General features: G+C 41.3%; 1 protein-coding gene across 5 annotated transcripts; it reads left to right on the top strand.

Annotated features, from left to right (window-relative positions):
• The first annotated feature begins 10664 nt into the window (after positions 1-10664).
• flrt2 (fibronectin leucine rich transmembrane protein 2) lies at positions 10665-109853 on the top strand. 5 transcript variants are annotated; one of them, XM_054762801.1, is made up of 4 exons: positions 10708-10943; positions 11072-11119; positions 25848-25924; positions 102592-109853. In XM_054762801.1, the coding sequence occupies exon 4, from the start codon at positions 103011-103013 to the stop codon at positions 104991-104993; it is 1983 nt and encodes a 660-aa protein (XP_054618776.1). In that variant the 5' UTR covers positions 10708-10943; positions 11072-11119; positions 25848-25924; positions 102592-103010; the 3' UTR covers positions 104994-109853. The 5 variants fall into 5 exon arrangements, 3 of the variants coding, with proteins under 3 accessions (XP_054618776.1, XP_054618777.1, XP_054618775.1); XR_008567072.1 differs by lacking the exons at positions 25848-25924; positions 102592-109853 and adding an exon at positions 19180-25817 and having other exon boundaries at positions 10665-10943; XR_008567071.1 differs by lacking the exons at positions 25848-25924; positions 102592-109853 and adding an exon at positions 11170-19168 and having other exon boundaries at positions 10665-10943; positions 11072-11091.
• Positions 109854-113353: the final 3500 nt, after the last annotated feature.

The raw sequence follows: 113353 nt of genomic DNA, 5'->3' as shown, positions 1-113353 counted from the left end.
TCATTCATAAACTGAAACATGTATAAAATTCAATGAGACCCACAGACACAATGTTTCTATGAGGATACTGAAATAAGTTTATTTTGAACAGTCTTGGCCATTCTAACCTAGAACTCTGCTTCAATATGTTATGTGTTGTTTGTAATTATGCTCTACATTGTTGGATTTGCACAAATTACAAGCTACCTCTCGCAGTTCAGCCTCATTTCCGGATGTGACAACATTGGGGTACGAGCACTCGGGCAAACAAACGTAGCTTTGTAAGAGACAGAGGATGTTTACAGTGATTATAGCGAAGATTTGAGCGACGTGTCAATAGTTTTTGAGGAGGAAGAAACATTCGGAGATAAAATAGAGAGCTTGCAGAACATCGACTTAAGCCTTAAGACATGGAGAGGAAGATTGTCATCTTCAAAATACAGAAATATCAGTGTAAATTACTCTGGAGCTGCTTATCCTTCAATTATTGTTTTGAATCAGCTTCTTAATGAGCGTAAAGGGGTTTTTATAGCCTCTTTATTTGTATATGTGGATAAATGTTCGCTTTGCATCATGCTTTGCAGCCTTGTCGCTATGGTGGAATAGCGTTTAAAAGACATTATGTAAACAAGACATGACTTACTCTATCCTGTGGCAACTTTGACACAGTGGTCATTCTTCTTTGTTTTGATGTTTTTTCCTGTGTACCGGCGGAATTTTTCAAAATGCGTGTGTACCATACTTTCAAGCCAAATGCTTCTGGTAAAGGTGTTTCTTCAAAGCAGTCATCAGTGAAATGACCACTGCAAAGAATTAAATCTCATTCTCATTGCACTTGCTTCGTCCGTTGTCTGAAACCTCTCTCTTTTGGAAAAGAAAAACTGACAGTATCACTCGGATACTGTAAACGTCGAACAGTAGTTTTGGCATGACTTACTATTTTGATGAAACCAAGTCGACAGTCTACCTCGAGAAGTGTTTGTTTACTCTGCTTTAGCTGAGAGGCGTCACCCCGATGACGTCACATCCGGCTGAGTTGCGAGCTACTGTGTAATGGGTGGGCGCCATTGAACTATAAATTCAATTTTTGCAAATTTACCGTTTGCTTTCAAAAATCAAAGATAGATAGATAGATACTTTATTAATCTTCAAAATACAAGATAAATCTCCAACATAATTACAAACAATATATAACACATTTAAGCAAAGTTGATGAATCATGTCAGGGACCCTTTAAGCCCCTTGCAGTCTAGAAATGTGTGCTGTAGTGCATGTTTTCAGCATCAACACCATTTTGACAGCCACAGAAAGTGGGCAGATGGACAGCCCCACTGGACAGCCCTCCCATTAAACCCATCCTTGTACCATTGACCCCGCAGGGCCAAGAGGACTCCATAATGGCTCCGCTAGTTTATGCGGCACGCCTCATTGCCATTTATCAGCCATGGCAGTTTATATCATGTGCACAATCTGTTTATATCCATAATTATTAGGCATCTTCTGGAGCATGGTCTGTAAGGCTTTACAACATCTGTTTGGGGCAGAGAGTTGTTGCTGGAGAGGTTAGGATGTTATAAATCAGAGACATATCTATCGGTAAAGACAGGAAAACCTTTAACCTACAGACATATATCAAACATTTGTACATCACATTGACTTTTTGGTATTCTTATTGTGAAAGAAAGATCAGTCTCGACAAAGGGTTAATAATACAAATGAACATAATATTATAATATTACTTGACGATTAACACTACTGTAAGCAGAAAATGCGCTGTCAATTCTTCTCAAGAAGATAACATGACTGCAGCTATACTAAGTTGCAAAATACCATTCTAATGTTGGATATTGTTTACATATTAAAATGTCTACTTTTGAAATAGTGCCCAAACCAATACTTAAAAAAATAAAACATAAAAATGTTGTCCAAAAACAATGCTTTTTTTATTTTTACGGAATTTACACTTGAAGTTGGATAAAATAAAGCAGACTTACTTTGCTGTTTTGTTGTTTTTACGTTGGGTTGATGATAGGAACAAGTTATTTCCAATTCCATTAGTTCGTATGGGAAGATTGGTTCCAATGTGAACAACCAGTCTCTCGAAATGGATTGTGTTCAACCTGTCTCCGGAAACAACAAGCAAAACAACACCACAAACCATCCATTACTAATTTAAAAAAACAAACGGCGGAATACATTAACCAATCTGCAATATTAAATAGCCGAAAAACGAGATTCGACTAAAACTAGACAGTGTGCATACATATTCTTGATAGAGCGGCGTGAGCAAGATGCAACGTAATAGCATAATGATATTAATGAGGCACCATTCATCATGCAGACTCATCACTTAAGTTGATGAATACCAGCAATTTAAAGAAGAGACTCAAGTGGAACATGCTTCTCGCTGTGCGGAAAGCTAACCTTTTAGTCTATTAATACGAAATGTAGCCATAATCTGGAAATCACATGAACTAACATGACAATGCGGACTGTTTACTACAGCAAGCAAGCAACAAAATAAACCCATTAAAGAAATTGTTTTGGCATATGTTCATAAGCCCGCCTTCAATCATTTACAATATTTATTGTAAGTGCAGTATAAATAATTGGCTTAAAGGACTCCAATCCATAAAGTTCTTTCTATAATTGCTAAACATTGATGTTTGTTATGATGGAGAAATGGTTATATGGTTGAAATTTGCTCAGAAAAAAACAGTATAGATGTTGATAATTTACAGCACGGAATGCGAGTCACATTCTCTGATTCATCAGATAAGACGATCTTTTTCATTTCAACAAGAGTGGAAGCGGAATATTTTTCATCAGCAGAGACAAAACTGTCATTTAAATTTGTCCTCGGGCGACTTCGGCGAACATAAATATCTACTCCCGCCGAATGCCAGGTTTTTGAAAAATGAGACCAAAGGAAAAAAAAAAAACAATTATAAAGAATGAACACTTTCAGAGTAGAAACTGCTTGAAAAACACATTTGAATCTTTTCATGGTGAAACAAAAATGGGGAAAACCGAAATATTTAAATAAATAAGTTCATTGAGGATCAATAAAGCGCCTACTTAATCTAAGTGTATTTCCTAAGTGTTCACACCCCTGATGTATTTGGCCATATGGCTGTTTTCATATTTAATCAAACACATTTAAACATGGTAAATGGTACTCATTACACACCTGCCAACATTTAAAGTGACCGTCATTAACAATCCCCTCCACACACACACACACACACACACACACACACACACACACGGCACCCGCAACCAACAACCGCTTCCACCCTTTCAACGTTCAACTGATTGAGTATGATAATATTGACATTTGCTGCAATGCAAAAGCCAATCAAAGCAAAGCACGAAATGCATCCAAATGATGTAACAATTGAGAGGTATCAATCAGGAGAAGATTGTAAACTATTTACTCGTTATTGGTATTCATTTATTATGATAAAAAAGTAAAAACCATCATCGAGTACGATGAAAAGAACCGCATATTACCAAATGTACACCATATCCCATCATACTAGGGGTTGGTCAGTATGGATTACAGGTTCAAAAGCTCCAAATACCAGCCGATTTTAGAACAAAACCTCAACGTTTATGCTAGAAGACAAAAGATCTGAAGATGGAGCAGTGTTGTAGTCAAGACGACATAAACTGACACCAAGCCAAGACCAAGGCTGTAGCGTTGTGAGACCAATTCAACAATAAGACAGGACCCAGGTTAGATTTGCATGGCAACTTTTGTAGACATCTACACGATTGGTGGAACGCGGCATGGGAAAAGGTTCGAAGTGTGAGACATGGAATGTATTTGAGGACATATCTGCTGAAACAAACTTTGCCTTTAGTCTAATCTTACCACAAAGGGCAAACGGGTAACAACGTGGGAAACAACAAAACATGGTGAACACCTCAGGATGGACACTTAGTGGTGTTTGTTTGCATTTCAGAACTATAATACAATAACTATGCACACCGGGATTGTATTAAAATTGGCCGTCTGCTAAAAATCCTCCAGGGACTGACAACACTTTCAGTGTCACATTGTGGAGATGTGGATAATCTGGTTGGGCGATATTGACCGTAGCATGTATCACAACATTTTTGGGATGCATTGGTAACAAACTGTGCCGTACAGCAAGTGCATTTAGTGTCTGCCAAATGCAAATTGCAAAACAGTAATGAAGCTGAATATTGTCCAAAACAGTAATACAGCTAAGCATTGTCCTTTTCGACTGAGTATGAAGGCATCATGTCTTTGGCAAAATAATATGACACTGTATCAGTCAGTTCATGCCATGTTTGCTTTTCTTGTCGTAAGGAAGGCCACGAGCAAAAGCGCTTTGTATTGATGAAAGACGAGAATCTAATCTTTCTTTTAGTAGGCTCCATGTTTATATAACCACGGAACATAATATTCTGTGTGCTTTGAAATATCACTCAAAATCAGGGGTTGTCTACAGAGAAAGCACACTTTAAATATATTGAAATTATATGGCATATTTAAGTACATTTTTAATATCATTTGATTAGCTCATTGCCGGACCGAGTGTCCTGGTTTTCGGTCATCAAAATATGGTCACCCGTGTATACAAATGATTATTCAATGGGATGTGTTATTACAGAGTGTAATTAAGGTACATCAAGACTAATTTAGACAAAGGCAATATGTAGATCCTGTAATCAGTACATATGTGGAAGTCATTTTGCAATAGCCTTCCATGAGCACATAAGCTCAACTGAATGACCTCAGTCAGGTGGAGACCCATTCCCATTCCAAAAGCGATGTTTTTAGTGTCTGATCTGTAAAATTCATCATATGGAAAGAATGTACATAAATCACTCAAGCTCTCAGGATGCGCGTTTTCGCACATTTTGACTGCAACTGGCTAGACTTTTTTTTCTTTTTTTCTTTTCCCCAGCTTCCCTCAGGTGCTTTTATTTCATCCAACACCACTTACACAAGCAAAAGCCATGAAAAGAGGGTGGGACAAAAAAAAAAAAGGTCCAAAATCAAAGGGTGCTGATGTTTTGATTGTACATCAGGGGTGCTGACATCTAACCGGCGCTGTGTGACAACTGTGACTCCACTTTTACATCCCCACCTTTCTGCACGGCGCTTCCTGTCAGTCTGCCGCCGTCTTCCAGCCTTTCTCGTGACGCTCTCAGCATGTCAGTTTCATCAGTTGCTCTTCTTTTCTTTCTCCCAGCTTCCCTGCTCGCACACACATCATCCTTTATTCCGCTACGCCCGCCGATTCCTGCAAAAGCAGTGGGCGTGCTACGAGACCCATTAGTCCAATATTCCGGCGTTGAGTGGGGACGGAGACAAATGGATTGGTGGCGATGCGGGTTGTGAGTTTGTGTGTGTGTGTCTGTGATTTAATGGATGGTTGTTAAGTACGTGTGTGGTATCGAGGTGCATAGAACAAAGCAGGAATTGATAAAGCAGAGAAGCTGATGGGTGTGTCGTATAAAGTGGCAAATTAGCATGCAAGTGTCAAGTGTCTGTTGCATATGAGTTGGTGGGCTGAAATGTGTAGGAGGTCAGTTAAAAAGTAAGGTTACCGGCATGTTTCACTCGACTGCAGTAAATTGGGCTCGGTGGCTGCTACCCTATGGGAACATCCTGTATGGCGCCTCGCTTTGTCGCGGTAACCTATACTGAGGTTGACACATGTGTGGTGCGGTAAAGAGGACCGGTATAGAGCCGGTTTTAATAGAACTATCAGATGTGTTGATACCCTTGTGGGTTTTGCTGTCCGGCTCCTGGTTGGGTGCAGTTGGTTGTGCAAGGGGTGCTGAGGCAATGGGTGTACATTTGGGTGTAGGGGTGGGTCGGGTTGGTTTCGCCTGTGGAGGTGGTGGTGTGCTTTTGCTTCAACCTATGGTTTTGCTCGGGGGCCCGATGTCGCTACCTTTGTGTAAATAGTGTATCATGAACACAGGAGAAAAAGAAACAGAAGAAAATATAGTGATTGCAGCGTTATGAAGGAGGGGGAGACTTAACTAAGCTCTGCTTCTTCCTACTCCTTTTCGGACATGCTGAATTGTGGAACTGTTGTATACCTACAGTATGTAACTTATGTTCGAAATAAACAGAAACTGAACTGAAGCGGTCAGGCTCTTTCGTGGTTGAATGCGGTGTATGGTTCGTCACAAAATATTCATATTGAAGAAAATTTTATGTATTTTTTTGCATAAATGAAGTATTGTCCAGCATAAAAATTGCAAAAATGAACTAAAATACAAATATAAGACATTCAGAAGACGCACTCAAGGACGCTGTGAATTCTACACTGGTCACTGTCAGTCATCTTACTGTAATGTCCAGTGAGACACACAAGCACCAGACTTGATCGCCGGAACAACAGGCATTTATTGCCAAGTATATATATGGTAAAAACACAGCCTGCTGTTGCGGCCAAGTTAAAATGCAATTCTGAGCCCCTGACGCCACTTCCTGTCTGCCCGCCACTCAGCTCCCCAAGGGAACACATTTATAGCAACACACACAAGCAGTCTTAGTTGTCGTAAATTCGTTATTTTCCATTATTGTATCTAATATATTAGGTAATACAAGTGTAAAGGCTAGAAGGCTTTAATAATGTTAAAAAAACATATTTAGAAGGTCCTAAAACAGGTTTTCTATGCTCTAACTACAAAAATATTCTATTTATAAATAAGGAATCCCATTTCACTTACCACGATAGATTCTGGAACTAATTGATCGCAATTAACGAGGGATTACGGTACTTAAATTCACAATTAAATTATTACTCTGTATGCCATTTACAATATAGAAAGGCGAAACATAATGCAATCAGGCAACCAGGTAGGAAGTCTCAACGTAGAGCTGTAATGTGGTTGTGATTTGAACAGTACAATCCATGTAAGCACGGCAGTGTGTACTATACATTCAATAATTTGGTAATTGCTGTCCGTGTAAACACAGCCAGTGATGAAAGACACTGCTACAGGGTAAATTAACTGTGTTGGATTTGGCCTTGAAAAACAGGATGTGTGTCAAGTCTGCGCTTGTTTATGATTCCCTCAGGCTGCAGACCAGACCAAAAACATAGCCCGATTCATAATTTACAGAAGAAAGGTGCCAGATGAAAAGTTAAGATGACATGAGTGTAGAGTCCGTAACAAATGTTATATTATTCCCTTAAACTGACGAATGGGTCGGTAAGCTTGAATAAGCTGCATGGCAGCGCTTCTTGATGAACATTTCCGGACCTTTCCAGACAGTATTTGGATGATAATCCGAGATAAGGATTTATTATTTGGAGTTTATGGCCAACCGTACCACTTTTCCCACTCAAATAAAAAAGCATGGAAAAGTTGGGACAAAGTAAATACACTATTAATGTGGAAAGTGGAAAAAGAATTGAAAAGCCACCCTTTTCTGCTTGTAATCAGCATTTTTTTTTCACTTCTCATAAAGACCTGAGGTTGATATGTCTAGTTTTGTGTGCAAATACCATCCCAGCAACTCCCTTTTTATATGTACACAGTGGTATCTCGTTCAGGCGAAACGCAAACCAATTTACAGCTGACAGTGATGTTTTGTGATAAAAATGCTTTAACAACACAGTTGGACTCACACAGTTTATTAATAATGTGACAAGACATGTGCCATATTGTATGCTAACCGGAAAATGCGAACCAAGGCAAATTTTTGCTGTAATTTTTTTACTTAACCCGAAAAAATGGGGGCTTCCGTTAACCAAGGTTCCGCTGTTAAGTCTAGAGATTTAGAGTCCAGTCCTAAATATGTTACTTTGTGGGGTTGTTTCCATCCTGGCTGGGGCAAAATAGACAAAATAATAAAATGTGCAGCCTCGGTAGGCGCAAACAAAAGCAGAGAGCGCGAGCCACCAATACGGACGACGTCAAAATACCAGGAGAATAAAGTTAGAATGTTTTTAAAAAAAAATAAAGTAATTTTTCAAGAAAAAAAGTAATAACTTTACAACAATAAAGTCGGAGTATTTTGAGGAAAAACTCTATTTTAGAAGCATTCATTTGAGATTAAGAAAAAAAGGACTCTATACCGCTTGTCCTCCTAGCGTCATGGGTATGCTACAGGTGTATTTGGACGAGAGGCGGGCTCCACACCGAATTGGCTTTTGGAATATTTGCCTGGTAAAAAGTTATACTTAAAATCAATGAAATCAAAATATTTGGGGACAAAGTCATAATATTACAAGAAAACCGATGAACAAAAATAAAGAAAGAAACAAATAAATGCACAAAGTGTAATGTAAGGAGGATTAATACATTTTTTGTCGCCTATAACACAATGAGACAGCATGCGGCCCTTAGTGGAAAAAGTTTGGACACCTGCACACATAATACGGGATATAAATATTATAAATAAAAAACAAATCCCAATGCTTTCTGAGAAGAAACATGAACTTTAAATATTTCTGCAACACACATACAGTAAATACATTGTCACTGGATGATTAGACAAGTTTGTTAGTGAGATAAATTGCTTTTGGGGACACGACTGTCTGAAGTTTCAAGCAGGAGAGCATGGCACTGAGGTGACGGCACATATATGGTGTCTCCACTGGTACAGTGTTGAGTCTGAAGTCTGAAGAGCTTCTCCTGCTCATTTGTCGCTCATTTATCACTCCTTACAGCAATGGAATGTTCCCGTCTGCATTCAGACATATCCACCAGCTCCACAATTCACCACACTGATGGATTGAGAGCTCGGCGAGTGTGCATTACTGCATGAATCTGTGTGGGCCAATGCCATCCCTCACTCTGTGCACGGTGGGCTTTTTTTTTTTTTTCAAACATTTGTGTCAATGTCTGTGCATTAATCCCCCCCACCCCACCCCCACCCCTCACTTATACACATACAAAGGACTCTCTGTTGTATTTGGAAAATGTATCACAGTTCCAAGCCGAGGACGTGACAGGGCAGGTGTGAAAGGCTGGTGGCACCGTCTGACATGGGGGGGATAATGTAAACAGCCGAGAATGTGATTCATATCACAGCAACTGATTTAAGAGAGGACTTTAGATGGGTGAGAGGTCACACACTGTACTGAAACAAAAGTGATGAAACTTGATCTCCGTGACAATCGAGCCGCACTGAAGTTGCCTTTTCAAACCAATTGTTATTGTCTGTCAGCTTCCTCTGAGAGTAATGGACTCTTTTAACCTTGCTTTGGATGAATGAAAACCCACAATAAACAGGAGTTTTGTTCATAAAACTTAAAGTAATGTGAGAAATTATTTAAGGAAATGACCACATTTTAACTATGAGCTCTTTTTTTTTGCAGCCTAGCACAATAAATTGGTGTCATAACCTAGTAAAGCATAGACCTCCACCAGATTTATTTGACCTGACCTTATTATTGGAGCCAGATTGTCTTGTTAAACAATTTTGTGGGACATATTTATATACAGTGAAATCATGGATTTCGTAGTTTTTGTTTTTTGTGTAATTTTTTCTGCAAATATTTTGCCCAGCTTTTGTACAATATTGCACTGATAGAGATTATTAATACAACATTAGATTCAGTCTATTAGCTCAGTGCATTTTCAGTCTAATAGCTTCATCGAAGGCCTTCTTGACACACACACACTCACATAGCACAATCAGAGTTGTACAAAAGTCACATATGAGTGATGGAAAAATACTGGCAGGTAGACATGTACATTGTTGTCAGTCACACAAGCTTAACTTTCACTTTCTAGAGGGGAGCAACGACTGGTAACGACTACTATATTATACTGGATTATACAAGTGTAAAGGTGACTATAGGGGTGATATTTCATGTCTAGAGGGTTCTAAAATGTTAAAAAAAAAACGTGTTTAGAAAGTCGTAAACAGGTTTCCTATGCTCCAACTATGAAAATATTCCATTTCTAAATAAGGAATCCTACTTTTCGGAAATTCACGTATCAGGGTCGAGTCTGGAACCAGTTAACAGCGATAAACAAGGGATTACTGTATTGCTCGTATTTTTTTAAAACATTTTGAAAACCTATTAAATTGTGTGAGCAGCAATGTTCTTGGAAACCGAGAAGAGAAGAGCTCGCCTTTACAGCACCTAAAAAACCCGTCTGTTTGTCCTGCACTAAATAGTTCTGCGAATTTGAGTGCCCAAAGCACTCGTTGCGTGACTCATTGTGACTCATTGTCTGTGCATTTTTTAATTAAATATCATATATATATATATATATATATATGCCAGGTCAGAAGCTGTAATGTTCTGATCTTGATTGCAATTCAGCATATTCTGACGTGTTTTATTTGTAATATCTGTTGAATATTCTCATTCGTCCATGTCACTGTGGTCTCGGGGCATGCTCAAAGACCAGGTAGGACAGCTCTTGTCCCGTCTGAGGGGATGGTGCAGGACCCAAAGCATGTATCCTCTAAAGGCAAGAACGGTTTCACTCATTTTGTGGTGCAAAACGGCAGTTGTTAAGATATAGTGGGGTGAGGCCTGTGCCAGCCACCGACAGTCGTTTAGGTGGGATCACCCCCCGATCAGTTCTAACAATTCTTAGATGCTAAATTATTGACTCAGCCCAACAGCTGTAATGACTCAGGTAATGCCATTGTAATAACACATGAAAATGCATGCTTTTAATTGGACAGCAGCATAATGTATTTAAATTGATAGATGTCTGTGATTTCCCCATATATCTTCAGTATGAAACATACAAGGTGATTCTGGAGGACGTCTTGTTGAACCAAGGAGAAAAAGCAAAGCAATCGCACCTTGATGAATCTCCCGGGCCAACTGGGTCATCTGTTTGGACTGACAGAGCAAAAGGGCAGGGGGATTAGTCACTTATTAAGCAGGAGAGCTTGCTCTTTAATCACTTGCTATTGGGGAGGAGTTGGAGGATGTTGCCTTGCACTGTTTCTCACCATGTCCTGAATATGGGAGCCCTGCGAAAACACACTGGTATGTACATTAGAATTTAAAATTAACTTTTTAAAAAGTATTCATTAAGTTGGTTTTTGTTTATTTTGCTAGAATATACCTACCTTAGATGGTCTAATGTATTATACGCAGCTCATTATCTTTCACAGGGTCACATCTTGGAACTGGGGTGAGAACGTGACCTAGAAAAGGCAGAAGTAAGATGACACAAAACAACATGAAAAGAGCTTGTTATTTTTCCATGCAGTACCTCCATCTTGGCCTCTCAGCATATAACATCAAGTGTGCTTCTGATTGGTCCTTCTGCAAGTCCATTTCTCCCACATATACCCCTGGTTGCATCTGGAGAAGGTTTCAAGTGCTCAAAAGCAGCTCATTACCAAGAAGAACAAAATAATAGTTGTGGTACTTCAGGGAATTAAGAAACCCCACCATTCAAGTAAACGCAATGGCAGGCCTGATATTGTCGTAATTGGGTGCAATGAGGATAGTTTTGTTGCCAATTAGTGTTATAACACACAGTGACTATATATGTTATACAGTATATAGTTTCTCCACAAGCAAACACCAAGGAGGCCTTATTTCTGGCACAAACAGTGCAGGCCACCACCAACTTTTTGGTGTCTATTCACGCCGAGGGCCACCAGAACTGCTGAAAGAGGAGGAACCAGGTGCGTTTGAAATCAGGATGACAGGCGATCTTGGCATAGTGAGCCCATTCCAAAACTTCAGGGCGAGGACACAAACACACACAAACCCCTCAAGGCACCTGTCTGAAATGGGAAGCATCTTACGAGCATCAGCCATGTGTCCAATTCCCACTGAAGACCTCCCATGATACAAGACCCCGGTAGGATGAGAACCACAGGAGCATCAGGACAGGGCATCAGGTTTCTTACTACGGGACCCCGGCCGGAAGGTGAGTGTGAAGTTGAACCGGGTGAGGAACAGTGCCCAGCGTGCTTGGCAAGAACTGAGTCGGTGTGCAGAGCGGATGTAGGCCAAGTTCGACAAAACGACAAACAGAGGCGTCAAGCCCTCCCGCCAGCGCCTCCACTCCTGCACAGCTAGAACCACAGCCAGAAGTTCCCGATTGCCAATGTCGTATCGGGTTTCTAGTCAAGCGACAGGAGAAGGGTTGAGCCAAAACAGGTGAAGAAGTAAACAACTCTTTGACCGTAACATATTCCTTGCAGCATCCTTAGAACACAAAAAGGGCATTTCAACAATAACCCTGAAATTGCACACGAAACAACGATAAATGCTGGCGAAACCCCAAAAAAACTTTAAGGCCTTGCGGGAAGTGGGCATAGGGTACTTAACTGCCTGAACCTTTTTTGGATCCGGAAACAACTGACCCTTCTTGACAATATACATGTTTCTGGTGAGCGTCCAAAGAAGGAGAAAAAAATCTAAAGATATACGAATCTAAACATAAAAGAAAACAAAATGATTGAGCATCCATTTTCTATGCCGCTTCTTCTCATTAGGGTCGCGTGGGTATGCTGGAGCCTATCCCAGCTGACTTTGGGCGACAGGCGGGGTACACCCCGGACTGGTCGCCAGCCAATCGCAGAAAATGACTGAGCATATCTTGCAAAATGTCATTGATAAGGCCCTGAAATATGGCCAGGGTGTTGTTGAGACACATTTGCGTATATAAACCAGATGGTAGGCATTGTGGACATCTAAGATAGAAAAAACAGCTTTGTCATTGAGCAGGGTAAACGCCGTGTCAAGAAATGGTAAGGGATACTTGCTCTTAGCCGTGATCTTATAGAACTCCCGGTAGTCAATACACAGACTTAAAGACTTGCCTTTCTTTTCAACAAAAAATACAAAACTCTCACCAAGTATGGACGACAAGGGACGAATAAGGCCTGAGGCTAGCGACGTGGAAATATATTCCTCTCGAGACTTTTGTTCCGGCAAAGAGATGTTATACAGCCGCGAGCTGGGGAGTGGCGCACCCGGGAGTAGCTCGAATGCACTATCATAAGGTCGGTGCGGGGGAAGGGAAAGCACAAGATCTTTACGGAACACTTATTTAAGATGATGATACAAGCACGACACAGACGACAAATCAATATCCTCATCCGTCTGCAACAAGGATACCCGAAAAGACGTGGGGGCGGAAAGTAAACAAAGAGCATTGAAAGCAGTGATCCAATTCTTGATCTTAAAGTTAGCCCAGTCAAATCATCGGGTCATGGCGGCGAAGGCAGGTACGACTGAACACAATGTCTGTGGCGCAAGGAGGCAAAACCATGGACTCGATATGGTTACCAGACAGTGAAAGTCGAAGCAAATCAGTTTGATGCGAGACAGTCGCCAGACGACGCCCGTCGAGGGAGTGGACAACCACAGACTTGATAAGTGGCAGGATGGGGCTCTTATTTTCTTTAGCAAAGTTCTCAATAACTTTTAAGAGAGTAGTAACATGCCAAAGAGGATACCTTGAATTTGTAGTCTCTCAGGTTTGGAGTTCGAAAAGACGCTTCCCACCAGGTGAAGTCCCACAGCTGCAGACCACTGGAAACAAGGACAAACCAGACACCCCAACAGGCAACTGCCACCGAGCTGCATGGGCTTCTTTTCCTCCAAGGTGAATCCGCTTGACCCCCACGGCGAGTGGAGGATGGGACGCTGCAGTCGATTGGACGCAGGGGCTTGAGTCGGAGAGCGGCAGCAGGCTCCCCACGCTCTCGGAGGCAGGAATCAATCCGAATAGCCAGCTTGATCAGTAAAATCCTCACCAGATGAGGACCCTAGGGTCCAAGCTGGAGCAGAAACAGCACAACGCCTCCTGGTCCAATCTACTCTCAGCGGACAGAGTGTGGAAATTGGCTGAGTAGTCAGCAACAGAAAACCTTCTTTAGGTTTAAACGGTCTACACCAAGCAGCTCTCCCCTTAAGTGGGTGGTCAAAAACCTGACGTAATTAAGCCCAAAAAAGTCTGAGGAAACTAATATGTTCAGGTCGTCTTTCAGAGATAGCAATAACCCAGCTGGTGGCGCCACAAGATAATATGCTCATCATATTGGCTACTTAAGCACTATCAGAGTTATACTAATTATACAGAATAATACTGATTAAACGCATGACGACAAAAATGTATGAATTGGCCACAAGAGCCAGGCTCACCCCCATGCCTGGTAGAGTGTGGTAGATTGGGTTCTTTGTGTGGTGATGGCGGGGATGTCGATTCTGCCGGAACAAAGATGGTGGAGTTGGAGGTGGTTACTCCGGCGGATGATGTCAGCTGTGCTTGGAGGGACCTCACGAAGTTGCCAATAGACTCCATGTTGGACGAGAGTGATTGAAACACCTCTGGAAAGTTATTCAGTGTTTGATCATGATTGTTCAAGCGTGTTCCATGCGGAACCAACGCTTTTTTAAATCTTCCAGCTCGGCGAGATTTGTATTTTTGGTCAGAGTATTCTGTTACGTTCAAATGGAGAGTGAAACGTAAACCCTGGAAGCAGAGACTGGAGTCAAAGGTCAAAGTTCAAATAGTTATTTAATAACACAAATGGTAATCAACAGTGAGGAGGTAGGAGAGAACAAAAAGAGCCCCGTGATTAAATGAAAACAAGAAAAGCAAAACTGACAAAAATACAAAGTACAACAAGCAGGAGCAGAAAATAACCACAACAAAAAGCCACAGTAGGACTTAAACAAAGATAAAGCTTACAAACTTAAAAACAGGACGGCCAGGACAGGACATGAAAACAGGACATATCTTGGGTAAACAGGACATTTGGTCGCCCTCGTCATTGCAGCTGCAACTAGTCGATGTGTTGTAATGTAAACGTTGAGTCAAAATCTGAGAAGGCGTTCACAGAAGTGGGCTGTACGAACCTCTGTCCGAGTCATATAATGACCAATCGTAGTCTCTAGTCAAGGTGCACAAGGTTAGATTTTTTTCAAGCTACTCAGCAGGGTTTGCAGTGGGAGGAGCGAACTGGTGTAGTGGATGCTGGTGCTTCCACACAGGAGCATACGTAATCCAGGTTTCAGAGAACTCAAAACTGAAACCAACGAAATGCAGCAAAGTGCATACCTGGAAAGCAACCAAGCGTACAAGCATATTCAGGAGTTATAATGCGTGCAGAGTACGAAAAATGCGTGTACAGAGGGTATAGACATTGACATATGATATGTAAGACAAACATTTCCCATTTTTGCTGTTTTTTTTTACGTTACGTTTTATTTCTACAATATGTCATGGGCCTATAAAAAGCAAGTTATGTGTTGCAAATGGCCTCTGGGCCGAACTGTGAACACGCCTGCATTTATAGCTCTTTGTCAGGGTTGAGTGCGTGACGTGACGTCAACTCTGTGAACAACCACAACTCTCATCAACTACCGTAATCTCTGGACTATTGAGCGCACCTGAATACAAACCACACCCACTAAATTTAAAGAGAAAAACGATTTGTACATGTAAATATATATATACTGTATATATATATATCTGCTGTACCTGTCTATAAGACACAGGTGTCCACATCGTAAAATGGGATATTTGGTACACATTTGGTACCAGAAGAGTCGCCTCTTCATCCTCCTCCTTCTGCACTTAAACCACTTAACTTGTCTTCTTCAGTGTCGGAACCGACACACCCTGCCACCGCTGCCCTGAGGCAAATCAGCCCCCGAGCCTGTCCTGTCCTCCCCAGGTCTCAGCAGTCCAGCCCCCCAAAACCCGCCGGCGACAGTGAACCTCCCGACACCACACCACACTTCCAAGATCCTACGGTCACATGCATCGCTCCACACATTCTCCATGATGAGGGTGCGCACACCAAGTGCAAAATGAGTGCTCCAGAGCACACAAGATGTTGTGAGACGAGAATACGACCACAAATTATCTGCATCACTGTATACGCCGCAGGGTTCAAAGTGTGAGACAAAAGTAGTGGCTTAGACACCGGTATTTAGCTTGTTAGCTTCCTTTCATGATGGTAGTTAAAGAATGCTATTGCAGCTGGAACTAATCAATACAGTGCAACAGTTATTTTCTTGCAAAATAGAGAAGGTATTAACGGTGGTGGGCTATCTGAACCTCTGAACAAGTTGTACACACACAAGAAATTAGGCAAGAGGGTTTGCAGAGGAAGGTGAGAGCAGGTGTAGTGTACGCTGGCGCTTTGACACAGGAGCATAATCTGGGTTTCAGGCTCGAAAGGAAACCAGCGAAATGCAACAAAATGCGTACCTTGAGAGCAGGAAAGCATCCAAACGTATTCATGGATACGAAAAATGCATATGTGTGGCAGGTCTGCAAATACAAACATGTTATAGACAAGGTGTATTTTAAAAACTTTTGCGCTTTTGATAAACAAATCCCCCCTGAAGTGTATGTGAGGCGCCGTGTGTGGCTGACTCGTATCTCGTCACTGAGTCACTCAGGTTGCGCGCAGTTTGGGCATGCACATTACTGAAACTTTATCCTGCTGGCACTTTAAACCTTCAAAACAGATTTTTCTGTGAAACTAAAACCAGAAAGCGAGTGCGGACTTGTTGCAGGATGACTCACTCAAGCTCAAGCTCACCTGCCATCGACCTTGACATTTTGCTCGAATCCACTCTCCTGAGGTGTGTTTCTGAAAATGTCAGAAAATTAAGAAAGCATTTTCTTGCAAGTTACAAACAGAGCGGGAAACCACGGCCTGATGGCGTGTTTTCTACTGATTGCGCTGTGACAGCTTCCCTCTCGTGGAAGCTCGTCAGAGGTAAGGACATCAAAGTACAGGTGGGGAGTTAGTAACATGGGGGCTGAGCAGGATGAAGGGATCGCATCACCTTAAATAAAAGGCCAGGCTTCCCACGCAGGCTAAAACAAGACCACTGCATTTCTAAGGCACAGATATCTGTCACCTGTTACGCGATGACCTTCAAAAGGTCTTGTTTTATCTCATGTCTACAAAGTGTCTGGTAGTCCGAGTGTGGCGAGGTTGCGTGCCGTATGCAAAAGCGCACTATGTCGAGGCCGATGTGATACATCTTGGTTTAGTTTTTTATTGTCTGTGTACAGCCGATAAGATAACTCAACACAGCCAAATCGAAAGCCGCCAGTCTAGAATAATCCAAGCGTGGTGTCGCAATGCATGAGTTTATACCTTACACTCACTTTAGCCTGCTCTTGCTCTGTGTTCTTACTGACACTATATTCAAAAGCTTTTGAGCCTCGACAAAAGCAACCACCACACAGAAAGGATAAGCGTAGAGCTGCATGTAACCAGAACTGATCCTTCGGCATTTTGAGATGTTCTTCTTCATAAAGCAGCCTGCGAGATACAGCTGTTCATGCCTCTGACTTAAAAGACACTGTTTTATGTTTCGATGCTCTGACAAATGTTGGGCTCCCTCGGAATTATTCATGTTTCAGCGTCAGTGGCTCTGTAATGAAATGGATTACTGTGAAGTTTTTCCCTGCCAATTACAAGATTTCCTCCTCATTTTTTAAGAAAATGCTTACATGCCAAGAAAAAAGTATTAGCACTAAGAGTGAAAGGTGGTGACGCATGACTATTCCCCTACAGCCTTTTTTCTCTTTTCATTTGAGGTGACAATATGAAGGGGTCGGAGCAACCCGAATTAAACTGCAGCAGTTTTAGGTAAAAAATATAAATATTTATGGGTAGAACAAATGAAAGAACTTAAAGAAATGACATCAGTAGGACTGTATGTTGCGCCGTCTGCCATACAGCACCACAGAAAGCACCTGTCTGAAATAAAAACTAGCATTGTGTTACAACCCCGGCACCAGTGTGGTATTAAAGTCTATTACCCTCTGGAGGCAAATGATATTGGAAGTCTAACCAAAGATTATAGAACCATAAATGTTATCCTAGACCAGGGATGTCCAATTTTTTTCCACCGACGGCCACGTAGTGAAAAATGAAAGGATGCAAGGGCCACTTTGATATTAGAAAGTTGGAGACCCCTGCAACCTGGACACTCAGTTTATTCTGTTTTAAGGTATATTAAACATTTCTATTTAAAAAAGATATTTATTTGTATTATTTTATTCTGTTCATTTTGTTATCTTGAGCTAAAAAATAATGATTGAACAATTTATTTTCCATGTATTCACATTACTATAAAACATGCATCAAATTAAATTCAAGTTTGTGTCAAATTGTAAAAAAATCAAATAGTACAAAAAAACAATCCGCCCAAATGTTTATTTTTTTTAAATTACCTATTTGCCAGGGGCCGTTGTAATTGTGTAACAGGACCCCTGACCAATACCACTCACCATAAATAAATTGAAAAATGTTCAGTTAATCCATGTGATCGGTGTCGGCTGATCGGTATCGTATCGTCAGCAAAAAACCCTGATAAAAGCATCCCTAATTATTACTATATAAGCGTGTAGTAAGCGTATCAAATGAAAAAACATAGGCTAGGAATGTGTGTCAGTCTATATTATGTCTTACTTAGGTCTTACATGTGCTACTGTGTCTTATTATGTCTACCTGTATTACAGGTGTAAATGTGATTATAGGGATGTTATTTCATGTCTACGGGCCCTAACAATGTTTAAAAATGTATTTAGAATGTTGTAAACAACAGCTACGAAAATATTCTGTTTCTAAATAAGGAACCCTACGTTCTGGAAATTCACTTACAGATGGCCAAAAACATTGGCATCTTTGGTTTGCCAACGTTTGGGCATACCATGACTGTACCACGGTTGGGAAGACTGTACTGCCAATGAAGTTTGTCATTGTGGCTTCAGGACTTCTTACAATATCCCATTGTCATGAAAGGAATACACAATATGTATTCTTTATTCTGTTTAATCATGCCCATTTTTCAAATAAGAAATGTAGTTTTCAGAAATAAAAAAAGGAATAATTCATTTTGGTATTTAAGTTGTATTTTGAAGATATTTGAGTTCAGTGCCTGGCCCCGAACAATCAAATCGTGGTCTCCAGTGAAGGAACTCATCTGTCATTGTCTCATAGTCCATTATAGTTTCCCCACTGGTCCTCCCCCATTCCACTAACAGCATGTCATCAGGACGTCATTGAGCATTATGCTATTCTAGTTGTCACCAATTTTGTTCCCCTCGTCTCTTTATTATAGACTTCCATCTCCAATTGTTTTCGTGCTGTAGACTAAACTTGAACAGTGGAGGCAGTTTCTGTAGAAAATGCGTGTGAATGCTGACGCTGAACTCAAAAGGCTGTTGAAATGTAGCATGAATATATGAATTTATGATTGAACTCATGTTTTCTCGCAGATGCCAGAAATGAGTGATGTTCTTCAGAAAAATCCAACGTATGAGTCAAATATTTCCCATCTCAAGCTGAGAAATCTTGAATTGCAACACACCAGTGTCGGGAGTGACGTGTCACAAAAGCTGCTACAAACTGTTATATTGTATTTTAATGTTGTGGTGACTAGACGTGTGACCGACAAAAATGTCTCCCTGCATAGTAATGACTTTCCCAACAATGTACGGGATTGCCACGCAACACGAATTCATGGTCTTTATCTGTCTTAAAAAAAAACCCTGTTCCTTTTGTCAGAAATACATACTTCCCGTGTCGCTTGTTCAGCCCTAGTTCCTTTTTCTGTACCGTTGTTTACACTATACGTACATCACCAAAATCACCATACCCTGAAGTGACTTGGAATTTCCCAACTGGGCTCTGAAAGCATGGCAAAGCAAAGGCACTGACAGGTTAACCTGCACTTGACTTATAGGTGCATAGCTTTGATTGACATAAAACAGCCACATGGTGACAGCCTACCCTGTTTTCCTTGCAGCCATTGGATAAGAGCCAGACTGTATTTGCAGAGCAAAAGGTCTGTGCGGCAGGACTTTTTGTAAAAAAGTATCGCCAATCCAAACGTGTGACACTGTCTCTCTATAATGTGGGACGATAAACAATTTAAAAAATGCTGTGAAGTCCTGCATAAAATGGTACACCTGCTCCCTGTTTAATGGGTCACTGTGCTCGTTCCTCCTTTTAATCACACATTTCGTGACTGTTTAGGTCATATCAAGTGGTGGGTATTATGTTTTTGAAAAGTATTTTCTGAAATGTCCTTCAAAGTTAAGATTCTTTATTGCTATAAAATACCTTTAAACAGTAAAGCATAGAATTTACATACTCAACTACTAGCGGTTCCTCGCTACATCTACCTACAGAGGTCTCAAACGCGACTTACCTGGAGGCTGCTCTTGATAGAGTCTGGGTGAGGTTGGTTGCGTTGCACGAAAAAGGTTTCTAGTATTCCCAAAAATGTACAACTGAGCCAATCCTCTCAATTTTTATTACTAACAGTTCAGAACATAAGCAGTTCTTCAGAACACAGGTTTCTCTTGCCTACTCTGTGATTGTAGTTAGTGTTCCATCTAATGTCCTCCCTGGATGAGTTTTCATACGATTAAAATACACTCTACGTATATTGTAGAGCATATTTTATTGAATACTGGCAACTGCAATATTGTTCAGATCTAAGAATTTGCTTCTTTCCGGTGACTGAATGTATCAGTTAAAAGACCGTGGCGTGACATAAAGCAATCATTGGTGGAATTAAAATGCTTCACCTTACAAGATGGAAGTGTCAAGTAACTGAAGTATATGAGCTGCATCTGTAGGCTACGGCGCCAAGGAAATAACAACAACCCTGGGGGAAATTAATGCAAATGATTCTTAATGATGCCTTCAATAGTTCAGTCTGGAACAAAGTGGTGCATTAGCATGAATGGTGGACTGACAAACATCCTAAAACCATTCTGGCCTGGCTAAAAATACATGCAGTCTGCTTACTAATTACTCAACTAGTCTTTAGTGAAGATTGGTATTCAGAAACACAAAGTGTCTCAGCTTATTTATCACGTTGTTCATTTCCCTCAGCTTTCTGGCTTGCACTGCCCCTTCTGATTAGTGTCGACTAGGCATTGGCCGGTTACCAGTTTCAAGGTATACCACGGTATCAAAAAGCCACGGTTTCAATACCGCTAAAATAATCTGTCAAACCGTCCTACGGTATGGATGGCCAGCTTGTGGATGGCCTTGAATGTACAGTATACACAAGGATTTTGAATTCAATTCGAGATGTGACGGGGAGCAAGTGGAGGCGCTGCAGGATGGGAGTGATGTGATGAAATGAAGGGGTTCTGGTGATGATGCGGGCAGCTGAATTCTAGAGGGATTTGTGAGGGAGGCAAACGAGGAGAGAGTTGCAATAATCAGTACGGGAGCTAACCAGGCTGTGAACAAGAATTGTATGGGGGCTGAAGGAGGGGCGTAGACGATTGATGTTGCTTCGATGGAGATATGCAGACCGGGTAATGTTATTGATATGGGAATGGAATGACAGCGAGCTATTGAGGATGACACCCAGACTCTTAACCTGAGGGGAGTGGGAGACTGCGGTGTTGTCGATGTTGAGGGTGAAACTGTCAACTTTGGATATTGTGCATTTGGAACAAACAAGAAGGATTTCTGTGTTTTCACGGTTGAGTTTGAGGACATTTCAGGTGAGCCAGGATTTGATTTCTGGTAAGCAGGTGGTGAGGATCGAATTTGGTTTGCTAGAGAGGTAGAGCTGGGTGTCATCTGCAAAACAATGAAAATGGATGTTGTATTTATGGAAGATATTGCAGAGAGGGAGACGGTAGATGATAAAAAGGAGTGGTCCCGGGACAGAGCCTTGAGGCACACCCGAAGTAACGGGGAGGACAGGGATCTAAGATACCATTATGAAGTGTAAACATTGTACTCAAGTCGAGGGCCACCTTACTGTGGAGATGTGATTCAGAACGAGACAGAAGCCAATAGATAAGTGGTTTAAACCATTTAAACTCTCCACTGAACAACAAGCAACAACTACTTAGCAACAGTTGCTAACAACAGTCACACAACCCGGAAACGGAAGTGAAACAAGCAAGCAAATGAATAAAAAGTCAGCAAATACACAATCCAGAAATTCCAAAACACTTCCGGACAAGTTGTGACCTGCACATTCACCACGCCGTAAAATAATAACATAACATAACGTACGAGTTTTTTAAACTATTATTTATGTTATTTTGAGCTACCGATTGAGCCAGTGATTGCATTTATTTGGTTTTTGCTTTGTTTTTGTTTTTTTTTTTGTAAGAAAATATGTATGGTCTTGTGACATTAGCCACAAGATTAGCTACCATAGACTGCATTAAGAACTGCATTTTATTTATTATTTATTTGGAAATAATTGATTTTTTTGTTATTTATTTTAAATATATATATGTTCCACTTCCATCATGTTCTATTATATTGTTTAAAAATACCAAAACATAATAGAACAATATATTCTGTTCAAGAGAAAAGTTTTATTCTCTTCTTTTCAATAACGCTACTTCAAAATAACACATTTTAGAGCTGTAATTATAATACCAGGCCCATGCCTAGTGTCGACACATACGGCACCACACATTTTGACTAGTCACCTGCGGCTAACAGAAGAAAAGCCCAGAAAAAACGGGTGCCATCAAAGATCTGTCATTCACATCAAAGAGTCGACTCTAAGCGCTGTTATGTTTGCGACCAACGATTACTGGCTGGGCAAACAGATAACGACTGTTTTACAGCAAGGCATTCGCTGACATGGTCACATTTCTTTCCGTCCACAGTTGTACTCATTTTTCAAAATCATCTTATATAAGTGATGGGTGAGTCAGACTGCCGCGTTACATGTGATGTAGTACTTCCCAAAGATTCGAAACGGGGTCTAAGTTCCGGCTATACTATGTTCACATGAATCCTATTATTGTCATCTTGGAAAATAAAGCTTGTTCAATGTATTCAGATAGTAAGCCGACCTCTTATTGTCATGGCTGCCTCCTGTCACACCTGTTGCCAATCCATCATGGGGAGCTCCCGCCTCCTGCCCGATTCTGCACAGGTGTTCCTCGTCAACTCTGATTACCTGCTCCCTATTTATACCCTCTGGTTCCTCCTCTTAGTTGCAAGTTTGTTGGACTCTCATGTCGCAGCAGTTGGTAATGTTAGCGGATTTATCGGTATGACGTCATAATTGTTCATATCAGCCCGATAATTATTGTACACCCTTAACTTGCAACTGTCTTTGGCCCTGTGGTTCGGTTATTTTGCAGCTTAAGTCAAAAAGAAAAAAGCACAGACTTGCGGTCTAACTGTTTTAGTTTGCAAAGAACCACAAGTCATGACGATGACATCACAGAAGACGACAAAGCTGGGGGAGAATGCTAACAGGTACTGTACGTTGCGGAACAAAGTCACGTTACAAACACAGACTTATGCGGTATATTAATGACATGACAAGACTCAGTCACCAATGCATGGCATTCTGTGTCTGGGCACTAAAATCCACTGAATGATATGCGGAGATAATTTTGGAAATAGTCTTTGTCGAAAACCGGGGCGTACGAAAACCGACGTACCGCTGTATGTGTTTATTTTATAGCTGTAACAGTTTTAGTAATCTCTAGTCAAGACGCATTTTCAGAGCATTTTTGTCCCTCGACGAGGATAACCGACCACAACCTTTCCAGGTTTGACTCATATGTTGGACATCCATTTTCTTCACCACTCATCCTTTGCAGGTCACTAGGGGTTGGGGGGCAGACCCTATCCCAGATGACTTAGGACTAGAGGATACAAGTTGGGGTACTAGGAAGTTCTTAACCTAATTTCAGGTGTTGCTGCAATTGTCTTAGTTGTTTTCTTTGCACGATGCAGACCAATGCTTCGTCCCATTGAAATATCATAAAGGTTTACTATGACTGCAGAAAGGTCTTAATAACACGCTGGTTCTAGGAATAAGGAGATGCACACTGCATCATTCTGTTGTACCCTGCTATTTGAGACATGTTAATGACGGCACTAATGACCCCATCGGTTGTGCGTACCCAGTTGTTTAGTTAAATCCAGCTGGTGACGGTTTTTGCCCTTGTTTGGTGTGTGTATCCACCACAACTGCAGTAGTGGGAATGTTGACTCAGCCACACATCATGTTCAACTGCACATCCAGGAGACAGGGGATGTGTGTGCTAAACGGTGGGTGACTGACCGTAATGGTCTGTAATGATGCCCCTCGCTGTATTGCTCTGTGTGCAGCCCGGCACCCCCCAGCAGCTATGACCCGTCTCAGCATTTCTTCTCCATCGGTGCCATACAACATGACCTAATGGGTAGCTGAGTTGCGGCTGGGAGGAGATAGGGAATAAGGTCAGGATAAAAGCATTAGGGGAGGGGTGAGGCGTTGAGGTTGAAATAGAATAGGATAGAAGGTTGCAAAGTACTTGCAAAGATCACAGAATTTGACACATGCCTGCCCCATTTCAGGAGTGCCTTTTGCTTGCTATGAATGGTGTCAGACCAGGCAACTTTCCATCTGGATCACTTTTCTTATCTGCAGTGTATTCTCTTTGCCTGACAGTGATGTTTTGAATCTATGAAGTCAAAGCAACTGTTAAACAGAAGGCTAAACTCATTTCCTGGGAATTGGCAACCATCTTGGCACACAAAGGTGAGGCTCACCTCAGAAATGAACACGCATTTCATAAATGAGGGAAAACAACTGCTGGCATCTTGTGTTAGAAGCTTGATTGCGTCCAAGTATGTTTTTTTTTTTTTTGATGACAAAGTAGTAATAATATTTTTGGGTCAAATATTTTTTTTCTAACAATAAGATAATAAGTTTTTTTATGCAGAAAAAAGTCATTCAAGTCAGTAACAATTTGTAAATACAGTAATCCATCTTCATTTTGCGCTTCAAATTTTGCGGCTTCACTCTATCACGGTTTTTAAAATATATATTTATTAACAAATCATGTCATTTTGCGGTTGATTATGGCCTTTTATTTGTCAAAAATCCAGTCCATTAAAAAATATATATATATTTAAACAATTTTTACCAGGTTTTTTTGCCTTAATTAAGCATAATCAAGCATAAAAAATGGCTAAATGAACTAAACGACAAATATAAGGCAGTCAAAAAACACACAGACTTGATGATACGAAGTATTCTTCACTGGTCACTAGGTGTATTGTTCAGTGAGACACACAAGCACCAGACTTGATTGCCAGGACAACAGGCTTGTATTCCAGGTTTGAATTATCTCACAACAGGCACAATAATCCCTAACAGGAGCTACTGTTGTGACCGTAACCCTCAACGTCGCTTCAGCTCCCCTACCACCGGAACGCATTAACAGAAACCCACACAAGCACGGGTTTTGGACAATTTGTGTATTATACTGGGTAATAGGAGTGTAAAGCTGACTATGTGGGTGATATTTCATGTCTAGAGGGCTCTAATAATGTTTTGAAGACATATTTAGAAGGTTGTAAATAGGTTTTCGATGGTCTAACTGCAAAACTATTCGATTTATGAATAAGGAAGCCGACTTTGCAGAAATGTACTTATCACGGTCGGATATGGAACCAATTAACCGCGAGAAACGAGGGATTACTTTAGTGTGCGTTTAGAGGGCGGAAGTCAAAACTGTCTCTTGTTTGCCAGTGAGGTTTTAGTGACCGAACTGAAACATTACTGTGGGCCAAGAGCTGAATACCAAACACCAAAGTGTTCAAGGTCGAAATATGCTCTTAGTACGATACAGAATTTTATTTTTGCACCAATGCAAACTAAACTATTAAGACATTAGATTCCCGCCGCTATTCGGGAAATGGCAAAAACCTGCAAGTAATGTGTACGCCCATACATACTGTATGTCTATTTTTGACATTTTGGAAATCTGAAACGCTTAACAAAAAGCAGGGAAGCATAAAGACATTCAACTGTAATAATTGCAGGCTTTCTAACAGTGAAACATGTATGCTGTACATTTTTGTTTTGTTTGTTTTTTGTTGTTGTATTTTTCAATCATTTCTGCTTCCATTTCCTGGTTTTTTTTTTGTTTTCTTTTAGATCGCCTCTGTGCTGGTGAAGGGGTGGAGCCAGGGGATGCATTTGTTGATGAAGCCTGACTGCTGTGCCAGTCGCAGGTGGGTTTGTTTTCTCGCACTCGGCCTGCTGCGGTTTCTACTTTTGCTTGCTAGTTTTTGCCCGTCACCTTTTGGCTTGTTTTGTGCCGTCATGAAGCTATTTTTGTCTCCTGGTGTTGTGATCTAAGCCTCATTGGAAGTTCTGGTAACTAATTCCTGTTTAGCTTTTTGTGGTTTTCCTTGATTTGGTACTTTTATTTTTTTCAAAACAACCTTAATCAGCACATGTTGATGTGTCCCCGTATGCCCTGAAATTCCCAAAGGATCCAGTTTGTTTCTTTTTCGTGCTTGTTCAGTCTGTTTTTCAGTTATTATTATTACATTATCAGCTTTGACATGACATGTTTGCAATGCTATTAAGGAAACATCTGATACAGGAATGACAAGAGATGTGTATCACTCCCGTGGTCTCCGAATGGATGCACTTGCTAGTTTTACACTTTCAGAAAAAAAAAAGAACTTTAAAATGATTTACTGTAATCCGAGATACCTTTTTTAAGTTGGAACGAAAGCTTTCTGGCTCCATTTGTTGATAATGTGCTGCATGGGAGCGCTGTAGGCAAGGCACCATTACTCCACCAGAGATCCCACGGCTTTCAGAATCTTTGGTTATTTCCTTTTTTCAGCAAGAGAGCTCTTTAGTCTGCTCTGACTAAATTGTTTTGGCTCTTACGAAAGGTCGTTGTAGTGACAGGGAGACATGCCTGTGCAAATCAGTTAACATGGCAAACTGAGTTATGCAAAATTCCCAAATAAAATGAGTGAACACACCCAGAAAATGTATCAATGTTATATTCACGTCCGTCAGCAGTCCATTCATGTAAACAAAGCAAATCTGTAACACGTTGAGAAACGATTCTCAGTGAAAAATCTTTCATTGCCCCCCGAAAAACTAAACAAACAAATGTCAATTTTAGATTTATTTTATTATGTGATTACTTTTATTAAAGATATAATTCCAGAGTGACCGCCTCTGGAAAATGACATATCCTTCAAAATGTCTGCCAACTTGGAACAGTGGAACCTTGGTTCACGTCATTAAGCCGTTCCAGAAGGTCCGACTCAAGCCTTTACCGTCCTTAACCTATTTTGAGAAACAAAATTGAATTAGCCAAACACAAAGGTGGTGTCTGTGTTGATCTTGATCTTCAATAAAGGTAAAAGTCAAGTTAAATGTTCATTTATCTTATTTTCCGCTTGTAAACCTATCATTGTAAAACTACAAAAACGTGTTTTGAGGCTTGCGGTGTAACCGTGTTAGCAAAGAGCTAGAGATTCAGCCACTGATGACGACTTCCGGTTCCTGTTTCCACATACAGTGCAACCTCGGTTAGCGTCCGGTTATTGACGGGAGAAACGGTATTGAATTTGAGAAATAACTCGAGGCACAACAGGAAGGTGGTGTTGAAGAGGAGGGGGTTGATCTCGCCGTCACATCCCGTCTTTGGGAACAGTCGCGTCATCAGTGAAGGTAAAAGTAACCTTTCATCTTCTTTTATCCATTTCATTCAGCATTTATATGCATTTTGACTTGTTTTATGCATGCATAACTAATTGTAAGACTATATTTTTGAGACTTTTGCTGTAACTGTGTTAGTTAGCAAATAACTGCATAGTCAACTGCTGATGACATCATTGCCGTGCGACAAAGCTGAGCTTTCCATATATTAGCATGCTGCTAGCAAGGGCATTTTTGGGGTTAAAAAAAATAAATTAAGACAGTTCTACTCAGACAGTGTATAATAACACAAGACGCGCCATATTGTTCGCTAAATGGAAAATGTATGCAAACCAAGGTAAAACTTTTTCGACTTTTACCAAAAAACACGCAAAAAAAAAAAAAAACTACAATGTCCGCACGAAGTTTGAGTGGTTTCGGTCAGCCTCAGAGTCGGGGGTTCGAAGCCCGAATTCGCATGTTAACCCTGTGCGTGCGTTAAATGAAGTGCCGTGCCTCCGAGTAGAATATTTGCATCAGTTCCTTCTTTTCCGTATGACTCGTGACAAGTCACATCTGCCCTCGGTGCCATCACTCCCCCTTCGTCTACCTCCCAGCAAAGCTCATTAGGGACCACGAGAAAGTGCCCCGCAGGTTTTTCTGTCTCCACATTCTTCTCACAATAAACCTTGAGTGTCAGTGTTTGGACAACACAGACGTCCGCTCATACATCACACACTGACAGACAGCCGCTTGCAAACCCGCACGCACGCACACAACATAACCTCTACCCCGTTGCGTCACGTGACTGGAATTGTCTGCGTTCCCGTCCAGATGTTGGTAGAAACGTGTGAAGATTCAAATTACATCTGGTCTTTTTGTTTTTTTTCTATGTGTGTGTTTTACAAAGCCAATCTGATGACGAGTCATGTTTAACACAAGCTTGCATAAGGTTTTCCACGAGGATTTTTATCCTTCAACAATCACTTCATGATGTTGATATCCAATCCTTATTATCATGCTGTGTCCTCCCTGCTTGTACTCTGCATGTGCAATTTTATACTTGAATAAGCTGCTTACAAAACACACAGAGCCAAATGATATGGTCCGGCATTTCAGTATACACACTTGCAAAAAGCTATTATACATTTTTTAACATGCAAATAAAACTTGGGCAAATTTACATCTATTTCCTACTGGGAATTGTTGCATACTTTCTAACAATTTCAATTAGGAAAAGCATTTTGTTTCATAGTGAAGGAATAAATTAGTTATAGTTGCATGCTTAACAGACTCTTGCTGGCAAATACGTACATTTGATCAAATGAAAATCATGGAACCTTGGTTAGCATCATTAATTTCTTCCAGAAGGTCCGACTCTAACCATAAGGGATGCTAACAGAATCAATTTTCCCCAAGAAATAAAGTCAGTCCAATTAATCTGTTGCAAATACCCACAATTGTTAACACAAAGCACATTTTTCTAGTTTTACAATCATAGTTTTACATGCAAAAAACAACTCGGAATCCTTATAAATGATGAGTGAAAGGGATAAAAGAACATTTAAGGTTACCGTTTCCAGGTCGTGGCTGCAGGCTGCTAACAAGGACGTTTTGTGCTAAAAATGCATTAGCAACACTGTTGGACTCATGCAGTGTGAGTGAAGATGCTAACCGGAGAATGTAAGCAAACCGATGCAAAATGTCGGCGTAAATTTTGGATGTTGACCGAAAAACATGCTAACCGGGACGCACGCTAACTGAGGTACCACCTTATGGCAATTGAAGAGACAACTTCGATTGACTGAAACAGCTCATATACAGTATAATCAGCATGGTTACAAGCCAACGCTTGATAATGCTCAACAACGGACAGGACTGGCGCAAGCATCTTAATGGCAGTAGACCACCAAAAAGCATTGTTTCTCGTCTTCGATGACAACATTGTCGCCACATTAAGGAGTGTTTATAGCACAGGGTTAGGGTTAGGGCTAACCCTATTCCCTTTAGCATTATAGCGCATGATGGTTTTCTGTGTTGTTTTGTGGTTTTTTTAACCAGGCTAAGACCCGTGACCCACTAAAAACGAGAGAATCTCCATTTTAGCGCATCATTCCATTTTGGTGTCATGGCTGGGTTTCCCAACACATGTTTCACATAACTGCAATCGTTTGCCAACCAGGTGATGTTCGTCTCTGATGCCAAATGTCTTTTTATTGAACTCCTGATGTTGTTCAAGTTCTACTTCAGAAAGACAGATTTATGTTTTGGTTTTTTTTTCCCCAATTACTGAGATGCCAGAATTGTTTCGATCCCTGAAGCTATTGAATCCAAGTCAATTTTTAATAATTTCCCCACACTGGATGAGATCCAAACTCCAAACCTCACACGGCGATATGTTGCGTAACTCCACGTTCTTTAAAGTCAATCGCCTCTTGAATCGTTACTACGCCCCTCTGGGTAGGTTAAGGTCTTTATAAATAGCCACGTTGATGTTTATTCCACCAGAAAAGGAGTAATAACAATAATTACAGTGTACAATACCTCACAGTGCTGCTTTTTGTTGTGTGGCAGAAGTTTACGCAATGACTCAGAAATGCAAAAGGTGAGCTTCCCTCGGGCGGACGCTTTGACAGCCTCAACTCTCACTGCTATCAAAATACAGCGGCTTCTCCCGGATGCGGCCCGACGGCAGAACACAAGGCATAGTTGCTCAGGCTCCGGCGTGAAACATTATACAATTGCCAATAAAATTTCAACCTAAGCCTTGGCCTTAAAACCTTAACGCACAGACGTAAAATGACCTCACTTGTCAGGAAACACCCTTTTAGCACCAGTGGGATAAAGCGGGTGGGTGGGAATGGGTTGTTGAAGGCAGTCAAATGACTTGCCAAGGATTAGCCCCGCTCAAGTCGGAAAATAGTCAGTTTACTTAGGGCTCATTAATAAGCGGGTCAGTCAGTCTAAAGCGGCATGATATCGACGTTAGTCTCAAACTCATAATGGCAAATGCATATTTTAGAAAAGATTAATTTGCCAAATAATTTGAGCGCCTAATTCAGACAGCTCCCCGAGTTTTACACTCATTACTTTGTGCAAACAATTGAAAAAATATATTTTTTGCTATGGCATTGGCATTGCTATTTATTTCCGTAGCTTCACTTGATGTAAACCTTCGATAGTTCAGCTTTTTGCCCTATTTTTTGCCCTATTGCTTTGATCGTATTTATCTATTTAAGCTTAGAATATCATTTTTAGAACCGGTTCCTGGTAAATGCTGTAGTAATATAATTATGACATGGTTCGCTTTCACAAAGGCGCTAGCTCAAGTCATCTTTACTGATAAAGCACCATGCCGTATGTCCAAGAAATAAACAATATCAGTGCTAATATTTCTGGTAGATATACATATTGACGTTGATATTTTACAAGAGGAGAAAACAGTGGAGATGCTTGTCCTAAAAAAAAATAATAATAAAAATGTGAGTAGAATGGATCCTTGTACAATAGCAAAAACATTTTTGTTTGATTTATTTCTCAAAATTAGGCAGTTTTTCCTGCAGAAAACACATCTTCCACCATAAGTAACAATTTATGTAAAATGTACAGCATAAATGTTACCATTGTTTAAAAAAACAATAAAAAAAACAGCCCGCAATTTTTACATGTTTGTCTTTATGCATCACTGGTAATGTTTTTCATCAAGCATAGAGATTTTGCACTTGAACTCACCATAGTTGTGTGCCGAGACGCAAAAGTTTGTTTGGCTATGGAAGCGCTAGCGTCAACAGTCATCGTTCAGTTACATTATCATTCATTAGCGGTGAGTGAGTACCTCGAGATTTTGTGTGTCAAAAGTAGATCACTCGTTTTCCGGCATTCGGCACAATGCAGTACACTTTTTGGGGGGTTGCGGAACCTCCCAAAAGGTGTACTGCATTGTGCAAAATAATAGCCTGCTTTGGTTAGATTTACTGTACTTGTTGGGGGATTCGGTGGCCAGAAGCAAAGCCAAAGCAATACTTAATGCTATTTTAATTAACTTTCAGACGCAATCTAATTTAGCTTCCCCACACGTCTTTTCATGCGTCCCCTGACAGCTGCAGAAGTTTGGTACTCCGCTAAGTGAATAAAGTCAACCTGCCTAGTGGATTAACCCGTCAGAAGATCTGTGAACAGCGGTTGACATGAAATGACTTCACGCCACATGCGCCATGAAATTGACACCCCTGATTGGTTTAATAGACTCACTCGCCTTTCGTGACTAACATGGGAGAAGTTGCGGTGACGGTGCCGCCCGGCAGCATTCCGTGTGCCGGAGCGGCAACAGTAAATCAGCCGCCCTCGCTTCATCTCTGCACTTAACAGGATTGTGAAGTCCCAAATTCTACACTGATCTCATTAGAACTTATGCTAATCATTTTATAAAGAGCAGCAATTACATTAAACTTAGACAGTGAGTGACATTTATGTTGACGCATTTGAGGAGCCTACGGCTTTTTAATTGTGTTTACTGGCAAAACAATGCACGTTTTTTCCTCTAAATTGAGTGTCCACTTCGAGGTACCTGCCAGAATAACAGAAAATATAGCACCACTGAGGTGAAAGGATCCAGTTTAGTGCCAAGTAATGCTTTAGCAGGTAGCTCTAAATTTTAGTCCGTCTGACCTTGCTCCGGTTCTCGCCAGCAGCTGTCAGGCTTTTCTGCGGGAGCCATGGCAGCAGCTGAGGAGCCATTTTGGCGCCTTATGCATTCAACAGCTGGTGGTGCCCGGCCTGAGGTGGGCGTAAGAGCAGGAGGGGGAGAGGGCGGTCGGTCGTGTGTCCATCGGTGCGTGGATACACGGGACACGGAGCATGTCGGACAAACGGCACGCTGCCAAATGCCGAAATAATTTTTTGAAAGGAAAACAAGCACTTCACTGGCCCTGCTCTTCCGAGATCTGGATCTGACCTAAAATCGCATTTGAACTCGAGCTTAAAATGCCCCATCTGCATTCAAGCCACTGTGTAATACCAGAACAGGAAAAAGCTGGCTTGAGTTAAGAGAGCCGTTCCCCCTCTGGGCCAGGTATGCAAGTGTGAGGTGAAGCAATGCGTCACTTGTGCATTCTTCAGACATGAGTTTCTGTTTACAGCAAAGTGGACAGCACCTGATGTTTCGTACCAGTGATGGGGAACCTCATTGCTTTTACTGACTCCGGTTCTTATGGTGTGCTCGTGCCAATCGAGTCCTCCATCACGAAAGGCATGTGCAGAAACATGCAAATGCTCAACAAGTCTGGCGGCCTGTCGATGCTCGATCTGTGACGCTTGAGTCTTCGTCGAGCACCCGCGAGTCAGTGGAACTCAGGTCTTTCTTGAGTGCCCGTGAGTCAGTAAAACTCAAGTTAACCTGTGTCAGTGAAGCTCGAGTCTTCCCCAGGTACCGTTGAGTGAGTGAAATTTAAGTCTTCATCGAGTGCCCGAGAGTTAGTGAAACTCAAGTCTTTGCGTATCCGTGAAACTCAAGTCTTTGAGCACCTGTGAATCAGTGAAAACTCAAGTCTTTGTCAAACTGTGAGTCAGTGAATCTTGAGTACCGTGAGTTAGTGAAACTCAAGTCTTCACCACGTACCCTTGAGTCAGTGAAACTCGAGTTTTGGTTGAGTACCCGCGAGTCAGTGAAACGCAAGTCGTCATCGAGCATCCTCTGAGTCACTGAAACTCAAGGCTTCGTCGAGCACCCGTGAGTCAGTGAAACTCAAGTCTTTGTCAAACTGTGAGTCAGTGAATCTTTGCGTACCGTGAGTTAGTGAAAGTCAAGTCTTCACCACGTACCCTTGAGTCAGTGAAACTCGAGTTTTGGTTGAGTACCTGCGAATCAGTAAAACTCAAGTCTTTGTCAAACTGTGAGTCAGTGAATCTTTGAGTACCGTGAGTTAGTGAAACTCAAGTCTTCACCAGGTACCCGTGAGTGAGTGAAACTCGAGTCTCCGTCGAGTGCCCATGAGTCAGTGAAACACATGCTTTTGTCGAGTACCCGCGAGTCAGCGACACTTGAGTCTTCGCCGATTACCCGTGAGTAGTGAAGCGCGAGTCTTCATCAAGCATCCGTGAGTCAGTGAAAATCAAGTCTTCGTCGAGCACCCGTGAATCAGTAAAACTCAAGGCTTTGTCAAACTTTGAGTCAGTGAATCTTTGAGTACCGTGAGTTAGTGAAAGTCAAGTCTTCACCACGTACCCTTGAGTCAGTGAAACTCGAGTTTTGGTTGAGTACCCGTGAGTCAGTGAAAGGCAAGTCTTCATTGAGCATCCTGTGAGTCAGTGAAACCCAAGGCTTTGTCAAGCACCCATTAGTCAGTATAACTCAAGTCTTTGTCAAACGGTGAGTCAGTGAATCTTTGAGTACCGTGAAAGTCAAATCTTCACCACGTACCCTTGAGTCAGTGAAACTCGAGTTTTGGTTGAGTACCCGTGAGTCAGTGAAAGGCAAGTCTTCATCAAACATCCTGTGAATCAGTGAAACCCAAGGCTTTGTTAAGTCAGTAAAACTCATGTCAGTGTACCTTTGCGTACCGTGAGTTAGTGAAACTCAAGTCTTCACCAGGTACCCACGAGTGAGTGAAACTCGAGTCTTCGTCGAGTGCCCATGAGTCAGTGAAACCCACGCTTTTGTCGAGTACCTGCGAGTCAGCAACACTTGAGTCTTCGCCGATTACCCACGAGTTAGTGAAGCCCGAGTCTTCATCAAGCATCCGTGAGTCAGTGAAAATCAAGTCTTCGTCGAGCACCCGTGATGGAGCTCGAACAGGAAAGGGAACGAGTACCAATTTGACTCCCAAAACAATTTAAACTTTGGAACGACTTGTTCATCCCCACATCTCTGGTTCATACCATTTTATGATATGTTTGCATGAGATCAGCCGCAGTGGAGCCTATAAAGACTTAAGCCAATCAACCTCCAGTTTGTTTGGATTTTGAAACTTTTTCTAACCCAAAAATAAATAAATGGAAATAACAAATGATTTGTTCCCGGTACAAACTTCCACCACGAACAAGCATTTTCCCAAGTAACAACTGTCCAAATACGCTAACCAGTGTTCATGATATGACATACAGATGGAAGCTTAGAAAATATCACCACTCATGCACATGAAGCTACTCAGGATGTACACATGATGAATGGGGACTTTTCTGTACTGTTGTCTCTCCCCATTGTCAGCCATCCGCCCTCTTAAGCAAGAATGCATCATCCCAACTCCCACTCACTTTAGTTTTGCTCAGTCTCACAACCTGCTGCGTGCACTATCTGGGGTCACTCTCTATGCTAACAAATGATGTGCGTTGTGCACACTTGTGTGTGTTTTGAGGGAGAGTCTGTGGAGATGACAAGACAGCTGAATAAATGAAGAAAGAGATAAACATTTGAACAGGGCACGCCAGGTGGATGGAAAGCATCCAAACCACGCTCTGATGAATCAGACTGTCAGCTTTTGATACAGTTTTCTCCCATGCGTCTCTATTTAATTTCTTCTCTAACCTCCCTGTGACCCTGACAATTAAGTGATCTAATGGCATTCCCTTTAAAAGTGACAGTTTGAACTCTTATATATAAAAAAAAATACTCATTTAAAACTGTCAGCAAACATACTGATCAGGCCTCAAGCTGACTTTTTATAAATTGTGTTTGGACACCTGATTAAAGCAAGTCCAATATTTCCTCTTCTCTTTTTTCCTCCGTCTCTTCCATCTCCTCAGGGAAATAAGAGGTTATTTTGCAACTAAATGTTCCACATGTCAGATGTATGATAGATGACATGAGATTTAAACCAATAAGGCAATGAATCTGTGGGCGGCGCAACTGAAACTATGACATGGAGCTGATGAAGTCAACAAAACTGCAGAGCCGGAAGGCAATTCTTTTTAGTGCTTTGACATGCAAAATGCTCCCTTTTTGCATTCCACGTCCTATTTTTGTGTTCTCGGTCGAAGTAAATGGTTAGTGCAAGTAACGTGAGAGCAGTGCGCTGGCTAGGAACAACAGTAATCAGACAATCAAGCGAGTTGTAGTCAAAAAAACACTATAATTACATGCAAAGGGTTGACTTGGACAAGCACTGCCAGGATATCAGTTGTTGCCCTTTGAAAACAAAATATGGAATTTGCTCCGTCTCAAACAAGTTTTGTGTCCTCCATGATCGGTTTGTGTGACACGTGTTTTTTTCTTGATGATTCGGTGTTTTTCCAAGGATAACCCAATTACGTTTTGTCAGAATTGCTCAATTCCCAAAAAGTCCGATCTATTACCATTGATTGCTTGTCTTTACAGCCATTCCAGTCTGAGTAATTTCTTATTTACCGAAAAGTTTGTCTTTCTTGGGGGGGGGGCTGGATGATTGGTGCCACCTTGTCCTGGATATCATATAGCCACCGTCTGCTGCCCTGCAGGTGTGCCAATGAATATTTCAGCAGGTCAAAATGGATATTATTCCTGAGTCATGATTCCTGGCACAGTCTGCAGGTCTCATGTGGGGCATAAGAGCAGCGTCAGGCCAGCACTACGCTTTTTTTCCACAGCTTTTGACATAATAAAACCGTAAACAGTAACAATTTAGGTTTTAGGCTCTGTTCTGAAGCAGTTGGTGTATTTTGATGTCATGAAGCACACCTATGTTGATCTTTACTGTTGATATATTTTGTATTTGCTTGTGCTGTCTGCTTTCATTGGTGTTTTTGGTCCATATAATGTTCACTCGTGAGCTGAAGTGAACTGAACCGTACCAGAATTCCCTTGCAATTGGACCGCAACCGCTTGGTCTTTCACCAGGATCATAGCTCTCACACAGTTTTTTTTTTTTGCAATTTTGTAATTTTTTGTGTTCTGTGCCATTGCGGTATATTAGAGCGACCCATCAGTGCTCTGTTGCATGTGTCTGTTATTGTATTTCTACTGCTACCAGTAGAGGGCGTTGTATACTCATGTTGAATACGTGTGCAGCTCCACCTCTCCCAGTAGGTATTTTTTACATGCCTGGAGCATAATAGGAACCCACAGTAGACAATGACCAGCTTAATATACAGCCACAACAGTCCTTATTGGCCCATTGTGTTCGGCGTCCTGATTGGCTGTAGGCCATTGCCAATCAATCTCCTCTGTGCCGTTTCCTGTTGTGGTCAATAGTTGCAAGCTAACTAGCTGTGAGCTGCTTGCTAACCGCCAATAAACAAAAGAAGAAGCTAACCAGCTAAATGAATCTTCGGCTCGAGGAGGACGACGACGGCAGGAGTAATATGTTTTAACAAGGATACAAAAACGCTATGGCCGAACGGCGCCAGGACGAGGGACGGTCAGAGGAGTGAATACGCGTGAGTCACTTAATCATTTCCTATGTCCGACCTACTGTAGTAGGTGGAAGTGCCGATTCTCATCGCAGCCGCTTCACACTTGGCCAATTTGTGTTCCAACCCTTACCTATGGTCCTGAGCTTTTTGAACATTTTTAATCAGACAGACTAGAAATTTATCAGTTCTTTCTTCCATGCTCAGAGGACAAACTCTTGGACTCCCGGGCCCTCGGCTTTACTTGATTCTGTAACAGTAACTTTTACATAGTGTCTTTGTTTCCAGTAGTTGTTGCGCGCTGTGGCCTTGGGTTTTCCTCCTTTGTTGGCTGTGTTGTACTTTGCGAGACTCTGATTAAAAAGACAATAACTGTTTTTCGGCCTCGAGCCTCTGCATCTGGGGTCCAGACCTACACGGCGCGTAACACTTCAACATCTCTGTCAGTAAGACTGATTGGCTGTAAAACCTCAGTGCCCTTATTGTGATTCAAGCTTAGCTTTACATGTTGGCAGAAGCCTTGCGTCAATAGAGACATTACGTAACCTGTCAGAAGGTAATCTCTTCATACAATGATGGTATTTCAAGTGAGGCCTCTCTTCCCGCAATTACAAAGTCGAGTGCGAGTTGCGTATAACTAGCCGTCATGCTAATGTTTTGACATAAATCAAACATGAAGCAGCTTAATCCCTGAGTGTCCTAATGAAAGACGATGTTTCATTATGAAATACAGTATGTTTCCTCATGACCCCTCGCAATAGGAATCAGAACAACATTCTCAAGTTCTGCAGTCCCCTCAGCCCTCATTTTGGCACCATTATGCTTTTTTGCTTTGAATTTCCAAAAGCCGACACTATCTGCTGCTACAAAACAAGTCATATTCCAGCTTTTACTCAGTTCTTTCACTCCCGTTCCTAACAAAACACTATCAAGGAGTACCCATCTCCTTTCAACTTCATCCTCCTCTCATCAGGCTTCGACGGGCGTAAGTGACACGCCATGCATCGATTGTGGTTCCTTATATTCCATAAGACTGTCAGTCAGGCACCAGAGTAATAAGCTGGCGCTGGCTGGTAAAGACATTTGCAGAGTAAATAAGGCCTCCTTTCTGACACCAGAATAAGTGTGCCTGTGTGCCGCGACTGCTGCGGTTCTGCTTATAGTATCATTGTCACCCGAGTCATCATGGTAGTGTGGGCCCACGGTTGTGGTTCTGACAGTTTGTGGCCATGAACAGGAATGGAAATCCAGGAGCACGGCCTCGGTAAACTTGTCAGTCAGCAGCTGTTGAGGTAATTGAATGTGGTCTTCTACGGGGTTGGACCAGTTATTCCCAAAATGTAATACAATATTATATACTGCCATTTGAAATGAATTTCACTACATTACATTATGACTGTCTCTGAGCATTACCTACAGTATTCTGTGCTATATTATAAAATGACATTCTAAGTTGTGACCTTTTAACTTTCCATGGCAATGAACAAGAAACGAATGCCAAAACCATTCATTAAAAATGATAGAAATCTTAATGAAAGCCTACTTTTCATTGAACTTTGTACTTATTATTTTACAGTCTTTAATTTACGTTCAGTTTAATGAGTAAACGAATGTACATACTAAGGATGTCCGATTAATACCGGCCGACCGAGATCATATAAATGAGATATTGCCTGACCTGAGTTCTGTCGATATCGGCCCGCGAGTGATGACATGCTCCTCTGCGTGGCATACTTGCTCGCTCAGTATGTCTGTGGTCTGGAACTATTTTCAAGTTTCGCCGTCGGAGTATACAAAAGTATTTGTAATGACTAAAGTGTTACATTGTGCTCTTTGTGTGTAATGCATCTCCACATAAATAGTAGCTTACAAATAAATAGTAGATTACAAATGAGAAACGGGTAGAGCTGCGCTAAACATTGCACCAAACAGGAAGCAGAAAACCAAATAAGAGCACAAAACAGGATATGACGTGGAAACTAAGGAAAACCAGAACAAAAGTCCAACCTGTCATGTGCAATTTTTTTTGTTCCGGGATATTTTCTACTACGCTTCTACCTTGGAGACTGTGTCTGTAAGTAATGTGCAACTACTTTATAATTATATGATACCTGTGTGGATTGAGAAATGTGGTATTTTAGACACTAATTGTATCTAGCTTGGGGATTGTAGCTGCTGGGTCAGCCACTAATTAACTAAATACACACATATGCTTTTCGGTCTATTTTAATTCATTTGTGAATGAAATGAAATTTGGGTTTCTGTGTTTGATATGTTTCTATACACGAGAAATTCTGACATTTATTAAACAAGTGTGTTTTTATTGTATCCAGATACCATATACTGCATCTTTAGTTGGTCTGCTTGTTGATATAAACATTGCCTTTGTCTTTTTCTCTTGTCAATTTAATGTTAGGAGCAACACCATGACACTCCATAAAAAAGAAAAACTTGCCTGAGGATAGGTCGATTTATAAATACCGTTTTTTTTTTCCTCTTATGATGCGTTTTTTTTTGACTGATGCAAATGATAGTGCAGAGCGATGAAAAATACAGTAACTTGTATTACATATCGCAGTATGCAGCAGTGTTTATTTGTGAAATGCATGCAGTGGAAGACACATAATGTGTTCATTAGATGACATAAGCCTGGGGGAAGAGCCCCTGCCTATATTGGTATCGGTAATAAACTGCTGGACAATGTCGGATATCGGTATGAAAGCATACGTTAGCTGGCTAGAGTAAACAAGTATAATGACAACCTGACCAGTCAGTGGCCCCGCTCTGCCTCACCTGTCATGATGAAAAATGAATAACATCAAATAAATACTAATATTTGTCCATTGAACTGTATGATAAATGTATTTTCTGTATGACTTAAATTGTTTTTAACATTTTCTTAAGTTAAAATTGCTGCATTTGCAGATTTCCTGATGAAATAGAGGGAAGAAACCGAAGGTGAGACCAATGTGAGCGTGGAGTCTCGGCTTAGTGCGTACCGTCAAAAGCACACTGAGTTCTGTTTGTCAGCATGTCGCCAATAATAAAATGTTGCAGAAACATTTATTATGATGCACCTTGACTTTCCACAGCCCGTGTAATGTCTTTAATTCAAGTGTGACATCATTATTCTTGCTAATCAGAGAATAAAATACATAGAAATCACATTCTGAACACATCCAGAAGGTGTTGGGGGGTAGCTGGAAGGTGTTCGTCACTGACGTCCTTCCACAGAGTTTCTTTCTGCTAGCTTACTAGCTAGTGGACAATCAAATGCATTCAATATATTTTATGCTCTGCTGAATGAATGAATGAATTCGACTACCAAGATAAGATTATATATTCCCAAACTCACCAGGAGGTGATCAGACTTTTACAACAAAGTATCAGAACTTTTCCTGGAGAAGGAAAGGCTGCATGTGCGTTACATAAAAATACAACGGTAGGAACACATATGTTTTTCGGTTTATAAAAAAAAAAATGTCTAATAAATATCTGTAACCAAAATGAATTATCCTCTTTTTTTGGTCATCCTCTGCTACTTATTACCAATTGACATATAGACCACCAAGTGATTAATCAACAATGACTGATGAGATGGCTAAAATTAGCATTCAAACAAATGCGAGCAACAGACGGCGGAACAATACATGGCAACTGATGTTTGAATTATAAAATCCAAAAAGGACATCTGAAATATACGTTACTCAGACTTGAATGGGTAAGATTTACTCCCAGTACTGGTAGTGTAATCTTTGCCGAGGTTACCTGTGCACCTAATGGTCTACAGCTCATCAACTAATGTTCTAATGATCCATGGATTCCAGAGGGTGACGACTGCTAAGTTTGACAAATTTCCAAACGTTCCTCGACACGGTTTGGCTGTTTAGAGTGAAGTCACTCAACGGGCACTAAAAAGCGCCGCCACAAATGTGACAAATACCCCTTCCCTCGTGCCACGAACGCTACATTTCGCGTGCTGTTATCTTCTTTCCCCGATGCTGTGCATGAGAACAGTCTTGCTTTTCATATGCGTCTTATTTAGTTCAGCTGAATTCAACCGGTTTGTTTGGGCAGGTGTGAACACAGCGATCACACTCGGGTGCAAACCACAATGAATGGACCGAGACCTTGAGAGGTGGTCTCAGTCTGACGGCGAACAAACGTTCCCTCTTGCGTCCGCAGTATGAATGTGATCTGAGCCCATCGTCTTGTCTACACTAAGAATGTCCTCTTGACAGCCCTGTAGTGCATTTAAGATTGCTTTGCTTTAACGGACACTCCAGTTTACCATTCATCATCACTACGCACCTCTTTAGTGATGGTCAGGCAACCATTCTTTGTAAAAAAAATCAGTTTTACTTAAAAAAAAAAAAGGAAAAGTTGGTTTTTCCACAGAAAACAGACCTGAACATGGAGCATATCTGGCACAGAGCAGCAATGGACTAGACTGGATGTTTATGGATGGGGGTACCTTACATAGTGTAGACCTGGTGCTGGCTTGCGAGCAGGTTTATATTGTAGCCGTGCCATATGTGCTACCTAGGAAATGGGATTTATTAATAGGTTTAAGAACACGCCACGTCTCGGTGACTTATGGCTTATGGAAGCTGATGTGAAGGTGCATTGTCGACAGGTTTTTCGCAAATAAATCCGGGGTAGAGATGGAAAGAAAAACATTCTCAAGGGGCCTCTCAAGAGCAGGGGACCGACTGGTTTTCTGGCCCCCGCCACTGGGGAGGGGGGGGTCTTATTAAGCAAGCCTCTGTGTTCCAGGTGTTGTCTTTAATTGGCAATTCCGCGTGCAATAAAGCATTTCACGTCCTTTCCCTTGTAAAGTGCTTTCATTCCAGCTCCAAATGATGTAATTACCCTGCCGTCCCTGGCGAGAGGGCAGGCAGGAGAGGAGAGACGTCTGCTCTCAGCAAGAAGTTGGGTGAAGGGTTTGCTGGTGTGTGTTTTCACTTAAGGGTGAAAACTGTTCACTCAATGCCCTAATTTTATTGTGTTTGTTTTGCGGCCTCTGCCGTGTGAGAACAAAACCATACAAAAATGTACAGTCAAACCTCGGATTTGCGCCCCGGTTTTCGTGTAATTCAGTTTTTGACAGACGGCATCTCAGTTTTATGTACACGGCGCGCATTTTGATCCATAGGCCTACACTGGCACGCATTGCTGCTGTCAGGCATGTATGCATTGTATTGCATTTCGCTGGGTTCAGTTTTCTTGTTCAGTCTTTTGTTCATGAAGTTCACCTGCAAAAAATCCTTGCGCTGCAGCGAAGCTGATTGTTGAGTCTGTGATTGGTTGGCCTACAGTACATTATTTCCTGGTTTTCGCCCCAGTTTTTGTATGATTTGCTGTGTGCCCTGGTTTTCTCAGGTATGCATTGTGTTGCATTTCACAGATTTCGGTTTTCATGTTCGGTCTCACCTCCCAAAAAAAATCTTCGAGCTTCAGCGATGCTGTCCGTTTAGGCTGTGATCGGTCAGCTTGCAGTACACTACTGTATTTCCTGGTATTCACCTTTTTAGTTTTTTGTATGATTCGGTTTTCGCCAAAAAAATTTCAGACACCGGCTTTGTCAACGTGTGCGCACTTTGTACATTTTGCATTTCGACCCTTGAAAACGTTTCAGTACACGTTTCTTTGCGTTCCGTTTGTTTCAGTTTTCTTGTTCCATCTCTGCGCGTGACCTTCACCGAAAAAATCCTTGAGCCGAAGCGACGCTGCCCATTAAGTGTGCGATTGCTCATCTTGTAGTACATTATTTCCTCGTATTCCCCCCAGTTTTCGTATGATTTGACGGACCCTTTGGAAATCACGAGCAAAACCCAAGTTGCCGCTGTATTTGATGCACAGAGAAGTTTGCTATTGCTTTGGCTGGCCGTATTTTGGCTTCATCACGAATAAATGAAGGTCAGTACTTGAACATATCTTTGCTCTTATTCTGCGTGGCAATCTCAGTCAGCACTCATACATTCCGCTGCCGCCGTCATCCTTCTACAAGTGATTTATTTCCTGACTGGATACAATTACAAATATGCTAATGATGTCACCGTATCCGCAGAAAGATGTTATCGTTCACTATTTTGTGCAAAATGGAAATTCCTCCATTTAGGTCGTGTTTGGTTCCCCAAGAGACTCCGAAAGGTCAAAACCAAAGCCAAGCGTTGGTCGGCCAAGCGTGTGGAGACGTGTAACAGTAACCTGCGGTTGCTCGACCAAAACAGATCTCATGATACACCTGAGAGTTTTTAAAACCTCAAGAACAAGTTCTGCCTGTCAGCTAGCGGTACGGAGCGAAGGCTCTATCTGAACAGTATCCACTCCTGATAGGTGAGAGAAATTCCGTATGAACAAATAACTCCCAGGAAGAAAAGGAAAACACTACTTCCTGAGGCCTACCTGGCTGGGATTTTACATATCAGACCAACCCAGTGCCTGTCACGGTTCCAGCGAGGCAACATTGCCAAAAAACACAAAAACAAGCTGTTCGCTTTCGCTGCCGTTCCCATGGGAACGAGCCTTCAGAGGGTGTGTTAACATACTTGTCTGCACTCATCTGCACAAACACTACACGTCCTGCTTGTTTCTTTGGGAACCAAGGCCTCGTAGAACACTGTTATCAGTGCAAGTGATTAGTTGGCCCAATTTTGTGAAGTGGAACAATGGGGGAAAAGGATCGTGAGATTTGGCTTGTGGGGCTCAATCACACACTTCCTGTCCGAATGAAGACCAGACATCACCAGCAGCAGCGTTAGTGGTGCTGTCAATGTGTATTACAGAAAAACATACATTTTTTTACACACATTTTTGACACTTTCAATACGCTTCGCTGATCTCGGGTACGCATTTTGTTGCATTTCGCTGGTTTTAGTTTCCTTGTTCGCTCTCCGCATGTTCACCTTCGGAAAAATCTTTGGGCTGCGGTGACGCTGATCGTTATGACGGTTATTTTTCAGTCAATCAATCCTGATGAAGAGCTATAAAGAAAGGGTGTCCAAAGTGCGGCCCGTGGCTCATTTTGTCTTTGGCCGCGCGGCTCATTATAGTATACAATTTTGTTAAATTTTTTTTAAGGCAAAAATCTGACAAAATAGAGGAAAAGGCATCAGGTTTTAGCTTTTTGTGCGCTATGGCTGCAACAGTAACCGGTGTTATTATGATGATTATTATTTTATTATTATTGTGCCTTTTGTGAGAGAATTTAAACCGGCCATAAAAGTCCAAAGCTGAAACGTGTGAATATCTTGTTTTGGCTAAAATAAAAAGTCTACTTTCATGGATAACCAAGGAAATTTAAAACATTCACATTTGAGAGGGTGGGAAAAAAAAAACAGGATTAATCGATGACCAAAATAGTTGTCGATTAATTGGGTAATCGATTAACCATCGATTAATTGTTGCAGCTGTAGTAGAAGCATTTCAACCAGCCGAGTTTTCACAAATGAATTCAAATAGACTGAAAATCTTACGTGTATTTGGTCAGTCAGTGATAACAAACAACAAAAACACGTCGGTAGATTGGATAACAGTAGATAGGATAAGAAGTATGCGAGAAAGAACATTCACAACCAAGATTTTTAGTAATACTTTTAGTATAGTAAGCTAGGAATTCCCATTTACACCATTTTAGGTGCCAAAAAAATCATTCACTACATAGGAGACAGTTTTGGAGAAGCAATCTACCACAAAGGCGATTTTTTTTTTTTTCTATGCCTCTGATGAGAACCACAACCACGAGAACCAAAGCCAATGCCATTTAAACACACATTAAAACATTACCAACAACACAGAAGAGCTGCCGAAAGTTATTTAGATCGAAGGTCAAAAGGCAGCCTGGCCTTTTTTTATTGGAGCCTGTGTTTTGTTTTTATGGCGCATTAAGGAAACATTTGGAGGGTGCCCAAGTTGTGGTCATCAAACACATTTCTAGTTCTATTTTAAAAATGCAAACAAATAAGCATGCCATGCCCAAAAATGTATGATATTGATATAGAAATGCCAAAGCTGTCAGTTATTCCACATTGCTTATTGGATGAAACCAAAATAATAACAGTCAGATCACAAAGTCTGTTCATGTTTGGAAAAGAGATCTTTCCTGTGCTGGATTCAAAACCACGATTGTACACACAGAGGCTTTGCTGTGCTCAGGCATAATATTGCTTTGCCTGATTTGATAATAAAATCCTGCAAAAAGAGCCAAACTGGTGGCTCAGTTTACACTGGGAATTTATTCAGTGTCAAAGTGATACACTTTCCACCACCACAGAGGCTCTGTGAAAGTATCAGTGATCGGGAAAAGACACGCATCTGTGTTTGGCGTCATCGCTGTTAGCAGAAATGTGTCATATTCAAAGTGAATGTTCGGATAAATTCTGCTGTGAGGGGTTCTTTACGTCGTGTTCCGGCCCTGAGGGCTTTGCCGTGGGTAGATCGCATGGCACGACGCCCGGAAAGGACACGGTTGATGAAAAGATGGCATATGCGGGAGGTGTTTAGTGGACACCGGGGAACACAGGAGATCTGTGACAAATGTGGAACAATGAAAATGTAAAAAAAACAAAAAAAAAACAGCTATTTACATCTTGCAAAAACACCAAACTGTCCAATAAAAATTATGTATCTGTACATAAAGAAGCAAATTTAGACATGCATTAAACATGGCAAGCACAGCAGTCATAGTATTTCAAATGCCAAATGAAAGCCCATTTTAGGGACTTCACTTTTTCTGAACTAATATGTAAAGTGCATTCCTGACTGTTTTTATTAGGTATAATCTAATCTAATATATAATAAAATTATATAAAATCGTCAAATTAAAATCATTTCTTAGTCATAGTTAGCATGTTACTTTTTTAAAAATCACGTTAATCTAATTTCTGAGCTTCGAAATTATGTTTCTGCATGCGAGCTTATCAGTTTTTATGCATTGGGCTTCTTGTGTTGTTGGGGGTGGAAAACAACACCTTGAAGTGGACATTGATTGGCTGCCATTGCAGTTGGGAGGGTAAGGTGAGTAGCGGGGAGTAGCGACGTGAAAACGGAGGAGCATGTGAGAGCTGTCGATATAAAGACACTTTTTTTGTGTTGTTATATGTCCTTATTTTGATCGGCCACAATGATGTAATACATTTAAATGAAAATACCACAAGGTGAGGGCTTTTGTCAGCAAATTTTAGGTGAGATTAATTTCATCAATTAATTACATAAGATAATTAATCTCTTTAAAATCTATTGATGATATCATATAATATATAATGTATTATTTATGCTGCAACTTGAAGTGTAGAAATGATTTTATGACTATTAATATAAACACAAACATAACAGACTCTGTTTGACTATAATGTGAAATAACAGCGTCATGCGGTATGTTGTTTTTTGTTTTTTTTTTCCAAGTCTAACTGATCATAAAAGTGTAAAAATAACTTGCTAAAATGTATAATAAAATGTCGGCATATGATTCAGTGAAGCATTACTGCTTCGAATGTCAGCGTACTTTTTAAATAAGTAATTAAAGAAAAAAGCAAATTTGCGTACATTTATTCATTGGCTCGAGCTTGCACCCGGTCGCCAGTCACATGCGGCACCGGAGATGATTTTACGGGAAGCTAAACGGGAGCGTGAGGGGATAGAAGGGGAAAACGGCAGGATTGACAGGTCGCACATGTGTGCAAAATGAAGTATTTTACATGCTAGCGGTTACTGTCTTTTTTGTTATGCTCATATTTCAGCTCATAACTTTGCCCCTGATGATAAAAAAAAAAGAAAAATAGTATTCCTTGAGGGAAACATTTGAAACTCTGAGGGCGCAATAAATCTCGCACTTAAGGGAGGTTTTTGAGTGTACTTCAAGGCCACAGCCCCAAGCGCTGTCAAATGTTCTTTGGCCCCTCAACATCCGCTGCTTGTGACCCCTTCAAGTCCTGTTTTGTTCTCGGGACTCCAGGCTTCTCAGATGCCCCCCCCAAGACACATACACACACAAACCCACCCTACAAGGCGCCCCCCCCACCCCCACCCCGAGACATACCCCTCTCGCCTGTGTTCCGCCACACTAGCCCGGTAGCCTTTGACCCCGGCGGCACCTCTGCCTCTCTGTGTGGCTGCCCTCGCATTCCAGTAAAGCTCGGAAACCCGAGCCCGCTCTGAGCTCATCGCCGGCCCGCACATTTTCAAGTTAAATGATACCAAAAAAAAAAAAAAATGCAGAGAAGAGAAAACAGAGAGAGAGGAAAAAAGGGGAGAGGCATCCAGTGGTGTAGGACAGGTCTGGAACTGGTTCTGTGTGCGTCTACTCGCCAAGGCTCCTTGAGGGTTACGTTACACGAGAGACAGTGAGGAGGAAAGGGAAGAAGTCGACTTTGCTTGTTGTCTGTCTCCTTGACTGACTGCTACCTGCACTTTCCTCTTGACACGCGCTACCAAGCCGCCCGCCCTCCCATATGTGCTTAAAATTTAACGACCTCGCATGCGGGAGCCGGATGGGGATGTGAGGGCGACCCAGTGAGCTTGTCTTCTCTTCTCTGAACACAGTTTGTCCAAAAACGGTAAGTGCGCCTCTTAAACACATCTTGCAGTGTGTATTAAACATGACGGGCCCCTTTTTATTATGAACACTTGCACAGCCTAATTAGCTCTGAAGCAAGTCGCAGAAATAGTCTGCCTTGACTGCGATCATAATTGTCCGTTTTTGATTGACAGGATGTTTAGTTTTGTGTTTGTAGTTTGCAGCGGTGCGTTCATGAATATTTTACCTCTCTCATATAGCAAAGTTTTAAAACCATACCACAGTGATACCTCGGTTTTTGTCAGTGAATCCGCTCCAAAGGGTCCGTCCAAAACCGAATCGTATGAAAACCGGCAAAAAAAAATTCCTATATGAAACAATGCAAACCCAAAAACTCCACAAAACACTTTTAATAGGGAACAATTACAGTTTTACATGCAGAAGCCAACGTGAAATGCATACGAGTGACGAAAGTGATAGATCAGGGGTGTCCAAAGTGCGGCCCGGGGAGCCATTTGCGGCCAGCCGTTGTGTTTTTTTTTTTTTTAATTGACTCACGGCACATTCTAAAAATATAATTTCACAAGGAAACAACAAACAAATATTTAACAAAATATTAAGAGAAAAAAGTTGTAATTTTAGGAAAATAAGGTCATTTTAGTCGCATAGAGTTGAAATATTAATAAATGTTGGTTATTTGTATATTAGTATTAGTAGAAACAAAACAAAATAAAGTAATTTTTTTTCAATTGTGTTCGGGGAAACTGTTATAAAATCGGAATAAAGTCAAAATGTACAAATAAAGTCATAATGTGAGAAGAACATGTACGAAGCTTATGTATTTATTTAACATAAAACACGTTACAAAGAGTTTTTCAAGCAGAAAACGCTTGCAAAAGCATATCAATGCTGAATGAAAAGGATAAATGAACTTTTAACGTCTCTTTGACGTTCATTGAAGACGTGATTGTTGTTGACAAAGACAGCAATGTGGCAGTGACACCCACACAGCTTTTTTTTTTAATTCAATAGTGTTTCTCACCTTCTTTATCAAAATGCTGGCACTTGCAACTTTCTTTGGCTCCATTGTGGCTTATTATGCAGCTGCGAGCAAAAGAAAAGCCCAGACTTGTGGCGTAACTGTGTTAGCTAGCGAAGAACTACAGAGTCAACCGCTGATGACATCATAGCTGACTTCCGGTTCCTGTTTCCAGGTATTGGCAAGCTAATAGGCTGCTAACAAAGATGTTTAGTGATAAAGATACATTAAGAACAATATGTTGGCGTATGTTTGTGACTCAAAAATTCATTTTTTGGTCTATTTTAGGATTTCTCACCTTATTTATCAAAGCGCTGGCACATGCAACTTTCTTTGGCACCATTGTTGGCAACTGTACTCAATAAAAAAAATATTATAGGATAACCCGAGGCAAAATTTGGTCAAAAAGTGAGGTTTGACTGTATTATAAACACACCTCGGTATGATGTAGTTCAGTTCTACACCCCTGCAAACTTTAACCGTAATAATAAGCATTGTTATAGCAACAAAGGCAACATTTTCAAGTGATCTTAATATTGTAGCCGGTCATGTGTGTGCGTGTGTGTGTGTGTGTGTGTGTACACAGTATTTGTGTTAAAAGGTGAAAACTTCCTGCTTCCTGATAGAGGATCTTTCAAACCCTCATTGTGTCACATCTCAGGATCTCCTATTGATGAGTCGTCTGGCTTAATCACCGCACACATAATTAAACCAATCAGTCTCGCTCTCCTGCTGAGTTCGGAGGATGTCTGAAGAAAGTGTGCAAAGTTGAGAGGGAGCGGAAAATAAAAAAAAAACAAAAACAAGCAAAGAGCCAGCTGAAAGCTCAGATGAACACTTAAAAGCGGGACCTTTTTTATTTCATGCATTATTCATGGCCACGCTTTTTTTTTTTTTTCCTGTCGCACTCCCTGCCTGTTGTTTGCCAACCCCGTGCACTTGTCTCGTCCACCCTTCGGTTGACGTGTCTGTGAAGCGACTGATGATTTTAATAAGTGACCCATTTGAAGCTCAAAAAACAAGATGATATTCACATCCTTTCATGGTGGCTTTTCAACAACAACAACAGACAAGGGGGGAAAAAAAACAAGCTTATAGTCGTAAATCGGCCACCGACTCCTCCGCGCGCTGAAAACCATTTAAAATAATTGCGAGCATTTTCCTGCAATAACTTTAAAAATGTCTGAGGTGAAAAAGCAACAATTATCTCGCAATGGTCTCATTATTGAAATGGGTGTGAAGTGCTCCATTTCCCCTCACAGGTAAACACACAATTCTTCTTGGGAAATAACGACGCGTCTGTAATCAAAAGCCCTTTTTTTTTTTTTTTGCCGGGGAAAGCTGCCCCCCCACGTGCCCTTCATTTACAATGCCTATTCACGGTCTTCACTTAACACACTTCCAACGAGCCGCCGCCGCCGCCGCCAATGGACATGATTAATGGGTAAACATTACAGCATACAGGGAATAGAAACGCATAATGTTGTCATCATCGACACGCAGCCTCAACATGTTAATGAATGTGCGGAGGTCACGTTATTATATGCCTACAGTCCTTTTGGCTTTCAGCTTGTTCATATTTACAAGAACTCCTCGCCCACACGCAATGAAATAATAATGAGGAAGTTCGGAAATTACAAAAAAATGATTCGGATCATCATAGAAAGGTCAGAGCTATTTGCTGGCATTGTTTCCCGTTTATTCCAATGAATCGCAACCAGCGTGTAATCAGTCATTGTTTAGGTGACTTTACTCAAACGTATACACCAGGGGTGTCCAAACTTTTTCCACAGAGGGCCACGTACTGAAAAATGAAAGCACGCAAGGTCCGCTTTGATATTTGGTGAAGCAACACGCTAAGAATTTATATTTATTTAAAGAAAATGCATCTGAGCTTTGCGACATCGCTGAAAAAGCCTGTTATTAGTGTCAACTTTTTCACATGTTTGCTGGTTTTTTTCCCCAATTATTTAAAACATTCTTCTCAAATAATCTTGATGCATTTTCTTCTGGGAATATTACGGCTTTATTCACATAATATTATAAGTTTTATCCAATTTTCCTAAAAATTACGGCTTTACCTTGTTTTGTTTGTTTGGCATAATATTGCAACTTTTACAAAAAAAAAAAAACTTCAATATTTCAACTCAATGCTACTGAAATGACATTTAGTCATTTATTTAGAGTTTATTCTCGTAAAATTGCGATTTTTTTTTCTCTCTTTGTAGAATCTGTTCGCACTTCTTCGAATTTTTTCTTTTATTCTTGTAAAATTATAGCTGATTTTTCCATTTCTGCCATTTTTTTTCTCGGAATCATGATTCGATTCCCATCATATTTTGACGTATTTTCGCGTAACTTTTTTTGCAGGCTAATTTTTTCAAAAATTACAACTTTATTCGTCGTTTTGATGTTGTTGTTGATTTTTTTTTTTATATTACGACTTAATGTTTCAACTTTATGCCACCAAAATGGTTTAGAATTTTCCTCATTTTTTCCTCAACTTATTTTCGTAAAATCACGTCTTTTTCTTGTTAGATTACGTTTTTCTATTAATAGTTTGACTTTATTCTTGTGAAATTATTTTTTGCTGTTGTGTTTTTTTGGTTTTCGTGTTAAATAGCTTGTTCACAATGTGCCGCGGGCCAATCAAATGACAGCCACTGGCCGTAAATGGCCCCCAGGCCACACTTTGGACACCCCTGTATTAAGGAATTCATTTTTATTGGTTTCTTTTTAAATTAGCTGATTAATTTCAACTACTAATCCAATTTTACGTCCTGCTCCAGTGAGAATTGGGCTGATCTTCATGTTTCCACAGTTGTCGAAGCGCCACGACATAGAATAAAGTACACGCTTATTCAATATAGAAGATGTTTATATGGTTTTGTCAATTATGACACAAGTCTATAATACTGTATATGAATATTTAATGAGCCTATGATGTCACTGTTCAGCAAATATGATTCATAAACATACTGTAATATCCACACATTGAGAATTTGCAACGAAAAAAATGCATTTGTCATCATTTCAATGGTCATTATCTTCATATTATGGTCATTTTTGCCTGACTCTATCATTCCGAAGCCACTCAAGTTAACAAATGCTAAGTTCCTTGCTTATTTGCAGAGGCTACGTTCTACCCGTACATTGAGAGTAACTGATATATCCATAAAAATGTCTATTTTTGACACATGGCTCGCTCTCGCCCCCTTCAAACTCACCTGCTAGCTTGATGTTGATTTTTCTCCTTCAATTTTGGATCAACATTTGCAATACAAACTGCAAATCTCTTCAATTTCCATCGCTGACGAGCGACACAATCCAGGTTTAAGCCGTAAATACGCCTCGCACACTTATTCACGCGTAAACGAAAATGTAAGATGTTGAACAGATGGAACCGTAGTAGCCTTTTTTTGTTTTTTTTAGCCTGGTCGTCATTTCTCGAAATCATAATCCACACACCGCTTGCTTGTTGTAATTACGATTTACGATAAAATCTTCAATTGTGCTCGCCTCACTGCAAGTTTCGAGGCCGTGTCGACAAGAAAGCGTCACCTTTGCGTCTCGCAGCAACTGTGGTGCGTTCGTGGACCCTCAAAAAATGTGTGGAATCACAACGCTTGACGAAAAACATTATCAGTGAAGCACAAAGGCAAGAACGTGTAAAAATTGTGGGTTTTCAAACAGCGGTACATGTACGCTTTACATTTTATCTGTACTATATCACGTATTTATAAATGATTACCGATTTATGGTGATGTGGTTTCTGAGGGGGGAAAAAAGGCTAAATATGTTGACATTTATTTTATTTTTAACCAAAAGTCTGTGAATTAGCAGGGCTGTGAATGCTGCATCGTGACACATTTTACAGAGGAGGAAATAATCACGTGTGCAGCGTAACTGTCGCGACCCGTAGCAATCCGACATTCCGAAGCATGCAATGTATTTCACCAAAGTGGCAAAATATTATTTTTATTATGAAATGATTCTTTTTTTTGTTTTGAAATAATTAAAAAACATATAACTTGGCTATTTTATGCATTTGCATCACATCTCATACGGAAAATGTACTCTTCGTTAAACTCAGTACTGAGAAAGAAAATGTTGCTCATCCTAATTGTTTTCATTTACGAGCAAATAGAGATAACTAAACTCTTTTTAATCCATCCGCACACTCGTACTATCACACTTTATTATTTTCGTTCCCTATTAGAAAATGTTATGTGAACATGTTGAACACGGGAAGTAAACTAAAGCATTACCGTCACCAAAGATTAGCAAATTTTTCATTACAATTGTACCTTTTTAATTATTCAGCAGTTCTGTCGTTCTTTGACCCACTAACACGGACAGGAATTGATCAGCATCCTGGCAGGAATCTGAATCAATCCAGCAGGCACGCCAAAGCTGAAGTAGTTCAGACTGAGCTGACGTGTGAAGCCATGAATCAGACGCTGTAGCCGTGAATCACACGCCGTCTGGCACTGGACGCGACCCGAGGACCGAGCTCAGATGCGGAGTGGGGGGGATGGGGGAGTGGTAAAAGAGCAGAAGAGTGTTGAGAAAGATATGACGGTGAGGAGGGGGTGGACGCGGGGGCAACTACAGACTGGTCCCAAGCCAACAGGGAGCTCCAACACAAGGAGAAGCTTGTTCTCTTTTTTTTTCTCCTCCGCTTGTACCATGAGGGCCTATCTTGAAGGGGGGGGAAAAGCTGAAATACCAGGAATAATGTAATTACAGGCAAATAGAAGAATGAGGGTTAATTGGAGTTAAGTGTTTGTGTTAAAAAAAAGAGTTAATATTGTATGTGGGTGTATAAATATATGCGGGTCAACCTCCATTCTGCCAGCAGTGCAGAAGCAGCAGAATTCCTGCTCACGCTTTTAAAACAAACACATAATTCAGTAGCTCCGAAGGAACGCTGTGAGTGTATATTTTCTGGAAGATAATACCTGCCTATTTGAGGTCCATTCATTAGGTTATAGCCCATTGTGACACGGGATTAGAATAACACGTAGAAAACATGACGCTGCCCCCGCACGGCTGGAGGTCAAGCAGAGCGATCTGACACCTCAGTGATGGATTCCGCCTCCTGTTGTTTTCATCAAACAATCATAATCTCCCCCTTGTGACCATCCATGCCCTGGATTTGGTGGGAACTGCAGCAAAAAGACATCACGATGTAAATGGGACCTCCGACCGTCTTCACATAAAAAGTCCCGCCTGAAGAAAGCCCCAAAAGGCGCTTAATTGTGCTTTCTGGATTAATAAAGCCTAATTGTGGATCAGCATCTACAGAGTTATTACTTCAGCCATGTTTATTTGTTTCCTGTTTATACTGTGTGTACATTTTATACGGCAAGAGTGGAATTTCCCCACAGTTAAACAGTTTTTTTTCATATAAAATCCGTCATGCAAGCTCCCTTTTCGAGGACAATAAAAGTCGTTTTGTTTTGTGCCATAGGCCAACGCATACAGAAGACTATACGGTGCAGCACAGTGTAGCTCGTTCACAATTCAGCATTCACGGTCCTGCAAATTCACAGAATTATGGTCCAAAAACTATTTACGGTTGTCCCTCGCCCCTTTACGGGTTGAGTGTCATGGCTTCACTCTATCACCGTTTTTCATAAGAAAGTACTCACTAACATTGATGATGTTTCATGGTTGACTAAGGTCTGTTGTTAGTAAAACATACGCATTTTGATCCAATCATGAATCATTTTCAAGCATAGAAATGGATAAAGGAACGAAAAAACAAACAAGGCATTCAGAAGACTCATTCAAAGATGTAATATTCTACACTGGTCACTAGGTGCCAGTAGTGTTGCATTAATGAGACAAGAGCCACTGCACTGTCCATAAAAAAACAAAAAACAAGGAACTCTCCCAATGCTAACGTGTGAGTCTATTAAGGTTGTGAACGATAAACCGATGCGACCGAATATCCTGTTTGACAAGGGAGAAATGCAGTAGCAGCCTCCTGGATTGATCAAAAATCTGCCATAGCACCTTAGATTAAACGATTGTAGAGATATGCACCAGGTATTGCAAGACTAGCAAACGGTTGACGGTCCCTCTTATATTTGTATTACTCAATATAGTAGATAGAATCAGAGAAAATAAGTCATGTAAGACATAAATAAAACTTGTGCTTGTGTTTTGTAGTAAATGTTCCGAATGTGTGGAGGACAGGAAGTGACGTCGGGGGTTTTCGCTGTAGCCTGTGTTATTAATATGATGATTATGTTATGATTATTGTGCCATTTAAACGTGCAATAAAAGGTTGTTGTTCCGGCGAAAAAAGCTACATTAGTGTTGCAATGTACTGGAAATAGTCACTCTTAAAAGGGATTGTTTCATTTTCTTTCATAATCTGTTTACTGAGTAGTGGAAGTATGGTTGCTGAGCGTTTGGGCGTCTTGCGGGGCAAAATAAATCCGTTTTCATTCGATTTAGACCAGATTAATGACAAAAACCGTGTATTGGTTCAAACCATAGCTTGTCATAATTCCTCTACTTGGACGCACACGTGTTCCAGTTGAAGTGGTGCTCTTTTCACATGATTGACGTTAAACTTAAATTGTTTGGCTGGAGGATCATTTTAGTTTCAATGCAGGAGGCTTTAGACTGACATGATTAACCCATAGGTGAGCACTCAGTCCGTTATTCCTCATGTCTGCAAGGCCCGACACTGCACTTGAAATTACGGGGTATTGTATGAACGGCGGGGACCCGTGGTCGGCGGTGAGTTTGAACAATCTGGTCATTTGCCATCACATCTGGACTATGAAAGAGGTCTTATTATGGATCCCACTGCTATTCTTGGCAAGCCACGCCCTGCATACCGTGGAAGTTCAGAAAGACCGGCCAGAGACAGCTGACTCTTGCAAGATTAGCTCCTTTGCTGCAAACACTTAAGTTAACGAGCTTTAACTAGCAGACAGGAAAACTGTCATCAATGATTTAACAGGCATGGGTCTTCCCAAATAGCTTTAGGGTGGTTGAAAAAACAGTTGCGGTTGATAGCGTTCAGTTGTCACAATTTAACTATTTTAAAAATGATATTTTCGGTGAACGTGAAGTGAACTCTTAAACTGTTTTCGCTATTTGGTGAAATGCTGTGTGATGGAGTAGTTTTGACATGAAAAGTTTCACGGGCAGTAAGCGAGGCCATTCTTGTTTGCTTTGGAGTCTCGTGAAAGAGGCCAAAAAAGCCCTGGTGAACTCCAGCCAGACCAGCTGCCAGCAGGAGTGCAGCTCACTACTTAAAGCCCGACTCCTTGATTTTCTGCTCCAACCGCACTGAACTTTTAGCTGACTCTGTGATGCCGACACATTTTGGATTCTGCACAGATCTCCGTCCTCATCTCTCTCCCTCCTCTGCTTTACACCTCATAAAAACACAATTTGTCTCTCCGGTTGAATCTCTTGCAATGAGTCCCTTTTTCAAATTGTCATTTACAAGCAGTGTTTTGAGCCTATCAGCATTACTTCTGTGGCACTAATGCATTCAGTGACTCATGTTGCATGTTTCCAGAACAGAACCAAAATAGAACACGGTGGATTAGAAGAAGATTGAAGATGTATCCTCTCACACGTTCACATCAAAGCAAAAGAAGCCTCAGAGACTCGGAGGATTAATATGTGCAGACATGTTTCATGTGGCAGCAGCCGTGCAAACTAAGTATGTTTACATTCGAGTTCTTTCCCCTTTTTGCCTGTCAATGATTTCCCTGTCAGCTCTACAGTTAGCCAGGAGATAAGACATGGAAACCAACGTAGTCTCACTTTATTTGGCGGATTCTCTTTCCTACTACTGTAACCTGACAAACTAGATGAGGCTGGACTTCTGCAAGATTGGACAATCGTACTTAACCAACACATTATTGCTGGGCTGCAACCACCTTGGGGGGGCAAGCAGTCACACAGCCATCGTTCAGTTTCCACAGAGATGCGCAAATGTCGGAGTATAACAGTCGTCCCTTGTTTATCGCGGTTAATCTGCGATAAACAGGTAAATGACAGGCTCTTGTGTTTTCCAGACAGCCCGTCAACCGTTTGCTAGTCTTGCAATACCTGGTGCATATCTCTACAATCGTTTAATCTAAGGTTCTATGGCAATTGTCGGAGTATAACAGTCGTCCCTTGTTTATCGCGGTTAATCACTTCCAGACCCGACTGTGATAAGTGAATTTCCATGAAATAGAATTCCTTATTTATAAATTGAATAGTTCTGTACTTTGAGCATCGCAAAACCTGTTTAGGACCTTCTAAATATGTTTTTTTTTAACATTATTAGAGCCGTCTACACAAGAAATAACACCCCTATAATCACCTTTACACTCGAATCACCCAAACATCACAAAGATGTGAGTATTAAAGCAGTAAAGTACATCAAATGTTGCTTAATGTTCTTATCAATTACAGTAAAAGCGTTGCGATGATTAGCTCGTTAGGCAATAATAATAATCCCCCAGGAGGATTCTAAGGACTTTATCTAGCTCAGGAAATAGGATAACTTTCTCATTTTATCACTTATTAGTAGATGATAAACATGAATATGTTAAATAGTTTTTATGGGCGGGGGTTATAAATACGGCTTTTTTTCCAAAATGAACAATTTACACACGCGAGAACAACGCATGTATGGGACACTTCCGCTCTGATTTCACTCTTGCTACGACTATGCTTATTTGCCCCCCCCCCATCTGCTTGAGCCCATGCCAACTGCAACGGACGTGACCGGAGGTGCAACCCAGTAGTACACCTCTTGCATTTCTTGTATTAATATTCAGTGCTTCTTCAAAACTCACCTTTCCTTTATAATGCAAAGTATTTGTTCTAAATAATAACAGTAAACATTGTCCTTTGAGGATGATCTTAAAATAATTTTCCACTTTTATCATGTGATTTTTTTTTTTTTCCCACTTTGTGCAGCATTTGGCTATAACACCACTGTCATGTGTTCCAGGTTATATTCCGTGTGTGATGTAAAGGACAGTTAGAAATCAGATTTAGATATGCCGGCTAACTCGGAAATTTGATTTGAATCAGATTTCACACCACCGACAGCTAAACTTATAGTTATTTCTTGCCATTCACACTTGATTGAGGGTCTGATTTCAATCTTGCTCATCCAAAATCACTTCAGTCAGTCTTAACATAACACATTACAACATAATCCACTCCGTCTGGCTGTCTTTAGCCTTTGTGTGACACCTTTCCTGACCAGACAGTGTGACATCATCTTTCAGTGACTGTTGCAAAACCCGTACAACAAAATAAAGCAGCTGCGCTTTCAACTAAACACCACAAAGGCATTATGCAACTCCCCGGACTTCCTGTTATTGCTTAAGCTTTTTTCTTTATTAAACCTCCTCACCCTCAGCATTATATCAGAAAATGAAATAGTCTTCATATGGGACAAAATGTTACCTTTTTATTTATTATGTAGTGATATAATATAAAACAAATTATCCATTTCTCTCAGCTGCTTGACTACACGCGTGGCCTAGTCCATGTCAGATGTGCAAGTCATGAACAAGTCTGTTGTCAGTTTTTTACTGATTTGGGACTCACAGGTACTCGTCACTGTTAACCCATTCACTTACTCACCACTGCTACTGCTCTTCTCATGCAAGAAAGAAACCAGGTAACATGTAACAACAGGTGCTCAACAAAGACTTGCGTTTCACTGACTCCCGGGGACTCGACAAAGACTCGAGTTTCACTAACTCACAGGTAATGGATGAAGACTTGCGTTTCACTGACTCACGGTTGCTTGACGAAGACTGAAGTTTCACCGATCAAGGGAACTTGAGGAAGACTTGAGTTTCACTGACGCACGGGTAATTGACAGACTTGCGTTTTTCTCGTCATGGGTACTGATTCACACCTACTCGATGAAGACTCAAGTTTCACTGACTCACAGATACTGGAGGAAGACTTGAGTTTCAGTGACTCAAAGGGTACCCGATGAAGACTCGTGTCAATAACTCATGGGTACTCAACAAAAACTCGAGTTTCACTAACTCACAGGTAATGGACAAAGAACTGCATTTCACTGACTCACGAGTTGATGACGAACACTCAGGTTTCACTGATCAAGAGTACTCCAGGAAGACTCGAGTTTCACTGATTCACAGATACTTGATGAAGACTCTGGTTTCACTGACTTAAGGGTAATTGGCGGAACCTTGTGTTTCACTAACTAACAGGAAATGGACGAAGAACTGCATTTCACTGACTCACGAGTTATTGACGGACACTCAGGTTTCACTGATCAAGAGCACTCGAGGAAAACTCGAGTTTCATTGAGTCACACCTACTCGACGAAGACTCAAGTTTCACTGAGTCGTGGGTTCTCAACAAAGACTCACAGCTACTTGAGTACTTGAGGAAGACTCCCGTTTCACTGACTCATGGATACTTGAAGAAGACTCGCCGAAGACTCTTGATTCACTATCTCACAGGTACGCAACAAAGACTTGAGTTTCACAGACTGACAGGTACTCGACGAAGACTTGCGTTTTACTGACTCACGAGCGCTCCCGTAAGGAACCGACATGAAGAGAGACCGACTCAGGATGGTTTGTTAAAAACACAACCTTATCTCTAAAAAAGTTCATCAAGAGCTGGTGGACTGATCTTTGATTTTTTGCACAATGGTAATCTGTGGCAGGTGATTAAAGCGAATCAGCACCACACGTGAGTGAGTTACTCATAAAAACTTGAATCAGTAAAAGGACTGAAGTTTCGCATGAAGCCTCTGGCACGCGACATTATGATTTAATTACATGTCATCGGCTTATTTGCTAAGTATCAGGTGCTTACTGAGTGGTGCATTGTTTCCGTCTCTAAAGATTACTGGTAATCATACGGTAATGGGGCGGCATGGCTCAGGTGGTAGAGTGATCATCTCCCTACCTGAAGGTTGCGGGTTCTTTGCTCCTGATCTTGACACTCAGCAGTGTCAAAGCGCTTTGAGTGCTTTGGAAGTGGAAAAGTGAAAGACCATTTAATTGCAGCCTCTTTGCCCACCCACTTTCTTTAAAACTATTGAACTTGGTTGAAACAATACAAATTCAAATGAAAATATTTCGCCCGTTGGCAAGACATTGGCGCATGTTTCCAGACCAAATTATTCCAAATAATCTCAACTCTATTTATGGAGAAAGGAATAATCTCTCCCAGGTGGCATACAGTTTTCCCTTTGTTTTAAGAAAAATAAGCTTTCTTGACTGAACATAACCGCAGGCAAGGATCCAGCTGAACAGCATTCCACTTTCACATGACCTTCTGATAGACCTTGCCCTGAAGCTAAAGCCTCACTGTCCAGTTTTGGCCACACCCCCACCCATTCGACTGGCCGAGATCATTTAAGACTCCCATTTGTTTTCTTTGTCTTCTGCCTCCTCTTTATTAACTAACTAGCTTGAATCCGTTCCATCAGGACTTCTATTGCCTTGTCCATTTCATTGATGTGCATTTACAATACAGGCCATGGAAATTTGTCGTGCCGATGTTATGTCAAGCAATGTGATATTTCTCGTAAGATGAACGTTTGTGCGTGACCGTGCCCTCTGTTTGGCCAAAGTCAATGACATGACTTCATCAGGTCATGCTCAAACTCTGCAAAATACAAATGATCCACTTAAATCCACATGCACATTTATTATGTTCATATTCATTAGGTTAACAGTAACTCATTATATTCTTGTTTTAACAACGGAAAATGGAATATATAATGAGTAAAGTGTTTTTGTCAATGGTAACCAGGACATTGCCATGTTTAGAAATGTGTACGATAAATCATTAATGGATTGCTAGTTGATCTTACAACGATAATACCTTGAATATTACTTTCATAGTACGGTGGTCTTCAGTGAGGAGAATGCACCACATTTGGGTTAGGGTTAGGAAACACCTATTTTAGGACTCTATAATACTGATGGACCAGCCGGGACACCTCTCATGCTGTGTTAGCACTATCTTTGGCATTAACTACCGATGAGCGGGATACTTGCTTTAGACGAGCATCCATTACGGATAATGCATTTTTGCCAAGTACGAGCATGAAACGAGTACAGCTCGTCCATCCATCTATCCATTTTCTTCCGCTTATCCGGGTCCGGGTCTAAGTAGGGAAGCCCAGACTTCCCGGTCCCCAGCCACCTCTGCCAGCCCTAAAAATGCTTAATTCAGATACCCTAAACCAGGGGTTTCAAACTCAACTTAGACAAGTCTGTGCCACATCGAGTATTCCACCAAAAAGGTGTTTCAACTATTCCAAAAAATATGACCTAAATATAAAAATATTGACTTGTTTTGTAAAAAGTCACTAGAATTACATATTTAGAGTAAAGGTTGTTGGTGTGTTTATTCGCTGTTACATGCTGTGCTGTCATTTTTGTGTTGGCGCTGTGATTCTAGCCAATGTCCTGTCGAGTGACTCCCCCAGTTCATTTCACTGTGTGACAGGCTCACTCTGAATTCCGTATTGACTAATGCTTACCCAATTAAAGACCCTCTTCTTTTCCCACTCTAATTAGACTCTGCTTAGACATTTGAAATTATCAAATGTATAGGTACTCCCCACTAATGAATGATGATGAAAGATGATGATGGTAATTACATTTGCTGTGCCTTGCGATGGTGAAAATGATTGTGAAGACGCCACAACAGCCAATCAGCAGGGAAGTACATGTACAAATAAAAGCACTCAGAGCATTGTCATTGTTCTAAATAGCTTTCTTACCATTATTAGAGCCCTGTATACATGAAATAACACCCCTATAGTCACCTTTACACTCCTATTATTCTTTGTTTACACCATATTGCTAATACGCAGGCTACGGGGTCACCGCAGGAACATAAGGTACGACCACGGCTTTGAGCATAACATGCTAGCGAGCTAACTAGTCTCCAATTAATGTATTCTAAATTTAAGAAAGGGTTTCAAACGGAGTGGGGAAGACGGACAAAGTAAGGAGCGAAAAACTTACCACTTCCACACAAAGTGGGAGGAGAACATTTTTCACTAATGTAATGTAATGTCATGTCTCATCGATATTTTGTGTCATTGCTGACGCCTAGTGACCACAATACTACATATAACTTGTCTTTCAATATTTTTGGACTAATAATGGGCCATAGTCAACCACAAAACAGTGATCATTAACTAATTCATTGTTGGAAAAAACACAATCGAGTGAGGGAGCGATGTTCGAACCGCCGTGTAGTGCGGGACGATCGTACAGGCACTCCTTCAACATCATTGATGTGTACGTAAAGTGTACAATTGTGTATTTTACCGTGAGTAACTCTTGTCTCATCAAACATTTCAACAATGCTACAAAGCTAAATCCAAATTCTTTGACATATTTTAAGGTTTTTCAAGAAAAAGGAACACATTAATTACTTTCCATGGCAATTAATTTCTTCCGTACTTCCGTTACCACTAATTACTTTTTGGGGGAAATAACTATTAACTATAACAAATACTTTTTTCAAGTAATTTTTCCAACACACTGTATTACCGACTCTGGGTGAATGAGATGGGTTTTCTGCGAAAAAATAACAGAGAAAATGTGACATCCGGAAATATGCGGGGGAGCAAATGCTGAACGGCGAACGGGTGGCGATCTGCGGTGCACAAATAAAATACCTTTTAAGGACTACTTGGAACCCCGCAAAAATGTAACGCATATCTAAAGATTCTCGACTCTTAAATCTGACAACAGCTCGCTTCATAAAGAGAAAATACACCTGGCTTCTACATATGGTGGCGCGTGTTCGTACTAAGGAGTCAGTACACGTAGCAATTTCATATCCCGAGCAACAATGGAGCGATGGGGCATCAGTTCGAGAAAGACACATCACCAGAAACTCCATGTCAGTCAAGACTTTTGCACTTCCCTTGTTCTTCACGTCAGTAACAGGCAGGCGTTCGGAGAGTGGAAGAAGTTTTTGATGTGGCGATAGCAGCTGGCAAACTGAACAAAATACATACTCAAGTCCGAAATCAATTATCTTATCGATGCTTGATAAGCATCAGCATTTTGTTCAGCGGTGGTTCATGCAGGGATGTTGTTTTCCTACGATGGCATCTGGTGCGCATTAAGTGCCGACCTGATGCTGCCTGCTGAAACATGACTCAGGGATGGATAGAAGCTTTCAGACCAGTGTCTGTCTTCCCACACGTAGCTCTGCTATTCTTTATTTGTCCATCACCCAATAAAACACGCACATCGTTATGCGATACCCTAAAACTTAGCGAGCAAACAACATTCTCCAGCTGGACTTTTCTGTCGGTTTTAGTTTGTTTTTTTTCTTCAAGGCACGGCTGGGTTGCCTTGGAAAAAAAATAGTCAGGATATAAAATATTTGAAATCAGCTGTCGGTGCAGACTATACGTCTTTGTGAGAGAATGAAATTTGTAAGGTCAGTGAATGTCTATTTTCTTCTTGTAAGGCAATGAACAAAAGCACGAGGAACGTGACGGAATGTAACGTAATAACACCCGTTTAGGCCCAGCCGAGACCAAATTACCCGGTAAAGTCATATTGAGGGGTCTTGTTTTGATACAGTCTACATTGCTGCGGGTTGGACTCTAATTAGATCCTGCCTGCGTTTCCACTTGTAGCCCCATTGAGGCCCTCCCGACAGACTTTATCCAGTTACGTCTGGGCACAGCACTCCGGGGAGCTCACGTTTGCTCTGCTGTTGTGTTGCGGAGGGGGTCAGTGTCCCTGATGCCACCTGCCGTTTGTGCAAACAAGGTTTGTTGTCACTCAGCAGGGCACTAATGCAACAAAAAGAGGGGTGGTTAGTGTAAAAGTAATCCAGGGGTCAATCTGCATTACTACGTCAACTGAACCTGGTGTGTGGGAGTAAAGGCTATAGAGTGGACCCTTTTGAGGTCGAACACAATCCATTCTGTGATGTTTCTGCACCGTTTTTTCTTCGTGGAATGTTTTATTATATTTATATACATTTTTCTTAGAGATAAGGTGAGAAGCACTGTCATCCAGGAGAAACTTGGAGTAGAGATGCTGGTCTTCCGCATTGAAAGGAGCCAGATGAGGTAGCTCTGGCATCTGGTTAGGATGCCTCCCGGACACTTCCGTGGGGAGATGTTCAGGGCATGTCCAAACAGTACGAGGCCTGGGAATGCCTCAGGAGCCGCCAAGAGGAGCTGGATGAAGCACCCGGGGAGAGGGAAGCCTGGGCTTCTCGTCTTAGGTTGCTACACCCACAACCTGAACTGGGCTGAGCGGAATAAGATGGATGGATGGAATATTGGCCACAGGCCTCACTTTGGACACCTCTGAATTTGTAGCGCTTTGTCAGGGTTGAGCTTATGACGTGATGTCATCTCTGTGAGCAACCACAACTCTCGCTGACTATTTAGCTTGTTAGCTTCCTTAGTTATTGCATGCTCAAACTAATCGATGCTTGACAACAGTCAGTAGATTTAAAATCGCGCAGGTGAGTCGTAAAGCACAGAACATAACGGTTCGCATCGGTGAAGATCAAGGCTGCAAACTGGCGAAATGCAGCAAAATGCTGACCTGGAGGCCAGTGAAGTCTTCTTTTCTCTTTGAACATTATATTTCTGCTAACACTCATCAAAACTGGTCCATAAAAAGCCAAATGCTGTACTGACTCCTTGTGAGGTGCGCTGTGTGACATCATTGACAACAAAAGTCTATCTTTTGGAATTCGAGTTGCTAAAAATCCACATTAACCCAAAGAAAAAGCACAATAACTTCATCTTTGATGCTAAACATAGGACTTATGATACCGGCCTATCGCATACATGACGGCAGTTGCGACTCCGGGAGTTTTAGAGGAATATTTTCCCCAAAACTTTGGTGGCATTCCACATTGTCCAGAAATTAAACTTTGGAGGTTCCACTGTCAAGTCAAACAATGTAATGGCTCAACGCAGATGTCATATCTACATGCTGGATGTTGCCACTTGTTTTTTATTTGTTTACGCGTGAGAAAACATGCAAGATGAGGAAGCAACTCGACACACTGAAATACAGCCGTATCTGGTCGTGCGTGCTCAGCCTGACAACACTTTGCTGTGACCCTGAGGACGTGTGAGAGCGAGAGATACAGGAATCAAACATTGTTTCCATTTCTTTACCTAATCAAAGGCAAGGCTATACAATGTCTCTCTTTGAGTGTGTGCCACTATTCCTGCACGTGTTTCCATTTCAACCCCCTGGGCACATCATCGACGTGTCTGCTTCCGACTCCCATTTATTACCGGCCAATTGGAAGATTCCAAGGTGTGAGTCATTTTGCATTGGCTCTGTGGGGAGGTTTGTTCTGGGTATCTGCGTGGTCTGTGCCCTGCCTGTATAATTTAGTCATAGGTCTTCTGAAGTTGAGAGGATTGCAGCGATGCCATTTGTCAACTCCCCCTGAGCAAGTTCTCTGCATGCATAGTGACTTACAGTAAGTAGTTATGAATATGCAACAAAGCACAGCATCAGTTAAGATGGTAGCTTACAACGACATCATGCTCCACGAAGTCGGATGCCCCATGATTCCGAATTTGACAAACATTTTCAGAAGATATACAAAAGTCTCTAAAGTCGCATATTTACACTTACTTCTTAAGTCGGTGGCAGGTTGACTGTTGAAAGCATTTCTACTACAGTCAAGCCTCGGTTTTTGAACGCCCCGGGTTTCATATGCTTCAGATTTTTGCCAAAATTTTGCCAGATTTTCATACACTCTTAATTATCATACAATATTGCACGTAACAACCTTGTATTTTCCCCATTGGTACGTCAAATCTTGTAATATTAATAAAGATGAGGCCGGGCATTGCTCGTTTATTCAGCCATCTTAGATCTCACGCAAAACCAATCTTCAAAATCTTGCAATACTTACTTTTCACAGTACTTGGACCGAGCTTGAGATAGAAAGGTGGTTTATTCCGTTGTCCACAGTGATGCAGACTCTGCATTGGTCCATTGTCTCTCAATTCGATCGATTCTTATGGTCATGAGCTTTGGTCATGAGCTTTGGATAGTGACAAAAGCACAAGATCGCGGGTACAAGCTGCCAAAATGAGTTTCCGCCATTGGATGGCTGGACGCTCCCTTAAAGATAGGATGAGAAACTCCTTATCCTGGAGGACCTTGCAGTAGAACTGCTGCTCCTCCACTGAGAGGACATCTGGTCAGGATGCCTCATGGTTGCCTTGTTGGGTGTTCAGGTGTTCAGGGCATGGAGAGACTGTCTCTCAACTGGCCTGGGAACACCTCGGGATCCCCCCGGGAGGAGATGGGCGAAGTAGCTGGGGTGAGGGAAGTCTGGCCCTCTCTGCTGAGGCTGCTGCTCCCACAACCCGACCCTGGATAAGCGGGAGAAGATGGATGGCGAGATGAATGGAATGGATTCATTGGATTTACATTATTGAATTGATATCATTCTCACAAACTGCAAGGTGAGTTCCACGCGGCAGACATATTTGTTTTCAGTTTGGCACGCCTGCTCAGTGCGAAGGAAGGTGGGCAGGGGACGCTCCGACAGGCTGGTGGCTGCAAAAGTACGAGCCGGATGTGATCGGCTTTTGGGATTGGCGTTGAAAGGCAACTATAGGCTTACGTATGTCGATCATGTGCTTTTTGAAGGAAATCGGGCGATCAATCGGTGCATCCCTGATCATCTTGCATCAGTTTTTTTTCCTAATGGTCACAATTTGCAACCAATCTTGATAGGTGATGCAAAAGGACATGTTCTCTGCCACGTTTTCCTTATTAGTGATTTGAATCTAAAGAATTTTATTGATCGCAAAGGGCATTTCACACAATGCATGGATTGATAGCCAGGGACGACGCCACACATTTGACAGTTTTCTAGTTTCGACTTGAAAAGAAGCTGTATCTCTGTCTGTTTTATGGTGCTGAAGAAAGAAGACCGAAAAAGATGGGAAAGTGTTTCAGTCGCAAAGGGGAGATATAATACTACAGGGCCCTGTTCACATAAATGTCGCCAGACATGAAGTAACAATGCATTAGTGAGGCCGTTTATATAAACCAAAGCTCCAGTGGGACATAAGACTACGTATGTCCTGCAGGGCCGTATATCAGATGGGTTGCCTTTTAAATTACCCAGTAAACTATGTAAAATTGCAACATAATTTGAAACAAAATGGCCTTGTTTACAGGAACAAATAACACCCGTGCAGCCATGAGGTATTCTGCTGTTTCGGTCCATTTATTTATTATCAGGGGAATTTTACATGTGTGTTACAGTAGGCGGGGGTTGCGTGTGTTTGGAAAATGCACTCATGAGTGGAATTTGTTTTGCTTTACCGAAAATGTCAAAGGAGTTGTATCATAAAGGGAATAAAAGAACAGTGTTTCAGTGTTGTGTTTGCACATCTGGAAGGATGAGCAGTGTTGATGGAGGTGATGAACTCTCCGTGTAATGACGACGTGTGTGTTGCAGCCAGCATTGGGTGTTAGATTCCCTCGAGTCGCTCATATGCTAAGCTCCGTTTCAAGACTCAGAAGGAACAAATGAGGTTAAACTTGTTCCTTTTTTTTTTTTTTTGCGCACTGCCAATGGTTGACCAGGTTTGTGGCCACACAGCACAAAACTCTTCCCCCTGAGGTAAAACTCTAATAATGCATTTTTTTTTCTTTTTGACCTTTGTTTTAATTATACTTATTTCTCCCGTGCCGCAGCGCCGTCCTCAGACATGCCACGCCAAATGGCATTACTGAATGCTCCGAGGCATGTGGCTTTAAATGAATGTTCAAATAATTATTTAAGAAATTTTGCTTTAAATGATGCTATTCTGGACCTGCTGACACAAACGTGGTATGACTACACAGCTCCGTGCGAGTGGCCGGAAACTAAAACGCGTTACTTCTGGAGAGCATTTATCCTCATGGGAACAGTCACTTTGAGGTGCATTTGAGAAGTAGCAGCGGTTTCTTGTGGCACTGATCTGAATTCTCTGCAAACACAGCAAGAAAGCAAAAAACAACTTCACGCTGAGGGCAAGGCTTCCGGATTTTGGTGGGATTTACACTGCATGGGTCAATGACACACCATTCCACCAAATCTGTGTCATTTGCTTGTTTGCACTCAAAATAAACTTAAATTTCTGTCTTTTTTTTCCAACTCTAAATCCGACAAGACATACTGTATATATTGAATATATATTGAACTACTCATACTGTGTATTGATTGGCCCATCTCAGGTAACGTGATTTCATTTTTGTACGACTTTCCTAAATCTTAGTCTAAAGTCTTTTTATTTTAATGTATTTAATTTAATACATTTTAATCTATTGAATTTAAAATGCATGAAACATATAGCATGTTGACTCCAAGCACATTACAAGTGATTCTATTTTAAAAATATACAAATAACACTGAAAAGAAAAATCATTTTGGGGACAGGACGGTGCTGAGATTTTAACTGCCCCAGTCACAGTTGAAATATCATCAAATATACAGAAAAATAGATGAGCGTACTTACTTATGGACTTCCAGTGACCCGCAGAGGCTCGGAATGCAACCTCCAAATTAAGTGGACAGTTTGACTTACAGAATATTTCCAATTTTTCAGAGGGGCTAACGTGTTACGGCACCGGGACTGAGTGAAAACCCACTAAAGCCTGAAGAAAATAAAGTTAATAGATGGGATAAGGAGTAACACAAATAAATAAAACCAAACCAAAATAAAATGAAACATTTCTGAAGGATTTAAATGATTAGGAAGCGGGGACAGGCAACGGATAGTAATTGTTTTCCGTTATTACAGTACTCAAGGAAGTTCATTTATTCATTTAATAAATCACAAATTAATCATTATTTATTAAGATACAATCAGATCAATGTGCAGGACACTTTGCCTGATTAAAAAAAAAATACAGTTAATTTTATTGTGCATTAGTGCATTTTATTTAGGCAACAATTTGGTCTCATGTGTTTGTTGTCGGTTTTTAGATGGACAGTTCAGTTTTTGTTTTTTGTTGTTGTTTCGAACAGGTGTTTGATTATTGGTTTCACCCGGTCCCTAAACCGCGCACGTCACCCCTTTGTGTCAGCCAATCAGCTTCAATGCCGCTCGTTCTCTATGCTACCAAGCTGTGTCTCGTCTCTGAGATTTGGCAGCCTATTTTGTTCCCCAGGTTGGGTTCTGGTGTTGCTCCATGACCATAAGCTGCACAGCCTTTCCAAAAAAGAAAAGGAACTGTGTGGGAGTTGACTGCCACAAATACATGACATGAAATGCTATTCAAAAATAAAAATAAGAAATATTATCTACCCTTTCTATAACTGAGGTTGTCAGTCCGTAGTTTTCCAGGTACAGAAGAAATGTCTCTCGCCGTTGAAACCATTGGAAAGCTTTGAGGTTTCTTTAAACTGCGGCAAGGCTTAACCACAAATTAGCCAATTAGGGGCGATAATTACAATTTTTGACACGGCCCTCATTATTCATAGATTGCATTAATAAAGAAAAATAAATGTGTTGGATTTTAACAAAAGGTATTTTTCTCCCGGCTTCCCGTCAGGGCCACGTAGATTTCAGTCCAACGTGTTTCCATGAAAAATGTGAATAAATATTCATCACAACACAGCAATCAAGATGATACGTTTGAGAAAGGCTTGAGAGCCGTATGAAAGAAACAAAAACAATATATCAGTGCAGACTCCATCTGCTAACACTTCGCATAACTGAGCTTCCTGGTTTCAGAGGCCCGTGCACCAGAATTATGGGACTGCTTGATGAGTAGTTACGTCGAGTTGGAAGGGCCTTGGCGAGAGGCCTTGGCCACAACTGGAAGACTATCAGAGGACAGAGTCATTAGACATCCCTCATTCGCACTCGGCAGTGTAAACGGCCCAGCGGCCTCCATCTAAAGCAACCCAAAAGAAAGATCACCTCCGTCGGGCTGAAATTGGAGCGTGCACAGAGGAGAGGTGCCGGCTGAGCTGAGTAGGGGGAAAAAAGAGCTATGCGCTCCTATTTATTGACTCGCCCGCAGAAGATCACTAAACTGTTTCAAGGCAGAATAAAGTTGGAGGCGTTTTTCCCAGAGGCACCGCACACATTACAGGGGTGACAATTTGCCTTCATAAAAGCTTGAACAGACGATAGAGAGAAGATTCCTATTGCAAATGTACTTAACCCATCATTATGTTAATTATTTCCTTCTTCTGGTTTGCCTCACTTAACTTACTGTTGAATAAGGCAAGTGAGACTTCAAACCACCAACGGTAATTGGTGCCTTTTTGCTCTTGAGAAATCAAATTTACTTTAAGACCACTTTTTTTTTTCAAATATAGTGGATTCCCTGCAAATTTGCAGTTTTTTGGGTTTAAAAAAATCTCCTAAAATAGACATTGCAAACATCTCGTTGACCATAAGTCTGGAACAATTTATAAATCCATTAAAATGAAGGTCAAATTTACTGCATATATATACTGTACATATAAATTGATTGTTTTTTTTTCCTGTAAAGCGTTTATTTCATACTTTGTTTGGTGATCCTTGAACGCACCGTCGTAGTCAAAACTCCGTTGATGCTGAGTACCCGTATATGCAATACTTTAATAAGTATGTGAGATGTAATTTAATCGTGTGTCAAAAATGAACATTTTTACGGACCACGGATTTTTATGGATCAACTGCAAGCAAATTTTCGCCATTCTCTGGTAACTCCCGCAAAAAGTGGTGTTCAAGTCTGATAATGGACAGACAGACGTGATGCAACTGATCAGGAAAAACACATACCTTTGGAAGTGCTGGTTCAAATTTGACTCAAAGATGTGTAAATACATTTTCATCGTCTTATTTGTTATGCAAAGGAAACCACTTGTTTTACAGCACATCACACACGAGCATTTCGGCGACGTCAAAACAGCCTGTTCACTTATGTTACCATGGATTTGTCAGGGTCCTGTTGGAAGTTCAATTGCAAAAAGTGTGTTTTTTTATATATTCACATCCTTCCCTTGCCCTCTTTCTAGCTTCGCTGTGCAGGTACAGGGGGGTGTGGGCTCAGGCGAACGGTCCATTAGTCACTCCGTATCTCTCCTCTACGCTGTATAGTGCCGTATTTTGTAAGCCATGTCCACTTAGAGCAATCCACCCAATTGTGGAGGATTACATTGAAATCCCACTCATAGCTAAATGGTAGGAAATCATATTGCTGATTCCAAGGCCAGGAAGAACTCGCTAATGATGATGGTGACGTCACCACTCATTTTCATGCAATCAAATATTCAGAAAACCATCTACAAAATAGCCTTCTTACTGTTATCACTTGTAAACTCGACCTGGGCGAAAAACCGCAAGTAAAAATGTCTATTTTCGATATTAGTTCCCCCAGAACCCTCCCCTTCTCTCTTCAGTTGCAATTGTTCACTCTCGACACAATCCAGGTTTAAGCCCGAAATCTGCATCACACACTTATTCAACACATTTAAAGTATAAAATGTATCGGTACTCACCACTAATGAATGATAATCTAAGACGATCCATGAACAGGTGGGATCAGCGTCACGGAGTCACCTATGGTGCATTCAGAACTGCCGAACAAGGTGCGAAATCTCAATGCTTGGCAAAAAAAACAAACAAAAAAAAGCACCAAGACATAAACAGGTAGAAATGGTGGGTGGCACATGCGCACGGCTCATTTTTATCTTTATTATCATGCATTTCTAAATTATTACTGACTTACGATGAATGAGATTGGTTTTCTGCAACGGCCTTAAATTAAATAAAAAAATTAAGATACAATTTTCAAATATATAAAATAGAAAACGGAATTTGGAGTGTTGCTGTTTGATTAAAAGGCTTGTCACCCTCCAACAACCAGATTGCAAAGCCCTGCCAAAAACCCATTCCTGTGTGGTAGTGGGGACACTTACAGTTGAAAGTTGTTCTGACTGAACCAGCAATTAGAGCAATGAAGAGGCATTTTTAAGTATTTAATATGTGCACTTCAAAAAGAGGCCAAGAATCCACAGTTTTATGCATTTTTCATTATTAACCTCCCATCAGATTATTGGAACGTCAGCAAATGAGTCGCACGGCAAATGCTAACTGTTATTCTTCAACAGCACATTTATATAACTCCTCAGTTTTCATCACTGAGTTACTGCAATGTTAGTGTATTGTGTTACTGACCTTTACTGCTTTTCAGAGCCTAGTTGCCGTGGAAACGGCCCCATACTTTAAAGAGTAGCGAAATCATTGACCTAGATGATATCATGCAATGTATTTGAAACCTTGGAGCGCATTTTAGTAGGAAATACACGAATCCCTTGTTTATTTCGGTTAAATGGTCAGACCCGACCATGACAAGTGAATTTCCACAAAGTAGGATTTATTATTTAGAAACTGAATACCGCTATTTTCATAGTTGGATCATCGAAAACATGTTTATGACCTTCTAAATAGTTTTTTTTAACATTATTAGAGCCCTCTAAACATGCAATATCATCCCTCGAGTCACATTTACAGTCTTATTACCCAAGAGTAAATAAGCCAGGCGTGCCCATTACATCAATCACAAGCTACCGGTCGCTCACCAAGGTAGCTTGGGTCGATCGCGTAAACGTCACTTTGTAGATGTCATATGACATCAATCAGCTGACATTAAGCTCGCCTCCCGATTTGCTCTTGCTCCGCCGCGGCGTTTCAAGCTACACACGGATATGCAACTTTCATTTTGATTATTACGGATTACGGATAAACTAACTCAGCGGCAAGATGCTTCTACGCACAACGAAGGTTATCAGTTCACTTGTAGCGGCTACAAAAAAAGTGTATCGTTTGATGGCTTTGCTTCTCGTCATGAACTCCATTACGGAAATCAGTGTTTTCTACACGTCCGCTTCTTAAACTATTATTTCATGATGAATTGGAAAATGTGCCCGTTGCTGAAACCTTTTTAATATGTTGCCTTGACTTCGGCTGCATTGTCTTTGGCGTAATCATTTTCAATTCTTGTATATCGGTAATGTTTGATAGCGAATGCTAACTGAATGTAATACATGGACTATGTCTCCTCATAAACGTTACGTAGGCATTTTGACTGACACCAGTACTCAGGTTATGTACACAACTACTGAGGAATTATGTTTAATTATATTTATTGCCATATTGAACGTAATTGTGATATCAATTCCTTTGATTACCTGTAAACTTTGAAAATGTGAATATGAAATACTAATCATTAATATTTACAACAGTATTTCAAAGTTTACCGGTTAGATTTTCGATTTGTTATGTTTTATAGAAAGAGTGCGATCATTTTGACGAAGCATAAAAAACAAATAAATTATTATGACCAACTTATGTTGAATGATGGGTTTTCTGTGGGGAAAAAAAACAACCTGTTTTTGGAGTTTCCAAAAAGTGTTTTGGACCAAAAATCTGCAAATTTGAATGCATCCCGACTCGCAAAAGTGCAAAAATAATGTTGTATGAACTATACTATATGAATGAATAATTATTTTTATTGTATTAAAATGACAACAACTTGGAAGTCAACCAGCATCACCGAATGGATTCTCTTCCATGTTGGAGTTTCCACTCTACCGGGTGACCAAATGTCCTGATTTCACAGGACAACTGTGTGTGTTTCTTTCACATCAGTTCGACCACCAACAAACAAAGCACAAATTTGAAACAGAACATTTAAATATAGTACATCTGAGGGAAAATTACAGTTAACATGTTGGGTTCTTTGCGCCGCGCCAACTGTTTTTGATGAATTCCTGAAGAAGCCTCACTTAAAGGCAAAGAACAGCATCTGAGCACACGGTAAATGCCTCCGGTGTGCTGCGAAGGCACGCTATAAGCTTTTACACTTTCCCCAGCAATAATGATCTGTTCAAAGAAATATTAACACCTTGCCTCCGCAGGGATCGCACTCGATGTGTAATTATATGACACACTGTGTGAGTAATGCTGCGTTTGGCCTCCGAACTACTTGAATGGGAGCTGTATTTTCCACACACTGTACACAGTATCTACTTTTAATCTGATTCACCATTTATCATTTATTTTTGTGCTTTTTTTTTCTTTTCTCTTCTCATTATTAATCTATCATGCATACTTAATTTATCTCCCATCCGGCATTTGGTACAGATGAGAAGCTTATGTTCTGTAACAGTTCTCATTAAGGGAGTTGTGCTCTTTTCTATGCAAGGCAAATATGTCCATTCTTAAAGCACCACTAATAAATATGTAGAAGAACTAATGCATTGAATTATTGAGCTGGAATGATTTATTCTCAGTGATGCACCAACAGAGCATTATTATCAACATTTCTTACTGAGCGTGAGTTTTGCACGGTCTCAGAGAGCATCTTCAAAAAAACAACAAAAAAAAAGCCACACCAACATTAGCTTTCTGTAAGAAAAAGTGGGTTTTAAGGGGCTCTTCATAGATTAAGTGGCTCAATGGATTGGTAGTATTAGTGTGCTCATGCAACATTCCTCCTTAGAGGTGACTGGAAAAGTGTGGCGGGGAGAAACTCGAGGTGAAAATATCGACTGTTTGAGCGCTGACAAAAACACTGCGCAGATCAGACCTGAAACCAGTTATGATGGCCATCCATGTTGTATCGCCTCTCGTATCAAAATAGTTACGGTACCTTTGGCCAAGGAGGTTAATAATGCTGCAAAAAACAAAACTGTTGTGAGCCAATGAATTGGATTTTCCGGCAATATTCAGGAAATTAATTGAACATGAACATTGATTATGGGGGAAATAAATATACAGTGGAACCTCTCGTTAGCGTACGCCCCGGTTAGCATATTTTCCGGTTAACGTAAAAGAATTTACGGTAAAATTTTGCCTCGGTTTGCGTACATTTTCCGGTTAGCGTCTTGTCGTGTTATTAATACACTGTGAGAGTCTGTGTTCTTACTGTATTTTTATCACAAATGTACATGTTAGGATCTTTAGACTGCTGACAAAAGGGCAACAGTCTATGATGTCATCAGAAATTGTTAGCACAAAACACATTTTTATAGTTCTACAATTATAGTTTTACATGCATAAACAATTCCACATACATATAAATGGAGAACGAAAGGGATAAATTTACATTTCTGGAATGGATTAATTAGATTTACATTATTTCTTATGGTATGTATTTGGTTAGAGTACGCTTCGGTTTGAGTTGGTTCCACTGACGTTGGGTGTGCGCTTTCTCTGTGATCTCGTTGTATTTCCTCCAAAGTTGATGGGGTTCTTTTATCTTCCATATGTGAAGGAAAAACACCAACTACCAGAGTGGACCGAGTACTTGTGGTTGAAAAGTTTTAAAGATATTTTATCTTTAACACTGCTTTTGTTGCGAGTGTAGAAATGGAAAACATCATACCTAGAGGTGTTTCTCTGGCCATTCCCTGTCCAGTACATCAGAGTTGTAAATTATAAGAAAGACTTCTTAATATAATGTACTCCAATAAAACACCACCGCCCAGTACAAGCTTAGTGATAACCATAAATAAAGTTACTGCCTTTCTGACAGTGTCAACAACGACAAAAAAAGTAAAATTATAAGGTTCATAAAACTCAAATTCATGGCAGAGCCGATGTACTGGATGTTTACAGTCCATTGAGCGCCTTAAGGCGATGGTCTTTTATTTGCCGTCATCTTTAAACCATCCACTAGCATGGAAAGTGTGGGGATGGAGACTGTGAGAAACTGGCTATGTAATTCACGTACAGTGGAACCTTGGTTAGCATCCGTCTCAGTTAATGTGTTTTTTGGTTAACGTTGAAAATGTATGCTTTGCGTACATTCTCCTTTCACCTTCACTGAAGACTATTGTTCCCAAAGGCAGTTATTTCAGTAGTGTTTCTGATCTTCTTCATCAAAATGCTGGCTTTTGCAACTTTCTTTGACTCCAATTTGCGAGGTGAGAAACGCTATTGAATTCAAGAAATAACTCAAAACGGCAAAACGGGAAGGTGGTGGTGGTTGATCTGGTGGCCACGTTGTGTCTTTAATGTGGGTAAAAGTAACTTTAAATGTCCGTTCATTGTTAAATGTGCATTTCAAATTGTTTTCTGCATGTCAAACTATATAGTAAGGCTATTAAAAACATGCTTTGTGTTAACATTTTTGGCTTTCTGCAACAAATTAATTGGATTTACATTGCTTCCTATTGGAAAAATTGATTCGGTTAGCATCCGTTTCGGTTACAGTCAGACCTTGTGGAACGAATGAATGATGCTAACCAAGTTTCCACTGTAAACGCAGCAAAGCCCATCAATAAACTGACGTTCCAGAGCTAGAACAAGAAGCATCTTGATGGGGAGATGACTTCGTCATTATGGATAACTAATAATTAATCCCACACAATGACTGAAGGAATGTTGAAAAACTTTTTTATCAGAAACAGCCAACATCATAAAAATAATAGTTTGTATTAAGAATGTCCTGATCAGCTTTTTTGGCCTGCGATCCGGTCCAGTTTTGATTCCGGAGCGGATACTTTGACAATGTTATTGTAGAACTATAGAATGTTTTTAGCAAGTAAACACAGTAACACATTTTTATAAAGCTTATTTCATTACATTTCGAACATGGCATGGCTCCATACATTCTCAAAGACTGCAAAAGCCCACATTTTCCATGACGGAGACGAATCGGTTGTCCGACGCAATTAAATCTTCTACCTTTTCAGTGATCCAACCAGCCCTTGAAGTTGTCTTTTTGCAGACATTCCATGTGGCTGTAGGACTCATTTCCAATGCAGCAGTACTTCCACACAGCTTGCTACGATAACAAAGCACTTTACGGCAGCTGCCGTAAAGATTGGGTGGGCTCATCCTCCAAGCTCCGATCAACAAAAAAGGCCCGAACCCATCTCTAGTATCATAGTGTTTCCTGAGCAATTTCAGTGGGTAACTTTGTGGTGTTATTACATTCGTTCCTTTCATAAAATAGCCCATTCATTATCCTGTTAACAAAATGGTTGTTGCGTGCTGTGTAGGTCTGGACCACAGATGCAGAGGCGTGAGGCGGAAAAAAAACAGTTACAGTCTCTTTAATGAGAGTCACACAAAGTACACCAAAGCCAACATAGGAGGGAACAGAAACCAAAGGCGATGGTGCGCAACAACTACTGGAAAAAAGGCACAGAGTCCCCAGATGTTTGGGGGGGGGGTTGGTGGTCACATTTAAAACAATTGTGTGACTAATGGCGTGAAATATCCACATCTTATCATCCTGTTCTTGCTTCCTCTGACTCAGACCTGACAGGTTGAGGTAGCTTGAAAATGTTTATGTGGCAGTGGTGGTGTTATCAGCATTATCACATCGGAATGTTGCTGACTCACTTTTGCATTGCCAGACTAGAACTTGTGTATATATGTATTTGTATATATTGCATTTTGGGACCAGGCGACACAAACTTGTTATGTCATCGGCTCCACAGGTGACCCATGAGGTCGTAGTTAGCAGAAATGACGCAACTACACTCACAGACCTGAGTTGGTGTGTTTAAGGATGCGGGTATTTCTGGTGTAGACTTTGTGTCCATGTAGTTTTATCTACTGTATGCTCATCTGCCAGTTGATGTTTGCATTTTCCTCTGTGTAAGTCAATTATGTGTAGACGTGTTTGTCTGTGACTTTATCGGAATGATGGATTTCTCTGTGACCGTCACTGCTTTGTCTGTTGATGTTTCGGTGTGTGTGTGTGTGTGTGTGTGTGTACAGCAGGAATAGAGCTCCCCATTGATAAGAACAAGTTCTTCTTGTTAACGTATCAGCAGAGCTGGACGTGGGCCAGCGCTAAAGTCTCAGGGGCGTATTTCTACACAACCCCTTGCTATGACACGGCACTTACTATTCTCCAGCTTCAAACACACACACACACACACGCATGGCGAGATAGTCCGGGAATGGAACATGTGTTAACGCTCTCCTTCCAAGAGATACATTGAAGAGGACATTGAGCAATGTTTCATCTTACATCTCTCTAGTGGCCGGCCGCCTGCTTGCAGGCGTCTAAAATGCTTCCATGTGCAGTGTGCACATTCCGACTACCTCTCTGAGGCATTTCAAGACTCCCCCTAAAGATACCAGATACCCCAGGGAAAGCAGATAGTCATGAGAAATACCTGCTGGCTCTTAGTTACCCATAAGAGTTTTGAATAACCGGATGGGGGAATTTTTGCCATTCCACGTGCAGACGTTTGCGCGGCTATTGTTTTCCTACTGTTATACACCAGGGAGATAGAGCCAGGGCTGCTTTATGACAGTCGTAATCACCAGCTCTGGCGGCTGCATAGGGCCATCATCTCCAATGGGCTGTTGCAGGGCACACCTTGCTGTCAAATAAAAGTGTCTGCATGAAGGTCGGGGGAAGAACAAAGCGGTGTGGTGTGTTTTGAAAAATGCAGATCTCTGAGGGAGAGAGACATACCCCGTCCGTCCGTCTGTTCCACCGCGGGCAATGTTCTGCCTGCAGTCTATTTGTTTAACCATCACACGTCACTGTGGATGTCGGCTTAAAGCAGCAGAACTGGCCCGGGCTCTCATTCTCTGCTCGAGCCCAAGGTTGCGTCAAAGAAATGACTTGCAATGACAAATGTTGTTCGGTGTCAGAGCTACATACCTCATGATTGCATTTAATAAGAAACATCACTGCATTTTTAATAGCGGCGTAATGTATGGGTACTCAACATCTGTTTGCATGTGAGGGCATTCAGGATGACAAAACCGCAATATTAGACAAGGTTTTAGTCGACTGCGTCAAGACGGAAAGTATCTGTATATCGGCCTGTCTGACTGAACTGATTTACTAACTTCCCTCCTCTTAGCTTCGGACATTATATGGTAATTCAAGAAGCCGTATTTAAAGAGCATGAAAGATGGTGAGGACTTGTGTGTTTCCAGATGTCTCTGATGTAGATCAGAGCATTCGCCACCAAAGTGGGTGTTCCAACATTACCACTCTTTAAAAGCTTTACGGTAACTCTTTTGTGAATGAAAAGCGACAAATCCAAAAAGCGAGGGTCTAGTCTAGGGTCTTACAAATGAAACCAGGTCGCAAACCGCGGAAGATGAAGCATCTCCGACTCGGGCATCAAACCACCTAATCAAGTGCTCTGCCAATACATCCTGATCTACGGAGTCCTTTATGGCATCATGGCTTTGTGAACATTCTCGTAAAATATTAAGACTTTTCATGTCGGTGCCTGATAACAGCCCTCTGGGGCGGTGGACAGGAGCAATCTGAGCAATCCAATGGGACGCCTCGTTAGTACTGTTATCTTCTGGCACATTATGGCTTTTCTGGTCAAGATCTTGGCTTTTCAGTATGAACTTTAAGAACCGATATGAGTTCAACTACACACCGTAGGTCAGCTCTGATTCTGTTGCTCATTTGTGACCAGTGTCTTGATTTTTTTCATGTCATTGTGAACAATACAATTAGGTTTATTTTTCTATTGCAACCCAGGCCTCTTTTGTAAGTACAGGGTCAGGCAAAATGATTTGACACATTTGTAGGTTAAATAAAAGGCAAATAAAGTAAAGAAACAAGAAAGTGTTTTTATTTTCGAAAAGAACATATAATGCCATTTTTTTCATATAATGCCATTTTGCTTTGTTTCTTTATAATGCCATTGTGTTTCGTTTCTTTTTCAGTTACTGCCATGAATTGGACTGGTGAGCATCGCGCTTTCATTGTGGAAACGTTTATCAAAACAAACGAATCTGTAACTGCGACACAACGAGCGTTCCGTTTGCACTTCAATTTTGGTAGACATGATCCCGTACCAGCTGGAAACACCATCTTGTTATGGGTTACAAACTTCCATCAGGATCCCATTTGACTGATTCAATTTTTAAAACATAATGAAACAGAATGGCATTAAATGTACTTTTCGAAAATAAAAACACTTTCTTGTTTCTTTACTTTATTTGGCTTTTATTTAACCTACAAATGTGTCATCATTTTGCCTGACCCTGTAGATACAAATATGATATGTAGCCGATGCTACTGTAGTCCGAACGCCCTGGTCGTATATGTCATCGAAAGGCATTTTGGGGTGAGGTTCTCATAGATGTAGGCAAAAGTCCTTCTTGTCATCCAGAAATTATTTGTAATTATTTTTGTCAGTGAAGCAGCTCGTGTTAATATCCCATCACTCCTGCCTCAGACACCTCACTCAGACGCTCCTCGGAGCAGACGGCACAGCAAGTTCCCCTTCTTCATCTCCTACGCAAAATCATTTTGGTACATTGTTGACTCCGGTTGCACAAAATGCTTGAAATTGCCATAAATGCACAAGGGCTGGGGCCACGTTGAATTCCGTAAACGAGCTTGACATCGTGTTTTTTGCGCATGCGTGCCACTTATCGGATGCATTGCGTTCACCATATACAAAGTCACATTTATTTTAGTAATGTGAAAGACTACATTAAAAAAATGTCCAAAAATGCCTAGAAAAATAAATGAATGTGCTCTAATGCCCGGCCAATAGTTGGCAATGATACTCTGTAAGAAAGACGTGACGCAAACTAGCAACTTGTTCTTTAAATACACTCCTGGAGAATAATTGAGTCCCATTTGTTTGTACTTAAGCGCATTGGCTAAATCGAATTAAGGGTCGATTTTGTCTACTCATACAGAATTTGCCTCTTAAATGTCGTCATTTTTCCGTGGCTCGTCATTCTATTAATAAACCATGATGTCACCCTAACCTCCAAAAGTACTGTAAAGTATTTCTGGATTACAAAGCAACTGATGTCAATATTTACAATGGGGCGGGGTGGGGGGGATCCTCCTGCGCTTCTTTGTCATGCTTTGTTGACATGACAACCCCATCCAGCTGGCGCCTGGCAAGAAATCCAGGATGTCACTTTGGTCAACAGTTCTCATTCTTTCATATTATTATATTACACCCTTTGAAGGCATTCGTGTCAAACCTGCAGTTTGCGGCCAATTCCCTTCACCCATTGTTTTAGTGCTGTTATTCTGGGCACTGGGCCTTTATATAGCGCTGATAAAGACCAAAGCAATGACGCATTCATCTTAATACGACGTGGTATCAGAGACAGGTGCACCGTCTTGTTCCTACCTTTTGTAAGACAGCGCAATTAATCTGCTTTGTGCCAAGTTTAAAGCAAAGACGGCAGGAGAAGAAAAATGAAAAACTAAAAGAGAGAGTCATGAATTTTACAGTGAAGTCAAAGATCTGCATTCGCGGTCACCTTTTTTTTTTTATGCCTTTTTTCTGTGGTTGTGTTGAAACGGAATCAGGGCAGTATGAGCTATAGGGATGAGTGAAGTCATCTGATGTTGAAATAGAAACAAAAATGACATTGTTATGGAGAAAAATGCCCGTTGCTGCTTCTTCAAATCTAATTTAACTAATGCTAATGCTAGCTAATGCAGGGGTCCACTAAGCATGGAGTGCAACCCTTAGGGGCAAGGCTAAGCCTGCCTAAACTATGAATTTTCAGCATTTTTGAAGGGTGGAAGAGTAAACCAAGTAACTAACCACTGCAAAGCAACAATTTTATTATTTTTTTTTACAATTTGCTTGGGAAAGGTTTGAAGTGGTGTGTGGTCAGAGCCAGCACAGCCTTTTCCACTTGCCTATCAGAAACACTAACCTACATTTAAAACGTAAATTCTGGTATTTGCTCCATGAAATTGGGAATGCTAAACAAATGGACTCCCAACAGTCTACTGTCTTCATTTACTAGCGTGTCTCATATCAGCACTGCTTCCAGTGCAAGTGTTCTCCAATCAGATTTCAGCTTCTGTGTGTTGCCGGGTCAATCTAATCTGCCCTGGTCCTTCAGAATCAGGAGCGCTTCCCCATTGCCACTCAAACACTACTAGCAACGGGTCTGTTTCTCTAACCAATCAGATTTCAGATTTGTCTCACAGCTGGCCTACAATAACGTGAGCATTTCCCATCCTCTGATTGGTTGATCAGGGCAGAACTGTTTAAAATGCAAAGTTACGCAAACATTGGCTGACTGAGGAGGAGGAATTGACATCTCTGGTGAGTAGATGTGTCTTCTTCAAAAGTTGTGTCATGTTGTTGGATAAATATTGATTCCGAACTGCTCCAGATGACGTTGTAGTATATGGTGAGTCTCTGCTTCATCACAAACGGCGGCAATATGGTAGTAGCCTACACTGGTCTGAGACAATAGCCATAGCAGAGCTGTCAGTGCTAACGTTTGAGTCCATCTTATCTTATTTATGTCTAAGATGGCTTATTTTGTTATTATGTCTACTGGATTGGATAATACAAATGTAAGGGAGACTTTAGGGGTGTTGTTTCATGTCTACAGGTCTCTAATAATGGTTAAAAAAAAATATTTAGAAGGTCATAAAAGGTTTTATATGCTCTAACTACGAAAATATTAAATTTTTTAATATTGAATCCTACTTTCTGGAAATTCACTTATCGTGGTCAGGTCTGGGACCAATTAACCGCGATAAACGAGGGGCGACTGTATAAGACAAAAAAAAATATCAGGGGAATGTCGACTGGGAGTTGGCGTTTCAGCACTTCTGGTCACGTGATTGCGACTGGGCGGTTATCAGATGAACCAACCCTGGAAGCTATTTAAAAAATAATACTTTTCCAGGGCACCCAGAATGCCTTTGTTGTGTGGATGAAAGGCTGAAATGATCAAATACTTGAATATTTTGACCTGAAAACGTTGACGTGTGACAGGCTCTATGTTTACACGATATCACGGTATCCTGTAAGGCACATTCATTTGGCAAACTCAAATGAATCCAGTAACAATTAGTTCCATCCTGGTGAACAAAGAAGAAAACAAGGATGCTAATGGTGCGAAAGGGCTAACGGTTGTAACGAAACAGGTCACAAACGATCAAAAATGTTTCAGGTAAAAGTGATGTTCAATGTTCATTTATCGGTTCATTCGTAATATACTGTATAATTATTATGCATTGTTTTCTGCTCGTGAAACAAGAATTATTCACTATAGAACTTATTTTTTCTTTATATTTTTGGGTGTTTACATTATTTCCGATATGGGAGTTTATACGGCTCAGTTTTCGGAACAAAAAAACAAAAAAAAAACTATGTGCATGCAGCACATAAGAACAAGATGATGAAGTTAACATTTCTGTCTACATTCCAATGAAATCATGTCCTCGTATTTAACACAAAATGTAAAATAGCCCCATTCGTTGAATGTAGCCCATACCGGAGTCGCCACTGCACTCTAGTGGGGACGTAATGGCCATATGTGATTCATTTACAACAGCGCCTCTCAATTAATACGGACAGGGTTGCAGGCGCCAAGTTCGGGCCTCGTGCCACCTGATCGAGAGAGAAAGAGCGATCCTCTGCTCTCCTCTGGGATGAGCATTGAAAGGCGATGCCTTTTGAATCGATCCACTTTTAAATTGTCACTCACCCCTCCTCTTCCTCATGGACTGTTTCTTCTGGAGACGGAGAGAGCAGCCCGATAAGACACTCGGATTTATCAGAGGCACCCTGAGAGGCGCGCTAATTCTCTCGCAGGCGTCCACCCAGAGACCCCCTTAGGATGTTTTGTCAGACTATTTCCAAACTGGGGCGACGTGCTGTGGTAGTAAGTGAAAGCAAAAGAGGGGGGCACAAAGTAACCACAGTGACCAGATGGAACCACAGATTGTTGCAAAGGGGCTAACTGCCTCAGCAAAACCATATGGGTCAAAAGTGCCATTTAGCTAAATCCCATTTTTTCACAACATGGCGAGCAGGACTGGAGGATCCTGTAAACAAAAACGTTCAGAGTGAAAAACCCGAAAATGCGGCATCCGCATCTGTATGTCTGCGGGGCATTCCGTTTCTTGGGGAGTTATATTTCCACTTGTGAGCGCACTTCCAAACGAGGCGTCGTGCGCTCGCCAAGATTTAATACCGCAAAGCATAAAGTTACAGCACGACTTGCCAAGGCTAATGCTGCGGGGCTGATTGTGACGAGAAGAAATAACAAAAGAAATGGTGATGATGATGATGAATTAACGACAGGAAAGAAACCAAAGCCCGAGATCAGACGTTTGAATGATGACACCCCGTAAGAAAAGACAAGTAGTGCCATCAGGATAGAACAGGATTAAACACCGCAGCTTAGCCGTGTCTGACAGAATAATTGTATGTGTAGCTGTCTGTTGGGAAGCTCTTTCACCTGGATGCTGATGTAATCTGGATTTATCCGACTTCCTGTCTCATCTTGCAACAGGGGATTTTTCAATCTGGGTCCGTAGACAGGTAATACAGCCCTGCAACATATGCGTTTAGTCGTAATGCAAGCTGTTGCTGCTGTTAATGTCTCTTCCCAGCACGCTAAATGTAAATTAATGAGGAGGACTAAGTCTGCAATATAATAATAATTACAAATATGACACAAGCACTAACCATCCTTTATGTATGCATGATTTTCAATTAAATCGTATTATATGCACCATATCGTAATTATCTACGATTAAAATAGAGCAGAGTACTGGAAAATCCTGGGCCTGCGAGTGTTAATAAGCATCTCAGGTCATGTGAGCGTAAATTGCTGTGAGCAGTTTTCCACTCGGCACTAATTTGAAAACATGCGATAATAAATCAACGGCGAGGAGAAGGTGTCGGAAGAGAACGGGTTCAAGGGGCCGCGGTGTTTGACGTTTCGGGCCTCGGTAAATTAGTTCGAGGGGGAAAGCTGATGACAAACACAGATTGAAGTTCTAAGAACAGGCAGAGCCTTCGCACAGCTTTAAAGGTGGGATGGAATCAGACACAGCAGCACTTGCACGAGCGTGGAGTCACATGACCAGACTTCTAACAAGTGCTCAGCAAAAGATGGGCTTTTCAATTGATTAGCTTCACACTTGTAAATATTCACTTGTCTCTCATTTATTTAAACTGCAAAATCTTTTACTAAAATCAATGTCTCAAAAACAAGCACAGTTTTTGTTCGTTGCAGTGGATCTTGTTTGGGCATTTCATAGAAGATACATTTATAAATTCTTTGTGCTTAGGTATCTTGCAAAATAACATCAAATTCATTTTGTTTTAATTCCTAATTTTTAAAAAATGTAATCAATAATTTAAATAAAAATATTTCCAAATACATTCCGAATATACATTGCTAAAAAAAAAACCCAAAAAAAACAAGGCAATTTTTTTTTTTAATTTAAATTTTTAGTTAAATCACAATATGCGACATTCTATAGCAGGGGTCTCAAACTCAATTTCACTGGGGGCCAGTGGAGGTAGAGTCTGGGTGAGGCGGGGCCGCATCAAGTGTTGGGAGTAGGGCTGGGAATCTCAGGGTACCTCACGATACGACACAATTCACAATACATCCGTGTGATGACACCACCGTTAGCTCAGTGTTGGTGTTTACTTGCCCCTGTAAGTATGTACTGTAAGTAACACTGACCTTGCCCGGATGATGTCCAGTCACGGGCCGCAAGATACGATTTTGTGGGCCGCAAATGGCCCGCGGGCCATGAGTTTGAGACCCCTGTTCTATAGGATCATGGTAACTTCTTGCATTGTCAAGAGCCTTCTAATCGACAGCACATTGACTGCAGCATCGGATATGCCTTAAACACATGTAAAGTATAAAACGTGTCGGTACCCACCAATACTGAATGATAATGTATCCATGAACAGATGCAATCTGAAGTTATATATAATATATTTATATTATACACACCTGATTAAAAATGGCATGACCAGTTGGAAAATTGCAAGAATTGACATTTCACTCTGTTGAATCTTAAGGAGCTTCTGAGGAGAGATTGAAAATGCAAAAAGAAGAAATGAGATTGAGATAAAAATGTTTTGAGTAAGCAATTTATTGCAAACAAGCATTAAACTGATGAACATTAAACTGTTCGTCAGCTGATTAATAGTTGAAAAAACCCGAAACCCATCTAAAATAGAAATACAATGTTCAGAAAAGGACTCAGTAACGAGTAGCTGATTAATTCTTGTTAATCACCTCAAAAATTGGCTTGGGCAGGCTTGATGCCAGTGTTTCCAGGTGGGTAGTAGGAATGTTGTGAAGATGACTTCACGGAGAGCCATCCACTGTCTGGAACTGATGTCCATTTTTGTAAATTTCTTTTGGCGTCCATCCCCAAATTTTCTCAATTGGATTTATATCAGGGGAATATGCAGGATGGTCCAAAAGAGTGAGGTTATTCCTCTGGAAGAAGTTTTTTGTCAGGCGGACATTGTGAACAACAGCGTTGTTGAAAAAGCCAGTCGTTACCACACAGACGAGGGCCTTCAATCATGAGGGATTCCCCCTGCAACAGCTCCACATAGCCAGCTGCCTTTTGACGCCCCTGCACAACCTGAAGCGCCATTGTTCCATTGAAGGAAAAAGCACCCCAGGTCATGACGGCGCCCCCTCCAGTGTGCCGTGTGGAAAACATATTAAGCGGAATCTCCTTGTCATGCCAGTAACGTTGGAAGCCATCAAGACGTTCAAGGTTACATTCTTTCTCCTCAGAGAATAAAACTTTCATCCACCTTTCAATGTCCCATGTTTAGTGCTCTTGTGCAAATTATAAACCGGCAGTTTTATGGCATTGAAGAAGACGAGGCCTTTGAAGATGTTTTTTGTTCTTAAAACCCTTCTCTTGCTGATGCCGTCTGATGGTTATTGGACTACACTCGGCGCCAGTAACAATCTTCATTTGGGTCGAAGATCGTCCCGTGTCTTGACGGACAGCCAATCGGATCCTCTGGCTGAGGGCCAATGAAATTTTTTTGGGTCGACCACTTGGATCTTTGAAAAAGTTTAAAATGACTGTCTTACTGCGTCCAACCTCAGGAGCAATGGTGCGCTGCGAGAGGCCTTGCTTATGCAGCTCAACAAGCAAGAGAGAAAGCTTTTTTGCCTTTGCCATCAAGAGATCATGACAGTGTGAATACCTGACAGAAAATGACACTAAATCCACATTTTTGCCAAGATTTTGGCTTTTAAAGGCTGTGATCTTAAACTTTTGATCAGCCGATGAACCACCTATTTCACTTCAAAGCTTGTTTGCAGTAAATTGCTTACTCAAAACAGTTTTGTGTGGGTTTTCTCCGGGTACTCCGGTTTCCTCCCACATTCCAGAAACATGCATGTTAGGTTAATTGGTGACTCTAAATTGTCCATAGGTATGAATGTGAGTGTGAATGGTTGTTTGTCTATATGTGCTCTGCGATTGGCTGGCGACCAGTCCAGGGTGTACCCCGCCTGTCGCCCGAAGTCAGCTGGGATGGGCTCCAGCATACCCCCGCGACCCTAAAGAGGAGAAGCGGGATAGAAAATGGATGGATTACTGATTTAGGGTGAATGAGGTGCGTAAAAAATGGCCAATTTTTGGAGAAGAACGTTTTTGTCCAAAAAAAATCCAAAAAATTAGTGGAGCCATGAATCGCAAATGTGGGGGAAGCCACTGTAAAATGACATATTGTATATTGTTTCATATCCCTGCAGAAAAAAAACAATCCCTATGTCTTGATTGGTTCATTTTGGTTTGTTTTTATATCATTTTTGTCACAACCTCTCCAGACAGTTAAAACATAACTGTGTTGTGACACAAACGTGCCTTCCCAAAAAGTCACTGTGTATTCGGTTTGATACTGTAAATAGGGAATCTAGGTCTGGATGCTGCGTTTATTCAGCTTCTGAGTGGATTGACTCATGGATTACAGTTTTTTACAGTTAAGCCTAGAAGGCAGAAGCCGCCCTTCCACCCACCCAGAAGACTTCCTCTTTGCGCGAGTCAGGAGAGGAAATTTAGCCCAGATGTGACTTCAAACAAAAGAAAAGCTACAGGGATAGGAGGTGGGATCAGGCCCGTCTTTCTCGTGACCCCGAGACCCGCTCCTTCCTGGCATCTGTCTATTTCCCTCCTCTGCTGGATTGTCTATTGTAAGTTGCAGTCCATCGGGTGCGAGCACTGTGTGTCATCAATACTTTCACCAAATAAGGTGAACAAGCACAGATGACGCATTCTCCATTTTTCTGCCTTGTGTTTAATCTTTTTTGTCAGATCAGCAGCTAAGTATAGCTAACGACCGAAGCCCTGTGATTTGGCTGAAAAATACAGGGACATTAATCATCATTTCATGCAAAAGAATGGGATTTTCTGAGGCCCTTTAGGGATTTTTATTTCGAGGGGGTGTCCACAAATCGTACTGCCTGCCTTACAAGAGTTGTTTTGATAGTGTCGTCATTTGGACTCAAAATAGGCTAATAAATCTTTTTTTAGCATCGGAAATGGAACAGTGTTTCATCCACATCGTCCAAAAAAAAAAAAAAAAAAAAAAGAAGCAAGCCAGAAAATGCAAAAATGCATGCTTTTCCGGTGTTGCATCTTAGGAATTCAGGTGTTTTCTCAAGTGTACCAAAATTACAACCCTGTCTGCTTTAAAAGATGCCCGTGCAACGACATCGCAGCCACAGTAATGTGGGATGTCCTGCACCTGATTAAAAATATACACTGCACAATAGCGGTGCCTGCGTAGCATATAGTGTAGAATAGCAACATCTATGATTGGAATGATACCGTTTGGTTACCGAGCTGCAAAAGGAAAAGATGCATTAGGAAAAGATCATGGCAAATGTTGTTATTCATTATTGTGGTTTCTGAACAGCACTCTCCTTGACTGCTATTGGAAAATAACTTTCAAAAGAACCTTGTAGGAGCAAGCAGATCTCCCACTGTGAAACCTGTCAAGAGCAGTCTCGACTCAATGCTGGAAACGGGAATCGAACAGCAATCTCTGACATCTGATCCAAGTGCCACACCATTCGCCTCCTGACTCTCTCACTGTGTGTGCATCACCTGATTCATGGAAAGTTACACACCAAATTAGTCATTATTATGTGTATTTATTTATAAATTTGCTTGCAGTAAACCAGCAAAAGCAGTACAATTCAAACAGCAACATGGCTTATATTGAAAGTCCTTACTATGTATTGAACGTGACCATCTATTGATAGTTTTACATGTGAATATACCAAATTTTCCGGACTCGCCCTCGTCTGTCAGTGCCATTTACTGGTATTTGTGATTGAGCTATCAGAGCCTGGGTTGTCCAGATTTACACGAACAAGGAGACAAACTAAGTATATGGCTACAATAAAAACGTACCTGTTTAATAAATGTCAGAATGTTCTCGAAGAAGACGCTTTTAATACGTGACATGACGCATGGACGCATCCCGGTGTGTGGGAACATACCAAACAGCCGTATTTTAACACCAAAATAAATGTTTGTATTCCCAAATGAATTTAAGATAGACTGAAAATTCGAAATGTGTATTTAGTTAGTCAGTGGTTGACGCAGCAGCTAAATTCTCCAAGCTAGACATAATTAGTGTCCTCATTAAACAACACTGCTGTACCACATTTCTCAATCCACACAGGTATATAAATATATATAAATCATCGCCCTTTCATGGTTATTATTAGTTAAAAAAATAAGCACATTTATGCAGATTTTAAGTAATTTTTGCCGAAATTAAGCATTTTCAAGCACAAAATGGCTAAATGAACCGAAATACAAATAGAAGGCATTCAGAAAGTGCAAAGATGTTGTGATATGTAGTATTCCACACTGGTCACTAGGTGTCAGTAATACCAGTGCAGGGTGTACCCCGCCTCTCGCCCAAGGTCAGCTGGGATAGGCTCCGGCATACCCCGCGACCCTAATGAGGATAAGCAGCATAGAAAATGGATGGATGGATGGATCTCTACTATATTCGGTAATTCGAGTGTAAATGACTATAGGGGTGTTATTTCATGTCTAGAGTGCTCTAATAATAATAACCATATTTGAAAGGTCGCAAACAGGTTGTCTTTGCTCTAACTAGGACAATTGCTTTATAAATAAGGAATCCTACTTTGTAGAAATTCACTTATCGCGGTCGGGTCTGGAATCAATTCACCGCAATAAATGAAGGATTACTGTAATTGCACATTACTTACAGACACATAGTCTCCAAGGCAGAAGCATACTGTATTATGCTCTGCATCATTCAGTTTGTATGTCTAACGACCGCCCCGCTTTACCTTAAAGGCAGCGCATGGTCAATGATTTGAATGTTGCCGACTGCCTGCAATTGCAAATGCAGTCGAAAATCTCAAAAACTGGATCCCTGATGTGTCACTTGCTGCTAACAGTAACACATGTGAGGTACCAACGTGTGATGTACAGCCAGGGAGGCTCAAAACAGCACCGTAGGTGGATCCTTTCAGGTGTATTATTTCTTAGAGCGGAGAGACAGAAAAGTCAGCACAAAATGGCTACTGTGTCGCCTGACAATTACAGGATGTGTTGCTAAGCAGCCGACTGAGGTATTAAATCTTAGGAAGACAGGGATGACATCAGAGCCTCATGTCAAAAGTGGCAGTAATCCACAATCCTCTCTTCCTGTCCTCTTTTGAGCCATTTCAAACCCCCACCATCGCCTTTCCTTCAAAACTACCACTCCACCAACTCTCCACCCCTCTGTGTGTTTCCTATCCTTCACCCCTCCTGCTGCTGCCTTACAGGGGCTTGCTTGTTGTCAAGTGTTTTTACAGGCTGGCTTCAACACAGGACAGAATTCTGTCAGGACTTTAGCAAGAACTCAATATCTCACCGCCAGCCTTCGCTATCATTGCATGCAATGACCCAGATTTTGACGAGGTCCATATCCAATATCGCAGACGCAGTTAGATGGTCATGGCGCATTGGAAGCCCGCAAGGTGCTGTGCTATATTTAGTTTTAATATAAGACAGCCACGGGTGGATTTGTTGATTTAAACAGGTATTAGTCGGGATGCATAAAAGTTGAGAACAAAATTGTTGCCTTATTTTTAGTGATATGGCATATTATATATACTGTCCATTATTGAAACACTGTTAGGTGGTCAAGAAACATGATTGCAATAACAGTGGAATTAAAAAAAAATGGCAATTCTACTTATTGTATGTGTGTTATGTTCTCCATAAAACCATGGATGGGTGGATTGGTTCAATTTATACCTGTCAACCCTCCTGTTTTTCCCGTATTTTGCCATTCTCTTCCGTTGGCGTCACATTCAAAAGTGTCCCCGTAAATTACCCGCATTTGAACTGTCTTCACAAAAATTTCCCCTAATTTTCCTTAATTCCCACAAAATCGTTTGTTGTATTTTTCTATTTTTCTTTTAGACTCTTTTAGACATTTTTTTCAAAACGGATCCCAGAGTGGATAAATCCCAAAATGGCTTTGGAGCATCTGTGTGGATAAGAAAATACATAAATTTGGCGAAACAATGAGGCCAAAATCCCCGTGTGACAACGCTACAGGATTGCGTTCATGCTTCGTAAATTAATGATTTTATTGCGACATTTACAACAATCTTCTTCTAGTTTGCCATGGTGATGAGCAGCAAAGGCTCTCGGACGATAACGTCCACCAGATGTTCCAATATCCAACTGGAACTTGGCTTTTCCATAGTCGTCCTTCTCATGTCTGTGTTCGCTGAAACTGCTCCCGCTTCTACTTGTCTTTGTGAGAAAACACAATCAGCAGCGTTAGTTTAGAATGTTAATATGCTGTTAAATGTAAACACCACAAGCTTATGATGATACTTGTGACGGTAATGATGCTAATACTAGACGTACAGTATATATATGATGATGATGATGCTATTGATCTCAATGCCCTGATACTAATAGGACATGGTTATATCTATGTGGCAGGCATGATATGAAGAAGGTAGACGGTAATAAAAGACTGGATTGACCACTGTAGTGATGTATCATTTGCAGTCAGGCTCTTGGAGATGGCTGTTTGCGGTGAACGAGACTACGCTTTTTCTAATCAAAAGCTGAGGCACTTTGTGTTTCTGAATGGCAATCTTCACTAAAGGCTCGCAAAAGGGTTTCGCACTTTTTTAATACAGTAGATGCCCCTGCAACGTAAATAATCCGTTCCGAGAACCTTTATGTTATAGGGTTTTTATGTCATACGAAGCGTAAAATACATGTAAATAACCTACTCCGTTCCAAGATCTTCCCAAACTCACCCCTTTGGCACTTCAAAATGTTCAAAGTCCACCAAATATGGTGGGAAAATATAAGAAAACGTTAGCATAAACATAGTAGAGTAACATTCCAATATAAAATAAGGTAATAAATAAGATTACTGTAAATGAATAAAACTGAAAAACAAAAACAATCTTACTGTTCACGAGATGTCTTGATCAGGAGCGCAAGTGGAGGCAGAAGAAGAAGGAGGAAGAGGACGAGCCTGAGTCGAAACGCGACTCAAAGAGTCTAAGAGTCAGCCGGTCTCACAGACTAACGCACATGCACTACACGATAATGCTGTGTGCAAAATTTTAATTTGTAACTTAACTTAATTGTTTAAGTTAGTTTCAGGGCGGCTACGAAGAGGAAAGGAGGTTGAAGGGAGAAGCCTGTCTCTCGCACAAACTCACGTACGTGCTGTATAAGTCAGCCAATGATACGAGAGAGTAGGCGGTGCCCCGATAATCAGCCAATGAGAGCGTGAAGCGTCAGAAGGCGTCACCAAGTGTACTCTGTTAGTCTGAACTTGCACCGACTTATTATTAATAAAGTTGATTGAAAAAAAAACAACTTGCACCGACTTGACGCTTTACGTTATATGGAATTTCTTACGTAATACGATGCAAAGACTTTACATAAATTCTTTACGTTCAGTGGAATTTACGTAAAAGGTTATGCGAGGTACTACTGTATATATACTTTGGTGGTGTTGTGGTGGTTCACTGTGAATACTGATTGGACCTTTTTTTTGTCCAATTCAGTTTTTTTTTATTATTATTATTATTATTTGTGCCAATCTGTCCCATCTTGAGCAAAAAATAGTCATAAAAAGAATAAACATTTGATCTAATTATATTTTTACATTAGAAAATATGTTACACGTATTTTTGTGATGGTCATCCCTCACAATATCGCGGTTCGATTGTCGCTCCCGCGCTCTGTTGCAGTTTTTCCCGAGTCAACATTTTGTCAACGGTGACCTTTTGAAAACCGAAGAAGCGTTTTGTTTCTGTGTGTATCTGCATATTGTACTCCATTCTTCGCTGTCAGTGTCAATTTGTCGATGCTTTCTGAAGACAGAGCAAAGATAAAAACAGCAGGAAAAATACATGTTTTTGGCGTAGGAATGGAAGCTTCGGTGTCCTCTGGGAGTACAATTTTGTGCTCCTTTTTGTTCTTGTCTTCTCGTAAACATGCTAGGACATCGATTGATAATCAGTGGGAGTAAACATAATTCCATCACCTAAGAAATTAAGAAACACATTGATCGCCCATTCTCAACATAATCAGCATATTTTTCTGTCTGTCTCATAATGTCTTGATTATTCCATGGCTTCTGCAGGGTGCAATCCCATCATGGTTTCCCACAGTTTGTTCTGTAAAAGACATGGCTAATTCAGTGCAGGGAGGTTTTTGTAACACTAATGTGGTCGGCACCTTTTGAAGTGCTTCGCAGTGTCCAGATGTAAATGCAGGGAGAAATGTGATAAGCTAATGATCTCTCTGGGGAAGGGAATGAATTTAACCAATGGATAAACATATCTGAGTATCTCAGCATACTTTTTCTTCCTTTCTCTGCCCTCGTTTTTAACACTGATTGTGTCCTGCAAATCGGCAGAAGGACATTTACTTTCATGTGTTTAGGGGTCTTGTGTATCTGCAGTTCCATCAAGGTTCAGAAGCGTGCAGAGTAAATATGCCACGCCAAAACATGTTAAAGGTCTCCAGGCGCGGAAGAGAAAGGGAATTTCCACTCACAAATTCCATAGAGGATATTGACTGAGAAAAAATCCTTGCAGTGTTTGACATTTGGTTCTCTCACTTAAAACTAACTCAATCTTGGGTTTTAATGGCTGCTTTAACATGGACATCAATACTCTAGGAACCCAATTAAAGTGCTCCCAATAGGACGCCCATGTTAACAATACTTTCTGACGACGTCAGAAAGTATTGTCATAAGGTCGTATACCATAGACCAGAAAAACAATAAGGGGTTATCCTGATCACTATCACTCAAGGTACCCCACGCAAAACAGGAGTGTTTCCGAAGTGCGGCCCTGGGGTTATTTGTGGCCCGTGCCTGTCTTTTTTTTATTTGCCTCATAGCACCTTCTAAAAAATATAATTTAACAAGAAAAGTAAAAACAATAACAAACCAAAAATGTAAACATCAGCAGTAATTTTACAAGTCAAAATATTAAGAGAAAAAAGCTGTAATCTAAAAAGAAATTTGTAATTGTAATTTTAAGAGAGTAAGGTCGGAATATTACGAGGAAACATTTTAGTAGCATAGAGTTGAAATATTAAAGAAAAAACATGTTATTTTTAAAAGTCGTGATATTGTGAGAAACAAACAAAGAGCCCACAAAGAGCCCACAAATAGAGTTGTAATTTTTGGAAAATTAGATTGCGGAAAGATTTATGTGATGACAATAAGGTCCAAATGTTATGTGATAAAGTCATAATTAATAAGGATGAGCCGGATACTCGTTTTAGATGAGTATCCGTTACGGAATAATGTATTATTACCGAGTACGAGCATGAAACGAGTACAGCTCGTCATTATCCATAATCATGATGAAGGAAAATCCTGTTTGGGTAACTACTTATGTATTCATGTATTCACTCTTCACAACAGACACGATACAGATCGTAACCCTCTGCTTGCTTGGCTTGACTCCAGCTCACGTTCTCTATTTCGCTGTATTTCGGTTTGAATGATATTTAAAGTGACTTGGTAGACTTGTGTGGTTGCGTACGCGGTGCATTTGACAAGACAGAGCTGTAAACGGCTCGTGGCTCGGTCACTGGCGGTGTTTTTGTTTGTGTGTTTTTTTCTAACCTGGCTGGTGATGATGTAACGTCCGTTGGAAAACTTTGCCTGTCGTGTTGCTTTTGACAATACCGCAGTGAACAAGACTGACAGATTATTTCCCGGTCTGCCGTCACTGAATGTTTGCATGATTTAGCAACTTCACACAGATCATTAAAAATAATTAAATCATAGTCTTACAGATGACTTACACAGTACATGTAGCTGAATAATAAACAATAAATATAGCAACTTTCTGATCAATCCATGCCAATTTCTGACTTAAAACAATGTACAGATTTAAGCCCCACCTGTTTCCAGGTTAAGCCACACCCATGTCCCGCCCACTCCAAGTACATATACTGTATGGATACAGATCATTTATATGGGTGAACAGATACAGATACAGATAGTGGGGTACTCACTCATCTCTAATAGTTAAGACAGGAACATTTACAAGAAGACAGTTGAAATACTTGAAAAAAAAAAAAAAAAAACGAAAGAACTGGAAAAAACAGCTGTAATTTTACGAGAATAAAGTTAAAGCAAACCAAAAATGTTTTGTTTTCTTCTTTATTGCCATTTTGGAGCTCTACTCAGAACCTCCTTATAATCCAACAGTGCAAAATGTCAATTCTTGCAATTTTTCAATCAGCCTTAACATTTTGATCAGGATCGTATTTCAGACGTAGTTGCAAATATTGATTAATCATGATTAATTAATTTGAAAACGGATTAATGTGATTTTAAAAATCAATCATTTAAATTAAATCTTTTTTTTTTGGGATGGTATATTTGAATGGTTGGTTGCATTGCTGTTGGAAAATACAACCAATATATTTTCCTTTTAAAGAAACACAAATAACTGCAGTGATGTATCTACCTTCATCACAATATAACATCCTATCACAGATAACAGCAATAATGAGGGAAAATTGCTTGAAAACATCTTTCCTGGAGGTAAAGTAGGCTGTAGAGTGTGCACGGCTCCGTAGTCTGACAGCGTTTGGTATCTTATAAACAAGGATTACGAACGGATATTCTTAGCGACTCGTGTAAACACCATTATGGAAATCTCACAATACAGTCGACAGTCTGGTTATTGTTCATGTAAATATAACCATTGTCAGGGCTAATTTAATCCATGTGGTTGATTCCATCAAGCGCATGAAAACTGTGAAATTTATCAAACTGGTTCCTTTGTTAATTGACTTGCCAAAGAGAGACACCCCATAATGCTACATCAACAAAGACCAACAGCGCCCTGCTGCAAAACACGTCCATCACGGCGAAAATAAAAATACACCGTTTCCTCTAAATTTAGTCGATCAATAATGCATGCGGAGAGCGGAAGCTTGTTTTATGAAGGAACTGAATGTGGAGTGAAGCCCGTATAGCCACGCACGGCGTGGACATGACAGCTGAGATTAAACATGATAGGCAAACACTGAGAATGACCACATCATCTGTCACAGACTTGATGTGATTGAAGACCTTAATGGCCCCGAATGGACGAAACGACACCGGCAATTTGAAAGTGAGACACATGATTTGTCTGTAGACTTTTGAAGAGTTGCCTACACTGAGGCAGGGGTCATGGAAAGTCGGCGTGTTGCACCCGCGGTGTTTGGCAACCGACGGCAAAGATCAGAAGCGCGCACATGTTGACCTGTGAGGATCATGTGACTTCTGTGTGCCTTTCGTTTGCGCGAAGCTGCCTTTTGAATTTCAGTACACAGTGGGTATAAGTGCCACACTAATACTAGAATAAATATGTTCATTATAAGCATTAAATGGTTACTGACATGTTCAGCATAACTGAGCACTTTTGGTGCCCTGCTGACAGTGATCCATACAGTCGTCCCTCGTTTATCGCGGTTAATTCGTACCATACCCGAACATGATAGTTGAATTTCCGCAGCTTAGGCTTCCTTATTTCGAAATGGAATATTTTTGTAGTTTGTAGTTACAGCGTAGAAAACCCGTTTGATCGTCCAAATATAGTTTTTAACACTATTAGACCCATGAAATAACACCACTTAGTCACCTTTACCCAATATAGTCCACATAATTAAAAATAATATAATATAGACTCAGAAATGTTTAGTTTCTTTTGTTACTTCCAGGATTTCTTGCGGTGGCATAGCAAGAGTGTTCTTCAGTGTCTTTTCTGAACATCTTATATTTTTATTTTGGTTAATTTAGTCATTTTTATGCTTGAAAATACGTAATATAGGAAAAAGATATGTAAAATTTGCTTAAACGTGCATATTTTTTTACTGTTAATAGGCCGTAGTCAACCACGATGATTTGGTAATATGGAGTGAAGCCGCAAAATCTGAAGCGCGATGTGGCAAGGAATGACTGGAATGCTAGACTGGAGTCTCTATAAGGCTGGGGCGCATTAAGTATTCCACAAAAAAAGTGTTTCAAGTAGTCCGAAAAAAGTACAACTGTTGCAGTTTAATCAGTCTTAATTAATAAAAGTTCAGAATGGGCTTCCCAGCATGCGTTGCGGCACTTCTCTTGTAAAAAATTGCTAAAGCTCAGTGTTTAGCATTAATATAGTTGTGTTTATTATTCCCCCAAGTAGTAGTAGCTTCCTCACATGTGCTTACTTGCCTGTTAAATGTTGTGCTGTCATTTTTGTGTTTGCACCGTGATTGTAGTTAGTGCTCTGTCTATGTTCATTTCACTGTGAGTTCAGTGTTGGATATTGTTTGCCCAATTAAAGAGCCTCCACCTTACCTGAAGTGCCTCTGAAAATAGAAAATTAGTATTTGTTTGCCAAGTTCAAAACAGTCGAGTGAAAGATACAAAAGCGTCATCATGCATGAAACAAATGGGACTTTTAACAACATTAATGTTTGGAACCAGGTAGTCCAACAATCCACAGGGTGCTTTTAACCTGTCAGAACCTGAGAAGCTTTTGAATTTGTTTCCCCGCTGGGGACGTGAAGCTTGTCAGCCGCGGTGATCAGTCTTTTCCTGTTTCTCTTAGGAAATCACACACCCTAACATATATGAATATCTGTTGCTGTAGTCCTTTGCATGGCTTGGTGAAGTATGCATTTATTCATTTTTAGACTATCCCGACAACAGGCGGGGTACACGATTAGTAGCCAGTCAAGCAGGGTAAAATAGGGAAATTTTAAAAGGTAATCAATACAATGGATTACCCGAGAGTGGGCCTAGATGTGTAAATATATGGAATTTGTGCATGAAACAGCTTTGCCTGGCATTGTGTGTGTGTGTGTGTGTGTGTGTGTCAAATAAGTGTTTACAGCACCAAACACATGTTTAACATCACTGACAATCAAGAATTTAACATTCTTTACATCACAAACATGAAAGAAGACGGACACATTTATCTTCTATAATGACACGGGCACCGAAAAGTTTACCATCATTCACGTCATAGAAATGAAAGGATTACGTAAAAAGACGTTTTTCATGCCCGTGACCTTATTGTGAACTCTTTCATGTTGTTGAGAGATGCACAACTTCATTTCTCTCACACTAAAGATGATGAATGGATAAATGGTGAGCACACAAGCCACAAGTGTCCGCAAGATGACTTTACCACTTTCGGCTAAAAGATTACATGTTGCTTAGTTCGTAACCCACCAAAAACACCATCAGGGTTTGTTTTTTTTACTCGTCTTGTGTACCAGATGAGGCATTGGTAGAGCTAAAGTTGACTTTACCACTTTATGTTTAGTCTTTGATAGTTAGGGCATACTTGCACGAGACCTAGGTTAGCATGTTGGCCACACAGTCGGGAGATCTGGAAGATCTGGGTTCGAATCTCCGTTGGGCATCTCTGTGTGGGCCTTGCATGTTCTTCCTGTTCGTGCGTGGGTTTTCTCCGGGTACTCCGGTTTCCTCCCACATTCCAAAAACATGCATGTTAGGTTAAATGGCGCCTCTAAATTGTCCATAGGTATGAATGTGAGTGTGAATGGTTGTTTGTCAATATGTGCCCTGCGATTGGCTGGCGACCAGTCCAGGGTATAGGGGGTGTACCCCGCCTGTCTGGGTATGCTGGGATAGGCTCCAGCATACCCGCGACCCTAGTGAGGATAAGCGGCATAGAAAATGGATGGATGGACAGACGGCACACGAGACCAATCGTATCGTGCTGAGTGTGAGTGCACTAATCCGAGGCCAAGCACGGCACACTTGCCTACCATTCGCACGTAACGTCACCGAAGTAGAATGGCTGTGTTGATTCTGAATGATACCTGACACATTTCATAGTAAAAGTATAAAGCAAGGACTCAAAATAATCAGGAGTCAAACTCAGCACGCTACATTTGTGTGCGTATAATTAAGACGTGTCCTTTTAATTCATGCGATCGTGCGTCTCGCAAGTAATGACAGCCGCCACCTTGCAAAACCACGACTCAAAAAAAGATTGGAAATAATCCACAAAGTCAGGGAAATTGCACTAATACAAGAGTTCATAAGTGATGGCACAAACAAACATGTCATAACCACCAATGCTCGGTATAAGTGCAGGCCAGAGGTGGGGGCTGGCGAGGGAGGGGGAACTGCGCCCCGAGACATGAGAAAGGATGAGTCCTGTGGGGGAGTCCCTGCAAGTTGTCTTCATCATTCACTGTTGCCGAGATATTTGTTGATGATTTTTTTCACCCCCAGTGTTTAATTATATTGTTAGCTTCTTATCAATATCATTTGATATTGAATGGCCAGTCATTGGTGCATCAAAATGGAAAAACACTTGGATCAATAAGACTATCAGCATTCACGGACCCACAAATTTGCAGGTTAATAATTTTTTTTTTTTTTACTCTGAAAATCTGACCTTTTTTCCAAAGAAAACACATCGCATTGACCATAATTCCGTAATCATTTATAAACGCGTGATAATACTGGTGAAATGTACATGTTTATGCCTTTATGCTTCACTCACTTTTTGTCGGGAACAATTGAGTTCCACACTTTGTTCAGCGGCCCTTGAACGCACCGTACTTTTGTGCTGTGACTCCCGATTCCATCTGTTCATGGATCATCTTACGTTATCATTCAGTAGTGGTGAGTGCCTTTATGAGTAATGAGGCGTATTTAGTAGTGATGAAAAGTACATTTCTTTTGAGAGAACCGGCTCTTTTCGCTCGGTTCCCAAAAAAAGAGACAGATTTGTTGCCTCAGAAACGGCTCTTCAGATTTTATATGCATATTTATATGCATATTTTGGACTAATAATCGGCCGCGGTCAACGACGAAAGAGCGATCATTTATTCATTTATTTTGAAAAGCCGCGAAATTTGAACCGCGAAGTGGCAAGGGACGACTGTAATTGTAAATTTCCAACCATTTACGGTAAAACGACACAACATCAGCAAAACAGTACACAACCAAATATACTGCAAGTTAAGATGCGCAAAACTCAAAGAAAAAGCAGAATCCGGGTTTTTGCTCAGCTTTCATGACAGCTTTGTTTCCTGCTGCTCATTTTCCTCACCTTTCCGTTCTCATGGAACCACACGTCTTGATCAATCACGTGCAGCTTTAATGGAAGAAAAGACGACTCAAAATGGCGACTCTTCTCCCGTCATTCGCTTCTGAGAGCTGTTCGCAAACAACACAAAACTACTATATGACTCCGATTCCATCCGTTCATGGATCATCTTACATGATCATTCATTAGCGGTGAGTATCTATGCGATTTATATGTTCGGTGCATTTAATAAGTGTGCGAGCTGTTCACTGTTGGTCCTGGAACGTCGCCCCCACGAAAAGCTTCCGTATTGGCAGTACATTATGCATTTTACTAAACGCATAATGTCTTGATCTGGAGTTTGGAAACACTGTTTGGAGGAGTCAGTTACGCACAAACTTAAGTGAAATGACGAGTCCTTGTTATTCGTATTAAGAATGGGAATTGGATTGAAAGGTGTGCCAGTGTCATGGTTAAGGTTGCATATGTAGGCATGGAGGGATAAAGTGTGTTGAGAGACAGACTATTTTCTGCAGTGTGAGGGCAGCAGGGAGGATCTGTGGCTCACAGCCATCACGGGGCTGCTGGGGGAGATGCATTCTTTATTCAGAGGAGGGGAGGGACTGGAGAGAGAGAGAGAGAGAGGGAGAGAGAGGGAGGGAGAGAGGTGCAAGTCGCGCACACGTCGCACTATCAACTGGATCCATCTAAGAAAACAACTCCGGGGAAGTCTTGTGCGAGAGACACTAAAGGAGAAGTTGATCCCCACTAAAAAGAGCGCACCGGGCGGACGCAGCCAGCCGTCATGGCGTGTGATGAATCCGGCGGCGGACACTTCCACGAGTGGGTCCTCGCGGTTCTGCTAGAGTGCACTGGATCCCTGCACCCGCTTCCCTCGCTCTGTGGCGCCGGTGGTACTGAGTAAAAAGGCAAAAAAGTGGGGATTAGAGGCGGGCGGCTGCAGATATGCTGCGACGAGCGTTGATCGGAACCTCCTGGCACCAGCGGGACCAGACGGACCTTTACGCATGATCATCCAGCCGGGCCGCGTGAAGGATACTGTGAGGAGGGCGAAAAGTTGAACGCAGTAGCGGCTTGGGGGGAAGATAACGACTCGGCAAAGGTATTTATTTTTTAACAGGATGTATTAAACCCCCGTCCGTTTTATAAAGTAAAAAAAAAAACATCCCCATAGATGTGATATGACAAATCAAACAATTAAAGGCCTGTTTTTTGTTTAGTTGGAAATTACTGGCCAAAACCTTTTTTTATGAGATTACACTCCGTCTGCACTTCACGGCTTTCAAACGCTCTTAGAAATATTCCATCCTCACTGGGCAACCTTTGAAGTATACCTGATCCGCCTCTTATCGCCCCTTAAATACCTTCGCCATTTTCAACTTTTAATTGCGTTTCTCCCGGCAAATCCACTTTTAATCCGATTGTCCTGGCTACGTATCACAGCGTTCATCTGGAGGTGAAGAAAATGTGCTCACTACCCCGGAAATTGAATAAGAAAAGGAGCGAAAAGTGGTGAAGGGGATACGTTTTTTTTTTTACTATAATGATTCCATTGCAATCCAGCCCGTCTTTACCCAAGAGCCCCAAAATGGACCTTTTTTGGTGTCTATTTATGAGTGCGGTAATAATAACGTGCATGCAGCTGCCTTGTGCTCCTGTGACAGCATCGCCTCCTGTGGTTGCTTACCCTCCCCAAAGCTTATTTGATTAAATTTAGCTCTTTCAATTTAGAAAAAAGTAGATCACAGATGTGTGTCAAATGATTTGTCCGTCCATGCCGCAAAGCAGCCGTGCAAGCTCATCTGCCTTGCAGTGAAATGAAACATATAATCATTTCCACTTAATCATGCATGCTATAATATAGTTAAAATTCCCTGCCACACAGCGGATAGGCTTGCATGCAACATAATGCAACTCTTGGCCATTCCTGTGCTTAACATTCGCCTCATACGTCCCTTAATTGTGTGTTATCCATCAATGACTCGGGGTGGAGCTTCAGTAAGGCTGAAAGCAACATAAGACTAGCAGAATCTTTCAATCATATGCAGGAATAGGGGATGTTTGATGGGTCATAAAACTTAGAATAATGAATCTGGGGTCCAACCGTAATCCGACGACCTTGTGCTTGGCTAGAAACCTCCGCGTGATGAAAAATAGCCCATATTGATCATTTATTGCAGGTGGAGAGACTAAATTATTTTGCAATCCCATTTTGTTTGACAGCTTGTGTATGTCACTGGAGGTGGAGCTCATATGCGAAGTGTGTGTGCTCCTTCCTCCTTTGTTTGCTCTTAACCTGCGATTCCGTTACTCACAGCCTTAACTCTTGAGGTTGACGAATGTGCAACGTGGGCTACACGTAATAATAACGACAATGCTAATTGTAATAATAAGGTCCTCTTAGGCCGCTGGCAAAACAGACCCTCTGTTTACTCTAAGCATGGGTGTGTGTTTACTCAAACTAAAAAAGATGGTTATACAGTGTGTATTTATGTATAGACCGAGCGATATTAACATTAGTAATGTTGGGACACATGCTAACATTTTCTATTAAGCCAGGCACTACCTCAGAAAATCCCAAGTGCGCGTGTGTGTGTGTGTGTGTCGTTGTTGATTCCCTCCCTTGACAGAGCGCGAAGGGACAAAAGCCCCCTTTATGTCTGTGATACCGGATATGCTAGCGCTGTTCTGAATATTTATCAGACGCTTTAACTTTCTTTTCCAATCAGTCCGTGCATCAGTTGACATCAGCGGTGAGCAATGAGACTGTCACTAGCGCCTTTCTGTTCTGCATCATAAGAGAGAACGAGTGTGGTAGAAGCAGAGACGGTTGGTATGCTTGTGTGCACATGTTTGTCAAATAGAGAGAGGAAGCACCGGGGGGCAAAAAGAGAAAAGAGAGCCCACCCCTGTTTTTTGTGAGAACAGGCCACCCTGAAAATACTAGCATTTCTTTGTTTTCCCACAGGTCTCTGGTTCCAAATGTCACCCTCCTTGGACTCTGCCCCAGTCGGGGAACAGCAGCAGTGTGTGACGGACAGGAGAGTGGAGCCTGCGGTGGCTCTCTGCCGCGTGGCTTCAAACAGGCCCTGGCTCAGCTCTGCATGGCGCAACCAGTGAAAAGTCCTGCTATGGTCTGACGTCTCAGCATGGATGGAGTCAGTCAAAGGACTGGCCACCACTAATGAGACCATTGCTCTTCATTCGAGGACTAGCATTTACAGGATTACTCCGACATTTTCCTGATCATTTCCCAACATTTATTACCAAACGCTCCGTGGTGGACTTTTTTTTTTAAGTTTGGTATTTGGTGGATTTATACATTACCGTTCTAATTTTTGTATTTGTTTCACTCACTTATCGTTCAGTTTCCCTGTTTTTTCCACTATGGAGTTTCTGGCTGGACCCTGGAATAAGGATTGGACTTCATTCTTGCAGTTTTGGTTGACTGTAATCCTAAGCCTTCAAATGCAATTCAGCCCAGGTGCCTCATGCCCGGAAGAGTGTCGTTGTGACAAATTATTTGTGTACTGCAATGAACGCAGCCTGACATCAGTGCCTCTGGGGATTCAGGAGGGCTACAGTGTGCTCTACCTACACAACAACCAGATCAACAATGCTGGCTTTCCTGTCGAACTTCACAATCTGGCTTCCGTGGAGACCGTATATCTCTATGGCAACCAGCTAGATGAGTTTCCCATCAATCTGCCCAAAAACACCAGAGTATTGCATCTCCAGGAGAACAATATTCAAACAATCTCCAGGGCAGCCCTTGCACAGTTGACTCGATTAGAGGAGTTGCACCTTGATGATAACTCTATCTCCACAGTGGGGGTGGAAGAAGGGGCCTTTAGGGAGGCACTAAGCCTCAAACTCCTCTTCCTCACCAAGAACCACTTGAGCAGTGTTCCCATTGGCCTCCCAGAGGACCTGAAAGAGCTGCGATTGGATGAGAATAGAATTGCTGTCATCGCAGAGGAGGCCTTTCAGAATGTGACACGTCTGCAGCGCCTCCTGCTGGACGGGAACCTGCTGACTGATGAGGGCATCGCGCCGGGGACCTTCCAGGAGTTGTCCAGCCTCCGCGAGCTGGCGCTGGCCCGCAACTCCCTCACATTCCCCCCTCCCCTTTTGCCAAGCCAGTCACTGGTCAAACTGAGTCTGCAGGAGAACCAGATAGACCAGATCCCAGTGGCAGCTTTTGCAGACTTAAACAGGCTGGAGAAGTTGGATATTTCCAGCAACCAACTTCAGACACTTACGCAGGGCGTGTTTGACAGCCTGTCAAGCTTGAGGCATCTCATGGTGCGAAATAACCCGTGGCGCTGTGACTGTGCAGTGAAATGGGTGGTGGTGTGGCTCAAGTCATTGCCTTCCTCGATAAACGCTAGAGGGTTTGTGTGTCAGAGTCCAGATAGAGTGCGTGGCATGGCAGTCCGAGAGCTCACATTGGATATTATTGAATGCCCAGTTGATGCTGGGCAACCGTCGTGGCCCACCATTCGCTCAACACCTCCTCCCCCACCCACCACCACCCCTCTCACCACCATGATCTCCACTTTAGTAACCACGTCCATTCCTGACTATTTAGACTCACCTTCCCCACCCTTACCCCCAATCTACAACAATCCTCCCGGGCCCTTGCCTCCTTATGAGGACCCCCTTCAAATCTCCTTCCATGTGGTCAACTCCACTAGCATTGACGTGAGATGGGCTTCCTATTTCACCGTCACAGCCTACAAGGTCACTTGGGTTAAAAGGGGCCAAAGCCAAATAAACGAAGGGATGCAGGAGCGGACAGTGAGCGGCGGCCAACGGCATATCAGCCTAGCCAATCTGGAACCCCGGTCTGTGTACCGGATCTGTGTGCACGTTTTGGACCCCCATAACTCCTACAGGCCCGGAGAGGATACAATATGCTCTGAGGCCAGGACCAAGTCAGCCTTGCCAACAAAGTCTCCTGGTTCAGGGCAAGCTCCAAAGGAGAGCGTTAATTCCACATTGCTAATGGCTGGCATCATCGGCGGAGCGGTGCTTATCATCTTGGTAACACTCCTCAGCATATTTTGCTGGCACATGCACAGGAAGAGCCGGTCATCTTCAACTAAGTGGAAATACAACCGTGGTCGGAGAAAAGACGACTACTGCGAGGCTGGAACCAAGAAGGATAACTCCATTCTGGAGATGACTGAAACCAGTTTCCAGATAGTGGCGCTGAACAACGAGCAGCTGCTCAAGGGAGATTTCCGCATTCAGCCCATCTACACACCCAATGGGGGGATTGGATTTAGAGACTGTCACCTCAGTAACAACAGCTTGGCCTACTGCAAGAGCAGCAACGTGCCCAGTACTGAGTTTTGCCACACGTGATGTCGCGGCAAATAGTACAGTGGCACCTCCACAAACTCCAGAGACACTTGACAAATACAAACAATACACACATACACTGTTTGTGTCGACTACAACAGAAAAGCGTAAAAAATTATCGTAAAATATAACTGTACAATATATATATATATACATATATATATATATATATATTTCCAAGTTCTGTCTATGATGTAATTTATACTGTGGATAATGTGGGAATCTCTGCTATCTTTTTTATTCATAGAGGAAGAAGGAGATCCAAGTGTTTTGCTTTTTTTTTTAATTATTTTACTTTTTTTTATAAAGAGCAGGGTTCTGAACGTTGTTTTAATGGTCAGTGCCGTACATGAACACAAATTTGTACAATCACCGCACCCTGGGTGTAGCTTCTGACAAATGCTGTCAGCCTCGGAAAATGTCGGGCACTTTGAGGGCAGGGATCCTTTGCTAACCACAGAAGCAAAAAAAAACAAAAAGGATTTTTGCGCTTTTGACACAGAAAACCCTAAATAGTCATGAAAACAACACAATACAAAGAATTGATGACCGAACTGTGGCGAAGAGCACCACTGGTGGCATGTTTTCTATTCATGTTAACAATAGTGGCGCTTGTTTATGAGGACTTGTGGAAGGGGATGTGCAGCAAAATCCCAAAAGTGCCTTCAACTCTAAAATCATCTTTGCTCTAATTGTTTATAGCCGAGCAAAGATGAGCTTTATTTAAGAGACACTTTTTGGAACACTCGCAAACAGGCAGGGGCGACATGATGAACATAAAGAGCAACAAAGAATGATTGTCCTCAATGCGGTGCATGAATGTGCAGAGTAGAGAGCAGGCTCCTTTTTTTCCAGCCACAAGGGGGCACTTTCTCTCAGCTCAGTGTTGAACAGAGGGCAATAAACAGACAGGAAGGAGCAAACAAAGCCACAAGGATCACTTTACCACTACCATTCCATTGGAATCCATTACCCATGTGACATTACTCGGCTCAAACAGCATTGTTTCGAGTGTTATTGCTCATCGGGTGTCTTTAATGATGTGGAATCATTTAAAACTAACAGCGTCTTTCATGCTTTGTGGCTAAATGATATGGATTTTCACCACTGCGGACTATCAGGGTGGGCTCTTTGTGATGCGCTTTCAGAAGAAACATAATTATTTTTGAACTCGTCTAAGCTTTTAATTGGGAAAATTTAATTAGGATCCTCCACAATGCAAACTGCTCATTTTGCTTGCATACTTTTGTCTGCTTATGCGCATTTCACGGCATCAGGAATGAGGGGGTTTTCACCCCACCGTCTTGCTCGTCTCTGGCTCCCTGTCTGTCCCAATATATCTGATCCCTGCATGGGCTCAATTAAAGCAGTTTCGCTGCCCTTCAGCTCATGGGCTGCGATGGCAGCGCTTTGCATGGGAGCTGCCAGCGAGAGGTCTTCATTATGAACTTCTTAGGGAGACTCTATTTGATTTGACATCATTTTATTTTGAGGGGGCCAAGCTTAAAGGGTTCCCACCCTCAGCCATCCCCTGCTCATAATCCTCCACCCAAAAAGGGAGAAAAATATGCACTTATTTTCACTCGGCTGCATTAAGCTCACGATGGGCGAGAGTGTTAACTGTTTGCTGTTGGGCCAAACGTGTAAGATGAAATTAAAGGGCTCGTGGGTTTAGATATTCTATCGATGAGAGGATGCACAAGTCCAGCAATACAATAGCACAGCCTACATATCCCCATTGTTCCAATTGAAGTCATTTTAGAGGTGATTTATTTTCACTGTTTTTCCTCATTAAACCAAAACAAAATGTCATTGGCTTAGAAAAACTTAATTAAATATTGGAGACAATTTGGAAATGACTTTTATATGAAACCTCCTGTCCGGTTTTTGCCTTCAGTTAGTTAGACGGTCTACACCGGGGGTGTTCAAACATATTTTATCCCACCCAGGGCTGCGTGTAATTAATTAATAAGGACTTAATTATATTTTATGGAAAAAATACAATATACAACACAATTAAAAAAAGGCGCGGCTGGCTGAAAAAGGCCCCCTGGGCTGCACTTTGGACACCCCTGGTCTACACTGTGAACATGAAGCAACTGCTTGATGTCTGCTGGCTCTGGCGTTTCCAAAAAAAATACACTTTTCAAACATTGGATATGACTTTAATTTAGCTGAATTAAAGGGGCTGTATGCCTAGAGGGCGCCAACATTGTAGCCCCCCTCTTCCACTTGAATACGTAAGGATAGGAGCTAGGGGGTTATATCGCAGATGAATTTGTTGTCAGCTAATAATAGCGATGTGGCAACGTTTGGCTATTAACATTAGCTAGGGTTCGGGGGATATAGCTTGTTAGATCTAATTTATAATTGTTGTTAGCTAATAGCGATGTGGCTAAATTTAGCGACCAACGGTAGCCTGTGTATAGCCTGTGTATCATAACCATCCATTTTCTATGCGACTTGTCCTCACTATCCCAGTTGACTTCAGGCAAGAAGCGGGGTACACCTTGGTCTGATCGCCAGCCAATCGCGTGGCACGTATAGACAAACAACCCTTCACACCAATGGACAATTTCGAGGCTCAACTTAACCTAACATGCGGATTTTTGAAACGTGAGAGGAAAGCGGGAATACCCGGAAAGAGAGTCAAAATCCAGATCTCCTAGATCTCTTGACTGTGTGGCCAACATGCTAACCACTAGGCCACCGTGCGGCCCCCTATCATAACCACACGACTCCCAAATTGTTTCTTCTTCTTCTCTGAGACTTTTTGTGTACGAGCCAGTGGCGAGTGACAGCCATGAACGCCATTAATTTGAGTCGAGAACAGAAATTGACGACAATTCGACGGTTCTTTTAACCCGTAATTTGGAGCAGGTTGCATTCAGTCCTTTCAAATTGTACCAGTAGTAGACAGCACGGCTCAGGTGGTAGAGTGGTCGGATCCCAACCTGAAGGTTGCTGGTTCGATCGCTCAACCTCCCGTGACCATGTCGAAGTATCCTGGGGCAAGACACCGAACCCCCAGTTGGTCCTGATGCGGGGCCCTATGAAATCCCATTTTATTTTTTCCCAAATTTCATTTTGTTCCAAAGTTTTTCTATTTGTACGTTTTTTGGAATTCCGTTTCTTACCTTTTACACTGATTTTATCACCAAAGAGTGCGTGCTTTTTCTGCCAGTGAGTAAAATGTCCTTTAATTAAATGCAAAAATCGCTACATTTATTGATGCAATACATCAGTGGACAGTTTTGCCCAGTACTTCATAAACACATGTAGCGTGCTACAAAATGGTCAACAAACTGCAATGTTGAGGATGCACTTCCAGTTGCTTTATTAATACGCGGTAAAACACAAACTCACTTTCAAAGCTTTTTTCGCAGACTCAGCCGACGTTTGAGGTGGCTGCTTCGACATGTGGGCTAGTGTTCGTGAGGAGATGCCGCCACGATTGAGCGGTCCGGAAACTTTCGTTCTCCTCACGGTGTCAGCATTTTATTCGCATTGTCAGTGTCTCGTGAGATTCCACGATTAGCAGTAGATTCCGTTTTTCATTGGCCCGTTGCGCTCGTCATTCCGTTAATGTGGAAATTCTAGAGCCCTACTTAGGTAAATGTGTTACGTCTCAAAGCTCTTGAAGGTAGAAAAGTGCTATACAAGTAAAGGTCCATTCACATTAAGACAGAATATAAGTTCATGTGATCTTTGTGTTTTATGTGGGGCGTATCTCCACCAGGATCTTCTGTGGTTATCAGAGCATCACCATTTTATGTTGAACCTTTTTCTACTAATATCCACATATCAGCACACCCAGGAAAAAAAACCCTAACCTGCCCTGCTTTAACAATCGTGATGCATCGCTGACGAAGCACTGAACCAACAGTACATTTTGTGTGGTTTGCTACACACGCTGCACCCTCTGACCGTGACAGTTCCACCTAGATGCAACATAAAAAGCCCATCTATCGTTAGGGTTTTCTTTTACACCGATTCACCAGATCCGGTTAAACCTTCACGTCGTATAATTTGCCGAATGTGTGATGCCGACGTCCAGTGTATTTGCCTTACCTTTATATGCAGGAGCGAAGGTGAGACATACGGAGACAGCGAGAAGAATGCTCGAAAAGAAAGCACATTTTTTTGCAGCCACGGCGGTGACGATAACAGTGCCAACAGGAACAACACTGCTAAAGCATAACACGGGACTCTTCATCCATACTGCCAGACCTTCAGCGCTTGCACAGCGTGGGTAATGATTCAGTGAGGCTGGTTGTTTTTGCAGTGCGTATCACTCCTGATAACAGAACGCTGAGACCCGTGGAATTACACTCAACGGACTGCAGATGGACCACTGCTGTTCATTTAGGGTGCTGATAAATAATTGACTCATTAAAAGTGAATATAATTAAGCATTTTTTAACAACACCTGTAGGCACATCAGCGAGTAACATCCATTTGTTGATTTTTGCATGTACAGTATTAACCTTCACTGCCTTTTATTTTGTTCATCGACTTACCGGTTTGGGACTTACGAAGGTATCTTTTGAAGCAGTCGCCCACCCGGTGGTTGCGACACTGAGGGTCTGGAAAACCTAAGCTGCAAAATTCACAGTGCATGTAATATGGCAACGTTTGGGATACTTGGCTGTCCCGGCTTCCCATCACCCACACACGCGTTTCTTAGGAACCAAAGTTTCTTTTCTCATGACGAAATGTTGATGTTGTTCCATGTATGTGCCTTGAGGTTGAACTTACAATGTAAAGTCCTTGAAACCTTTAAATGTTTTTGCACAAACTGTACATACTTAAGTGAAGGTTTTTTTGTTTTTGTTTTTTAAATAAAAGAGCCATTGGATTTGAGCGCTCGCTCCCATTTTATTTCAGAGAACCTCTTCCTCAAATCCACAAGTTCACACTCGATACGTGATGTTGTTGTCTTTTTGTTCTGGTGCAAGCTCAGGATCAGCGGACTAGTCAGCGTGGGTCGGGGCGCCATAATTCAGGGTTCAAAGAACCGTGCCGTATCGCATTCTAAGTAGCATTATTTGCTACGATACGCTCAAAAAACATTAGTGCCACACAGCTTAGCACAAAACTGGAGAAAATCCAGGGCGTTGTATTTGCAACAAAATGACTCCACTAAACCCCAATTTTATCCATGCTAATGGAACGTAACTACTTGTATTTGGTTAAAATATGATCATGTGCCACTCTGGTATTGCAAACATTGCTATTATGGCCCATATACTAGTAGTAATTACTGAAAATGGAAAAATGTCATTTATTTCCAGTTGAAAAACAATGAAGAAATGTGGGTTTGGAGCTATCGCACTCCCGTTTCCCTGGGAACCGCTTGTATTTTGTCCGCCTTTGCACTCAAACTCATAGTTTCCCCAATTTTTCCCGTATCTTTTACGAAAACAACCAAAAAATTCTCTCTGGTACTGCTGGAGCAGCACCAGTGGGCGGACTGCTCGGCAACACTTGTAGCCGGTAAAGTCAGATCTTCAAAAATAAAAGCGCACCAGTAAAATGTTCTGGGAAAAAAATGGGAAATTAAAAGAAAATCTGGTCTTTGCACAACCATCAACCCCTCCTCACCCCCTAAAAAGTATAAGGGGTGTGGATGGAACTAATTTTCCAGAAAAAAATCCCTTATTGCAAATAAGTGCCACAAAGAAGCTACAAAATGCCAAAAATGTGTTTTTTTTCTGAGCCGGTTGCATGCAATAAACCCAGTTGATGATGTGAAATGTAATTTTTTCGTCACGGTTTACGTCCCACGTGAAAACGTATCAAACATATTCCATAACACCAAATGACATCCTCATTTCCAAAAGGGGAGGTGCGATCTCTTTTAATTTAGTGACGTTTAAATCTTTCTGAGCATTTTAGAGATGAGAGTGGAATGATCAAGAGCAGCACATCTGCTTGCGCTGCGGCAATGCCGGCACGCTTTGTTTCTTCACCTTAATGAGTCTTCTATTTTATCTCCGAGAATGTGTTTGTCATATTCCATATTGCAGCAAGTAATGAAATGTGGATGCTCTGCTTTTGAAATGAATGTTCAGTGAACAGGTGTTCGCTCAAAGAGGATGTCTTCCTTTTTTTTTTTTTTATCCTTCTCCGCGGAGATCTTTAATATGGTGGGAAACTCGTTAAATGACGTGATTTCGAGCAGCGGTATTCAACGTTCTCAAACATGGACATCTGGTAGATTTAACACTGAACCGGCTGTTTTAAAAGATTAGCGCTGTTGTTTTGTCACTTCTTTTGGTGTGGGCTGAGAAGCCTTTAATTAAAGCGTGAGCACAGGTGAGGCCTCAGCCGCCATCCTCTCCACCAGGCTAATGCATGTCACGTCGGGGTCACTAGAATTCTCTGCCCATTTTCCGCCGACAGCAAATGCCACGAACATTAGGTCAATCAATTCCGTGTCACCTCGCTCCCCATTTACATAAAAATGAATAACTTTCTGTTCAGCCGTGAAAGCTGATGACAGGTAAAGTTAGGGCGACTTGTAGCCTTCTTTTAATTAACCTCTTTCTTTCTTCCACCCACATGCTTGCACCCACACACCTGGACAATTTATTTTCATCATTAGCATTCATTTGAATAATTGTTATTCATCTTAATAACCTTTCATTTCTTTCTTTTCCCTCCTTTATCACCGCTTAAGCTATTATTTACCTTTTTTTTAAAGTGTGTTTCTGTCAACATCTTTACACCAGCATCTGTTTATTCATTATTGTTATTATTTAGTTATTTATCTTTAATATCTTTACTAATTCGACAATATTTTATTGTATATATTCATCATTATATTGGTTCTTATTTTATTTCTGTTCCGACACTTTTAATTTTGGGCTGCACGGTGGTCTAGTGGTTAGCATGTTGGCCACACAGTCACAGTCAGGAGATAGGGAAGACCTGGGTTCGAATTTTCGTTGGGCATTGGGCATTTCTGTGTGGCGTTTGCATGTTCTCCCCGTGCGTGCGTGGGTTTCCTCCCGCATTCTAAACACATGCATGTGAGGTTAATTGGCGACTCTAAATTGCCCATAGGAGTGAATGTGAGTGTGAATGGTTGTTTGTCTATATGTGATTGGCTGGCGACCAGTCCAGGGTGGACCCCGCCTGCCGCCAGAAGTCAGCTGGCGACCCTAATGAGGAGAAGTGGCATCGAAAATGGATGGATGGGTGGACACTTTCATTTTTTAATCTTTATTTTAATTTTGTTTTCCTTTAGCGTTGTAAAAAACAACCCTATATTTTTAGTTTTTCCTTTTCATACTCATTTTCTAATTAGTGTTTTTTTTCCCCCAACACCTTTTCATTCTCCTTTCATTCAACACCGCACGAACTGTCGACCGATTGCTACGCATTCTCTTAAATTGGAAAATTCTGACAATTAAACAGGAATTTTAACATGTAAGCAAATGAAATACTGTAAAGCATACGGCGTGAATTAATTATCAGTACTAAACTTCTTCTTCTTCCCATTCATTTTCAGACATTGTACAAATGTAACTATGTGATACCATACTGTGCTTACACAATTTTCATATATCATCGTTCAAACATGACTTACACCTTTGATGCCAGTCAATAACACACACATTTTCTCATCAAACAGGCTGAAAAGGTGCTTTCCTCTAAGACGGGTCGCCGATCCGTCGATCGCGAGCTCCTAGTCAATCTTTGGGACTTTGGTTGATCGCAAGAACATTTTCGAAAAAATGTATTATAATATTAGTGCCCTCACCTCCCGGAGAGCGACCAACAGGCACGCATTTCGTCCACTGAACACGGCCGTACACCTCGCCGCTATCCAGGCAGCAGCCCGCAAGCCCCGGCAAGGAGCCCAGTCCCCAAAACCCGTCCGGAGGTACACTAGTACACCGGCTCGCCTCATCCTCAATGCTCCGTTTCTCACTTTGGACAATTTATCCAAAAAATAAGACAGTTACATAAAACACAATATAACATTTACTGTATTTGTGTTACCACGGCCTTTATTTGTGTGACTAGTGTCAGGGCCGTGTGCGTAAACGTACGATTATTATTAGTTTCCTTTTCCACAAATGATGCGCTTTGAGCTAACAAACGTTAGTTCCTCTTAAAATACTTATAGTATAGATCATATTTTGATGCCGTTAATGTCGTTATTACGTTAAATATTTTAAAAAATAGTTGTTTGGAATTAATTTTTGACATAACTTCATCCCCGTTTTGAGTTTTGCCTCCACCTTTAAATTAAACAGATTTTGCTAAGATTATATTGATCTAAAATGTGCTATCAATTCGGAAAAATGTAGAAACGTGCTCACTAAAATGGAACTTTTTCACATTCTTTTTAG

The sequence above is a fragment of the Dunckerocampus dactyliophorus genome, chromosome 19 (assembly GCF_027744805.1).
Source record: "Dunckerocampus dactyliophorus isolate RoL2022-P2 chromosome 19, RoL_Ddac_1.1, whole genome shotgun sequence".
In the NCBI taxonomy this organism is placed as follows: domain Eukaryota; kingdom Metazoa; phylum Chordata; class Actinopteri; order Syngnathiformes; family Syngnathidae; genus Dunckerocampus; species Dunckerocampus dactyliophorus.
This window is presented reverse-complemented; position numbering and strand designations above follow the sequence as displayed.

Excerpts from the sequence above, each read along its gene's own strand:
- flrt2 (XM_054762801.1), top strand. The coding sequence starts at position 103,011 with ATGGAGTTTCTGGCTGGACCCTGGAATAAGGATTGGACTTCATTCTTG.